The 140,086-nt window shown below is 45.8% G+C and overlaps 9 protein-coding genes and 1 long non-coding RNA gene across 36 annotated transcripts in view; 7 read left to right on the forward strand and 3 right to left on the reverse strand.

Annotated features, from left to right (window-relative positions):
• Positions 1–8,117: 8,117 nt before the first annotated feature.
• On the reverse strand, positions 8,118–17,708 carry LOC120792477 (C-type lectin lectoxin-Lio2-like). Of its 17 annotated transcripts, none has more exons than XM_040131794.1 (7): positions 17,497–17,708; positions 11,438–11,529; positions 11,187–11,304; positions 10,968–11,104; positions 9,684–9,815; positions 9,189–9,297; positions 8,118–8,255 (listed from the first exon to the last, which is right to left on the reverse strand). In XM_040131794.1, the coding sequence occupies exons 3-7, from the start codon at positions 11,254–11,256 to the stop codon at positions 8,188–8,190; spliced, it is 516 nt and encodes a 171-aa protein (XP_039987728.1). In that variant the 5' UTR covers positions 11,257–11,304; positions 11,438–11,529; positions 17,497–17,708; the 3' UTR covers positions 8,118–8,187. The 17 variants fall into 17 exon arrangements, with proteins under 17 accessions (XP_039987728.1, XP_039987702.1, XP_039987635.1 ...); XM_040131768.1 differs by having other exon boundaries at positions 11,187–11,346; XM_040131701.1 differs by having other exon boundaries at positions 11,187–11,346; positions 11,438–11,554; positions 17,480–17,587.
• gpn1 (GPN-loop GTPase 1) lies at positions 16,913–26,531 on the forward strand. Its single transcript, XM_040131671.1, has 13 exons — positions 16,913–17,164; positions 18,919–19,012; positions 19,174–19,280; positions 20,619–20,656; positions 21,559–21,637; positions 21,724–21,818; positions 22,395–22,440; positions 22,586–22,732; positions 23,268–23,350; positions 24,192–24,231; positions 24,309–24,399; positions 24,914–25,015; positions 25,843–26,531. The coding sequence occupies exons 1-13, from the start codon at positions 16,985–16,987 to the stop codon at positions 25,947–25,949; spliced, it is 1,209 nt and encodes a 402-aa protein (XP_039987605.1). The 5' UTR covers positions 16,913–16,984; the 3' UTR covers positions 25,950–26,531.
• Positions 26,532–37,064: 10,533 nt separating this feature from the next.
• On the forward strand, positions 37,065–43,874 carry stmn4l (stathmin-like 4, like). Its single transcript, XM_040130697.1, has 7 exons — positions 37,065–37,270; positions 38,728–38,801; positions 38,924–39,019; positions 40,208–40,416; positions 40,998–41,162; positions 41,277–41,294; positions 42,409–43,874. The coding sequence occupies exons 2-7, from the start codon at positions 38,789–38,791 to the stop codon at positions 42,415–42,417; spliced, it is 510 nt and encodes a 169-aa protein (XP_039986631.1). The 5' UTR covers positions 37,065–37,270; positions 38,728–38,788; the 3' UTR covers positions 42,418–43,874.
• An 809-nt stretch (positions 43,875–44,683) lies between these two features.
• Positions 44,684–47,388, reverse strand: il17a/f1 (interleukin 17a/f1). The gene is made up of 3 exons (XM_040133965.1): positions 46,938–47,388; positions 45,302–45,504; positions 44,684–45,156 (listed from the first exon to the last, which is right to left on the reverse strand). Exons 1-3 carry the CDS (start codon positions 46,968–46,970, stop codon positions 44,910–44,912), a joined length of 483 nt encoding a protein of 160 aa, XP_039989899.1. The 5' UTR covers positions 46,971–47,388; the 3' UTR covers positions 44,684–44,909.
• Positions 47,389–57,596: 10,208 nt separating this feature from the next.
• il17a/f2 (interleukin 17a/f2) lies at positions 57,597–63,006 on the forward strand. Of its 4 annotated transcripts, none has more exons than XM_040134522.1 (4): positions 57,597–57,648; positions 60,547–60,792; positions 61,843–62,012; positions 62,663–63,006. In XM_040134522.1, exons 2-4 carry the CDS (start codon positions 60,760–60,762, stop codon positions 62,895–62,897), a joined length of 438 nt encoding a protein of 145 aa, XP_039990456.1. In that variant the 5' UTR covers positions 57,597–57,648; positions 60,547–60,759; the 3' UTR covers positions 62,898–63,006. The 4 variants fall into 4 exon arrangements, with proteins under 4 accessions (XP_039990456.1, XP_039990429.1, XP_039990438.1 ...); XM_040134495.1 differs by lacking the exon at positions 57,597–57,648 and adding an exon at positions 58,205–58,447; XM_040134504.1 differs by lacking the exon at positions 57,597–57,648 and adding an exon at positions 58,205–58,447 and having other exon boundaries at positions 60,655–60,792.
• A 2,252-nt stretch (positions 63,007–65,258) lies between these two features.
• LOC120795687 (membrane progestin receptor beta-like) lies at positions 65,259–68,991 on the forward strand. Its single transcript, XM_040137788.1, has 5 exons — positions 65,259–65,543; positions 65,630–65,742; positions 67,314–67,470; positions 67,550–67,765; positions 68,680–68,991. The coding sequence occupies exons 1-5, from the start codon at positions 65,259–65,261 to the stop codon at positions 68,989–68,991; spliced, it is 1,083 nt and encodes a 360-aa protein (XP_039993722.1).
• Positions 68,992–70,762: 1,771 nt separating this feature from the next.
• si:ch73-204p21.2 lies at positions 70,763–79,800 on the forward strand. 3 transcript variants are annotated; one of them, XM_040138263.1, is made up of 9 exons: positions 70,763–70,872; positions 73,550–73,612; positions 74,594–74,672; positions 76,011–76,137; positions 76,602–76,662; positions 76,784–76,853; positions 78,354–78,416; positions 78,545–78,619; positions 78,802–79,800. In XM_040138263.1, exons 4-9 carry the CDS (start codon positions 76,016–76,018, stop codon positions 79,032–79,034), a joined length of 624 nt encoding a protein of 207 aa, XP_039994197.1. In that variant the 5' UTR covers positions 70,763–70,872; positions 73,550–73,612; positions 74,594–74,672; positions 76,011–76,015; the 3' UTR covers positions 79,035–79,800. The 3 variants fall into 3 exon arrangements, with proteins under 3 accessions (XP_039994197.1, XP_039994188.1, XP_039994207.1); XM_040138254.1 differs by lacking the exon at positions 74,594–74,672 and having other exon boundaries at positions 78,802–79,799; XM_040138273.1 differs by lacking the exons at positions 73,550–73,612; positions 74,594–74,672.
• An 814-nt stretch (positions 79,801–80,614) lies between these two features.
• Positions 80,615–97,124, forward strand: znf395a (zinc finger protein 395a). 6 transcript variants are annotated; one of them, XR_005708296.1, is made up of 11 exons: positions 85,657–85,791; positions 89,667–89,862; positions 90,021–90,172; positions 90,280–90,389; positions 90,549–90,751; positions 90,832–90,932; positions 91,081–91,369; positions 91,764–91,856; positions 93,270–93,340; positions 94,087–94,274; positions 95,327–97,124. XR_005708296.1 is itself a non-coding variant. In XM_040138223.1 (10 exons), the coding sequence occupies exons 2-10, from the start codon at positions 89,689–89,691 to the stop codon at positions 94,196–94,198; spliced, it is 1,305 nt and encodes a 434-aa protein (XP_039994157.1). In that variant the 5' UTR covers positions 80,615–80,686; positions 89,667–89,688; the 3' UTR covers positions 94,199–97,121. The 6 variants fall into 6 exon arrangements, 5 of the variants coding, with proteins under 5 accessions (XP_039994157.1, XP_039994149.1, XP_039994166.1 ...); XM_040138223.1 differs by lacking the exon at positions 85,657–85,791 and adding an exon at positions 80,615–80,686 and having other exon boundaries at positions 94,087–97,121; XM_040138215.1 differs by lacking the exon at positions 85,657–85,791 and adding an exon at positions 84,227–84,997 and having other exon boundaries at positions 94,087–97,121.
• A 1,019-nt stretch (positions 97,125–98,143) lies between these two features.
• Positions 98,144–102,260, reverse strand: gtf2a2 (general transcription factor IIA, 2). The gene is made up of 4 exons (XM_040131736.1): positions 102,045–102,260; positions 100,251–100,355; positions 99,091–99,248; positions 98,144–98,440 (listed from the first exon to the last, which is right to left on the reverse strand). Coding segments are annotated over exons 1-4 (336 nt in total). The 5' UTR covers positions 102,117–102,260; the 3' UTR covers positions 98,144–98,439.
• A 30,203-nt stretch (positions 102,261–132,463) lies between these two features.
• LOC120796015 overlaps positions 132,464–140,086 on the forward strand; it is a 23,827-nt gene continuing 16,204 nt past the window's right edge. Inside the window, exons 1-4 of the long non-coding RNA XR_005708328.1 lie at positions 132,464–132,542; positions 132,628–132,718; positions 135,009–135,114; positions 138,830–139,041. This is a non-coding gene — a long non-coding RNA (uncharacterized LOC120796015). The remainder of the gene's footprint in view (positions 132,543–132,627; positions 132,719–135,008; positions 135,115–138,829; positions 139,042–140,086) is intronic.

The following is a 140,086-nucleotide window of genomic DNA, read 5'->3' on the forward strand; positions in this document are numbered from 1 at the left end:
TTTTATTCTCTCAGTAATGTTTCTTCTTTTTCTCTCCTCAGAAACGGGCACACACACACACACACACACACACACACACACACACACACACACACACACACACCTGGTGGCAATCTACAGCCAGTGACCTCCTCAACAGGACGATGGGCACGCCTGTGTTCAACGCAAACAGCTAATGAACGTCAGAACGAAATTTAACCCCAGTCCACGTCCACGGTCCCGTCCAAGGCAACCAAAGCCCTTTAGCTGAGGCTCAGGAAAGAAGGTGGTTGTGGTTAGAAGTTATTAAAGTCAACACATCATGTCTCGTGCCTCAGGTAACTGTTGATTTCTCCTGTATTAAGCCAAGAGCACGATCTTGCCTGTGACCTATGACCAACGTCGATCACGCTCCAGACGCCATCGACTGGTATCGTAGGAAAGGAATGAGGTGTCTCGTCAAAGTGCCGCTGGCTGATCTATACCCTCATCGTGACACAAAACATCGTTCGCGAAGCACTGGGTTCCCGTCGCAAATCAGTAGAACCTAAACCCGATTTTTAGGAGACGGGGTTGGCTGCTGACGTGCTGCGCGTCATTGCCGCGACCACCACTAGTCGATCTGATCAAGAATTTCAAAAAAACCAAACCCTTTTGGCTGTAGCTAGCAGAAAGAAACCCGTTGATAGCCCTCGGTAGCGCTGGAGTCGCGACAGGTGGGTGTTGCGCTGCAGGATCAGATATCTTGGTGGAAAACAAACAAACTGTCTGTGGACATTTGACTGAGACCTTCAGGATCAACGTATTTTTGACTTAAGGCCAAAGTAAATGAGTTGACAACATTTCCTCATCACGTTCATAGAAAACGTGACTCGTCCCCATTCCGTTTTCTACAAAATGGAATTTCTGTTGCAGTTTAGTTGGATAGAAACGTAATTTCCTGGAGACAGAGCTGCAGATAACAGACCAGCTATAGCTCCACTCGTAGGTGGAGCCAAAGTTCTTTTGACAGTTGTGTTGTTTTAGCTGTTGCTTGAATGTAAACTCCACAGTTTATATGTTCTCATAACATTAAGCCATTATGTTGTTACATGAACACTTTTTTATTCCTTCTTTTACATCTGGCCTTAATGTGTTTTTGTCTCAGGTGCAGCGCTCTGAACTGGTTTGCGGGTTGAACAGTTCGAGTGACGACAGCAGTAGTAAGTGTTCAGTCGTTAGCAGGGTTAGCAGTGACTTCACACAGTGCTGAGACGGCTGAGTTAAGCTGCCAGTGTACTCCATCCAAACTGCCTGTCGGATGGCCCAACAGCTTCGGGAAGACCCCCCCCCCAACATCGCTCCTGCGACCGAGAATCACGACGGCGTCGCTCAGTGGCTGTTCAGCCGTTTTGGAGGTGAGAAAGGAGCCAAGGATTGAACTTCTCTCTGGCTCTCAACCATTGGTGGCACTTTCCATGTGCCCAAACGAACGCAGCACGATGAAACTGTCCTTCACTCACCCTCCAAACGTAGCCGTTCACAACAGACAGAAACATTTTTGATTTCATACGTCCGTCCACTGTGAACTAGTCCTGTTTGAGGATAACCCAACCCTTATCAGTGATCCGAAGCTTCTGTCAATGAGATTAAATTATGAGCAACTATGCTGAAGAAAGCGCTCCACGGTTTTCGGTGAATCCCTCGTGCACGTGTAAGTAATCTGAATCCAGCACGGGAAAGGTGGTTCTGGTCGATGTTGATGAAATCTGCTGTGAAGAGGCCGAATGCAAATAAACGCAGCTGAAAAAAAGCCCATAAATAGGAATGAAAAACGGGGACTGATATGACAAAGATCTTAAGGATTGTAACTTTAGGATTGCAGCTGTTCGCGCCGCGTCTGTTTTCTGTTTTACTGCTGAACTACCGCGGGACAGTGTGGCTGTTAAACTCAGAGAGATTCAGATAAAAAGCTGCTCTGACATTCCTGTAATGAAACCGAACCATCTGCACTCGATTCCCTTATCATCTTCGCATGAATCACTAATAAAGTGTCACAATCATTTCATCACACCCAGCCCTGATGAAACACAAACTACAAAGGGAAGTTTTAAAATTATAATGCCGTGCATTAGCACTCACTGAATATTTTCTTTCTTTTCAGCCGGATGCATTTTAATAAGACACACTGCATAAATTTGCATTTTCTGCAAACTCCTCTCAATCGCAGGCGAAGTGTTGGACGTGGAGGGCATGGGAGGAAGGCAGTCACTGTAAAAGTTTCAATAAAGATGTTGAGGAGGGAAAAAGCCCTTGATCTCCACTGACGGAGTCTGAGGAAACTCGTAAGGATTCCACTTGACTGCTGCTTTTTATGTTGTCGTTTAACACTGCTTTTTTTAACAGTACTATACGTGATGTTGTATATTGTGTGTTTCCTACTGGAGCTACGGTAGTTTGCTTTATTTGACAGGAGGACCCACTGTCAGGCAGGTCCCAGACCGCTGAAGCGCTGCCTACGCCTCCGATTTTTTCCCCCATTGGACCTGGTCTGACGTTTGAAGAACAACCGAGCCAATCAGAGCTTTGCGGGAGAAATTAGGAGCGGGGACGTCGACTTTCTGCGCGAAAAGCGGCGACTGAAAAAAATTTGCATCTGTAACAACCAGCGGCAGGTGTGGTTGTTACGGATTGTTGTAGCAATATTATCTGCAAATTTGTGCGGTGAGTTATGAAACTGTATTTCAAACTGTGTGTGTGAGCCCAGATTTACGAATGCGTACACAAATCTGTAAATGCCAGTAAGATGTTTACATGCTTAAAATAATCTGCAAATATCAAAACTCTGAGTGTGAATGGTCTTTTAATGATGAGGGAAAACTGTAAGTATTTAGCTTCAAGGGCAGGAAAACAGATAATTCTTCATTTCCACGCCCGGCATGTGGCATCCGTCTATAGCTGCGGGTTTTCTGCGGCAGAAGGACCTCGCGATTTTAATTGTGACGTCGCCGGGCCGGAGTGGCTGTGGTCGCAGTTTAGCTGCAGCGAGGCAGATTTTAGCACTTCTGTGTTATCGAAGTGATTTCTTACTTTCAGCTGATTGGTCCATGCTGATGTTTCAGTCATAAGGCAACATTGTAAACAGAGACTGACGATATTTTACTTTAACAAAGCTCGGCAATATTACGTACGAAATAAACCCTTCCAACACAGAACAGCTAACGTTAGGCTGACCAGTAAAGTGAAAGTTCCCCCTGCAGCTTTGAGGAGTGAATCTGGATGCAGGCTGACGCGGTTCAGCCACTCAGGATCGGTCTTCCGCAGCGGGGCTGTCAGGCGAGCCCCACAGCAACTACCGTAAGTTTTCCCTACATCAACTTGTCAAGGTTTCAGGGTGTCTCAGTTCTGAGGAAGAGCCGCACCAGAACAAACCGGAAAACCCGAGAAGAACAAAGTTGTCAGAATGCGTCAAATCTGGCTCCAGAGGTGACTGAAGAAGTGACTCCTGTGTGTACAGCGTGCCGGCTCTTTGTGAACTCGCACTCACATTTTTACCGCTGATGTCTGAGTTGATGTGGTTGAACTTTTTTCAGGCTGGTGCCACGGCTCCCTCTGTGACCATGGCAACTGCAGAAACCACACTGAGCAAAAAAAAAAGGTGCAGGACCTGATTTACTGGTGTCTGAGTAGGGCTGCAACGAAACCATTATGTTCTTGATGAATCAATTAATCGTTTTGTCTATAAAATTTCAGAAAAACATTTTTTAAAAAGTTTTTTCAAGGTGAGTCCAAGGTGACGTCTCCAAAGGTCTCGTTTTGTCCAACCAACTGTCCAAAACTCAGCAAAATCAGAAGCTGGAACCAGCAAAGGTTCTACTGGGTACGAAGGATCTTTCATGCAGGAGACATGACACAGACCAGGATTTTAATGAAGATGAATTCATTATTAGCAAATGATAATAACTGTTATATTATGATAAAAAGATCAACCTCCTCAGCGGTGCCGATGAACGTCCCATCTCAGGCACCAAAACGTCCAGAAAGGGCCCTGGAATCAGCCGCTAACGAGCACAACACCGGACCCGTTGGAATTACTGGAAGGATCAGAGCTTCGGTCGTCTGGAACCGGACTAGTGATCTACAAAACCTCCCTCATGCTGCCTCTGCGGGACGACCTGTCGGGCAGACCTCTGGCGGATGATGTCGCCTCTCTTTCCCTCTGCGGCCTGACTTTGTGTAAACGTTGTGTAAAGCCCTGGAGAGCGGGCCCAGGCGGGATGGGCTCGGCGCGCAGGGAACACACCGCCGGCCGGACACGGCTGGGCCAGCGACCGGGGCCCGGTGACTGCACCCAGTCCTGTTCATGCCCAGATGTGGGAGCTCAGTGCTATGGTTACTACACAGTCCTGTTACCATGACAACAGGTGCCGTGTTGGTTCTCTGTAACACCTTCCACCGGCTTTGTGTCTGCTTCTTCTTCTTCTGCTGTGGCTGTTGATGAACTCCGGGTGTGACTGCACTTTGAGAGTTTTGGTGTCAAAGCAGAAACTGAACTCTGAAATGTGGATCAAACACCGGGTCCCACTGATGCATCTCACTATGCAGTTATATAGATATATATATATTTACATTAACTCGCTGGAGGTAAATGTGCAGCGTTCAGAGTGAAGTCAGTGAGAGAAAAAAAGATTAAAGACAGATGGACCAAACCAGGGAGACAAGAAGACGAAGATGATAAATAATGTAGTAATACAGACTCCACGTTTCATGTGATGAAACATGTGGAATATCTGAGCTTTACTGAACAGAAAGTATGCTACCATGTGTTAAGAAATCAGAGGCACATAGTGAAAACATGTTTTAACCCTGGAAATGATCCACGATTATGTGATTTTTTTTAATGTATTGATGCTGTTCAAGATGAAGGCAGACTTTTCTCCTCAAAACGTCCACGTCACTCATCAGCTGACGACTGAGACTGACACTTGTGGCTTCCGCCAATTTTCCACGGTCCGAGATTATTTCATTCCTTTAGTTCTGTGTTTTGGTCACTGTAAGTGATGGCTTCATCAGAAGGTGAGAAACCGAAAACATCTTCCCACAGCTGCACGGGTGCAGGCGTCAGGTCCAGGTGAGAAGATGAAACATGATCCAGATGTCTGTTTCATGGTGTTTGGTTTGAGAGGAAATTCTCTAACTTCACAAATTGCGTCACAAGAAGTCCGGTTTGAAATTGATGACTTTGAAGGTTTATGAGATGCCAGCCTGCACAGAAGAAGAATTTTTCAACCTGACAACAATCAATTTACCTTCCATCTCCACTACTAAACAGAGAAGTAGGCCACGTCGAATTGTTGTTCATATGACAAAGTGCACCTGCGCCGGACATCGCATTTCATTTCTGCAAAACTCGAGCCAGTCTGTACACTTTTGCCAAAACCCCGTGTCTTCTTTCTGCCGGAGCCAGGTGCCGACACTGTGGTCCCTGCGAAATGAATGCGTGGACAGTTTGGTCGTGCAGTCCCGATGTCTGTCGTGGGAAGGAAAAAATAAATAAATCGGTTCACCCCATTAATTTCATGAGGGTGTCCCCTGTTCACCTCATGTATTCAGTTTAGAATGACTTATTTTCTACAAGACCTTCTGGGTAATATTATATTAAACATTAAAAGCCTTCGCTTATTTGAACAGATGCAGACTTTCACAAGACCCACAACTGGGCTACAAGTTGAGCCCCACACTTTAAGCCTATATTTATATATATTTTGTAAAATGAAGAACGCTGGATCAGCTGCGATCAGCGGGAAAACCGCCCTAATAATAAAAGGTGTCCAGATTATACCAACACGCTCAAATCAATTTTTCCTGCCCAATTACAGAAAAAGTAGAGCAGTGTCACGCAATGAGTTTTTGAGTTTCGAGGGGGCGTCTCCTTGTTTCTGATCATGTTATCTTTGCCCAGCAGAGCAGGAGTTAGTCAGTAATGTCTGGCCAGGTCCAGAGAGATGGTAGAAACTGATACGACTTCCAACCCAGACTTCGGAGAACGGGGAGCACAGCTTCTTCTTCTTCCTCTCCCCTTGACGCTTCAATAGAGTGAAACCTCGTCACAGTTCACAGAGGTCTTGTTGAAGTGTTCTTCCCCAACACAGCTTTATTCCCCATGTCAGTTACACCGGCACAGTTTCAATTAAGACAGAATTTAGAGGTTTCATGCAACACATTAGTACTATAAGGTATGTTTTATATTTGTTATTTCTGTTTGTGTGTGTTTTTTTTAAATACTGTGAATGGGAGATTGAAATGGTCATCTGCAGGCTCTCCAGGCGGCTCCGGTGCCGTTAGGTCAAGTGATGTGGAGCGAAGGCTGCGCTCTGCCGGCTGATGAGTTGCCCGCATCGTGATGTTGGAGCACCATCTTGTGGCTTCCCGGGTCCTTGGAAAGCACAACATCACATCAGAAACACCTTGTAAAGATGAAGAGGTCCCACTTGTACTTTCACCATCATCACCATCCCTCTTTACCTCATCAGATGGAGAAGAAAATCCCCCAAAAACAGACGCAAATGCCCGAAGCTGTAGGCAGGTTTTCCTCTCGTCCCCATAAAAATAGACCTAACAAAGTAGATAAAATATGAAGATTTTATTTTACTTTTTAAGTGTGTGTTATATGTTTTGTACCTTCTATCTTGGACAATAAACTTCTGTATAAGAGATAACTTTACCGTTACTCCTCTGTGTTACTCAATGAGCTCGGTTTGTGATGTCGGGTGAATTTTCTCTGCCAGAACCACTTACAACAATCAATTTGTTTTTTGTTTTGACACAGTCAGAGAGCAGCTGGTGAACATGGTGGAGCATTTAGCACCTGAGGAGCCAGATGTTTCCCTCGGGAGCTGGTGGAGACCAAAACCAGAGATAAAAGAGAGGGACCGCTGGACTTGGATTCATCAGGTGACACAAACGTCCCATCATCATGTTGCTCATCATGTTACGGAGAGGTGTTGCTATTATTTAGCCTATTCTCATTGAGATAAATAGGGCAGACAAATGACACTTCTACAGCATCACAAATTGCAGCCTCCAAAATGACGACACAGTTGAATCACCACAGTTTCAACACAAACTGAACATTCGAACCTTCATGAAGGAGGATTGATTACAGAACTGTTGTATTACACTGAAGTAGTTTTAGTTGGGTGGACCTGGAACCCGGGTGTATTTGAGTGTAAAGTTGCAAATGAGTATATTGAATTCTTTACTCTGTATTTTACTTTATTTTGTCCTGGTTCATCAGTCTTCAGTCTGTCTTGACAGAGTCATATTACTGTAACAACTGAAACCACGAGACAAAGGACCCACAAGCGTGACTCAAAGGTCAAAAACCCAGTTCCAAAAATAGAGGTCTTTACCGGACGACAGTTCGCTACACAGGTAGAAAGCAAAACACTCAGGCAGATAAAACCAAAAGGGATGAAGCAAAAAAACTGGAGGGAAGGGAACGCAGAGACTAAATACACCAGGAGAGGGGAGCCAATGAGATACAGGTGCAACACAGTAGGGCGGGACATTTTAATTACTTTAGATACAGCTGAGTAGCTTCTGAATGTCCCCCTGCAGATCAATAAAGTCCTCATTTATTTGTTGATGATATTTTGTATCGTTAATCTGAATCTGCAAAGTAACGACAATGATCGAATAAATGTGGTGGAGTGACATATTTGCCTCTGAATTGTAGCAGAGTCGCAGTGTAAAGTAGCAGAGGATGGCTGTACAACTACCCAAAATGTGTAACTATGTACAGTACTCAAGTAGATGTTCTACTCTTGTAATGGCTAAATGGCGTTCTGTGCTCCCCCGTCTGTGTTCATGTCTTAAATGGACTAGTTTAGTGGCGTTTTGGCCGAGCTTGTGGCGGCAGTTGATGTTGGACTCTCCTGGTACGTGACACTCGGTAAAGTTTATTTTGGGCCACGTTTGATTGTGAAAGTATTCACTAGAGTAACTTGAGGGAGATGCACACAGGTGTTTGGGTTTTGGTCTTGAGGGGGGAGAGAGCTACATAGTGTTTGATGAGGTAGGTTCCTCATCAATGGCTACAACTATTATTCTGCTGAAAGAATGAAACAATCAACGCGTTTGCTGATGCTGATAATTTATTGCAGTAATTGTCAAAGTTGTTTTAGCAGTGGTTACAGTGACGCAGGCTGGTTCTTCAACTTGAGACGATCAGGCTTTCTTTTGACACAAAAAGAACCTTTTTTCTGAACAGGAAATGTTGCTCCAGGGTTCCAAGACTGAAAGAACAAGAGGAAGCATCACATTCAGATTCAGGGTCATTATGAGCTGTAGTTTAATATCCAGAATTAATTTCTCACATTTAAATAAATAAAAAGGTTGAAGTACTTGCGGTCTCAAAATAGCAATTTGATCCACCTGCCAGCACCTTTACAGCTCACTGTTTAACACACTATATTTCATTTGTTCCTTATGACAGGCTGTGGCTTTATGAGGGTTCAGGGGTTCACCAAATTCCATTTTAAGGACTTTTTTAAGACCTTTTGAATACAAGAGCAGTTTCAGGTGGTCGAATTTTAAGCTCTGTGATTGGGGGATTCCTGCACAAATGCACCTTTGGAGTCGTAGTTGACATCTAGAGTGAATATTTTATGGCCATGAGCTCGTACCTTCGACCTTTCATCAGAGAACCAGATCATTTCTAACACCGCTGATAATTGCTTGGACTGGCTATTGAACCAGGAGAGTTTCATGTCGATCCAAACTGTAGAAGAGCTCCAACTGTGAGTCAGTGACACTGTCTGTGAGAAGAACGAATGGCACGTTTAATTCCAGAACCAGGGACGCCAAGAAAAGCTCCCCTGTCTTCACAGCCCTGTGAGTGAGGTTTACAGGTGCTGGTAGGTGGATTTCGTTTCCCCCCGTTTCCATTCCTCGTGCTAAGCTAAGCTAACTGGCTTCTAGCTGTAGCTTCGTCTACAAACATGAAAGTGGTGTAATTCTCTGCAAGAAAGCAAATAAAAAAAATAAGAAAACCTTCCGAAACTATTGCTTTTAGGTCAGTCGAGTAGAACTCAGTTTCCTAACTCGGTCACTACTTTTTAAGACTCAATTAACTTGATGTCCAAAGAGTCACTGTTATTATATTAACTGTCTTCATGCCCTGCTCAGCATTAACACTTCTCTTCTACATTAATTTTTTTTTTTCTTACGGAGAGAGTTCATCACCACACAGTCCCCACTCTGCTCCCAGTTGCCAGACTGGTCCCCGCATCCGTCAATTGCAAACGATCCACTTCCATCGATCCAGCAAAATACACCCTGAAAAGAGAAATCAGCCAGTTGGGTGAACCAACTCAGGCACCTTCTCGGTCAGATGCTGTCCAGCCAACCCGCCCAAATCATCGTCTTCTGACAAAATCAACATAAATCCTGATTAATGGAGAAGGCTCTGCCCTGTATTTGGATAAAAAGCCGTTTAAAATGATCACAGTGAAAGTTAGAGGCCACTAAAGGTCGTCTTCTCAACTTCACTGCCACACACTCCAACCCTCACTGAGCAGCTTAGGTCACTGTGGAGTGAAAGCTCCGTTTACCCCGTACACACTGAAACACAAAGTGTTGTTCCACTGTGGACGGAGGGCTGAAACAGACAGAACTGGCTCAGTGTGGACCAGTGTGGATCCTCTAAGGCTCTCACTGCTCACATTTTGTCCTTTGGCTCCGATCCAGAAGTCATATCCAACGAGGCGATTCTGGACCAAGAACCGCATCACGCTTTTGTACTCCTTCAAAGTCCTGAATGATAGCAGATGACCACCTTCCCTTCTGCAGGACTCCTGAAAAAAAAAAAAAAAACCACAAAGAAGAAGAATTACGCCTCAATCCACCATCATGTGTTCAATGTTAAATGAATAATAAAACCATTATGAAACAAATAGTTAAGTAAACAAACTGTTTAAAAACTACCTGCTCTATATGAAAAGTGCCCAGAGGTCACTTCTGTGATGATTTGGGGCTGTATAATTAAATTGACTTGAAGTCTTTTCTCTTGTAAAACTGGAAAACACAGTTTGAAAACACTTTGGATGAAGCCTAAATCTGACCTTTGTGTCACCTGTCCACGTTACTTTCCTAGTGCTACTTTGCCGGCGGCTGTAATGAGAGCTGGATACGGCACCGCCACTCGGCCTCGCTGCTAAAATAAAAAAATTTAAAAAATTAAAAACGAATATATAATTTGTCACAGCAGCCACTTGCGGAACTGCGATGAAAATCCCCACCATAGAAGAGACGTCTGCAAAAGTGTTGGGAGGACACCTCCAACTGCAAACAAGGGCAGTTACTATATTGAATTTTGAATCCATGGGAGTTATAGATTTGTAAAAAAAAACCAAAAGGCTGGTGAGAACTGCAGTTATAGTTCCCACGAGGGGAGACAACTGACACAAAGGTCAGATTTATGCTTTATCTGAACTGTCCTTTCTGCTTTGACAAGAGAAAAGACATCAAGGATAAAGACCAACTGGTTACTCGTCCTTCCTCTGCCAAAGAGCAGCGCACAGTCGCTTCCCTGAGGTTCTCGATTAGGATTAAACAGTCTGAACAGACGGGGCTGGGAAGCTTGCGAGCCTGCTTGTTAGCAGAGACTGCGACTCTGCTAACGTTAGCTGCTGCCCTTAACACTGTCTCTTCACTCGGAACTCCGGCTAGCTAGCTAGGTAGGTAGGTAACGCGTGTAGCCTGGTTAAGCTACGAAAAGACACTGTGTTTACTTACAGCAGAAGGTAGTTGGTTGGTCCAATGATGAAAAGTGGCAGGTTGAAATAAACATTTGTATTATGAAATAAAAATAAAGTCCCAAAAAACTCTACTTTATGAAAATCAGATAAATTACTGCAGAATGAGGAGTTGAGCTCCATACACTATGACTATCTGAGCAGGATGAGGTTTCTTTACTGCCTGTACTCTGATGTGTGCGTTTTTATTACCTGTGATGTCTCAAATGTTGCCGTAGTGTTCAATGCTCGAAAACAGAGGCTACTACTCAGCTGGTACCAGCCCATCTCAGGACATGGTTCAGGCAGTTGTAACTTCTTCCCTTTATAAAAAGGCCTGTTTTCAGTTCCTGCAACACAGAAATAAAGAAGAGCTGTCAGTTTTGTGTTTCTGTTGTCTATGTAGAACATTATTTTGTGTTTGGTTCTTACCGGCTGCAGAGTCCGTCATGAACATCAGGACCACCAGGAGGAGGACGGCAGTTACCACAAAAGGACGCATGGCTCAGGGCTCCCAGATTCTCACAGAACTCCACAACTGGAATATCAGCTGGAAATGTCACCCAGTTCAGCTCTGTTACAACGAGCGACACTAAAATAACGGATTTCAAAAGGTGTAAGTTCTAAAGCAAAACACTGGAGCTCTGAGGCTCCTAAAAACATCCACAGAGACGAGGACTCACCTCAGACGCTGCTCCTCTTTCTGGCTCCACCCGGATGACAGTCTGGTCTTAAATGTTCTTCTCTGACGTACCGAGTTCATATCGATTTTACTCTTCAAACACGGGGAAAAAACACGACTGAAAAATGAAGTGTCAATAATTTTAACAAAAGTCACGTAACACTGCCCAAAACCTGATTTGCAATTGTCAAGGTTGACACCTTCAAGACATTTTGATTTTACTGTGCAAATAAGAACAGGGCAGCAGTACAACTTCTATGTTCTTGTGTGTGTAATAACGTCAGACTTCTGTAGGACACTCGCCCTGAAAACATGAGGTGGAGACAGACTAACCGCTCGGGGCTCTACACACACACAGCGTTTGAGCCAGGACAGTGATGCTTAGGTGACACTTTTCTAGGAGGTCACTGCTCCATCCAGTGGGGACAATAAACATTACTGTTGAAACTGTAAATGCTTTCTTACAAAATAATACCGACGATATAAGAATTGATAGACACTTTTAATGACTCAAAATCCAGCCTCTGAACAGAGACTCTCTCAGCTGAATGCCGTGTTGTTCACTCCAGATCTTCAGATAAGGACGGTAAAGTTTAAAAAAAACAATCTAGTTGTGTTTTTTGTTCAGTATTGCTGTTGTTGAACAGCCTTTAATAAACCCCACTTCCCATAAGCCCAAAAACTTTGCAGGCTAAATGTCCATGGACGAGTCGAGGGGCTTTGGTTAATTCAAAAATGTCTGTAATAACAGCAGGACAGAGAGGACAGGACAGTGGACACTGTACGTGTTGACACAGAGATTACAGCTACGAAACTGGACAAATTACATTAGAAGACAGTGAATGTGAATTTTTATGAATATGGACGAAACCAAGTTCTGAAATTTTCGTGGGAGCTGTAGTTTTTTGTATTCTAAAATATGTTTTTTTTAACTTTGTTCAAACCACAAAGGCTTCAACTTCTACTATGTAGTGGATGCTGATTTGTCTTAGAATATGACCAGTAACATTTGTTTTTCAGAGAGACCAGTGAAAGAAATGCTGAATGAGAGACTGTACTGAGTTAAAGAAACTAGTGGATCAGAGGCTAGCATGAACCTGACAACTTGATTTTTGAATACACTAAAAAAAGAATGAAGGAAAATCCTAAAGCTGTAACTTTCGTACAAAATGTACAACAGTTTAAAAAAATTAACGTTCGAAAAATGAAGTTAAACTACACATAACTGACTCTAACTTTCTTTATTATAACCTGGGACCGTCCACCCCCAAAAAACGACCCCACAGGTCGTCTGTGCAGCAGCTCCTTAGGACCCATGGTTAGGTTTTATCGCGAGGGGACCTCTTGTGGGTGAAGTAATTATTACGGGAGCAAAGGAGGAGGTCCGGGCGGATGGATGGGTCCGTCGACATGGGAGACTGGTGTTCGTCTCCCGTTTGGAACCAGTGGTCATCGTGGTTTCTTTTGACCCTGACCGTTCCACAGCCGTAACTGCCTTTACCGCTGTAACCAGGACGACGAAGGTCCCCTGTCCTCAATGACATTAACAACATCAATGTGATGTGATTAAAAAGGTAGAACTGAGGGCCTCCAACATTGCTTTAGCATTACGGCCCGTAAGATCTAAAAATGAGAAACCTGCGAACAACATTCATCCTGCTCTTGAGTTTATATGGGACAACTGAAAGCTGTGACACTTTACGTTTGAAGGGGTTACCGCTACAATGGCGTGCTCCTGGTCAAACCCTCTATAGGGGATGCATTTCGTTCACGGAATAAAAAAAGATACGAAGAATAATGGAAGACACCAACTTTCAATACAGCATGTCCCACCAAATCCAAGATGTTTGCAAACAGTAGCACAATATAGAGTAGTAACTGACCACACTTTTGCTTACACTTGACATTTATACTCTGCCACTTCATGATGTCTGGCCTAGATCGACTGCTATTTGGAGGTATGTTGGGGAGACTTGGACTTATTACCAGGCTGGAAATTCAACTTGATATTTGAGAGTCACAAAAACAAAAAAAAAACCTGGTAACAACTCGGCATATCAGTAGATATTCATCTTTTCTTACATAAACACATAACACGCACAACCATCTTTGATAGGAGTATTTTTGATTAAAAACTGACAAATGTTTGTTTAAAATGGTGGAAAAACACTGTTTCTAAGTACAAACATATCTTTGAAACATATCTTTGATACTTCTCTGCTGACTTCTCTTGGCCAATGCGCCGATTTAAACTCGGGGTTCATGGTCACGATAATCCATCCGAGGCTCCAGCCCCTTGTGACCTTTAACAGGATAAGTGGTACGATAGAAGATAAACAGACGCTTCATTTCTGTTTCTCATCACAGTTGAACCACCTTTGTGAAAAACTGTTGAAATTCTTCCCAGCAGCAACTCGTGTCCTGGTTCCTCGGGATATATTTGGACAGGTTGTGGATTTTTCTACCTTGATCATTAAACTCATGACTCACACGCTGTGTTTTCAAAGCAAATATTGGAGATGTAGATTTTAAACTTCCCTGTGTCCTCGTCAGTTAAATTCAACGCTTATCCTCTCTGAATGATCGTCTCAATGATGACTCGAGGCAAACGCGCTGTTTGGTTCAAGTTGCTGTGGGTCATTCTAGGTGAGTTTCTGTGGGTTTCATGCTGACGGGGGATTCGCTGAAGGCATCGAACATTCCGGGTGCCACCGGACACATCGATACCCATGATGTCATTTTATATTATTTTTCACAATAAAAAAAAAATAATAATCTTAGTAATGCGGTCAGCCTGAGTGGGTTTGCTCTTAGACAATGTTTATCTCTCATAAAAACTAGGCTGGATTACCAAATGGGCAAAGCCAAGGAATCCAGATCCCGAGGGGCCCCCAAAGCCCCAGGTTTGGGGGCTCCAGATCCCGAGGGGCCCCCAAAGCCCCAGGTTTACTTCAGATTATTTCTGTCCCCATTATTATGATTAAACTGATGAATCTCATATCCGTTAGAAATTCGCTCCGCTGAATACGATATCAAGTCTGATGGCTCCTCCATCCTCCATCTTGTAGCCCCAGTCCTGTAGAGGTGCAGTGTAAAACGTATGACATGTAACTTTTCCACATTAAAATGTCTAAAAATGACGAGACCTATGTGACACATTTTGCTGAGTTGTGTTCTCACACTATCCCAAATGTTTCCATCAGTTTTCAAACTAGGATTAAAATGACCGATTTCTGTAGGTAACGGTTCGTTCGGTCACCTGCCGGTGGCGTCATATCCTCTTTGTACATGCGTCAGCGTTGGTGTCTGCCAGAAGCGGCCAAATTGACCTTTTATCCAGTTTTAAGCCACATTTTTACGATTACTTTTTAGATCTTGTTCATTTCTAACTATATACTTTAACCGGATGAAGGATTTTTAGTTGTCGGACGTCTGGATCTTAAAATGCCAGAGAAACAAGCTGAGCAAACGTTAGCGGCCACTCAGATTGCAGCCCCTTCGAGACGTTCTGTGCCCCCCGAACAGCGTCAGAGAGACGCTGATTTTTAACGTGAAACTGCTTTATTCAGTGTTTTTACCGGATTACATCACCTGGTCCGTTTGTTTTGGAGAGGAGGAGACCTCTGCGGATAATTCGGCTCCTGGTAAAAACCTCCTGAACAATTAACATCGAGGAAATCGTAACTGGGAGAACCTGACTGCAATGACGCCATCGGTGGTGAAGACCACAACTCCCATGATCCCACTACTTCACAACGTCACCAAACACTGTCTTTTGTTATTGTTTTGATCGAGAGACCCCTAGTGGCAGAAAATTACTTGGTGCCTTTGAAGACCTTCGTCGTTTTATTTTTATACTGAGCTCATTTTTTTTTATAAAGTTACGTTTTATGAAACTGCTTTGAATATTTCTGCGAGTGAAGTATTAACACACAGAACCTCGCAGGAGAACTGAAAGGCTGCGATCAACAGCTATTTTACTATCCACAGTCCTGACAATTGTCTTTAGTAACCAATTGATTTTTCAGTGTATTAGAAAACAATAAAAATGCCAATCATTGCTCCCTAAAGGCCAAGTTAATTTATTCTATTTGCTTTATTTCGTTTGACCAACGGTCAAAAACCCAAAGATGCCGAGTCCATTATCATATAAAACTGGGAAACTTGCAAATGTTCACATTTGAGAATCAAAATTGCTGCCAAATGATTTTATGTCATTTTACCAATTAGCTGATCAACTAATCATTTCAGCTCTAGAGTACTGGTTGGTTTATTGGTGCCTGGAGAAATAATGAAACCGCCACGTGTAGTACAGGAGGTTAATCCAGTTTAGGACAAACATGAAGACAAGCTGAAAACTATAAAGTCTGGACAAACCACACATAAAGATGTTTTCCACCAACTTTGTCAGTCAGGAAGGAGCATAAACCTTATGAGTAAATACACTGCTCAGTAACCACTGGAGTTCTGGTTATAGGCGACCTAGAAAATCCCACAAGAAAACCAACGGTCACTTGCTTGGTCACATGTACCAAAACAAACATGGACGACAACCAGCAGCTTGTATTGTTAATATACAGTGACATTTATGCTGAGGAGGCCAAGAAAGGAGGAAAAAAGCTTAAATGATTAGATCGATTGAGAGTCATTGCAATTGATACCGTTTCTGGAATGTCCAGACGTCACTGGACACATTTTCCAAAGATAACCTAGTACATGATTCCCTGGGCTGTTTTCCCGTGCTTTTCACACAACTGATTTACATCTTCTCTCTGAGCAAATAAATGATTGCATACAAACCACAAAAATTGGTTGCAAATTATATGGAGCCAGGACAAGACCCAGGGACACAGGGAGATTGTATTGTATTTCAAAAATCTCCCAAATGTTGCCCACAGATCCCTCTGTGGGCAACGTGTGTGAGTGTGTGTGTGTGTGTGTATGAGTGTATCGAAAGCACTATCCTCTCAGATTCAGCCAAATGCTGCAAAACTGATAGGAAGGTGCTTCACAATACAGATGGATAATGACCAAAAACATACTGAGAAAGCAGCACAAAGCAAAGAAACGGAATATTCTTCAATGGCCAAGTCAGTGACCTGACCTCAACCCAACTGAGCAGCCTTTCACTAACTGAAGACAAAACTGAGGGCAGAAAGACCCATGGACAAGCAGCAACTGAAGGCGGCTGCAGTAGAGGCCTCGAAGAGCATGTCAAGGGTCATGGGTTCCAGCCCAGTGTTAAACATAATCCCTGTATCTGTCTCGGTTAATGCGATATTTTTGTGAAACAGCTTGATTTGAAGCCGAGCGTCTACACTTCAGTCACATCTTGATGTTTCATGGACAGAAGCAGAAGTACTTCTCTAGTACTTCTCTCTCCATCTCTGTAGGACACGCTTCCATTCAAACCTGTGGCCTCCCTCCGCTGGTATATTTGTAACGGTGTGTACTCACCGATGTATTCAGTCTGAACTCCTCTTGACCCGCCTACTGCTTGCGAGCGTCACATTTTACGACAGTACCAGTGTCTTTACCGCAGCACAACATGGCAGACGCAGAGCAGCGTCCCTGTCCCGGTCCCGGTCCCGAGGAGGTTTTAATGGAAAAGCAGGAGAGTTCGGCAGCGGGGAAAACCAGCGAGGCGCCGGGGGCTGCTTCCCAGGACAAACCCGTTTGTCTGATCGTGCTGGGGATGGCGGGGTCCGGGAAAACCACCTTCGTTCAGGTCAGTTAGCTGCTGTGGCTAACGGCGGCTAGCCGCGTGAGTTAGCTTCTCCAGGTAACTGGTATCAAGCCGAGACAGATAAGGGTTTTGAAACCCGCTGAAAACTAAATGTAATTTTTCTGACATTAGTGGATAGAAATGAAAATGGCGGGTTTCTTCACCGCTGTCTGTCCCCATGCTCGTCAGTCCTCAGCGACAGCTGTCCGCTGCACGTCTCTAGTAGCTGCAGCCTCTCAGTAAACCTGGTCTGGAGAGTGTTATTTTACAGACGAGCTTCACACGGACACGCCTCGCAGCTCATTTGACAACACTTACCGCCGTTTTCCGCTCACCTGGACAGTGAAGAGGGGTTTTCCTGATCCCGAACCCACGATCCAGACCCACACCTGCGGGCTCGAGCATTTAAACGCGCGTCCACGCTGCTATGGGTAGTAAGCAGGCGTCCTACTTCTGCAAAATGTCAACACACTTAACATACAGCAGGTCTGGAGTTCTTCTCTATTTTTCTTCTTGTCCTTAAAATCTCATGTTCAGACCAAAACCAAAAGAGAGCAGCTGTTCTGGGAAAATTACTGAGCCTTTTTTTTTAAAGCTGAAACTACGTGTATGTGAGGTGTTTTTAAAAGATTTACGTCTTCAGTAGGAACCAATGGGCTCGGAGCTGAGAGCCACAGGCAGAGGAGGGAAGGTGTTGGTTTGGATCTGCACATGGGATTTGTTGACTATGAGAAAATGATGGAAAACAGCAAGTTCTTTTCTTTCAACTCGCACACGATGCACCCCTATCCTAATGTCAGAGACTGTTGTATCCTACGGTTCACCGCTGTCTGCCAGTATAGCACCTATAAACTGTTGTGGAGATTTCCCTGGTTGTTGGTCAACTCGTCAGTGAAGAAAGCGTTTGGGAGCCCGAGATGTCTTACGCTGAAAATGTTTATTGAAGCTTGGCCGAGGAGAATGGAGAAATTATCAGTACAAGTTTTTGTGCATGATGCCGTCTCCAACCTGAAGCTCAGTCCCTTTTGCTTTGCTTTAACCCCTACAGATGATGCCACAAATACTTAACGCCCAGAAATGGTCCAACTCAGTGCCTCCACAGTTTGTGGAGTTAGTCTGTTGGTTCGCTATTCTGTCAACAGGGAAATGTTTTTACCCGTGTAAGTAAGTTAGTAAGTCTTAGTCAGATCACATTGCGTGTAGCATTCAGTATAACGTCAGCGCATCCTGGTCTGGAGCCGCTGTTATCTGGCTATGTCCATGGATTCTAGCAGACCCCAATCTGTGGCGTGTAGGGAGGCAAAAGCAGCCATCGCCTTTGACCTTGGCTACCATAGCAACGCTGCTTCACTTTTATCAGAACGGCTCTGCTTTCCCCAAATAACCTCAGACAGCTGCCCAACGTCTCAAGGGGAGAAGACAGTTTGCCTTGCAGAACGGTTTGAGACCTCAAGGCCCATGCTTGACCTGCGTAACCCAAAAGAAAATTCCCTAACATAAACAGACGTTAAAGTTTAACACCTGTTTAATTTAGGTTCCAAACATCAACATCCAGACATCACGCTGTTGTGGCAGAACCCACAGACAGTTATCGCTTTATACCAAAAATCAAACCTTCTTTATGAGGCCGTTAAGGATCGTACCACATATCTGACATTGTTATTCCTTCTGTAAAACATCCCAAATAACAACATGTCATGTCTCTTTTGTGTACAGTAGCTCTCTGTGTTGATCTCAGTGTTTTCTCTTTTCTCCAGAGGCTGACGGCCCACCTTCACTCTCTAAAAGCTCCTCCATATGTCATCAACCTGGACCCTGCCGTCCACGAAGTCCCCTTCCCTGCAAACATTGGTGAGGACCATTCTGTTTCCTGGACGGACAGAACATATAGTCAACCGTGCTGCTATGTGAAACTGAGAGTGACTGGTGGCTCACATACAGTACAGATTTGGTCAGTTTTTGGTCCCTCCTGCTCTCTGTAGCCTTCAGTCTCTCTGTCTTCTTTCCTCCAGACATCAGGGACACTGTGAACTACAAGGAGGTGATGAAACAGTACGGCCTCGGACCGAACGGAGGCATCGTGACGTCACTCAACTTGTTTGCTACGCGCTTCGATCAGGTGACCAAATTATCACTGTGAATGAGCTAAACCAAAGCTGTGAACTATTTAAATCAAAGATCTCAACCCTTTAAACCAAAAGACTGTTTAAAGGTGCTATATGTGAGTTTTCTTTGACACCGAACGTGGTTTGTTGCCGGGTTGCGAGTGGCGGCGATGGTTGCTCGCCAAGAGCTTCAGCCGTTTTTGCGTTTACAAGACAGGAGGTTAGAATACATCCTCTGAGCAGAGCTACCTCCCCAGGGCAGCCTGGTCGTTACAGTGACTCACTACAAAGTGTTATTACGAGTCGGGACGGGACAGGGCTAGCCTGTTAGTATGCTAACTTCAGTAGAATAGAAGAACTGATAGAAATAGAAGCAAAACTAAAGTTAACATTGGTGTTGCTCTCCACCACTGGAGAAAGCTCTGAGAGAGTAAATGAATGAAGTTTGATGCTGAACTCACAGCATTTCTTCCAGACTGGTAAGTAAACAGCTGTTAATGCTAATGTTGGCTATGTAGCGACTAGTAAAAAAAACTTACTGATAGCACCTTTAAACTGCTCAAAGTTTAGTTTGGTTTAAAGGCCTGAACAATGTAAAGTAAAGATCTGAAAACTTTAATCTAAAGCTCTCAACTTTTTAAACCATAGTGCTGAACCGTTGTCTGTACATCCATGGGTACACTGCTAACAGGAGCTGCTCATTGCTGATTCGGCAGCTTTTACTGGGGACAGTCTGACTAAATGTAAACAAGTATAGACTAAAAAACGTGGCTCGTGGGGGGGGGGGTTGAAAAATGACCCACGTACACTCTGGACAGGATCAGAGCAGGTGATGTTACAACCCCCCCAGTCTGAATAATTCCTCTTGTCCTCTGGAACTGGATGAAACTGTTTTGGTTTTAGTTTCCAGACGCAGAGTGTCTGATGAAATTAACAAACTAGTGTTAATTTTGTCAGCTATTATTAGCTTTAGTCTAACTCCTGCGATAAAAAGTCCATGTTAGTTTTAGTCATTTTTAGGCAACCTCCCCTTTTTATTTTTAGTCGCCTAAAACTCTGCACATTTTAGTTTGGTGTTAATCAGAGTATAACATAAACATTTAAGTCTAGTTTTAGCCAAGACCAAGAATGAGCATTTTAGTCAAACTTCACCAACTGATCTTAACAGTGAGGTCTGGGAAGATGCAGCAAGTTTAGCAAATCCAATGCAATCTAACTCTTGCAATATGAGTCAATAAAAGGTTGTTGACGATCATATTTGGTCATAGTTTTCGTTAACGAACTTAACACTACAACAGACTGAAAAAACTGAGATGATATAACAAGAGTGGGTTTGTGTTTATGTTCTTCAGGTGATGCAGTTCATAGAGAAGAAGCAGCAGAATCACCGGTCAGTATCACCCTATGCGGGTCTGTTTGTCCCGTGTCGTCTCTGTACAGACGAGTGGATTTTGGTAGTTTCAGTGCAGCTGGACAGAACTCTGAAGCTGCTGACGTCTTCTGCATCCGACATGTGGACAGATCCACCCTCATTCTCATCCTCATCCTAGTCTAATGACAGTTTCCTGTTTGACTTTGTGGTTGTAAAATAGGTATGTGCAGGAGCAGCAGCTGGTGGGTCTTAAATTCCAGCAGCGAAACAACTGGCTGCAAGCTGCGTTTTTTTTTGTTTGGTTTTTTTTTCATATAAACCCATGGCAGCTCGTCAGGACGTCAGAGCTCACGATAAGTTTTATCTCTTCAAAAATGGTGAATGATTTTGTGTTTTCTGTGTTTCACCATCATGTTGACAAACCAAAAAGAGTAGTCAAGAAAATAACAGACCTCCACTGAGCGTGATTATTACTATAGAGTATAACTGTGAGCACAGTTCTCTAAACATCGGAGTGAAATAGGAATCATAACTGAAAGTGGAAACATATCAGAGGAGGACTGGCGTTCCATACACGTAACACAACACATCTGCAAATTCCAGGATATCGAGGGGAGTTTCTTCACCACACCTCACCGTAAAAATAAACGGCTTCAAACTCAGATGCGTGTTTAGCCCTTAAGGGATGTTTTAGCGTGTGAGAGCGCTAAGGACAGCAGAGTGAGTAGCATTAAGAAGTGACCTGAGTCTCGGAGACCATTTAGTTCCCATGCTCTGCTGGTGTCCAATGTCTCCTTTTCCTTTGTAAAACATCTTTAAGCTGTTACAAATAAAAAGTGACAAAACAAAAAGCAGTGAACATCCCCTGAAGCTTGTCTCTCTTGTGTAGCGCTGTGTCTGACGACCTTTGACCTCTGCAGGTACGTGCTGATTGACACCCCGGGTCAGATTGAAGTCTTCACCTGGTCGGCGTCTGGCACCATCATCACAGAGGCTCTGGTAAGTCTGCACGGCGTGTCTTTGTTTTTCTCTGCTGGTAATATCACAGTCAGTTCATAATCCGCGTGTGTGTGTGTGTGTTTCAGGCGTCATCCTTCCCCTGTGTTGTCATCTATGTGATGGACACGTCCCGCAGCGTCAGCCCGGTCACATTCATGTCCAACATGCTCTACGCCTGCAGGTACCAGACCAAACTAATGACTAAATCACAATCAGTCAAAGAAAAGAAACTGTTTTATCGACACTCGGATGTTGTTGCAGTAGCGTTGTCCGTCGTTTCTTCCAGTAATAATCTATGACGTCGCTACAAAGAATTGAGCGGGGTCAACACACCTTAATAGTTTTGAACCAAGACCTTCAGTATTTGCATCAAGTGGCTCATGAAAAATAAGGTGCGGCAAAATTAGAAGGCAACAGCTGTTATTTCAATGTGTCGGATCCATATTTAATCAATATCGGAGATACCCAATATTAAACTTGATTTGGGTTTGGGGCTAAAAACATCCCTCATTTTTGGTGATGTCACTGTGTTCCCAGATCACAACACCGGACTCCTCTTAAAATCCTCAAAAATCCGCTAAAGAACATATAACGGATGTGTATGTGTGTGTAAAGCAAATATTAAACTCGCTCCACTGCTTCCTCCAAACGATTATCATTGATGTTTTCACTCATGGTCACTAATAGTCCAGCTCCACCTGTAATGTTGATCCTGTCTGAACGGGCTTTAGTCTCAGCTGGTGTTTCTCTCCGTCAGTATTCTCTACAAGACCAAGCTGCCCTTCATCGTCGCCATGAACAAGGTGAGGCCGCTTCCCGTCTGCTGTCTGACTTTTATTCTGCCGTTGAAAATTTAACGTGGACTTTTTGAGGCCTTGCTGACTCGTCGTTGAATTGTTTGCGCTCCATCGCGCGTTGTTGACTCCTCGCCGTGGTCGTGTTTTACAGACTGACATTATCGACCACAGCTTTGCAGTGGAGTGGATGCAGGACTTTGAGGTTTTCCAGGATGCTCTGAACCAGGAAACCTCGTATGTGAGCAACCTGACGCGCTCCATGAGTCTAGTGCTGGACGAGTTCTACACCAACCTGAGGGTAAGAGGGCCTGACCAGACCAGAACCCTGTGTCACGAGGAGATTCAGTGGTTAGCCAGATGAATCTGGGATTAACTTAGACTACATCTAATCTATGGAAGTAAGTAAGTAGCTTTAGTTGTACAGCGCCCGCAGAGCAGAGCATCACAAAAGCCACGGACACGAACAAAGACTTGGGAAGAATAAAAACACCACGAAATAGAAGTAAATAGAAATTACACAAAGGCAAGTCTATAAACAGGTAGATAGCTGCTTTTTAAAGGTGACCATAGGTCTCGTGTCCCCCACAGGTCTTACTAAATTTAACTGGAAACGTACTGGCTTACTGGTATCAAAAAGTGGCCCACGTGCAACCAGGGTAGATCACTTTGGTAACCAGGGTAACCAATGCTGCACTGCTGACCTGTGCATCAGGTTACCTTCAGAGGATCGGATCAAAATGTATAAACAGCCTGATTCCAGACCCCAGTAGAGTTCAGTAGAACCCAGTGTTGAAGACAGATCTATCCTCACAGTGTTGTTTCTGCGTCCGCAGGTGGTGGGTGTGTCCGCAGTGACAGGAAGCGGATTGGACGAGCTGTTCGTTCAGGTGGAGGACGCCGCCAAGGAGTATGAGAGGTTAGTGGGTGGGGGTAGCGCTCCTGTTCGTCACTGTACCGCTAGAAACTGTTTTCCAACCTGTTTAGCTCGGGTGGTTTTGTCTAATTTCACCTGCATCAACAAAAGCTGCGTGTGTCTGTCACACTCTGAAGAGTTGATGTCAGATCACGTTTGTTTTAATCCGAGTCCACGCACGCACAAACCTTGCGGAGCTGCATTTTCAAAATATAAGAGCGGCGCAGATGGATAAGACGCGCTGACAACGTGTCTCCGCTCTCATTCACGTCTTTTCATTCGCCACGCGTGCATCGCACAATGCGACAGCCTCAAACTGATATCGGACCTGTCTCCCGCAGTGCAACGTGCAGTAAACACTAACGTGAACGTTGTCGCTGCACGGCATAAAGGCGCCTCGCCGGAGAGGAGTCTGCAGGTTGTCGGTCTCTATCGGTTGCTCCGTCTCATCCGGTCATGTGGGTTTAGATTCATGTCGCAGGGCCGCACAGCCAATCGCTGCTCTCAGACAGAAAGACAGAGAAAATGATGATGAAGGGCAGAATATTGGGAAAAGATATTTAGTGAAAATAAACAGTTAAATCTCTCTCGCTGAGGAAAAAGTCAGGGTTAGGTTTGGCGTGAAAAGTTTCACTATGCATTCATACACCCACGGTACATTAAATATAGAAAGTCTGTAGCTCTGCACACAGCCCCAACCCGGATAGCGTGTTGATTTATATGACGATTGATAAATATGAGTGTAGATGGTTCAGAGTTTGATACAAGGTCAATTTCATGTAAATGTCCTCCTCACACAGGAAGCGATTTGTGATAAACTGAACACTTCTTCCTCCTTCCTCAGGGACTATCGACCCGAGTACGACAGACTCCGCAAACAGCTGGTGAGTGTGTTCGTGTGTTGTCCGCCTCTTTCTTTCTGTCCTTCCATCCATCTCTTAACTGACCTCCTGTTCATCAGGCGGAGGCTCAGAGCAAGAAGCAGCAGCAGCAGCTGGAGCGTCTCAGGAAGGACCTGGGAGCTGTCGACATGACAAACAGGCCTGCTACAGGTAGAGCCAACTGGCACTCACAAAATAAAATACAAAGTAACATGGCACTTATTGGTAAGGCTTTATATTATGGTTCTGTAACTTCCTGACACTTTCCCAGAAAGAATGAAGTAATTTAATATTAAACATAAGGAAATACTTTTTCATTATTGCAAACTTTATTCTTCACATAGGTTGAATTAAATGAGAACATATGAATAAAAACAGATTTTCAACAGTGAAAATAATTGTTAGCTGCGACCCTAAAGTCCAGGATTGCTGTGGAGTCGGCAGCTCATCCTGCCTGAATGAAAGTAACTGATGCTGAAAAACCGAATCCTATAATGATACTGACAGAGAAACTGTAACTAATGGATCAATCCCATCTGATCTCTGATCCACTACCGATCCATCGGATCAGGTCCCAGCATCTCTACTGGGAGACGTGCAAATTTCTGGTCGAGCTCCGCTCAGTTCTCAGTCTGTCATACTTTACTTTGTTGTCATAATTGGCTGATTGACTTCCTGTCCACAGAGGACGACATCGCCGGACCCAGTGACCTCATCATGACACGTGGTAACCCTGACGACGACGCGGAGGAAGAGGACAGCGACACGGATGACATCGACCACGGCGGTGAGAGAAAATAACTAGACAAAATGCAGAAACTACACGTTGGGTCAAGATTGGGATATAACCTGCATCTGATTTGCTGACTTGTCTCTTGCCACAGAACTGTGTGATTTCTGTGAAAACAGCTTTTTAAATTTGCAGTAACCACAGAAACGGGGCTAAAACCCAAAACAGGGTGTTTTCTGCTCCTCTGGCTTGGTGATCTTTGTGCTGCAGGACTCGTCTGCTCTTTCTCTGCTGTAGAAAGAGGCTAAATAGAAAAGCTAAAGTCAGAGGGATTGACTGGTTTCCCCTCTCATTGAGATCTGACAAAGAAAAACATTGACTTCGAATTGATATTTCGGTTATTCGGTTTCTTACTCCACAAAACTAAATAAGGCAGCAGCTAAATCCGTTCATGATGGAGAAAAAAAAACTCGAGAGAATGTGATGTGATCTGGTGGTTAAGCTGCTTGAATGTACAGATGTGTGATGTTGATTTCGATATAAGTTATGGACTGCAAATAATCAAACTAAAGTTAATTTTCTCAAAGGAGCTAAAATGGATCAGAAGCTGAGGCAACACTTGGTGGGTAGATACAGCAGAGAACTTTAAACTCCTGTCTCTCAGCTTCACTGATTCTGTAGTTACTACTCTCTGCCTGTAGGGGGCAGTATACGTTGGTGAAAACAAAAAGAAACCTGGGTGAGCACCTGTATAAACCTAAGAAACAAAACTCAAGAGCAGAAGCCAGTTTTCTGTTTGTATTTGTTCAAATGAGTCCGTCGTCGGACTCGTCACTTGGTGGAGAGTACAGGTCGGCTCTGAACGTTTCTTCTTGATTTTCCAGCCACGGAGGAGAGCAAAGAGAGCGACGCCTTTGGAACCTTCTTGAAGGAGAGGAAGGAAGTGGTTCAGGTCCGAAACAGGAAGTGTGCGATGCCTGAGGGACCCTGACCTGTGACCTCTCATCTGATGTCTGACCTCTGACGTCTGACTCTGCCCGGAAACAAGGACGGCTACAGAGAGGCAGGTGAGGGAACGGCTTCCCTCTGTGGGGTACAGACTAATACCTGGAGCGGATACCGTGGAAGTGCGGTGGATTCTTCCATCGCTGGTGTTTTTCATCAGAAAATCTGAGCTCAGTCTGAGCTGAACTTCCTGTCTGATCAGGTGACTTCTGACCCTGCGATTGGCCGCTCTTCAGTAACGCTCCCTCCTTAAAAGTTATATTTTTATATTAGAACGGACTCTTCTATTCTTCTTTTCGCGGGTTTTTCATCACTGTTGACTTTTGTTTGTAAAAGCAGTGAAAGGATAAAATAAAAGTGAGCTTTTAGTCCAAGCAGGTTTCAGTATATCGGCTCTTGGAGGCCCCAGAACAGCTCCATGTGTGTCGCTTTGCCGGAGGGATGAAGACGTTTCCCTCTGAAACGTCTCTGGAGATGTCTCGAGTTGATGCTGTGACCGCTATCGGGACTGAAGGCTCGGCATTGGCTAAAATAAACCTGATCAAAATCGGATTCTTTCTTTACTGAACTCTGGTGTTGCAGTGCTGCTCCTCTTAAAGACAGTCGGGTTCTACTCTGTGAAATTAAAGTGTGTGAAGGTGAAAAGAGATTTGGACTAAAAAATTCACGGGTTCGCTAAACTCTTTTAACGCTCCTCTCGTATGACAGGGAATGTGTGAGTCTTTAAAAGGCGTGAAAAGCATTGATTTCAATTTCCTCAAAATAGGATTTTAAAATGTATTAAAAAGTCTTACATTTCGTTGACGGAGGTCTTAAATCGTTTCCTAGCCTGCTGTAAGCAGCAATGTTAGTTATAAAAGGTTTGGCTGGGAAATCCCCAGTACTGTTGTTCCAGACCTCTGGTGTTCTGTAAAGTCCATGTGCGGACCCTAAATAAATAGCTTATTTTTGAACTGGTTCATCCATCCCTCCATTTATCCGTGTGTTTTCAACCGCTCGCCAGGTCCTGGTCGTGTTCGACGATTAATTATTGGTACTATCGGGGAACGTTTGTCATATGACAGAAGTATGATATAAATGTCAGGAACATATTTATGGAAACCCGACTGCTTTTCGTTGACATCTTTCATTCTTTGGACGAGAGAAAAGGGCGTAACCTTGTATTCTAGGTGACATCAAAAGGTGTTAAATAGTCTTTTTTTTGGTGAACCCGCAGAAACTCCAATATCAAAGATCAGTGTCCGAAACCTCCAGGCGGCAGCTTCTCGTTATAGGCGGCGCAAACGGCGACAGGTCGCATCGGGTCACCGATTAACGTTGACCGTGAGAGTAACGCGACGGCAGAACCAAAGGAACTTGTCTGTTTTTTCTGGCCAAAGTTTTTCTCCGCAGCCGGTGTCCGTACTCAGCCCAAGATCTTTTGTGAGGGAAGAAGCGCCACTCTGTGACACCACTGTACTACTGGAGTGTTTCTGTAGTTTCAACAGCTGCCACAGAGCGAGACGTCCTGTCTCTAGTTGAACTCGAACCTTCAGTATTTGGATCAAACAGCTTGTGGAAAAAAACAAAGGTGCGTCAGATTTAGTATCTACGGCTGTTTCAATGTGTCATATACATATTTAATCAACATTAGGGAACAGAAGCATCAGAAGGACTCGGATCAGGATTTTGGCCCCAAAAACTTGATCGGGATATCACAACACTTAACAGATGTCAATACCAGAACAGTCTCTACCACAAGGTCCATTAGCTGCCGTTCCGGAGCTTTCGATAGTATCACTCAGTCTTCCTCTGCAGATGAAGTTTGACCACTTATGGAATTGTAGATATTTGAATTTGATTTCTTTAGAGCCCTTTAAGGACTTCTTCTCCTGTTTTCTGGCGTAAAAGTTGAGATTTTGATAAAAATTTATCCTCGGCCTCGGAAAATAGCACGTTTCCATCAAACCAAAAGTGTTTGAGTAGGTAGACGGGCACAGGAGGAGGCAGCCTGCAGGGAACTGGGTCATTTCACCACCACTTTTCCTGTATGAAAATAAAAAACGATGTTTGTGGACACCTGTTGAAGAGAGGTGCATCAGAGGAGATAAAAAGATGAACGGAAGAGACTGAATTCCCACACACTTCACTTTATTAACTACGATGTTTAGATCAAAAGAGCATCAGCCCTGTTTGCCTTGTTCTCTGGAGTTTCTGGCGGTACTGATCGGTTTGGTACTGGTCTGACAGAAGCCGGTTCTCTCCACAAACCGCAGCTGCGGTGGTGTTTGAGCAGCGCTCCGTTTGTCCTCATTCATGCCTGAGCTCTGTGAATGGATTCGGGTTCTCCGCCTGCCGACCATCTGCCAGCTCTCTGCCAACGCTCTGCTCCGTCCTGTCGCCTACACCCGCGCGCTGAAATCCGGCAGCGTGGTCGGACCGAAGAGAGGCTGAGTCACTTTCCACTCGCTCCGTTCAGTCGGTCTGGAAAAGCTGCAGAGAAGACAGAACGCCTTTTATCGAGGAGATGACAAACTCAGCATGTCCTCATAAAAATACATAAAAGGCCTATAACGTACAGAACATGAGAAACACTTGAGGGCTCTGAGTTCCTCTTGTAGCTCTAATGAAGGGAAACCTCAATGCTCCGGCACACAACAACATTTTAGATAACAAGGTTCTTCCAACTTTGCGTTCGTGCTTCGTTCAACTTGACACTACCTCCGTGCACAAAGCCAGCTCCCTGGAGAAATGGTTTTTCAACGGGCCAAGCTCGTCTCACAAAGTGTTTGGGCCACATAGCGGGCAAAATGAAAAGAGCTGTACCAGACGAGGTGGTTGAATGTGCATCAAGTTCACTGTAGCATCACAAGACTGTATGTGTCCGGCACGGGATTTAAATCATTCTCAGAAAAGACCACGCAGCACGATTTCCTCAGGTCATAAGGAAAGCAGCATGAAAACACACGCAACTAAGCTTAAAACCCTGGGGAGCAAGAGTGACGTTTCAGCACGTTTTATCTATCGTGTGTTGATGAATGCAAATATAGACAATGAAGGGTAGAGTGCGACTTTCCGTCCAGACAGGAATAAATGACCGAGCCTACTTTCCTGCTCTGCGTTGACCACAAACTTTGCATTCAATCAAACAAAAGGCAGTTAAATATTTCTCTCCAGATCAGAAAGGTCCGGTGTGAGTTTAATGGTCTGCAAGCCAACGTGGCGGCGTAACGCTATCGTTAGGTCCAGCATGACAATGTATGTCGTGTGTGTTATATGGCCAAACCGTGGACACACACATTATGTATGTGCGTGTGATTGTGGCGCCGTGCTGGTCACCGTGCTGCCCCGACAGCCTCCGCTCCTCTGGTTGCAGTCTTTCCTCCAGACGCACCTGGTTTTCTTCCTGTCCAGCTGCGCTCAGACGTTTCCCGCCAGAGCTCCGCTGCTCGTCAGCAGGAGGATCTCTGCAGATTCTGAGTAGCTTCACCAACAACTGCCACCACAGAGTCTAAAGTGTGCAAAACTGGGGACTGTATAAACACCGGGAACAGCGACGGAGGTGAGTCCAGCCCTTCATCGTTCTATCCCTGACAAAGTCTGAGACGCTGGACTCTTGTTGCAGATGTTGGAGTTTTGTCAATAAACCTGAAAACGCTTCACACAAAATGTCGTCCTCCAATTCTCCCAAAGCAAAAAGCAAAAACTCTGGGAGGTAAATTCTGCACGTCGGGAAACTTCGGGAAGACGGGGGAGGATGGTTTGTTTTTAAATCCGGGCTCAGTGGAACGTCTGTCCGTCTGGTGAGTTTCTAGAAGCCTCCGCCTGCAGCAGCCGTGACTCACCTCCGCTGACATTCAGCCCACACTGCTGTCTGTTCGCTCTCTGCTCTGCCTGCAGCTCGCTCTCCCCTCCCTCTCCCTCTCCCTCTCTCCCTCTCCTCCCTCTCCCTCTCCCTCACCCTCTCTCCCTCTCTCCCTCTCCCTCTCTCCCTCTCCCTCTCCCTCACCCTCTCTCCCTCTCTCTCTCACCCTCACCCTCACCCTCTCTCTCCCTCTCTCCCCTCCCTCACCCTCTCTCTCTCCTCTCTCTCTCTCCCTCCCTCACCCTCACCCTCTCTCTCTCTCTCTCCCTCCCTCACCCTCTCTCTCTCTCTCTCTCTCTCTCCCTCTCCCCCCTCCCTCTCCTCCGCAGTGGGCTACAGACACAACCAGCGACAGAAACGCTGAGAGTCACGACGCCTCGCCGACAAAAATAAAACACACGACTGTTGGCTGAGAGTCAGGCTGCTCATTCATACTGAGCTGAGCAGGGGACACACACGCACACACACACACGTGCGCTAGTAAACTGGTTTCAACTGGTTTAAACATCAGACATGGCAGACATCCACGTGAATCTTCCAGCTGAGACTTCTCTCTGCAGCTTGTCGCCGATAAATTGAACCTTCTCCAGTGGAGCTTCTGACCAAACATCTGCACACCTCACTGTGGGGAACTCATTACTACGTGTTCCTTCACGTGAGGGAACCTGAGGTCGGGGTAGAGGGAACCGTCCCCGTTACCGCCTCCAGGTGAAGCTTGTCACGGGCAGGTGAACGGGGGCAGCTGGAGACGACATCCGACGAACTTGGAGTGGTGGAAGGAGAACCCGGCTCTCTGACTGCAGTAAAAGTAGCAGTACCACAGTGTAGAAAAACTCTGTTACAGGTCAAAGTCCTGCCTTAGAGTTTTACGGTGGTAAAAAAGTATTGGCGTCAAAAATAAGTAAAAGTGCCCATTTCAGAATAATGCATGTTCTATTATTCTATTATTTATTGATGCATTCATGTGTTCATCATTTTAATGATGCAGCTGGTAAGTGTGGGGCTAGTTTTAATGTATACAGTCTTAACACACACATATGCGCTTATACACACACACATACACACATCAGCCAAACATTTACAGTGTAGGTTGGAGAAACTCCTCAGCTAATGACATCAACAGAAGCTAACTGGAGTCAGGAGTCAGCGAACCTGGAGTCCAGTCAGTGAGACCAGACGGGGAAGTGTAACACACTCAGTCCCCGGTCTGACAAACTGTCTGTAAATGGAGACGCTATAGTTCTGCGTCGTCTCAGTGACAGGACGACGTGGAGGAAGCGGCTGCATCGCTTCACACCTGCAGTTTGTCAAAGAGCAGCTCGACTCTGGGAAAATGTTCTGCGGGCCGATGGAGCTGAGGCTGAACTGGTCAAAGAACAGGCAGCGCTACGTCTGGAGTGAGAACGGCTCCGCACCGACAGGAAAAGGTGAAGTACGGCGGAGCAAGCGTCCTGGTCTGGGGCTCTGCTTCCTCGGGTCCTGGGCGGTTCCCAGGTTTATCAGACAGGAAAACGTCAGGGGGACCGTCACCAGCTGGAGCTCAGGAGGAACTGGGTGGCGCAGCGGGACAGTGACCCTTAACGTGGAAGTAAGTCTACTACAGAATGAGATCAAACGGAGAAAGTCCACCTTCTGGAGTGGCCCAGTCAGAGCCCGGATCTTAACCCAACGCAGATGCATCTGGAGAGCTGCTCGCACCAGACATCCCCAGAATATGTCGGAAGAACGGTGCAACGTTCCCCCCGAACAGCTACCGGAAGCTCTGGTCTGAGGTTCCACCGCTCATCAAATCCAAGGGTTCACTGACTTTGCCCACCGGCGCTGTGAAGGTTTGATGGCCGTGTTCTAGAAAGACAGGAAAGATTAGAATTGTATTTGTGTCAGTAGCTTAAGCAGATCGTGTTTGTCTGAACTCCTGACGAAGACGAAGATCAGATCACATTTTATGACCAGCTAAAGCAGAAAACCGGGTCATTCACAGGGATCCCTGACTTTCTCTTGCCACCATTTACCATAAGTGGCTTGTTAATCCCCCCAGGAATTCAAAAAAAAATCATGTTAGCCTATAATAATACATCATGATATAGGTGTTGATTATATTCTGTATCATTAACCTGAAACTGCAAAGTAACTAAAGTTTCCAAATAAATGTAGTGGAGGAAAAAGGACAATATTTCTCCCTGAAATGTGGCGGAGTAGAAGGGTAAAGCAGAAAATGGAAGAACAATTGTGAAGCCCAATTTTGCTGGATCGTAACATCTGTCCAACACTGCACCCAAAAAATCTGATCCTCACCGTCACACCAGTCTGGTCCTTTCATCATCTCTGACCTGATTGGTTGACTTTGTTGTGGACTAGCTCACAGCCTGACCTGGAGGGACCTGCGCCGCAACAAAGAAGACAAAAAATAGGGCACTGATTGGGCCCCGTCTGTCCCCACATCTACCCGACGCCAAAGTCTTTGTCAACGTGTCGTCCAGAATTCAATTTCCAGGAATTTTCTAAACTTGTTTTTTAAAGAGGTGATTTCCAGAAGTTCATCGCTGTCTGCGTTTAGTGCCTTTGGATTTCGAACAACACTGTCGATTCTGTTTTGCACAGACGAGTCAGGAATGTGGATTTTGGAGATTCTGCTCCTGAAGCATGAAGACCATTGATTCTCTTCCAGGGACACATGATAAGGCTTTTGGCTTTTTGGCTCTGCCTGCGCATCACCCGTGACTGTATGAATGTTGCCTCGTGTTTCAACCTGCTCTAATTCTTTTAAATCTCGACTTTTTAAAGTGTATCATCTTTCTGATTTTGTGCAAACGAACAAGTAACACAAGCCCCAACTGCAGCTCAAAGCAGCTGAGCTTCACAAATCAAAGGCGACTGACGAGGGATTTCACACTGGCCGGCTTGTTTGTCGGCAGTGAGTCACTAACACGCTCAGGTAAAGCCAGCGCCGCCTGAGAGTCCAAACTCGGGGCCCAGGGGATTCGCCGTCACCTGAATGATGGTGGGAGGTGAGGGAACGCAGAACGATCAGGCTGTAAATCTTTCTGTTGAGACGTATTTAAAATGTTGTAGGAACGAAGCATCGTCTCCTAATTCAGTGTCATCACACACACACACACACACACACCGCAGATGGTCTTCACAGTCTCACCTCAGGCTCTATTATCAACTACATCGCGCTTTCTTTCTTTCCTTCTTTTCTTTCTTTCTTTCTTTCTTTCTCTGCCGTTGTCATGACATCACCGTGTCGAGCTCAGCGCAGTGACCTCATCGTCAGTGACATCATCGCTGGGACTCAGAGATGATGTCATCGCTGGTCTGCTGCTGTTTGTGTCTGGAAGCATCCTGCAGAGCCAGGACCAGCCCCGCCCCCCTCTGCTTGTATCAGCCCTCTGCTCTTCCTACTCTGTTCTAGTCTGTTCTGCTCTGTTCTGCTCTGTTCTAGTCTGTTCTGCTCTGTTCTGCTCTGTTCTAGTCTGTTCTACTCTGTTCTGCTCTGTTCTAGTCTGTTCTGCTCTGTTCTACTCTGTTCTGCTCTGTTCTAGTCTGTTCTGCTCTGTTCTGCTCTGTTCTAGTCTGTTCTGCTCTGTTCTGCTCTGTTCTAGTCTGTTCTGCTCTGTTCTGCTCTGTTCTGCTCTGTTCTGCTCTGTTCTGCTCTGTTCTGCTCTGTTCTAGTCTGTTCTGCTCTGTTCTAGTCTGTTCTGCTCTGTTCTGCTCTGTTCTGCTCTGTTCTGCTCTGTTCTAGTCTGTTCTAGTCTACGTTACTGTAAAAACTGCTCGGTCCTGTAGAAACAAAGCCATTTAAAAGAAACACTGTGCTGCAGATGTTTTATTGTTTCTGCTGAATTCCTGACCTGATTTGGCTTTAAAGCCACGCGCACACACACGCACACACACACCCTGACAGGGCGGCTCTGAGCCCTCTGCTGATTGGCTGCAGGTGACATCATCAGCTGAGATGCGGAGGTCTCTCGCTCCTCCTTGCCGCAGCCTCTCACCTCGCCGCCTCCGTGCACACAAACACGCAGACACGCGCTGCAGCTGCATTACATCATCTGGTTCAGCGTGAGGAGGACCGGAGGATCGGCGTGCGGGAACACCGTGTTCTGCTCCGGTGCATGATGGGAGCTGTAGTCCTCTGCTGGCCTCGGTCGGCTTCTTCTTTGCGCCGAGGTGTTTATGACAGAAAAAGGTCGAGGTAACTTTAAATGTCTTCCACCTTATTATGAAACACGTAAAACTGTCCCAGATTAAGGAAACTGTTGCATCAAAAAAACAAACATCGCAATAAAATGTGCTTTTTTCTTTTTTTCTTTTTTTCACACAAACACACACGACATAATTAAAACCCCACACTCATGTGACCCCCCCCCCCATTGATGAGCTCATCAGATTTATGTTTGTAGTGACTGAGCGGAGGTCAACCCCCCTGCAGCCAATCAGCTTCCGTCCCCCTGCGGTTTGACCTCTGACCTCTGCTGATGAAACAGTTCATTATTCATCTCTCATCATCGCTCCCCGTCATTCGTTTATCAGCAGGAGCTCTCGGCAACCTTTTAAACGACAGCTCTGCGGTGCCCGTGCGTCTCGCTTGAGGAAAGCGAAACGAAGCAAAATATCCCATTTAGAGACGAGGTCTTCCCTCGGCAGAGAGCGGCTCCGCTGCTCAGACGGCCGGTTAAAGCTGGTAGCGCAAACTCTGGCCTCCTGCATGAAAGTCGGACGCACCACACCTACCACCCCGACCTCCACCTGTTGACGCTGGACGTCAATCATAAAAGGTCCCACATGGACAACGACACAGGGTTGCACCTACAGCAACGTGATACATTTAGAGTCTCACTCTCTTCTCAGAGACATTCTCCAAAAACCAAGATGACTATTTATTCTGACCACGATCGACTGGGACGACTGCAAAGCCTCCGGTGGAGCCGTGAGCTTTTCCTAGTGTTTGATGTGTTTGAATGAAGAGCGACAGACAGAACACGAGTTTGGCCGCAGCCGGAGCAACAGATGGAGGCGCTCACACACACACACACACACACACACACACACACACAGATCAGTGTGTGTGTGTGTGTGTGTGTGTGTGTGTGTGTGTGTGCATGAGCGAGAGAGATGAGTGTTCCAGTCAGGATGAGTAACGGTTCATTGTCAGCCTTTAAATTTAGCGCTGACATTTCCTCAGAAGCACATCGACCCAACAAACCGGATCAAACCGGATCCAAGCAGATCCAGTTCTCGTAACATTTTACCCTCATGTTTTTATGTCTGGTGTTTTTTTTTTTTAAACTTTATTTTATACACTTAAATTCTGTCTGTGTGGTTTTTCCTCAGGTGTGGTTTTGTCTTCTGAGACCTGAAATGTGGCTCTTTGTCACGGTTGGTGAACCGAGCACAGGACGAAGGACTGTCCAGGCAAACAAGGCAGGAAAGCAGGTTCAGGTTCAGGTTCAGGTTCAGGTTCAGGTGGATGGAAAACAGCGGTGTGAGCAACATTGATGATTTGGCAGGAAATGAGCGAAACTGGGCTGGTGTAAGTAGTGGGAAGCTGATAGTGAGACTGGGAATCAGGTGATCAGGACTGGTGGCAAAGTCTCAGGGCATCTGGTGGACAGGTGGCAAATAGCAGGTCTGGAAAGATTGAACGTGTTTTTCTGTCTGGTCCAACCTGCTCAGCTTTCCTCCTACGGTGCGTCTCCTGAGGGGTCAAAGGTCCCGAGTCCTCTCTGTGTAACTTCATTTTATCAGCATAAAACAAACAATGATATCAAACGCCGGAGCACAGGAGCTGCCGAAAGTGAACCAGCGCTAATATTTCAGCATGCTGTCATCACTTTGACTTTCCGTTCGTATATATCCCAAATATAATCGTCTCGTTCCATCTCTCTGTTGCAGCAAATGAAAAGTTCAAACCCAAGTCGACATGTTTTTGGCATCAGATGGAAATATTCTAGAAATCTTGTGGATCATCTTAAACACAATTTCCCAAAGTTCAGTTCGACAGATTTGGTGTTTTTTGGAAACTTTGGGATCTCGGCTAAAATTTAGACTGAAGTTCTGTGAATTGGATCAAAGTTCAGACAGAACAACATGTGACTGTATGAGTTCGAGAGGTCAAACGTCACTGTTGCCTGGTAACAACGAATTCTGCCTGAGTGGAGGCCATCACACGATCCCGTCCTCTGTCTGTCTGCATTTGAATTAAATGCATAAAATTGCACATAGAATAAAACGCAACACAAAGCAACACAAACACAAGCTCACATAAAACAACAACAGCAGACGTTTAGAGTTGACACAGCAAGAAAAGCACAGGTGTAACTAATAACATCGATGAAGGCTGTCCCAGTACAGCATGACAGAGTCCCAGTACAGCATGACAAGTCCCAGTACAGCATTACAGAGTCCCAGTACAGCATGACAAGTCCCAGTACAGCATGACAGAGTCCCAGTACAGCATGACAGAGTCCCAGTAAAGCAGTGTCCCAGTAAAGCAGTGTCCCAGTAAAGCAGAGTCCCAGTAAAGCAGAGTCCCAGTAAAGCACGACCCCTGCACGCCGTTCTGTTGAAGCTCACTGACGCGGGCGAGAACCTGCTTCTCCTTGTTCATGGGTTTCTATGGAGATGGGTTGTGGATACGTCCTGGCAGGAGCCGAGCGGTTTGCCACCACATTACCAGACCACAGGACGCATCTATTTACTGGTGTCTTTCTGACTTTCAGATGTTTATCCTACTTTCTCTGCGTTGGCTCAGGCCTCTGGGTCTGTGGAAACATGATGGAAACATGAAGTCGTCAGGTCGGATGTTACCGCTCAGACGATCAGTAGCTGCTAAACTTCTTGGCCCTTGTGCGTGTGTGTGTGTGTGTTTGTGTGTGTGTGTCTGTGTGTGCGTTTGTGCGCGTGCATGTGTGTGTGTGTGTGTGTGTGCGTGTGTGTCTGTGTGTTTGTGTGTGTGTGTTTGTGTGTGCGTTTGTGCGCATGCATGTGCATGTGTGTGTGTGTGCGTGTGTGTGCGTTTGTGCGCGTGCATGTGTGTGTGTGCGTGTGTGCGTGCATGTCTGTGTGCGTGTGTGCATGTCTGTGTGTTTGTGTGTGCATTTGTGTGTGTGTGTGCGTGTGTGCGTGTGTGTGTGTGTGTGTGTGTGTGTGTGTGTGTGTGTGCGTGCGTGTGTGTGTTTGTGCGTGTGTGTGTGTGTGTGTACTGACTGCTGAGATCCTGACGAAGAGCTTTCTGTCAGAGACCAGGAGGATTCCTCCGAACCCCAGCCCCCACCACCTCCCAAATCCTCCTCCGGCTCCCTCTGCCCTGCTGGACCAATGGCAGCCCAGTATCCCTGCCGGCCAATCGGATCGCTGCCGGGTGATGTCATGCACGGGGCTGCTGTTTGGTGCTGATGCTGCCGAGCTGCAGATCTTCAGTCTGAACAGAGAGACCGGAGACCGAGCATCACTGCAGGGTGAGTCCACTCGGCACATTCTTGTGTTTATCGATGTGTTTGGGATGATTTGCGTTAGTTTGTAGTTTTCTGCGTCTTTGCAGCTCAGGAGGCTGCAGCCTCTTTTCGGAACAAAGACGCGAATGTGGGTTTCACTCCTCTGGTTCTGTTTTTCCATTTCGTGGGTTCGTTCCTCTGCAGCTTCGTCTTTTCTTTGTTTCTGTCTTTGCCGCATGGTTTCGCGCATCCTTTCTGTTTTCTTTGCCTTGGGGATCAGTTTAGTGGTCGACTCTGCAGGAGCTGATGCCGCTTATTGGCAACAATGACATCATCGCTCAGTCCCTGCACACACGCGCGCACACACACACACCCAGAGTTTTAACGTTGTGTTTGCATTAGTCCTCAGAGGATGATCAGTTAAAAAACAGGTCATGTTCCTTTTGTCTGTTTGTGATCTGAATCAGTTCGGTTCTGAGGATGTAAACAAGGACATTTGGCTTCTGGACGTTGCAGAGAAAAGACCATTAGTGGAAAGTGAGAGTAGAGAGTGATCTTAAACTGCAGCGCTGGCGCTTGTGCACATCGTCAGCCAGGTTTTGATTCTATTTTTAAGTTGACGTTTCTGTGAATCTCCATCATTTCATGAACGAAATTAATTTTCTAAAATCGGACATAGCTCGAGTTCAGCGCTGTTGCATTGTTTCTGGATTTGGAGTCTGAATCAGCAGCTGGATGATCCGTAACAGCTGCAGCTTCACTCTGGAGGCTGATTCGCGAGTCCAAACTCCTGCAGCGTGTCGTGTCCTCGTACTCCGGATGATTTATTTTAATCTCCCGAAGTCGCGGCTGCCGAGTGTGAATTGTGCAAACGTGTCGTCGCGCTTAAAAAGCAGGAACAAGCTGGAAAATCTGTTTCACGAGCAAAATCAAACCTTGGAATCAAAATCATGTTCAGTTATATTCCAAGTCTCTAAACCTTTACGGTAAATCTGGGATGTCACAGAGACAAAATTAAATTTAAGACATACAGTCTATGTATATTTATATATATGTGTGTGTGTTTTTCATCATTGTTTACATTTAAAATTCGCCAGAAGTGCAGACTGTAAACTTTCGCCTGACCAGACAGAAAAAATAAAATAAAAGTGAAAATGTCTCTATCCTGAAAACAAGACAAGTTAAAAGCAAAGTGAGCAGGTGACGTTAAGATCTGGTGTTGAGGGAGCTCTCTCTCTCTCTGCCCCTTTTTTCTTTCCCTCCTCGTGCAGAGCCCGACTAGTTTCATGCGAGGACCCTCGTGTTCCCTGAGCTCAGGTTGCCAGGCAGATTTTGCCCGGAGGTGTTACTCCTCCCTCCCCCATTACCCACCGTTGCAGCTCAGCGTCTCGCCCGCGGGTTAACCGGCAGGGGCTCTGCTGAACGGCTTCCACTGGACTGACATGAGTTTGACTCACCTGTCCCTGTGTCTCTGTCCTCAGGAACAGACTCTACCTCACCACAGTGTCTTTGGAGGAAAACTACGGCAGCAGCGGCAGCAGGATGACTCTGGCGGGTAAAACAGATGATTGATTATTGATTTCCCATCTTTTCTATGTTAGAGTGATCGAACCCGTATCGATCTATGGCTCATCTGCAGTTTTTTAATTTATTTATTTCTCTCTCTGAATCTTCCAGCATACAGAGAGAAGATGCGTGAGCTCCCCCTGGTGTCTCTCTTCTGCTCCTGCATCCTTCCCGAACCCCGAGACACCACAGTCGACAAGAAGGAAGGTCAGCTACGCTCTCCTCCTTTTCTATTCTATTCTATCGTGATTGTCAAACTAGCGTCAGCCTAGATCGAAGGTTCATTCTCGACCTTGGGTATAGTAGTGTGAGAAAAAAATTCTTAACTCGTGGTTAAAGCTCCAGCTTTTTCTGGAGCTTTCGACCGTATCTCACAGTCTTCATCAGTGAACAGTGTTTGCTCAGTTGTCATGGAGATGGCTCAGTTATCCTTTTCTCTGAAGTAGTTCTCGTGTTTCTCTCTTGAAATCTACATTTTGCGAATATGCCGTTTATGTTGAGCAGAAATTACTTTATTTTGAATTTCGTTTTTAAAAAAAAAACATTTTCAAGCCAATTGATGGGATTTATTATGAGCTTTGACACCCAACAGGAGTAAATCTCCACTCTGTTTTCTTATTGAAATTAATGAGTGAAATCCAAACAGTGTGGGGCCTTAGTACCTTGGTGGTGATAACAGCTGTAAGATGTAGCTGAAAGCTCTGGAAGAAATCCAGTGATGGACCTTTACATTTTGTCAACCTACCTTGTTCTGCTCTAAACAGATAAATATCACGTTGCTGTAGATGTAAATGCTTTTATCAGCTTTTACTTACTAAATAGTCACATTCTGCACATGTAAATTTAGCAAATTTTACAAATTAGCAAATAAACACTTACAGAGAACTCGTTTTTTAGCCATGTGAGCAGAGGCTCTGGCAGTGCAGGCTTTAGGAAGGTGCCCACAACTATTGGGTGGAGTTTTGCTCTCCAGAGGATGAATCCCACGGACTTCTGTGATCCTCTGACTTTTCTCTCAGCCAGAATAATCCCAAAAACGTGTCAGGAGGCAGCAATTTTTCAACCCGAAGCTCTTCCTGCAGTCGTTAACATCTCCTTTTAAAATCATTCATCCAAGCTCCAGTCTTACTGGGCTGGAGCCGTCCCATCATGCATTTGGCAAGAAAAGGTCAAACCTAAACAGGTCACCAGACTATAACAGGACTGACAGTTTCGCACCAGTTTCCCACACATTAGCAGTAATTCACCTAACGCGTGCAGTACTGCACGCGAGGGGAAACTGGAGCAGCTGGTAGACACCAACACAGAAAAACATGGTTCTTATAATCACAAGTTGCTGCAGAAGAAATCTCTGCCAGTTTGTGGTCATTTCATGGTCCTGTGTCCTTCTTGCAGCAGGCGTGGTGGACTTGAACCTGTGCAACATCCGGGACATGGAGGTGATCGAGCTGAGCAAGCGGGCGAGCGGCCAGGCCTTCGAGGTCATCCTGAAGCCGCCCACCTTTGACGGCGGCCCTGAGCTCAGGGCCACCACACCGCCTCGCCAAAAACCGTCACTGGAGGAGATCCAGAAGAAACTGGATGCCGCTCAGGAGAGGAGGAAGGTGTGTGAGTGTGTGTTGGGGGAGGATTTAAAGAATATAAGGGCAACAGCAGTCAGTAGAGTTTAGATTGTCAATGTTACGTCACACTTGTTGGTGAAAATGAAAAAACAAATGGTCTTTAGGATTCTCCCTCTGGGGAACATAGATGTCTTTAATTTCATCAGTTGTTGAGATATTTCAGTCTGGACCATAGCGGTGGACCTACCAACAAAAAAGTAGCGGCCTTAAAACTGATCCCTGAGGAACCTCATGAGTTATTTTAGTGTTTTGAGTGATCATCATCTAATGAGACAAAGAGCTTTCGAAGAATCCGAAACACTTATGGCCACAGCACCTTTAGCCAGATTTCTGATTGTCAGCATTAAGTCTGCTGTCTAATTGGATTGGAAACAGTCTTTGGCGCGACCCTATGCACCACACATCGCTACCAGAGAACCACCAAGAAACTTGTGTTTACGCTCAACAGACTCATAGTGACACAGTAGAGACAGAAATAAACTGCCTTTTGTTTTTAAGGTCTTTTCTGTTGGAGGAAAATGTTTTGGTTTTTTTGTGTAAACTCTTCCTCTGTCTCCCTCTAGTGTCACGAGGCGGAGCTGCTGAAGCACCTGGCCGAGAGGAGGGAGCACGAGCGGGAAGTCGCTCAGAAAGCTCTGACCAAAGAGCGTCAGGAGCACCGCGCCGACGCCGACAAGGAGCAGCGGCAGATGCACCTGAACGCCTCGCAGGAGCGGCTGCAGGAGGAGGTGAGGACGCGGGGTTTACTGTCAGATTTCGCTCATGGGCTGAGATGATTCAGGTGCTGTGTCAGAGAAAAGCATCGCTGACGGAAGTTTGTGTTGTTTTTGTTCGTCTTTCAGGACAAACACAGCGTGGAGGTGAGGACAAGCTGGAGGAGGAGAGGAGGGGGAGACGTACTGAAACAAAATATGAAGACAGTGGTGCAATATCAACTTTAAAGGGCATCAGCACTATTATGTTAAATGGAACAGAACTCTTAAAGTATAGTTTGACATTTTGGGAAATCTGCATCAGTTTCGTGTCTATGTGTTCAGTACAGGGCTGGAGTCAGGATGTAGTTAGCTTAGCTTAGCATAAAGACTAGAAACAGAGGGAAACAGCTAGCCTGGCTCTGTCCAGAGTTCAAAAATACACCTGCCAACACCTCTGAAGAGGAAGAAACTATGACTTTGGGGGAACAAGAGAGTAACAACCGGGTATTTTTTAGAGGAAAGGATTTTTGTAAATACTGGGTAGATACTGGGTGGGCAGAACTTGTATAATGTATTTCACCGTTGTGATATATGTTACGGAAAACTGTGGGAGCGCAGAAAGGAAATTAAAAGGCCGTTTGGTAAAAGCCCCCGACTTTTCAGATGGAAGGGTTCGTGAAGAACATGTCAAATAAATGCAGACGGGCTTCTCACCAGTGCCTGTGTTTTTAGGACTGAGTACAATCTGGGTTTCTTTAATAGTAATGGATGAAGTTCGATCAAAACAAGTGCTTTTACCTTTTTCTTTTAGCAGTTATTAGGTAAGGTTGCCACAACAGAGGATGACGTTTTCCAGTTGTTCCTCCCGTGTTCCCCATTATCGTGTTTCCTTCCTCTCTATCTAAATTTAAGTACCAGCAGGAACCAGTCAGTGTTTTATTGGTACCTGATTCATACGAGAAAATTACATCGTACATCGCAGGCTGATTTATAAGGCGTTACCAGATTTACCTTCGCTGGCAATAAGGGCCGTAGACCAAACCTGGAAAAACAGCCCAAGAATACACAAAGGTAGACGGGCAGGGCTGTCCACACACATTTGGCCGTATAGTGTATATACAGTACAGAACCTGAAGTTGGTGAGCTTTTTTAAAAGGGAAAGTTTCGACTTTGCAGCGAGCCCTTCCTTTCACTAAATTACACACACAATCCACCACATCTCTACCATCCATGACTTGGAGTCACTGTGCTAACTCCACCCCCTGTTCTCTACCTCCAGGTGTCTTGATGGCCTGATCACAACACAAGCTGAACTTTATTTGGAAGCCATTTTGGAGGGCTGATGAGCTGAGTGTTGATGTGGCCGGGAACCCGGCGCTGCTCCGACTGGGAGACTGACAGAGAAGAGACTCTGAAAAGAGTGAGAGAAGAAGAAGAAAAAGAGGAGGGGGACTGAGGGCGAGTCCGACCGCTCGACCTCCTCTGAACAACCAGGACTCTTTTTGACGAGATAGACTCTTTGTAACGAGAAGAACTTGTGAAACTGAAGGACGCTGCAGATTCAGTCATCATTAGTTGGTTCACAGGGGTTTTACTGTGCTTTGTTGCCATGCCAACAGTGCCAATGTGTTCATGTGTGTGTGATTGTGTATCAAGGACTCAGTGTCTTCACAAGTCTGAAAAGTTGTACCCAACCCAACCAAGCAAACCTGACATAGTCCTGCGAGAAACCGGACTCAAACCCGAACAACCCAAAGGACCTTTTAGCTGAATGGAGTCCACAAGAGACCGGACGGCCTCCACCTGCCAGGAGAGTCTCCGCTACCTGGATACACACCTGAGTTAAATGGTTTAAATCATTACATTTACTGTAAAACAGTATGTCAACAAGAAAGGTTGGATCAGTGAAGTGTGGCCGCTTAGTGACATCCAATGGCAGCTGTAGGACAGTACAGCCAGTCAGCAGGTGTGCCTCGTTCTCACGGGACTGTAGTCAAGTCCGAGATAAGGCGAGCAGTTTGGAGCTTAAGCCAAAAAAAGGTCAGCTGGACTGGGTGTAGGCCAAAAACTTGAATAGGTGAGATGAGCGGCCGAGACTGAGACAGGTCCAGGTCACGCCACCGCCGAGGCCGAGATGAGTCGGAGTCAAGACACCGAAGAAACCGAGACAAACCTGAATAAAAATGCCCAGGGGACGGGGGGCGAGTCCCAGGTAAACCACCAGGAAATCCGACACGAGTCCGACTCAAAGCACAGGTGAAACTGAGATGGCTTCAAATGAAAACATTCTCGAGGCCGAAACAAATGGGTTTCAAAACACCCACTTGACCGAGATGAGTCAGGTTCAAAACACTCGCAAAACAGAGTCCCAGCCAATGAGACTGAGACAAGTAACAAATAATAAAACCTCGAGATCAGACTTGAGATTTCACAGCCCTGTATCTGGGTTCGTCTCATATTTCTTCATATTAAGACCATGACTAAAATTAGCATGCTAGCATTTATGACAACGCACAGCGCTAGATGTTAGTGAGTGACACATCTGCTATAACGCATCAACAACAAACAGGTGCTCAGCTCATGTGGCTAACATCAGCTACACCCCGGTTACTTGCCTGTCCAGTAATCAATATACCAACCCCCTGCTGATATGAAAGACCGGATTTTATTGATGAACAACTGATAATCGATTTGTGTACAGTGTTTACAGCTGCAGTGGTGTGTTTCAGTGCGTGTATGTGTGTGTCAGTCTGTTTCCCTGGCAATGTCAATGTTAAGGAGTCAGGGTTTGATGATGATGCTGATGATGATGATGAGGACAATGTACAGAAAACACATTATATTTTAAATTTAAGAATAAATCACTGACACTTTACTTCTTTGTTTATTTTTTATTTTTTTGAATCAACGCCATATTCAGCCTCTGAACTATAAATACATGAACATTAATATAACATCACCAATAAATACCTGAAGATCAAAATCATAACACTTAAATAAAACACAAAATTTAAATTTAAATTAATGTAAACCATAAATAGAACACAGAATATGTGAAACATATCCAATGATAATCTTTCTTTGCATTTAAACATCAGCTCCAGAGTGAATTTAGTCCTGTAGTTTCTCCAGGTTTATGGAGAAACGACAGTATATACCCCATTTCCAACACGGTAAATTTGATGTGATTCTGTTGTTTGATCGTGCTTCCTGCATCTCTGTAACATTTCCAATAATCGGATCTGTTTTATCTGAAAATCACTTGGAAACTGTAAACGAAGCCCTTATCGCATCCTGAGTAGATCCCTGCTGCTCCAGTCTGAGTCGGTCCGAACCTCGACTGGTTCAGATTTCAGCCGCGAGACTCTCTTGTCAAACTGTATCATTCATTTAAACTTACTGATTTACACCTAAAACTCTTTGAACCTTTACGTCAACTCTGTATGGCGTTTTCGTTCTGCTACATAAATGAAGTTTTTATTATTATTATATATTTATTATTATTTGATTATGTTAATTATCATAAATCATAAAATGAGTTTATCATTATCTGACTTCAGCTGTTACAACTATGAGATTTTATCACTTAATTTCAATACATAAATTAATACTAAGGAGATAGAAAGTAGTGGTCTGTACTAATTAAATGTTAAGTAGAATATAAACAAAAGCCTAATTTTGATTTTAAGTCAGTGTTACAACATAAATTTGGTTGGCATTGGTCTGAAGCTTCTGCTCGTGTCAGGCTGACCCGGGAGCTGATCTGGTCTCTGCCGGTCTTCACTGTTGCTGTTGGACTATGGGCCGGACGCAGGTGCAGCCCACTGCGATGAGGCGGGACTCCAGCCTGTAGTGGTAGCTGTGCTCCGCCCCCGCTGACCTGACCCGCCGCAGCAGCAGCACCTGGTGCATGATGGGTCTGGACTCCAGGTTCCGGTCCTCCAGGCCCTCCGAGTTCAGGCAGCCTTGCAGCAAGCAGCGAGCCTCCGACAGCACCGAAGGGTACAGGGAGTCATCGCGGGAGATGCTGAGGACGGAGGGAGAGAAGGGACAAACACCTATAAATGTCAGCGTATCTTTAACTCTATGGTTAAAGGAATTGTTTAATTCATTTTTAGCTTCAGTTAAAGCCTGAACGAGAGACTTGTGCACATGTAGGTGTGCTTTCATACTTGTACGTCCACGGGGAGGTGGAGGCGTTCGCAAGCGGTCTGAAGTGTCTTTTTACAGCCAACGAGTTGGGGTCCATCTGCAGGGGGACCGTTTCCACGGCCGCACCATCAGACTTCTTGTGTGTCTTTGAGTGTTTCGGCATGGCTGTCGCCACCGTCGCCATCATGGTCACCATCGTCATCATCGCCACGACACAGGCAGCCTGAGGAAGAGGAGGAGAAAGTGTTTTTGTTCGTTTACCTTTCCAGGTGTAAGAAAAAATATGTCACACTATCGCTCATAAAGAAAATATGCCGTAATTAAAAATGCGATAAGTCAACCCTCGAAAAAGAGCGCGATGTAAATGTGTCACGCATGAAGTACATTTCACGTTTATTTCATTCAAATTCACATAGAGGCACAGGGGACCTTCAGATATTTCACATGTAAAACACATAGTATCATGTAGAACAGCAGTGAGACTGCAATTGATAGCATTCTAATTACTAATCCAATACATTTTTTTAAAATCTAACTGACAAAACATAAAAAGTTTGTCTCATTGTTTAAAATTTCAGGGGTTAAAAGGTGCCGAAGAAAAAAATGTATTTAAAATTAAAAACAATATAATTAAAAGCATTATAAACAGCAGGCTAACATGCTTTTCCTTAAAAAAACAAGGAAACAGCATTAACGCCTTAGGGTTTAATTGTGCTACAAAATATGGAGTCCCAGAGTGGTCGACATGAAATAAGTTATACGTAAAATTTTGAAAATAATAAATATGCAGTGTGAATGAAGAGCACTAGCAGCCAATAACATCTCATGACTTTAAAAAAAAATAAAAACCTGAGCATTGATATTCTCTAACACGCGTTTAGTTGTTGATTTGAAGTTTGCACTTCCACTTTTTGACAACATGTAGCTCCTGTTGTTATTAGTTTGAATAAACTTATTGTTAAGTTGCTATAGATATAAGCATCTGCAATGTAATGTAACATAAAATAAAATAAAACACATAACAGAAACAGTAAATTGTGAAATAAATCAATAAAATCTAAAAACTTAACTCATTGTTAAATGTTATTTAATTTTAAATTTTTTAAATGTTATTTTAATTTTTTTTCATGCCCATTTTTATTTCATTGTAGAAATAGTTGTTTTAATAAAGTTCTGTCTCTGTTTTTATTTCATGTTTCTTTTCAAGACTTTTCACAGTGTTGTCTCCAGACACCGCTCCCTCAATTTCAGCCAATCACAGGCCTCCGTACAGAATCCCAGCATCACACTTTCCACGATAAAATAAAAATTACATTAAAACCCTGTTACTGTGAAAATCAGAGTGATACAACATTTCATAATGAGTAGACTTTCAATAATTAATCTCAAATTTTATTTCCTTATCGTACATTTTACGGCTTTTATTCTTGTAATGATCTATTTCTCAGTGTGTTATTAGTATATTTAATACTGAACACTGTTGGGCTTCCAAACAGATGAGCTTTGCTGCTAGTTCTATTGATCATTTGGGGGGAAACACTGAGATTTATGACTTTTAAAACTTCAAACCTCAGCCTGCGCTCAACACTGTTTGCACAGATTTAAATAAAATAATAGAAATCAACGCTCACAGAAGAAGAATTTAGTTGCTCTTACCGTCACTTTGGAGGAGTTTGATGTTGACAACATGCTGACGGCTCGAACTGCTGGACTCTTCTGCTTCTTGTTTTACTTTAGACGTCCTTCTTGTCCTTTTTGGTTCTTCTTCAGATCCGGTCTCTTTGCAGATCTTTCAGACTTGAGCGTTTGCTGCTCTTCACGATTCAAGGTTTGAAGGCTCCTCGGGCTCTGCTGGAGGTTCAGGTCAGGAGCTGTAACTTGCAGGTGAGACAGTACTTGTATCTAGCGTGTCTGTCTAGGGTTAGGACGCCGGCGTACGGATTTAAACTGTCTGTGTTCACTGTTGTCTTCTTCTTCTCTGGTTCTCTGGTGGATGTCGCTTAAAGCTGTGATTTTTATCCTGATCAACATCAGAGTCAGCACTGCTGTCGACCCTCCTCTGATGATGTCACAATCTTTCCTCCTTTCTTTATTTCTAAACCGCACAGACCAGTCTGCATGATGAGGCCTTATGGTTGACCCACTTTCACATTCAATATAGACGTTAAATTATTCTGCACTGAGGTGTTGCAGCAGATTTTCTAGGTCATCTTTTCCTCAACAATGTGAAGTCTTCACCCTCGAATGTCCCGTTACTATATACTGTAAGTGTACATTTACTGTGAACTGGTGGACGGGGATGCCAGGGTTGTGTTTTCCGCGGTTTGCTCCTCTTAGGTGAAGATAAATCTTAATGCTCCAGCAGGCAGTGATATTTTAGACACAACTGTTCTTCTTACTCGGTGTCAGCAGTTTGTGTTTGTGCATTTCCTGTTTTTGTGCACAAAGCCAGCTCTGTAAAGAGACGGTTTCCCCAGTTTGTCGTGGAAGAATTTGACTGGCCTGCAAAGAGCCCTGACCTTGACCCCATCCAACACCTTTGGGATGAACTGGAACACTGACTGTGAGGCAGACCCGATCACCTCACTAATGCTGTTGTGTTTGGATCGGAGCAAATCCCTGATGAGATGAGAAAGGTTCCAGTTGGATTTGAACCGGGGATGTGGTGCAGTTCATGGTCTGTGTCTGAACCCCTCGATGCCAGTATTGGCAGTGTTATTAACACCGTTTGTCAGTGCCCTCCAACACTTTAGAAATTACAGTTTCCCCCTGCAACTCTGCCTCACATTTGGTTATGTTGCAGCCTGAGGCTAAAATCATTTAAATCCATTTTTGTCCCTCATCAGTCTACACTCAGTTCCCCATAGTGACAAAGCAAAAACAGAACTTTTCACTAATTTATTAAAAAGGAAAACCTGAAATATCACATTGACATAAGTATTCAGACCCTCTGCTATGTCACTTGATATTCAGCTCAGGTGCCTCCCTTTTCTCTTGATCATCTTTGAGATGTTTCTACACCTTGACTGGAGTCCATCTGTGGTAAATTCAACTGATTGGACATGAGTTGGAAAGGACACGTCTGTCTATATAACGTTTCACAGCTGACAATGCATATCGAGCAAAAACCAAGCCATGAGGTCTAAGGACCTGCCGGCAGAGACAGGATTGTGTCGAGGCACACATCTGGGGAGGGCTACAAAAAAGTTCTGCTGCACTGAATGTTCCCAGGAGAAGAGTGGCCTCCATAACTCTTCAATGGAAGAAGTGTGGAACAACCAGGACTCTTCCTAGAGCTGCTGCCCGGCCATACTGAGCAATCGGGGGAAAAGGGCCTTGGTAAGAGAGGTGACCAAGAACCCGATGGTCTCTCTGGCTGAGCTCCAGAGATCCCTTGTGGAGAAGGGAGAAACTAAACAGAAGGAAAACCATCACTGCACCACTCAACCAATCTGGGCTTTATGACAGAGCGGCCAGATGGAAGCCTCCCCTCAGTGAAAGACACATGAAAGCTGCTTGGAGTTTGCAAAAAAGAGATAAAGGACTCTCAGACTGTGAGAAACAAGATTCCTTGGTCTGATGAAACCAGGACTGAACTGTTTAGCCTCAATTCGAAGCATCATGTCTGGAGGAAACGAGGTACCGCTCATCACCTGCCCAGTACCATCCCAACGGTGAAGTGTGGTGGTGGCAGCACCATGCTGGGGGGGTGTTTTTCAGCGGCATCGACAGGGAGACTGGTCAGGGTCGAGGGTAAGCTGAATGGAGCAAGATACAGAGATATCAGTAATGAAAACCTGGTCCACAGCTCCTGACCTCAGACTGGGCCAAAGGTTCAACAGGACAAGGACCCTGAACACAGAACCAAGACAACGCAGGAGCGGCTTAGGGACAACTCTCTGAATGTCCTTGAGTGGCCCAGCCAGAGCCCTGACTTGAGTCAAACATCTCTGGAGAGACCAGCAAATGTCTGTCCACCGATGGCCCCCATCCAACCTGACAGAGCTGGAGCTTCTCTGCAGAGAAGAACGGCAGAAAATCCCCAAATCCAGGTTTGCAGTGCTTGTGGCATCAGACCCAAGAAGACTCGAGAATGTAATCACTGCCAAATACGTTACAAAGATCCTTCAGCTAAGTACTGAATAAAGGGTCTGAATACTTCTTTCAGCAAAAAATTTCAGAAATGATATTTTCACTTTGTCATTATGGGGTATTGAAGAGAAAATTAATTTAAAAAAAAAGATTTTAGCAAAAGGCTGCAACATAACAAAATGTGAAAAAAGTGAAGGGGTCTGAAAACTTTCTGAAGGCACTGTGTGTGTGTGTGTGTATACACACACATATATGTATATATATATATACACACACACACACACATACACATATATATAATATATATATGTGTGTGTGTGTGTATTAGTTGCAGAGGGATGAAGTTCTCTTAGAAACTGTCATTTCTAATGTTTGTCACACAAATGGTGTCGTTAACACTTCCGATACTGGCATCAAGGGGTTTAGACGTAGACCGTGAACTTCACCATCCCTGGTCCAATCCAGCTGGGTCTCATCTGTCCATTATTGCTCTAAACAAATAAAAAATACTCTTATTTTTCTATTCATTTTGTTTTATTTGATTTTATTCGATTTTTTTCGCTTGTTTGAAGAGAATCACATTTGAGGAATCAGTGACTGTGGGGGATGGAGATGAACCTGAGCAGAGATCAAAAGTGCTGTTTGTGTCACATCATGTCAGATTTTGCATCACAACTACTTTAATGTCGCATGCCTGATGCAACAGGAGAAACTTCTCAACAGGCTGACATGACGGTATTCTGGTCTGGGGCCCCTGGTCACCCTGGACCCTTGAGTCACTCAGGGGTGCCACTCTTTCCGCACCTAGTCTTGGGTTTTTAGATGTGCTGAGTTGTCTCTGTTGCATCGGTCGCGTAATGCAGGATGTGAGCGCGTTGCAGAGTCTGACCTGGTTTACAGTCGTGTTGTGAATCAGGATTGCGACATTATCACTATCGTGCTGTATTGTGTGTTTCATTCAGCCCACACTGCCAGCTCCCCTGTGACCTGGTTTGATTGACGGGGTTGATGCTTATCGGTGATGTTAGAGACTTCAAAACACTTACAAGCCATTTATGGAAAGAAAACTATAAATACAGATACCAGTTTACGTCTATAACGTATAATATGTATATCTATATATATATATCTATAGATATATATAGACTGGAGTTCATCCCTCCAGTAGAGTCCAGAGACTTGGAGGATCAATGATGAGGAGAGCTGAAGCTGTTCTGGCAGCTTGTGGTGACTCAACACTTTAATTAGACATTTTATGTTGGTTCTTCCTTTAATTTGTCGCCCGTGTGTAAATGGGTGACATCAAGTAAATGAGTAAATCCATCAAAGAAAGAGAGTAACTCCTGGGATCAACCGAGCGGTCCCCAAAGCTCCTGGGGCCCCACCAGCCCCAGGTTTTATTAAGTTATTTAATTACGTATTTGTTAAATTTGAAGCACTACAGAACGATATCAACAAAGCTGGACCTGCAGTTCTACCAAACCTTGTGGCCCTGTCTTTTCCTGAAGCTCTGTTCAAATCTGGTTTCAATGTTAGTTTTCTCATTTTAGTTTAAATGTAAATAAAGTTTTTAAATGAAACGTTCTCATACTGACTGACACACCAAAAAACTGGGTCCAGTAAATGTTATTCCACTTCGGGGCTCGTACTGGTTGATTTCTGTTCAAAGCAGCCGTGCACATACTGTGGTTTGCTGTTAGTACAGCATAGTACAGACACACTGTGGTTTACTACAACCTGGGTTTTCTTAACCCAGGCTACTGGTTCTATTGATTATAACACCAAAATAATTTCTGGAATGTTGGAACGCAGCAACATCCCTGAAGAAAGGACAACAAACACAAATGAGAGTTGTCAAACCCAAGTTGTAATAAACCCTTGTACCCATAGTACATACACAATAGTGCCAGTCGGGGTCCAACAACAAATTTCCTGGTCCAGGGACCCCTAATGGGTCCATCTGGCCCCGATCCATGGTGTGTGAAGGGAGGTAGAGATGTACAGGTCACGAGAGATTTGTTTTTGCCCATTTTCCACCTCAAAATACACAGATCTTTTTAAGAGGAGCAGAAGCTTTAAACAGATTAACTGTCAGATTAAAACAGACTAAAGGGACTTTATGTCGCCATCCGTCCTGCAATAGGCTCAGCCCAGAATATAAACTCCAGAGTTCCTCTGTCAGTTAAAAAAAAGAATTAAACTGCAGTGTTTGCACTGACAAACACAATTTTCCCTCCAATTTCCCATTTTTTACTATTCAAAATGAAAACGAATTTCTAATTCCCAGATTTAATTTATCGATATAGCACTTACCTATATCTGTACATATATATATATTCAATGTACAGTGTGTGTGTGTGCTTGTGTGTGTGTGTGTGTGTGTGTGTGTGTGTGTGTCCTCTAGTTCCGGTAGAAGCACTCACATAGTTTACTTTAGTAAAGGGAAATAATACGCGTAAAAGTACTCAAGCATTAATGTACTTAAAGTATCAAAAGTAAAAGTAGTCCTGATGCAGCAGAGTGGCTCCTGTCTAATTACTCTATAGCTTTAATAATAATAATAATAATAATAATAATAATAATCCTATTAAAGCACAAATGTGTAAGCAGCATTTTAATGTTGTAGCAGGGCGAGGCCGTAGTAGCTTTAGCTCATATGCTGGTGGGTAGCTTAGTCTGTTTGGCAGAAACTGCAGCTGCTCACTTACCTCTCAAACCACAGAGGTCAGTGCAGCAGCACGATGCAGGGTCTTCATACGAGATCTAACGTGCAGTTACTCTTTAAAAATAGTGGAGATGGCAATGAAGGTGTGGAAGAACAGAAGACAGCTGGAGTCTCACGAAAGAAAAACGATCAATGTGCAGCAGATTGAAGACTATCAAAACTGGATTCAGAAAATGAAGTTGGAATACATGGAGGGGCTTGGCTCCCCGGAAAAAGAGACCCGAGCTCCCTTGGAAGCAAAAGCCCCCCCCCAACCCCTCCCTCCATAGCCACAGTGTTATCTGAACACTGAGAAATGTAACGTGCACAAAGGAAACTTCAGATTTCCACAAATAAGTGTTTCCACAAACTGTTTACCTCCTCCTCCATTACACAACAATTTAAAAAGGGGGTCACGCAAATGGGGACGAGTTTCCATAAAGGCAGCGGCGTGTGGTGACTTTTACAGACAATCAGAGCCAGAACTGACAGTAAACATATCAAATGTGCAGTACAGAGCAGAAAATCCCTTCTATGATAATCTTCAAAATAATTACCGTTAACTGACAACGACTCGCTGCAGTGACGGAGCAGAATCCTGCCTCAAACTTCTCAAACCCTACAAACCGATTCACAGAAAGGAAAAGACATTAGTATGAGAACGAAAGAGCAGAACAGAATCAAAAGGCTTGGGCCTTATGTTACATGGTTGACTGTAAATAAATGTCGTAAATAATGTGTCTGGTAAAACCTTCTTTGCAAAGGGAGGAGCTATTAAAGCTGCTCCCAACACACCCCAACTCCCCCTGGTCATCACGTGTTGACCGAGGTGATTAGCGAGACAACTTCCACCCATCTGAGATGATAAAGTCTGATTTCAGTTACATCCTTATGTCATAACTGATCTCAGAACAGTGGATGCTGAGTCAAGGGGCAGCTTGAAAAGCAGACCTGTCGGTGGCTAGCTAGAGCTGGTCGCCCTTCCAAGATCGCAGGATTATCAGTAAACGGAAGCGATAGATGCAACGGCTGGTAGTCAACCGAGCTTCCAGAGACAGCAGGCTGCTGCAGCCACAAGAGGGCAGCGAGTCACAAGATGGATGAAAACAGGCGACATCGGATCATTTATGGGGCAGAACGCTGTCCTGAGATGCGGGGAGAGACGTCGCTTCCGCTTTGGTATCGTTCTAACTGATGTCTAGGTTTAGCCGTATGGGGTCAAGCACTGCGTGATTTGCTCGTCCTGACGTGAGGCCGCTGCATTACAGGAGCCCAGAGGAAGCAGCTCGCAGCGGTTCCGACGTACACGATCATGATCAGCTTTAAAAATCTGTGTCAGCCTCACGGTGAGGTGTGGTCTGTTTGATGAAGGAGGCGTTGGACGGCGCTCTGGGATCCTTGCTGCTGCAGTGATTGGAAACACCTTCACGCCTCATAAAGTGCTCCTCTGTTTCTAAGAGGCAAGATTAAAAAGCTTAGACGGCAACACCTGCAGGGCAGACAAGAGGGGACGGTGCTGAAGGGGGGCAGAGGAGGACGCGCTCCTGCTGTCCTCCTAACGGTGGCATCTCTTAATCAATTTAATGTACTTCATTTTTTTTCATGCTGATCTGTTATTGGCCAAAACATGTAAAATGATGCTCCAAAAGACGACATCCTCCCCAACCAATCAATGACCAGAACACGATATTGACTTCTCGTTGGTCCAAAGATCATTTCCAGCCGTCCGGGCTGGACCCGGGGCGGGACTATGGTGGCATGCGGTGGCCCGATGCGCTGCCTCACTCCGCTCACGCTGGACTGGAACCAACTAGTGTCAAAATAACCCAACACCGTTGGTTTTGCTCCTGAACCCCCCAACCGCCACTGATCTGAAGCTGCTGCAGGGGTCCGGGCTGGACCCAGGGTGGGACTATGGTGGCATGCGGTGGCCCGATGCGCTGCCTCACTCCGCTCACGCTGGACTGGAACCAACTAGTGTCAAAATAACCCAACACCGTTGGTTTTGCTCCTGAACCCCCCAACCACCACTGATCTGAAGCTGCTGCAGGGGTCCGGGCTGGACCCAGGGTGGGACTATGGTGGCATGCGGTGGCCCGATGCGCTGCCTCACTCCGCTCACCCTGGACTGGAGCCAGCTAGTGTGAAAATAACCCAACACCGTTGGTTTTGCTCCTGAACCCCCCAACCACCACTGATCTGAAGCTGCTGCAGGGGTCCGGGCTGGACCCAGGGTGGGACTATGGTGGCATGCGGTGGCCCGATGCGCTGCCTCACTCCGCTCACCCTGGACTGGAACCAACTAGTGTCAAAATAACCCAACACCGTTGGTTTTGCTCCTGAACCCCCCAACCACCACTGATCTGAAGCTGCTGCAGGGGTCCGGGCTGGACCCAGGGTGGGACTATGGTGGCATGCGGTGGCCCGATGCGCTGCCTCACTCCGCTCACGCTGGACTGGAACCAACTAGTGTCAAAATAACCCAACACCGTTGGTTTTGCTCCTGAACCCCCCAACCGCCACTGATCTGAAGCTGCTGCAGGGGTCCGGGCTGGACCCAGGGTGGGACTATGGTGGCATGCGGTGGCCCGATGCGCTGCCTCACTCCGCTCACCCTGGACTGGAGCCAGCTAGTGTGAAAATAACCCAACACCGTTGGTTTTGCTCCTGAACCCCCCAACCACCACTGATCTGAAGCTGCTGCAGGGGTCCGGGCTGGACCCAGGGTGGGACTATGGTGGCATGCGGTGGCCCGATGCGCTGCCTCACTCCGCTCACCCTGGACTGGAACCAACTAGTGTCAAAATAACCCAACACCGTTGGTTTTGCTCCTGAACCCCCCGACCGCCGCTGATCTGAAGCTGCTGCAGGGGTTTCTGAACAAAACAGTCTCTGTTGTGGTCTGTGGGAACCACAAACTCCCCGACTGAGATCCAGGAACAAAAACCTTTGATTCACAGAGTATCTGACACGTGTTCAGTCCTTCCATAACTATCCTCCTCTGCTTCTTTCTTACCACTTCTTTTTCTTTCTTACATCCTTTATACCGGCACACAGGCTGGTACTGGTTTCTGCATAAAAGTTCTTCATTATTTCCAAATCCTTTATTTACCTGTGTTTATAATGTATCTTATTTCTGATTCTCATTTTATTTAATCTTGGCTTATACATTTTTAGGACACATACAATGAATATAGAGCAAAGTGCACTCAGAAAGTATGCAGACCGCGTCACTGTTTTCACATTGTATATTGCAGCCAAATGCTAAAGTCATCTGAATACACTGTAAATCACAAGAACATGATCTAGAGCATCATAATACAGGGGTCTACGGCATGAAGGTCAACGATAACCTTAGCTTACCGAAACATGCTTTGAAATGTGTCATAGTTCCACTGTTATTGATACCGTCGCCTCCGCTGTTTATAATCGATTAGCCAACCTACAGAGTTTCTCTCCGGTTCTGATGCAGCCATTTAGTTCTCTGGTCTCTAATCATCATGACAGCCTCCAGGTGGCGCTGGTGAGGCTGCAGGTCTCGACTGCAGAGACGTTTCCTGCTCTTTGGGAAAAGTGCTGACAGCTCTGATGGTAATCAGCGGCAGATTATAATCTGGTGATTTTTGAAATTAGTCCGCGTTGTCTCTGGTTTCCTCTCAGTGAGTCAAAGCAGGTCAGAGAAAAGATGCTGACGGCTCTGATAGAAACCCTATCAGTCCAGACCTCAGAGTCGACCGCATCACAGTCAAAACCACACCAAACGCCCCCGCGGTGCATCGCCGCGGCTGATGAGGCCTCAGCACAGGAGCCTCTCCGAGAACCAAACACGGAAACAGGAAACTGAATACTGACAGCAGACAGACACAGGCAGCTGCCTGTGTGATGGGTTTCATCCTTTCAAACCATTTTGAACGGTGCTATTTATTTATTTATTATAAATAAATCTTGTTTTTACTAATAAAAATCATCTTAGAAAACTTTTGTAAAAACACTGTGAAACTCTAAAAGCTGTTATTTTAAAGGCCCTAAGTGCAGGATTTTTGAACCTTCCAATTTATTCTAGTGAAGGAAGGTTTCCGTAGGTGAACCGTCCCGTTGAGAATCATCGCAGTGTCTCAGCTGACCCATTGTCCCAAACTTGAAAATTTAAAAAATTGAAAATTGAAAGGTTTTTTGTGATCTTACTGAACAGTAAAGTCAAAACCAACACGTTGACTGAATTTAGCTCCTTTAAAAGACATACTCAGTAATTTCCAGTCTTACAGTTTTGTCATGCTGAGCAAACCCCGTCTCCTAGAAATTAAGTTTCTATACAGCTGGACTGCAGCAGGAAATACGTTTGGGAGGAAACGTAATCTCTGGCCGGATTATGTTCAGAGGCGACCTTTGATTTAATGGATGAAACCACGCACTTGCCAAGAGGTGGTTGGGGGGTGGAGGATGCACAGAGGTCAGGTCTGTCACACTAGAGTCCAGGTTCACATCCAGGGTCCCGTTTGTGGTTTAGGCAACAAAAGCCCTTTCTTTTAAGGTTCGGGTTAATGTTGTAGCAGGGCGAGGCCGTAGTAGCTTTAGCTCATATCCTGGTGGGTAGCTTAGTCTGGCAGAAACTGCAGCTGCTCACTCCGCCAGCCAGTGACTCAATGCTCTTTAGCTCTCAACCCACAGAGGTCAGTGCTCGGCATGACGATAATGTTTTAGTCTGTGACAAGTTAAAGGTTCAGCAACCTACAGGTTTTTGTTTTTGGTTTCTTTCTATAACTTGCACTTTTTATCTCATTAACAGTTCGATATTTCACTCAATCATCATGAACCAATTTCCACGTCACTGCTGTGTTATGATATTAATAATAATAATAATTATTATTAATATAGACCCTATTTGTTAGATACCTGATCATAAATACTGGACCACAAATTCAAACGGGTGGCTGTGACACATCCGCTCACTCACCAGCTCTATAAAACTAATGCGGTGTAATACAACAGGCCTGTAATAAATCCTCCTTCACGGGGATTATGATGTTCAGGTTTTATTGAATCTGTTTAAGAGGATGTTGAGTTATTTTAATGGTCACTTTGGAGGCTGTATCTCGTGCTGCTGTTGAACTGCACTGGGTTGTATTGAGAGGTGTTCCTAATATTTAGTCAACCTTAATTTATATAAATGGGATGAACAAAATATTAGGAACCCCTCTCAGTATAACCCACTACAGTTCGACAGCAGAACGAAGCCCCCCCCATCCCTGAAAGCCGCAGTATAAACTGAACGCCGAGAAAAATGTACAAATGTGTAAAAAGGAAAGGTGACGTCACCCTTTACCTTTACATCCCCCACCCCCACAACAGAGAAAAAATTCAAAAGGGGGTCACGTTAATTTGTTACAGTTTCCATAACAGGAGCCCAGAGGAAGCAGCTCGCAGCGGTTCCGACGTACACGATCATGCTGAGCTTTAAAAATCTGTGTCAGCCTCACGGTGAGGTGTGGTCTGTTTGATGAAGGAGGCGCTGGACGGCGCTCTGGGATCCTTGCTGCTGCGGTGACTGGAAACGCCTTCACGCCTCATAAAGTGAGTCGCTGCAGGGGGTTTTCTGAACAAACCAGAGTCTCTATGAACCACAAACTCTCTGACTGAGATCAAGGAACAAAAACCTTTGATTCACAGAGTATCTGACACGTGTTCAATCCTTACATAACTACTCATATCCTAATTATCCTATTACTCTAATATACTGTTAAACCAGAGCAGGATCTTTCCCAAACCTTAACCAAGAGCTGTGAGAGTCTGAACAGAACCATAAAACGGTTTAATAATGCCAGAGTCACTACAAGAGGACATTAATCTGCACTGTCCTGAACTAATGTCACTGAACCCATTTTGCACAGCTGCTTGTGCTAAACTAATATTTGAATACACATTCCAACATGAGAAAACAATGTGGTTTGACGACAGCCCTTCCAGGGAGGGCTCAGCATTTGTGTGCTGCCAGACAGACTGAGGTCTGGGTCGGACTGCTTTTGTGTCCCAGTCCATCAGTGGTGTCAGCTGCCGAGGTCTTGGAGGGAGCACAGCTGAGGACGGTTTACTAATTAGCCCGAAAGTGACGAGCAGAGAGGGAGGGATGTAGGACAGAGCTGCTAAGAGGCTGAAAGAAACCCTCACCCTGCTCGTCTCTGTCGCTGCAGGGAGTTTCCCAAAGGTCTGGGAGGAAGTGTACGACCCCTCATCGACAACCCTTCCCCATTAGAAAAATAAAATAACCTTTCGTTTGATCTTCATTCCTGTCACTGGGCCGTGACTCACCCGCTTTAAAGCCTCCAAGCCTCACAGAATGATCCACTTTACACTCTGACTGAATTAATCTGTGGTAATGAAAGAAAATCAAAGAGTGAATGTTCAGAGTTAATTTACTCCAACACAGTTTCAACTTGAATTTTAAAATCTTATTTGATCAAAAGAAATTCAGTTTCAAATCCTGAAAGACAAATTGAAAATACAAGAAATAAGGGATGTAGTTGAATAAACTCTGGGTGTTTTTGAGAGAAATATTACGACTGAATAAACAAGATAAAATCGAATCCATAAAAAGAAAAAAAGACTTCATAAAATAAAATGATGTAAAATGGACATTTTAGAAATGCCTCTGTATTGACACGACAAGTGATTCAGCATGTGACATTGATATGGTTTTAGTATCTTTTAAAAACTATTTGTAAGGACAAATAAATTAGGTTTGTTAGGATTTTTCTTTAGTTTGTCTTAAAGAATATTTGGTTTGATACACACTGACAATAGCTGACAATAAACAGGTAGAAAAAGATAAGATACAGAAGATCTCATGCAGGGAAACTGAAGTGTCACAGAAGCAAAAGGAAGCGCGACAGATGACTAGTACAGATAACAAACTAAAAAAACAGAATACTCTACACATTATGAGCATTTACAATATACAACATGGAGCAACACTGCACTAAAAGGTACGAACCTAGGTGCTTAGTAAAGAGTCGTGTATCTGCAACGAGCAGTGCAGGCAGCATGAAATGCACGGACCTGAGGATAAAAAGAGAGTGAGAACACAAACAGCGGCAGCGCGATCATCTGGCAGTTCTTTTGATCAGTTAACAAGCAGCCACCATAGAAGAGTAGAAATAAAATAATATAATGTCCTAAGCTCAAATGTAAAGTCATAGAAACTCAACTAATTTGTTCATATGCCTCACAGACAAATTTATATAAATAAAGTAAAGTGCAATTTCCATCTCCTGCACCAACAATAAAACATTCTGTATCCAATTGAGTTATAGAAAAAAGAAAATGTTTAATATCTGTCAATCAAATAACAAGAAACTGTCATTTGATATCACAAATCTAAGATAAAATAAGGTTCCTCATCAGAACAAACCGGCTGGATGCTTCCTTGTCTGATTTGATTTATTTCCATTTAAAAGAAAAAAATCTGAACAAACAATGTTTCATTCAATGTTTTCATCAATTTCTCATTCTCTGTCTGACCTAGAACCGTTTTCTACCCAGGTGATTGTGAGGAACCACAACATCAGAGCTGATAAAAAACTAGACCTGATACGATTAGACTGAGAATAATTTGGACTACGTCTGACTTGGTTCCCGGGTCATGTCTTGGTTCTGGAGAACCGAGTGGACTTGTTTTTTTCAGTTTAATCCATGCATTTCCCCCATAGTCACATCATTATTCATAAAGTAGTCACATAAGTAGACTTTTATGCAGATGACACACTATCGTATATTCCTTTCAACTCTAGAGATACTAGAGAAATTGTTGGATGTGTTGTAATTTTTTTCATGTTAACAAGGACAGCACTGAGATATTTCAATGGATCCATACAACTGAAGTTAAATTATTATTAAATAAACAGTGAAACTGCTGTCAGATGTCAACAGATGGAGGGCGTCTGTAGGCTGATGCAAAGTCTCAGTATAGTATATGACTTTCTCTCATATATGTTAGCATATGACTTCTAATATTGTGTCCGCTTTTACATTTATAAAGATTGAATTACTGCTGTGACTTCACAGCTTCACAATCTGCATCGTTTTTCAATACCACACAAATAGATGTGATGGAAAATGTCAGAACATTATTCGGGAATATAGTCAAGATTTATTCTAACAGTCTCTTTGTAACATGATAAAATCTTATATTATTTGCTGTCAACAAGAAAAAATGACAGGAAGTCTAATAAGTCTTAGATAAGTTCTCTTTTCCTTCTGCACCTCCTGCTCTCCTACCTTAGAAAACAAAATGGAAGGTTGATGATCGTCACACTGAAATATTGTAAAATATCCAAACCCAAGACTTTGTGTTTTTTTAGGGCTGCACTATTTGATCAGATGAAAATATTCTACTCTGTATCTTTGAGAGTAAAAATCAGTGGGTGGGAAACAGAAGAAGTGTCGGCTCACAGCCTGTTGTTTTTTTGTCAGCAGATCCTATCAGTGAAGATGCCAATTTCTCTCTGCATATGACTGTAGTGAAACAGTTGAACCGCAGAGATAACAGGAATCTTCCCTCTCCTTTCCCCATCTGGTTATCAGCTCAGGGATCTGCTGCAATCAGATCTGAGCATCACACGTTGTCATAAAAAGACCTGAAATCAGCGCAGTCACACACAGATTCGTGGACAAGACCACACTGACAACATGAAGCTGAGGCACAGCATCTGCAGTCTGCTGGTGAGCATCAACTTTATCCCCTAATTTTAATTGACATCTCGCAATCAGTCGGTCTGTTAGCAGATCTCCGAATCATTGCTCACATCTCCGACTTTATAGGTGATTCACAGAAATGAATGAAAATGAATGAATGGAGTGAAAATAATAACATCCAAGTGTAGTCACTAGTCTGCTGCTATGAAAATTAACAAATACTGAAATATTCTAAGCTGGTAACCAAGTGATAACAATGTTATTCAGACAACTTGATAATTAATAAATCTGATCACTTTACTTCTACGTTACAACTCCAAACAGTGGCTCCATCTGTACAAGTTCCCGTTGTCAGGCCACAAAATTTAGGGGTAAAATCAGGGTCTTAGAGAATTAAATGCATTTTATAGTAAGGACAGAAAACTAAGTTGTGTCATAATTACATGAAGGAACTTTAGCACTAAATAGCAAAAGAGACAAATAATAGGCTACGGTTTTATGTATGATCAGCGGCCCAATGCAGCTATACAAGAAGAAGTGGTGCAATCAATGAAGTGCAGTTTCTGCCACAGCCATCACATTTTTATCTTTCATATCGTGCATCTATTAGTGTCTTTGTGCTACCTCACCACTGCTGTCATTTGTTCGCTGAGTTTTAAAAAAGGGGTTTTTTGGGTTTTTTTTTTACAAATTCAAATCTTTTCTACACGAGCACAAACTTGAATTTTTCTCATGCAGATTTATTTTACAGGTTCACAAAGGTTGATTTACAGTTACAAAGTTGATAAATAGGAACGTGGCTGCGACAAAAAGCTCCACCCTCAGGCTTTTACTCTAGTGCTGTCGCTATTCCCTTCACATGGTGCTGGTGTAGAAATTCAAAACTCGCTGTTTCTGCCCAAACTTGAGACAAGACACACAACAGCTGAGCTAAGAGGTTCAGGCTGTGATCTGTCAGATAGAAATGTGACCAACATCTTGCATTAGGCCAAGTAATCTCAATAATAACCCTTTAACGCACAAGGGAGAACGTCTCATTTGAACTTGCAGTAGTAACCTCTCCTCTCCTGTCCTCAGGTATGTTGTAGTGTATTGTGGGTAGTCGTCTCCTCCTCCTCCAGGGTTACAGCTCGTCCTCCTCCTCCTCCTGGATGTGTCTACAAGCTGGCGTTCTCCTCAGAGGTCTCCTCCTTATCTGAAGGAAACGGGAACATCCACAGCAGATCTCTGTCACCGTGGAGCTGGAGGTTGGTCTGCCAACACACACACACACACACACACACACACACACACACACACACACACACACACACACACAGGAAATACATGAATGTGTTTGTGAGTGTGTGGGTTAATGGGTGAAGGAATGTATGGACCATTAATAGACAAATGGATGAGTGAATAAAAGGAACCATGAAGGACTAAATGAAAATGAGGGAATCATTTTTTAGAAATCTCTGTGACCCATTTTTAACCCAAATAATAATAATAATATTAATAATGACAGAACCATAAAAATTCAATCATATAATTAAATTTAATAAATTCATTAAAAATTTCCAAGGTGTTCCCTCAGCAGGATGAAATTAAAATAAATACATTATTTTCAGAAAAAAATCTCCTGGGATTCTTCAACCAAAAATAGACAGAGAGATATCACTCGCACAAAATTAGAACATAAATGAGAATGAATGAGCTAAATGGTCCTCGTAGACATGTTCATTGTTGCTTTATTGACGGTTTAAAGAAATGTGTCGAACGCGCCAGTGTGTCTGATTCATCGGCAGCTCGGCGACTTTTGTCACCTCTGTAGCTGCGTACCGGTGGGCAGTGCTGCCAGAAGACGCCAGAGTTCCGTACATGACCACCGATGGCTCTGTCCTTGTTGTTTGTTCAGGTCGTCCACCTTGAAGAACCGGATCCCCTCCACCCTCTGGGAGGCCGAGTGCAGTAGCAGCTTCTGTTTAAGTCCAAACCCTGGACACACAGACAAATACGACCTGAAATCAGTCCCCATCTACCAGAAAGTCCTGGTCCTGAACCGGCAGAGGGGGCAGCACTGCTACACTACATCGCACCAGTCTGTGGCTGTCGGCTGTACCTGCCTCTGGGCCAGAACCATCCAAAACTGAAACCATATCCATCTGAACCAACAGCCGAGAATGGAAAAAATGAAATTCAATATTTAATACTTGCTGATTAAACTTGATTGTGATGAATTGTGTGATTCTACTCCTCTACCAACGCTGTGTAAATAAAAACATACAGTACGAATATGAAACTGGCCGTCAGCTTTACTACTGTTAGATCCTTATAAGTGGAGCGAAAAGTATTAAAACGAGTTTAGCCATAGGTAAGGTCAGGAAACTGTTTCAGAGAGGTGACTCTACACCCCTCTACAAAAACAACAACACACGCCTGAACATTACTACCTTCATGAAGGAGGATTCATTACAGGACTTGGATTAGGTTGCCTTAGTTTTAGCTGGTGGACCCCACAAACCGCCAACTGGGTGCATTTGCTGAAGGAATAAGAAAGATTCGCAAATACATCTGTGTGGTCTGTGTAGTAGAGAAAGTGAGCAGAGTGTAACAGCCTGTACACTGCAGTGAGGTGTGTATTAGTATGTGTGTGTGTGTGTGTGTGTGTCAGCAGTGTTTTGAGTCTCATGATGTCTGAAAATCCTCAGCAGAGAAAAACTCATTCAGACTGAAATCAGCTCATTAGCTGAAAACAAGAACACATTATTGGGTTATTATGTGTGTGTGTGTGTGTGTGTGTGTGTGTGTGTGTGTGTGTGTGTGTGTGTGTGTGTGTCACCACGCACGTGACAGTGGCCGGTCTGCAGCAGGACTGAACAGCAAACAGCCCAGCGACTCCAACAGAACAAAACAACAACGCTGAACAACCAGACGCAACAGGCAACAGCTTCTAGTAGAGTAGAGCAGAACCGAACAGAATAGAAAACAAAATGCCACCTGCCGTGTAGTGACTCGTTGCTCACATCCTGAATCAGATAGAGAGAAAAACCCCAGGTAGGTTTGTTTCTTCCAGTGTCTGTTGGGTTCTGTGACCTCTGACCTTGAACTTCTGGATGTGATCTTGCATTTTTTCTGAAATCTGTCTGCTTCTGATCCTCTGTGTTTGTTTTGTGGAAACAGCAGAAAACAGGTTAATATTATTCTTATGACCAGTTCAGCAACTCACAGAAAACTCCAGCAACGTAGTTTCATGCTTGAATGGTCGTCACTTAGGGCTGTATAGGTGCTGGTGGACAATGGTGGAGTTTGCCTTGGGGTGTGGGTCAGGACACACGGGATGCTCAGATTCAGATTCAGATTCAGATTCAGATTTAGCGAAAGGCTGCATAAATATGTGTTCGGTCAGAAATACCTGGTTTTACTCTTTTACTCTTCACCTCTTTCCAAGAAATATTGACTTGTTTTTTGTATTACAACACCATGTGGAGGAACAAGAAATGAGATGACAAATGTGACAAATTTATATATATCTATATATATAAATGAACTGTTTCTCAATTGAGCTACTATCATTGCCCACTCAGACATCGTAATAACATTTTCCTCAGACATATTATAAATTTAGGAAGAAAGAACTGTGTGTGACTAAATTGACTTACAATAAACTAACTTACCATCCACCGAAAAATGAACTTCCATGGCCTCCGTCATTTCTGCAAAGGTCAGGAAAACATGTCACAACTCGTGACCTCGGGGGTTTAAATAAATCCCCCGGTCCAGCGTCATGAATACTACAAGAGGGGGGCGTTCATATGGATGCAACCCCATTTGAAGGCAGCATCTGTCCTGACGATGTGCCTTTTGCTACGCCTATTTAAGACCGACTGCACACTTCTGCCACAAGAGGCCACCTGCGCAACAGTCTACAGCTTTCCCGACACAAATACTTCCATGCTTTTATTAACATATCATAGATTTTTGTTTCTGCCGGTGTCTTTTTGTCTGGTGTTTATTCTATGTTCACCTGTTTTTTATTCATAAACTAATCAGAATGTCGTCTGCAAAGAAAATTTACCAAGCTGGAGCTGGAGGAGCCGCTGGTTCCAGATGTATTTTTCCCTGCTGTAAATTCCTACCCCAGAGTTCACTTTCAATAATCCTCTTAATGTTCATCAACACAGAAACACAGCGCTCTCCTGGATAATGTGACCAGACTGTAGGTTCAAGTTTTGCTCGTAAATTTGAATCATTCCAAATTAGTTTCTGAGAAATCAGGTTTTTTCCTGTCTAGTTTAGTTTAGTGGATGTCTTTAAATACTACACTACCCAACACAACGCCTGTATAACCATCTTAACCACTTGTTAAACAACCTGTCCGCCTATATAACCAACACTCCCGTCTTACTCACTATACATCTGCATTACCACCAACACGCCTGATTTTAAGAGTTCATTTTAATTGTCTCACCTTCATACAGAACAACGAGCCGAACTCAGGATCCTCTCCCATCATGCCTCGGGTGTCGTTCGCCCCTCCATCAATGTGCCTTACCTTCCTCCCTGTGCTGGGCCGCCTCCTCCCCTCCCTCCCCCCCACGGTCCAGGACGTGGACGTCCCCCCTCTGTTCCGGGAGCAGTTCATCCTGTCGGGGTACCGTCCTGTGGGCCTGTCGTGGCGTTGTTACGTCCTCAGTCTCCTCCAGATCCACAACGAGACTCTGAACGTGTGGAGCCACCTGCTGGCCGCCGTCTGCGTGCTGATGAGATTCACGATGTTCACCATTCTGCGGGGAGGGGTACTGTTACAGTCCTGTACAGTTTGCTTGGCCTCCTGGGGTTTGACCCACATGTGTTTGACCACTTTGACCTCTGACCTCCTCAGGGGATCCTGGGTTTTCGGCTGCAGGGTCCTGAAGGTCAGGGGTTGTCTGTGGACGTATCCTCACTGCCTCTGGTCCTCTACGTCTTCTCTGCTGTCACATACCTGAGCTGCAGGTGAGTCAGCATGTGAAATTCTACATCTTTAGCCACAATAGAGGCTGAAATGTTTTCAACTTGTTTTCAATTTATAAACATTTTGATTATATCATAATTCATTATTTCATTTTCATGACTTTCACCCTTCCCACTGCACTCTGCTTTTTCATTTTTCTGGTAACACTGAGTTCTAAGACCAGTAATTTGCTTCATTTCATAAAGTGAAGTCTTTAAAACTACTTTAACAGATTTTTGGCAACTTTGAGGCAGCAGAACAAAAACAGTGACATATTATCACCCTAGAAAACAGCTGCATGTTTCCACAACCAGCAGTTACAGAGCAACACCATCCTTCGTCTGGATCTGGTGTCTGTGTCACCCGATGAATCTAGGTCCAGTACTCCCTCTCTTTTAGCTCTCATTTTGGTCTCCACCTGCTCCTGAGGGAAACATCTGGCTCTTCAGCTGCTAAATACTCCACCATGTTCACCAGCTGGTCACTGACTGTGTCTGTCTGCTGTTTGATGCTGAGCAGGTAGCGGACGGAGGCTTTTTACAGCTTTTATTCTGAAAACACTGAGACTGAACCAGACAGGAAATATACCACAAAACCAAAACTAAAAGCTAAAAGGAGCTAGAAGAGGCTGAAAAGTAGTGACGATGAGATGAAGCTTCATGAAGAACTGAACCATTCCAGCAAAGTGGTTCGAGGAAAGGTTCATTTCTTGATGTTTCATGTTAACAGTACGACATCTGCTGGCCAGAATGTAAAATAAAAATATTTGTATTTTACAAATTAAATGTCAGTATAAGGGAAACCATGATTGTGTTTTATAAGCATACCTCTATCATAATTACTGTAAAGGCAATCAACATATGTTCTATGCATGAAAGCTATTAATATCAGTCGTGTTAGGGTCAGTCCACATTGGTGTCTGCTGTGACATTTTGGATTTGTTTAGGACGATTTGACACTGATGTCCAGATGACTACAATGATTGTTACCTGATAAGCAAAAATGTTGTTAGTGAATGAAGGAATTAAAGAAGGCAACTCCAAATTTTAAAAAAACATCTACCAAATATACATACAATGTTATGTCCTGGAATAAACAAAGCATCTATAATAATGTTACGCTACTATGCGCATATCATATCGGGAGAAATAAGATCAAAGAGTTGCCAAACTGACGTCTTTCTCGTCCTTGGTTGATCCATCACAAATACATCCAACCAGCGTCAGTTACGGACCAGGGACTATGAAAATGCTTCATTTCTCTCAGGGGTCTTATATATACAGTCAAATGTCGCTCCGTAATTCGAAGCACCACCAAAAGCGGTCACGTGGTGCGGACGGGAAGCGAGTCTTCACATCCCGTCAGTGACGCCATACGTCTAAAACGATACACGCTTCACCGGAAAAGCTCGGCTAGACTCGACACGCACTTCGAAGCATCGACCTCTCAGCTCCTTAGAGCTGCAGAGATGGTCTTCAGAGACCCCTTTCACGTCGCACGGTTATTTGATCCAGGATTAATAGAAAATTATTGATTAGCGCAGCTCTAACTAATTCAGAGTTGCATGTTGCAGCGTTGCGGCTCACCTGTTGCAGTCCCACTCGGAGCAGGCACATTACTCGCTCTTCCTCCTGGACTACGTGGGCGTGGCCGTCTACCAGTATGGCTGTGCTCTGGCTCTGTGCCTGTACAGCGCCGAGGCCGCCTGGACCCGAAGCATGCTGGGACAGGTCTGTTTATGTGTCTCGCATCCATGCTCAGCAACCGACAAGATGCGTTCACATGGGCTGATAATGCCGGTTTTTGCAGATCTTCCTCCCGGCTGCCGCCCTCCTCGCCTGGTTGTCCTGCACCGCCTGCTGCTATGCAAAGCTTCATTTCCGCCGACCGTACCCGCTGCACAAGAAGCTCTGCCAGGTGGTCCCGATGGGCGTGGCCTACCTGCTGGACATCAGCCCTGTCGCCCACCGCCTCGCCACTTGCAGCTGGACGAACAACTCTGCACTTCCTCTGCACTTCCTGCAGGTGATGGTTCTTAGTCGCTATGAATCCATTGAGTCAACTTTAACTTATTTCAGTGATTTTACCACCCAATAATATTTACTAGTCATTCAGTCTATGTACATGCACGTTAGTAACTGGGTCACTCAGCTCAATAGTTTCACGCTCAGTTGGGAAAACTGACTTATCTAGACTTTCCGTTAGTCTTTATTTAATGAGACTCTGGGTGGGATTATTTTAAACACGAGAAAATCGGCACTTGAATTGATCCGTCCTTTCATCTAGCCACTCCGTTGCTCACAGGCATACATGTAAAAAAAGCAGATTACACACTCAGTTACAGTACGCAAACACATGGCCAAGAAACCAGCATTCTCCAGGTTTCTCCAATCCCCTATGTCGACTACGGAAAACGGGTTTCTCCTTTAAATGACATTGCATGAGAAATTTTACTGTAGAAACCAACAGTGACCTGGTTAATTAAAGTGGCTTTTATAGTGACATTGTGTCAAATGACAGTGTGAAAACGATGTTCAGGTGTCTCTGGTCGCGATGAACCTGCAGACAATCACCAGCTGAACCTGATTCAGCTGCCCTCGTCTTTACCGAGCTTTACAGTGAGTTTCACATCATTGTTTATCTGTCCAGACCACAACGTTACTGTCAGATGCTCTCATAGCATCATTTTCGGCCGCATTAGGCAGCTGCTTTCAGAGAAACAGCTGTAAAGAGCCAGCGTCCACTACCTGCTCAGCAGCAACCAGCAGACGGACCCAGTCAGAGACCAGCTGGTGAACACGGTGGAGCATTAACAGCTAGAGAGCCAGATGTTTCCCTCAGGCCATTGCACTAAAATTGCAGGTTTAAGTGCAAGTAAACATTGAAATGTCAAATAGAGGTAAGTGGGCTTTCAGTAACTTCTATCATTTCTCCACCAGGTGGTGCTGTTTCTGCTCTCAGCCTTCTTCTTCTCCTGTCCTATACCTGAGCGCTTCTCCCCCGGCCGCTACGATATTGTTGGCCACAGCCACCAGCTCTTCCACATCGTGTTGTCTTTCTGCACGCTTGCCCAGCAGGAGGCGCTGTTCCGGGACTTTCTGTGGCGGCGGCCGGCACTGGTCAGGGATTTCGGGGAAGAGCGCCTCCTGCTGGCCTGCGCCTCCTTCCCCTGCTTGACGCTCTGTTGCGCGATGACGGCGCTCGCCATGAGGAGGAGAGCTCGAACACAGCGGACGAAAGAGCAAAGATAGAAGAAGAAGAGGAAGGTGCGACTTCTTTACACAAACGCCTGAGGGATTAGACATGAGATGGGAGGAGACATTTCTGGACATTCTGAGCATTTTGTACGTTTGTGTGAGTGTGTGTATTTGTAGATGTCTGCTTCTCGGGGCAGAAGATCATCATAACGTTCATGAACTGAGCTCTTCTGGATTTTCTGGTTTCTGGGGGTTTTTTTTTTTTTGCCTTTTTTTGAATTCTCCTCACTTTTGTGAAGGAAATAAATACAGTAGAATCTAGAATACCACTGCAGCTATTGTGCATTTTTTTTCAACCCTGGTGAAATGACAGGATTGGGTCTGTAAGAGACACGGACATTCAGCAGGACAAAGACAAAAGAGAAGGACAAAAGTCTCCCCAGGGGGGCGTTGCAGAGCAGAGGGGGTTGGGATGGGGGACGATACTGTGGGAGGTGAATTAGAGTCAAAAACCGTCCTTCTCAGAGTCCTAACTGAGTCAGATCTGACCACGGACATGAAACACATGTTGATATGATTGACTGTGACGTCCACTTCCTGTGGACCTCGTGATCTCTGACGTTCCAGAAATCAACAGAGGATATACAGTAAAACTAATATTTTTTTTAACTACGCGGCAGATGTTGTTTTCTCTCTCTCCCAGTTCTGTACAGGCCTCGCTCTGCCAGTCAAGCAGTAAGTGTCAGTTACAGTGTTTGGGTGGGGCCGCAGATAATGTTCCAGTTTGCTCTCTGATCTGGGCTTCAGTAAGCTTATCGGTCCCAGCTGCCTGTGGTCAGAGATACTCCCTCTGTATTTTATTATTTGAGGAGAACATGTCATGGAAGAGCGACCTGAAACTCACGCCATCTGATTCATGCAGCGTTGCTCTCGGTTTCGCACCAAATGGATAAGACAATACTCTGTGATCCAGCAGAAAGCTGCAGTGTTCGTCACACAATACAGTATGAAAGCGTTGAACAGAACACACAATATACTGAGGATTTAAGAGTCTTACCAGTAGAGGAGCTAAAAGTGTCCTGAGGGTGGCGCTACAAGAAAGATCATGGGGTCGTTAATATGTAAAGAGCTGGAATTTGGTCAGGACATTTTGTTAGTCAGTTAATCAGAATGTATTTATGGGCCCTTTCGAAAAAGTCGGTGCAGTTCAACGTCCCTCGTAAATAACTGCACAGACTAAAGATAAAGGCAGTAGAACAACGGGCGACTAACAGTGGCGACAGAGTTTGAGATGAAATACGAGACTGGATGTGATTTGAAAAGAATAAAACCACTTAATGCTAAATATGAATAAAACTGAGAAAAAAGATAAACTACATAAATGTAGATGGGTTTAGTCGACTGAAGCGCCAGACAGACGCTAACGGGACTGCGAGGCTAACGCAGCTAAAGTAACTAGTCTACTCCTCTGGTGCGACCGCGAGGCTAGCAGCGGGGTAACCAACTAACGGGAGCTTTCCCGTTCTTCCCATTCTGCCCCCACCGTGAGAAGGCAACACCAGCATCCCCTGCGTCCATGTTTGAGATGCCATAAAGCACCGGTCCTCAAACTCTGCCCCCCCCCAGAAGCCAAAAACTGTTCCTGTCACTATTATTGAAATAAAACTCATGAAAGAGAAAACAGGATACACGATTAAGTTTTATTGACTTTCAACTTAAGACAGATGACGGTGTCTCTTCAGCAGTCTGCCCATCATTGTCGTGTGGGTGCGTGTGTGTGTGTGTGTGTGTGTGTGTGTGTGTGTGTGTGTGTTTGAGCAGCTCAAACAGCAGAGCAGCTCAGTGTTTGTTCAGTCTGTCAATGAGTAAACTTGCAGCAGGGACAACTCCCCACATACAGTATCTGAACCTGAAGTCACAGCTGTCTGCACGCAGGTACGACTTTACTTCTACTTTGACTACTTCATAACTAGTTATTATTAGTGGACATTTATATTTTTATTCCCAGGCTTCACCAGTCAGAGGTTCTGAGTGTTGTTCTTATGTCCTGCAGTCATTCAACCACCATAAACATAAAAAAAGACTTTTTTGTGAGATTTTTTAGGACGACTGTTGGTTTTTTGACTTCAATTTAATTTTGAATATCAGATACAGGACAGAGAAAGAAAGGAAAGTAACAGAAACAGTTACAGCCTGTATTGCAAACACAGCTTAAATACAATAACATGTAAATGGGAACATTACCAGAAAATAACAACAGTAAACAGGAAATCTGCTGCGGACATGTGTGTAAACAGGAAATTATCTAAATATGCACAGTCATTTAATATATAGAAAATATTTATAGTTTAGTTATTTATTATGTGCATTGGCTGTTTATGGCTATACCAAGTTTCATACTCTTATACACAACATATTCACAGCACTGGTGGAAAGTACATTTACTCAAGTACTGCACTAAAGTGCAAGTTCAGTTTTTCCATTTTCTTCTACTTTATACTTTACTCCACTACTGTTCAAAGTATAATATTATACTTTTTATGACATTTGTCTGATAACTTTGGTTGCTATGTACTTTGCAGATTAAGATTATTAATACAACATGTAAACAAGCGATAAATTGTGATGTATTATTACCGATGAAGCTACCGAGCTGTACATAAAGTAATAAAATTAGCTCTGCCTTTACCGGCTGCAACAATAATGTGATCAACACATTAATGCATCAATGATTATAATTCAATAATATAATTTTCTGCATTATTCTGCATCATAAATACTTTTGCTTTCGGTACCTCAAGTACGTTTGATGCAAATACTTCTTTGCTTTTACGGAAGTAAACTTTTATTTAAGTAAAAGATCTGAGTTCTTCTTCTACCACTGACTGGTCCAGTCTCATTATATGTTTCTCTACACAGAGACCAGAGACTGTCGTCACTTGATGACAGTCTCTGCAGACGTGATTTTAAAGGTGTGGGGGTTTCACCGCTACCCCTATGAATTCTATGTCTTATTTTCTATTTCCATAAACATTGTTATAGTATAATATAAATATTTTACATATTCTTATTTTTCTTATAATTTCTCTGTGCTGGAGCGAATGTAACGGACACAATTTCCCCTCAGGGATCAATAAATGATTTCTGATTCTGACGAGACGAGGGCACACCTTAAAACTGATTTCATTTGACCGCTCACCTGTAAAACGTTACCTTCGTCTCATCGAGGTCGATGCCCCGATGTCCTAAACGAGCAGAACACAGCAGTTATGAAAAGGGTTTTTTTTTTCTTTTTTAAAGTAGGTTTTAAGCTCATACAAATAGCCCTAAGTTACGTAACTGAACGACTACATGGCATGAAAACAAGAACAAAAGTAATGGACTACTATAAAACTGAATGATTGCAAGCTAGCTTCCTGTTGTCTTCCAAAGCAAAGAGCCAGCAAGGCCATGTCACCGCAACTTACGTGACAAGTTGACCCGACTTCTCCCTCTGTGCATGTCCTCCCATCTCCCACAACAAAAAGAGCAACGACAAACTCATTGGAGGTTGCTAGAAAACTATCACTGTAACGCTAGCACATACCGATACTATCAAGCTAGCCAACAATGGTCTGCTAAAAACTACTAGCCTACTAATTAGCAGCTGGATGAGAAGAGACATTGTTAATTGAAGGTGCAAGAGATGTCCCAAAAGAGGGGGGCATTCAGAATCTACCTTGCTATCTAGCTCTGACAATGCTATATCGCTAAATAATGTCAGCTTGTTTGCCACCTTGCTTGGATTTGGAATGATTGACGTAGCTAGCTAACTCGCTGGCGCACAACTATTTCATTTCGTGTTCAATAACCAAGGTTAGCTGACACATCACATGACAATACATAGTTAGAAGAGAAACCTCTTCGTTACTAACATGTCAAATCATCATTTCATCATGCTTCTGTGAAAGCGCGGGCACAACGAGCCTGCTTGAACTCACTTTATCAACACGTCTCGTTTGACAGGGAAAATTCATACAGACAAAACTTGAAAAAGCAAAACACTTTTGTCTTAATTACTGAGTTTTGAAAGTCAGAGGACTGAAGTGTTGTGTTAGTAAAGTGCGATAATGTCTGTATGGCGGCCGGGTAGCTTAGCTTAGTATAAAGGCTGGAATCAGGGGGACACAGCTAGCCTAGATCTGTCTAAAGGTCCCAAAGTCCACATACCAGCGCCTCTAAAGCTCACTGATCAGCACTTTACGTGTTCTTTGTTTAATGTGTATAGAAACCGTAGTGTAAAGGCAAATTCATGGTTTCCACGTCTGCGTGGTCACAAGGGTCCACGAGGACCCCTGTACAGACGTCCTCGTGCAGCCCAAAATTCGTGACCACGAGGACAGTCTGTACTACATGCGCCAACTGCACATGTGCCACAAAAGTAAAATGTTGTATCTCACTTGTTTTATCTTAAATTTAATGGACAGATGTGAGAGTGGGATCAATCCTGCCTTCTAACTCTCTGCCATGAAAATGAACAAGGGTGTATCCCAAAACGCTGAACTACTCCTTTAAATAACACTTTTCTAAATGAACATTAATTCTCTGAACCTGTTGTGTGTTTGTCTAACAGGCGTCAGTCAGGATGGTTAAAGTGCTGCTTCAACTCTCACTGAGCTGGAACTGAGAGGACGAGGTAAACATCTGAGCAGCTCCATCTGGTTTTTCTAAACAGGAACTAGCACACATACAGCGCATGCGTCGGTCACGTTGGATCCAGATCCAGATCCAGACTTTTTCTTTTCTTTTTCATGACTCATGGCTTTTGTTCACATTTTCTGTTATTTCATGGTGTTAAAAAGTAAATACAACCTCATGTTTAGTCAGTTATGTTTACGCACCAGTTGCAAAACCTCCATCTACCTCGAAGGGTTCGGGAACATTGTTGTTCCCTGTTGCTGGGTTTGTTTTTTTTGGCGTCTGAGGAGAAGCTCATTTTGGGATAAAGCTTAGCTGCAGGAGAGACACGAGCATGTCTTAAAGTGCTCTCATTGGTAGACTTTTGACCTCCTGCCGTCTGCAGTCAATTGGATGATCAGAAGAACCGAAGCTTATTCACTTATTTTTGCAGCCATTAGGTTTCTATATAAACCAATAAAATGCAAATGTCTATAAAACAGTCATAAAGTCTGTGGGTCAGTGTTGTATGTAATTTTCCTGTATCTAAAGTCAACAGAGCTGAAAGACGTCATCTCACCTCCATGCTTAACTTGACTCTTCAGCTCCTCCTCGCTGCCTCACAGCTCTTCGGTCTGGATTTAAATGTTGACAGAAACTAAAACCAAACGGTCCGCAGCCCATTTCCATTCCCTGATAATGCTAACATCAGCTCTTCACATCAGGACAGCTGTACGAAGGCAACTGGACTCGCTTGAGGTTCTTGAGGACGTTTCACTCTCATCCAAAAGGCTTCTTCAAAACTTGTCCTCAAGCGAGTCCAGTTGCCTCCGTGTAGCACTTAGCAATACCCTGAGCTGGATGGCTGAGAATCTTCGCAGGCATCAGGACAGCTGTTCCGTTGGAGGTTAAGACCAGGTCTTAGGTCACAGATGAGTGTGACCTAAGACGTTGAGTGGAGTTTTTCACTGTTGACTGACTATAATCTTTATTACAACAGGTTGGACTTCTTTACGGATTCCATATTCAAAAAGAGCAGGAACTACCTGTAGTTAAAGGACGCAAGAACATAACACACGGTACACTATACCACAAACACACACAAATGATAATAATATCACTAAACTTTTAAATTAAAAACAATCGCACAATTGAATAAGGATGAAGCAAAGTAAATACTGCAGACTAAACCAGACTAACGGCTCTGTTCTCCTGCTGGCGCCGTGCTGGTTCGGTATCTTGGTGATTGGTTAAGCGCCCCGTTCGGAGGAGAGGCGTGGCAGAGGGTGTGGCGACATGAATCCAGCAGCGAAGAATGAGGTCCACAGCTCAGCCCACTAGTTCTTCGCTTTATTCAGTGAAGTCACACCCATGTAAACCTCACCAAAGTCTGGCCCCTGTTTCTACTTGTGTTCACATCTGAAACTCTGTACGTCCTGGACAACAAGTTTCCTCTGATAAAAACAAGCCGTCAGTGCGTCGCGACAGGAAGAATCCTGTGTTTGAAGGGGGTGAAAGCGGCGAATGTGATTGGCCTCGACGGTCACAACCCACGATAACGTCCTTCTGATCCCACCCCGTTTCCAAGAACCAGGTGCAGCCACGAAAATACCAAAGTAGTAACTTTAAAATACTGCTGTCGGTTTATGAGGCAGTTCGTGGTTTATTTCTGATCTGCTCCTCTGTGCTGAACTGCCCAGACCTCTCAGATGGTCTGGGAAAGGTCTGCATACTGTCCCCAGAGGGAACCAGACCTGGAGAAGCGGTTGTTATGAACCGCACATCGGAACAAGCTCCCAGAAAACTGCAGCTCTGCTCCAACTCTGCATTTTGTGAAATTAAATTTATACTATTTATTCACATCTTGCACTGTAATTTCTATAATCTGTCTCATTCTGTTTAATCTTATTTTAATCTTCTATTCTACTTTGTTTTAATCCTTTTAAATCCTATTTATGTCTTTTTGTATTTCCTTTGTCTCTTTCACATTTTGCCTCGTTGCCTTTTCTGTCTCATGTCGGGCACTTTGAAATGCCTTGTTGTTTAAAGGTGCTACACCTGGCCATGCACACACACAGACACACACACACACACTTCCCGCTCGTTGTCAGGTACATATTTTGTGCAAACCACCAACACTTCAGAGGGTTGAAACCTCAACCCAGAGAATCCAAACAACAAATGCAATCAATGTCCCATATTGGGCCCAGTCTGTGCAGGTCTCAGGTGTGTCTGAGCAGTTTGTGAAGTCGTCCGTGCCGTCGATCAATTTAAACTGTCTGACATTCCTGTCACACAGGCAGAGAGAGAGGTCACACAGGGGTCGACCGTCAGGTGACTCGCTTCCTGTTCCCTCAGTGCATCTTGACACGTTTATCTGTTTCGCTTACGTTTCCTTTGGTTTCTGTCTCTCTCAGTGATCATGGCTGCAGTCGGAGCCGAGGTCACCGGGGCGTGGTTCCTGTCTTCAGGAGCTGTCGGTTTCTTCATCCTCCTCCTCGTCCTGTCCGTCTTCCTCGCAGCTCTCTGCAGCAACTGCAACAGGTCGGCGGTTTTCTGTCCTCTACATGACAGCAGTTTAAAGGATAAATCTGCGGATATTCGGTTTCCCTGTTGCCGTCTAACAGATCTCATGTGCAGAGCATAAACCAAACATCTTCTTCTTCCATCGCTCCCTGCAACATTTCAAACGGATCCTCGGTCCAGAGACGACCAGAATGACCGTGGCCTCGTTTCGAGGACGCAGCTTTGATGAGCGACGGTGTTAACGGCCGAGCTCGCTGACCAACACACTGCGTTCCCTGTGACTGCTTCATAATAAAAGTCAACCCCGTGTTTCACCAGCTAAATGCTTTTAATGTGAAGCTGCATCTGATAGTTTCAGAGGTTAACTGGACTGGACATATCTGCAGATGTAAACTAAAACATGTCAAGTTCTGTCGCTGCTGTGTTGTTGTTAAAGCTACTTCAATAAAGTGAACCTCATTTGTCCCTTTTCTTTTTTCTAGACGTTCATTTGAGCTGCGAGATTCTCGGGAGGACAAAAATCCTTCGGCTCTCATCACAGTGGTAAGAGACCTTTGACCTCTGACATGGAGAAACGCTCTACTGAGCTTTCCTCTGTTAACCTTAAAAACATGAAAACATTTGAGAGGACGGAGTAAACGTTTAATGTCACCTCCATTGAAAGGTGAAACTGGAAGACACCATGATGGCGAGAGAGAATCCTACCATCAGTGAGATCCGGAGCGACGAAAAGGGTGAGTGAGCTTCTGAACAGCGGCGTGCTTCACCAAGAAAAGATGAATACACACCAAGACAAAAGAGCAAACTGTACAAATGCATAGTCTGAAATCTGACCGAGGAGCGAGACTCTACTAAAAGTGAAGCCAGTTTTCACAGGCGTCTTCTGCCCTCGGAAATAAAACCAGATCATTTCCGAGGTTTTCGGTTATTTCAAGTCTTCAGACCTGTGAAGCTCTGAAGCGTGAAGAGAATTTTTCTGAGTAAACCGGGAGCAAACTGCCGTTCAGGAAAACTGGGTGTGTGCGTGTGTTTCGAGTTTAACCCTGATGAAGAAAACCCGGTCCGGTTGACTCCATGGAGAAGCCACTTGGGGGCGCCACAGAACAACCAAGGTCTGTCTGAGATGTCAGACGTGAGATGCCTCAGTGTGTGTTAGAGTGTGTATCTGTCTTTTCTACGTGTCCGCCGTGTTCAAATCATCCTCCATGTTTTAAAGTTCGTCTCGCTCACTTAACCCAGGGTTAGGTGACCCAAGCCGGTCAGGTCACCGAAGCCTGGTTACCTGCAGGTTAACACACCATGAGCTCCGGCTGGGGACAGAGGTTAAACTGAACTACAGTGTGTCTGGGGGGGTCACATGTGTGATTTTAACTGACAGCTGACAGCCAATCGGAGACCGGAGTTTTATGTCCCCGAAGTCGAGCAGACGACCTTTAGTCGCCTCGTCACTTTCACCAAATCCGGGGCAGAGCTGTTTCCATTAAGCAGGATTTATGTTGATTTGTCAGACGACGTCTCGAGCGTAAGGCGATTTCACCGGCTGGTTAACATGTAGTGTTTACGTCCACGATTAAATCACTGTTTCATCCTGGTTCAGCGTCTGACGACAGGGACAGAAAAATCTGCGAGTGAGAACAAGTACGTGGTGAATTCAGCTGCATGAAAACACGGCGAGGACGATCAAGGACTGTCTGTAGCCCAGCAGCGGTTGGACAACTGCGTCCAACTTCCTGTAATCAGACATTTTAAACATCGATATCTGTTGCTGATGCCGCCACGAACCCGTTTTTACGCTGATTTTATCAGACGATGAACGATTGGATCAGAGGGCTGTCTGCCTCACTCCGACACCGGATGTCGCTGCGATGCGGTTTTGTTCATGTTGTTCGGGTGTTTCACTGTGGACGGGGCTCTCCGCCGAAACCCCCTGGAAACCTGGAAACCTGGAAACCCGGCACAGATCATTTTCACACGAAAACCGTGACATGGTCCACTCTCGAACCTTTCTTTCAGTATTTATCGCGCGTATTGGTGAATATTCCCAAACAAAGGTGTAAACTAGCGACTGTCGGACTAATACTTACACAGTGCAGAGAGAGCGGGAGAAAGGGAGGGTGGGGGTCAATAGGAGCCCACATCTCATTGCTACCTCGGCCCTTAGTGGTTTAACCTTGGTCGTTACCTCTGCCTCTGTGTGTGTGTGTGTGTGTGTGTGTGTGTGTGCGCGTGCTCAGATGTCCAGACCAATGGCGGTGCGTCCGTGATGGAAACGGGAGGTGATTCCAACGCCGCCGGTGGTACGTCATGTTCATGAAACTGCAGCTTTCTCTGAGTTGTTTTTAGTCATAACGCTGCAGCTAATCAGACGCCTTGTTACTGCGTTTCCCATGATGCCTAAGTCCCACTGCCCTGTGTGTGCGTTCAGAGTCAAATCCCGGAGAGGAAAACTCGGTGCAGTTCATGCTGTGGAGGAGCCACCTGGGGGCGTCACAGAAACAAGGTCATTAACTGTGTATTTGTAGAAGTAATGAGGAGAAACAAACTGCTTCTATGGAGAAACTGCGTGTGAGGATGTTTATGATACTATTTCTTATTAGAGCAACTAAAGTCGTTTATTTGCTCAGTTCACTTGTCACCGGGACTTTAACACACTCTTCGTATGATCTGTCTCTCTGCGCACAGATGGGGACGGCCTCGGAGGAGGGCGGAGCAATGCTGACGTGTCATCGCCGCCGACCAATCACGAGCCGGCAGTGCTGGATTCAAACGACCGAGACAGAAATTCAGTTTACGCTCAGGTCAGCAAAAAGGGGAGACGGGCCACGCCCCCGGTCCATACACCTGAGGTGGCGCAGGTGGAGGAGGAGGAGTCTTCACCTCCACTGCCTGTGAGGACGACAGAGATGGAGGGATGATGGATGAAAGACGTAAAACAAAAGATGCAGGACAAACGATAAAAGACAGAGGACGGAGGTTAAGGATGAAATATTACAGACCAAAGATGTAAGACGAATGATGAAGGATGAAAGATGGACACGTCTCAAGGATGAGGGACAAATTACAAAAGATGAATAACAAAGGAAAAGGGTCAAGGATGAGACATTAAAAAGATGAGAGACAATCGACGCATGTGACAAAGAAAGAACCAAAGATGAAGGAAGAGAAATGAAAGAAATGGAGGACAAAGGATGAGGGACGAGGACGAAACATGAAGGACAACAGATGAGTGATAGAGGATGAAAGATAAGGAACGAACAACAAGGGACGAAGGACAAAAGACAGAAATGATACAAACCGCTGTAAAAAGTTTTAGTCTCAGTTGATTTGTGAATATTGTCATGAAGAAACCCTCTGCCCGTTTTTTAGTCCTGCACTTAAAGGCAGTTGTGGGACTCAGATCAAAACAGCGCCGCAGAGGACGAGACGTCCTGGCTTTTGGTTGAAAAACAGTGGGTCCTACATTTCCCACAATGCAACTGGTTAGTGTCTTCATAGGCTGAGGGGAATCTTAATGTGTAAAAGGGGTGGAATTCCAGATTACAGTCCATAAACTACATATCACAGTTTATCATAATGCCAATCATTGTCCAGTCACTCATCAATTTTTAAATTGATTTCCTTCATTCCAGGTACCGTCGCTTTCATTTTAATACAATAAAAACCAGTCCGCAGGGATGTGCAACTTGCTCCAGTCTGCATTTGTTCACCTGTACGATATCTGTTGTGTTTTGTGGATGTTTTCTATGATATTCGATTAGTGGACTGATGGCACAGCTTTGATTGTGACATTTTAGAGCATGAAACAAAGTGTGGATGAGCTGCTGACTTTAACATCCTGATGCTATAATAACCCTGTGTGGACGCTGCTGAATGCAGAGACTGTTGATGAATCTGTCACAACTAATCTGAACGCCCTCCATGACAAAGCCAAGTACAAACGAGCTCTTCGCTGACCTTTTTCTATATTTGGTTCGATAAAGGCCACGTGACAAAAACCCACCGCGTGGCAACAGCTCTTGATGAAGAAGCGTAAGTGCGGCGGAAGTCGCCCCGTCCTCCGGGGAGCAGCGAGGTTCTCCGGGAATCTGACGACAATCTGTTCTTTTAGATTTTCATGTTCTTGCCAGTGACATGTAAAGGTGTAACATGGAGGGAAAAGCACTGAGGTTTGGTGGAGGTTGAGTGCGAGCGAGAAAACAGTCGGTGGATCATCAAAGACGTGGAGACTGGAGGCATTTTGTGTCAAAGCCAAGTCCAGAGTTTAGTCCAGAGGCGCTTCTGTTGTCCTGCCTGGGTGAAGAGGCTCAGTGATAACTGGAGTGGACTCAACTCAGAGCTCCCCCGCATGGATTTGAATTTTTTTTCCTTGGGAATTTTGTACAAAAAGGGTTTTTGATACGCGGGGGGGGGGCATGCCCTCCGCCCGCCCCCGGTGTCTGTTCTGCCCTGGAGCTGCGGAGAGATCTTGTCTTACTTGTTGTTTCATGTGAAAGTTCATCATCCTGCTCCGTAAAACAGGGCGCGGGAATCCAGTGGGATCGCCTCGTCTTTTCTCTTGAAGCTGAAGGTAAATATGCACGTTTCGTTCATTGCAACGTAACGAATGTCCGTCCTAACTTTCAGAGCTCCAACCAAACATCGAGGTCTTCTGGAAGAACGAACTGCTGAGAGTTCACTCGGCTCTTTACACGAAGGTCTCGCCGTGCGTCTCTAATAGACTTTCCACGGTAACGAGAACACTTCCACCCAATGTCTCAGTTAGAACTGAACTCTGACCTCAGTCAGTTTTACATTTTCAAAAACTTGTAACCTGAGTTCAGTCTACTCCCGTTTGTCAGGCAGCAGGGGAACCGGATGATTTACAGTTTGCAGGTTGGGAATGAAGTTGCAGCATTTAGAAATTTATGGTGAGTCAGTGTGAGTTCAGATGTGACAATGTGTGTGTGTGTGTGTGTGTGTGCTGGTAACATCCTGTTGTGACTAACTGAGTCAGAGTTCAGCAGAGGACTGTGGTGGATTAGTGAAACGCTGGAAAACTTGTCAGTAGGCACGTTTACCACGTCGATCGGCTAAGTGTCCGAACATTGACTGTGCGCATTCCTTCTGAGAGATGACGGCCGCTGAAACTCTGGTTCCTCCCAGAGGTGATGGATGTGACTGGGGAGGAAGGAAAGAACAGAAAAACAGACAAAAATAGTCAAAACGAACAGGCTCAGATTGAGCCCTCGTTAGTGGCAGCTCCAAGTGACCGGGCAGCGTCAGATGTGAAAGAAAGAAACGCGGATCGGATCTCAAGTAAAGGCCGGCGCCCAGGTGGGAAACTCTCACGCTGCGTCAGGCCATGAGCAATCAGATATATGACACTCACACACTCACACCAGGGACGGGTGGTTTCATGACGTTAGAGGTTCTCTGATTCTCACGAACTGAGTCCGTCGCCTGAGGCTCTCCCTCTCACAGCTCAGCGAGACGGTTACTGCACCACTGACCTAAAAGTCCCAATCTGACTTTTAGTCCCAAGACTGGGTCAAACTCCCCTAAACACTGGATCCGTCAAACATTAGACCCGGACATGTTTTTCAAAACCGATGTCCCCGGTCTGCAGAACGGGGTTTCTGTGTCTTAACCAAAGCTATGTCCCTTTCTGAGACGTGACAAAGCCCCAGAGACACGGGAGACATTATCCAACCGTTTAAAGAACAAACCACCAACTCTTCCTGCGTAAAAGTGGTGGAATGCCCCTTTAACACGACGCGCGCCGTCCTGATCGGCGTTTCAGGAGCATTCGGATTGGTGAACGTGAACGAATCAACCCCGCTCTTCATCGCTGTCTGCCGCAGCACTGAGATTTGTCTTCACCGGAACTAAAGGACGCAGAAAGGGGTGTCCGAACACCTTTGGCCGTGCAGACAGTCAGCTGTCACCACGGAAACCGGTCCTCGTAGCGGTCCTGGTGCCAGTCCACCTGATCACTGCTGAGTGACGATCAAACGGGGCCTTTCGCTCTGAAACGAATGAACCTAAAAGTCAGAGAGATAAACGAGAGGGTCTCAGCGCCGGCCCCGCCCCCCGTCGGGTGGAGCGGCTCCGTCGAGAGCCTCCGCCGTCCGGCCGAGCCAGCAGCTCGGAAAAGACGGAGGCAGGGAGGGGAACGGATGTTCAAGCTTTCGCAAGTCGCCGACACCACGTCGCTGAGGCTGCGGCAAAACCCGATTGGTTGAGGTGAACAGCAGCGGAGTGAGGCGGAAGCGTGGGAGGGAAAACACCCGGTCCTCCCGGTCCTCCCGGTCCTCCGCGTATCTTTCCGGATGTAACAGCTGACCCACACACCTGAGAAGCACCAGCAGGTCGTGTGATCAGTCCCTGGACAAGAACCGCCTGCGTCCCCCTAATTCAGTGAACACCCTCCTCCTCAGCGCAGACCAGTTGCATCATCGTGGTGAGTTCAGGTGGACTGGTGTGGTGTGGCTCTAACTGGTTCCCAGTACAAACCGTCAAGCGTCTCTCCATATGGACCAGCAGCGGTTAATCCTGTCTCAGGTGCTAAGTGTGTCCATTCACACTCAGGCTCTGAAGATGGGTGGCTCCTGGTCGGCGGCGGCGGCGGCAGCAGCTCTGCCCAGTAAAACCACCACTGTCAGGCTGAAGTCCTCGACAAACACCGCAAATCTCATGCAAGGACCAGTGGAACGTGAAGTGGACTCGGCGTTCGGTCTCACACGACAAACCGTCCGACGGTGATGACCCTGAACACGACAGAGATCCTCGCAGGAGGCTTCTCATCCTGTGATGCGTTCGACACATGTACGGCACGCAGACCCGCGTGAAACCGCCTCAACTCGGTCCTGGATTCCTTCTGTTTTGGTTCCTCGGCTCTGCCGGTGTCTGATGGACCTTGGTAGAAACGCTTCTCTGCTCTCTCTTCTAAGGAGAAAACGACTTTTAAAAAGGCGCCGACGAGCGACTGTTTCTCGTTATAGGTTCAGGCTGCTGTCACTTTCATGCTGCAGCGTGTGATAACCTGCATCTGGATCCAGATCCAGCTTTTATAACAGACGCTGGTGTTTAGAGGAAACATAAATCAGGCCTGTGAACGAGGCCGAAGTAAGAATCGTCGGACTCGTGACCACCGACTTCTGGCTTTTCAGTTTCCAGCTTCTGGTCAAGAAACAGACGAGTCTGAGAATTTAAATGAACTCGGATCAACATGAAGGAGAAAACGTTGCTTTGGTTCCTTTCACTCTTTCGTCCATTTCGGGCTGTTGACGCCGAGAGGAGAAACAGGGCGGACTGCTCCTTTAGACACAGCACGCTCGGCACAATCAGCACGTAGCTCGAGAGAGTGTGTGTGCGTGTGCGCTACGTGCGGCTCCACACACACACGCACGGACAGAGGGTGGGCGGTAGAGAGAGGTGCGTCAGAGCGGGGTTATGTAATCAGTGAGGGCTGGGCCCCGCCCACAGGCTGCTCTTTGTTACCACTGTTGTTGCAAACAGTACAACACGGGCGCGCGCGCACGCACACGCGCGCGCACACACACACACACACACACACACACACACACACACACACACACACACACACACACACTACCAGTACGTGCAGTAGTGCAGCTGCAAAAAGAGGGACGCTGCACCACCAGAAACCCCGTAATGTTCCTCCACCCCCGGGCTGGTCCCAAAGTGCCGAACCCGACCCGTCAGACCGTCCTGCGCCTGGTTCCGGTCGTGCATCTCTGCGCATTGACGTCGCCTTGTGCGGCCGCAGCAGCGATGTTCGCGCCACTGCCACGAGGCGTCATGCAGATGTTGTGGCGGGATCAGAGGAGTCCGGCTCCAGGCGTTACACAGGTTGACACAGCTGTGCAGCGCGGAGGCAGCTGTCGGGCCTCTCGGACGCTGAGCCGCACGTGCTGCGGCTCGGGCAGCTGATTGGTCCTCGCCGTGAACTGGTGAAACCACGTGAGACCGTAAATGACACGACGGAGCCGAGCGGCCACGCGGCGGCTCCAGACGCGCACGCGCGCGCTGGGAGGTCTCACGGTGGTGCTACGGAGCTATTACGGGCCCGTGGTGCTCGGTCACGACCGGCAGCGCGACGGGTCCGTCCTGCCCGCTTCGCCGCTGAAGGTCGGTAAACAACAGACCTCGGTGGGGCGCGTTCCTGCACGGCTGGGCTCCGCCAATCGCCGCCCAGCTCCCCCCCCCACGTGGTTCTCTTGTTTACTATGGAGCGAGGAGCCACCGCGGAGGCTGCCGGGAAAACCCGGAGCCGGAGCGGCTGATCAGACCTGGGGCAGGGGGGCAGGTGCCTGAACCGTCACTGAACAAAAAAGGAAGGACTTGAGAAAGTGAAAGTGGAGATTTCCCAGCAGCTTCTCTTTATTTCCCCCGAACTCTAAACGTCCTTCGGTTTCGGTTTCTGACCCCAGGGTAAATTCAGGTGGGGCCCCGGTGACGGGCGGCAACGCTGGGGCGTTCTGGCTCTTCAGCCTCAGATGAACGGCGACTGGCCGTGGCAGGTCAGGGACTCCAGAAAAACGGGGTTTCCTGCCTCCGATCGTTTCACGTGCAGGATTTTCTCCGAGCCTCCGGCGCTTCCCGAGGACGAGGAGAGACGCCGTCAAAGAGAAAAGGAAAGAGCAGACAGGAAGCGGGAGAGAGTTTAATTTCATTTTGTGAATCCGTTGATAATCATCTGCTGGCCCCCATGTGTATGTCAGGGCCCCTCGGGGCAGGACGCGGTCTTAAAGTCGTGGAATCTGTTATTTACTAGACGAAAGCACAGATTAATGATCGTGTTCAAATAAACAGCCAGAAGACCCTGAGCCGATTTTAAGGCGCCCTGCTGAAGCACCGACCGGCGAGGTGGTTCGAGGTACGACCGAACTGGAGCTTTAATAATCAGCTAGAACCGCATCACACGGCAGAATCTCAGAACGGTTCACCTCTGAATTTCTGCCTTTATTCCTCTGCCGGCACAGAGCTCCCACCGGCGTGTTTTCTGTGTCTGATTACTGATTGATCCGCTAACGGTTTGGACTGAAAGGGGAAATTCGAATCCTCGTGACCTCCTGGACGCGAAGGAGGCGCCTTCACGGCGTTTGCCTGTTTCCGACCGGCGGCTCAAAGCCCGAGGGGGCTCAGCTCAAGGTCACGTTAGACGAGGAAAAACAGCAAATCTCCAGACGGGAGAAGCTGGAACCCGGGAACATTTCTCACTTTTCTGTTCGAATCGCGACCTTCTATCGATTAATCGCCTGCAGCTTCGGCCTGACGACAGATCAGTAGGTAGCAAACGTCATCATTTCTACCGGATTCGTGTGGACAAGCCAAATCGGATGCTCCCACATTCGTTGTTTGGCGAAACAGAAAGTATTTTCGCAGTCGCTCGTGGAAAATTCCCACCGTCATCACAAACCGGTCCGTCCTGACGCAAGCAGCTCCCTTCCAGACGCCCCGGAGCGGTCCTGTCCGGGTCTTGCGTGACTCCCCTCCCTCCCTCCCTCCCTCCCACCCTGATGGTGTTCAGGCTGGCTGCAACCTGCAGCACACACACCCACACACACACTGGCTCACTCGCACACACTCTGCTCCCATTGAAGAGCAGTGGACACACTCAGACCCGCTGGAAGTGCTGTTGTTTTTGTGCGGGAGCTTCTGACTCTGCAGGTAGGTCACACCTGAGGCCTGCTCTTCTCTGCTCTACCCGCAGGTCCGTTCTCTCTCTTTCCAGAAAATTTCCTGGGTTTTCCGACTCTTTTCGATGTAGTTCTGCATGAACATGTGTCACCTTGTCAGCTCTTGTTTTGGGCGATAAAGCGAAAGTGATGAGTGCTGGGTGGATGTACAGCTGCTGCTGCTGCCGCTGCTGAAGTTTACACAGAAAACGTGCTGCCTTAACTTCACCCACTGGGCTTCACCTCTCTGTTCCTTGGGTCTGTTTTTCTGGCCTGGGATCAGCATCTTTTATGGCAGATCAGCCTTTTCTGGCCATTTCTGCAACCGAGCGGTTGGATCAGCTGCTTTCCTTTCCTGCACTTCCACTGTTGTTCAGACTAAATCGACAGCGTGAGGAGTCACTTTGGAGTTTGGGAACTAAAGCTCGAGACCTGGTTTTATTTCGGAGACTTTGCAGATGAAGCTAAATGGTTCAGACCCTGATTGATAGTGAAAAATAATGGCTTCATTTGTAGCTGTTATTGTGTTCATTCAGGACTCTTATTGTGGAGGGTGTGAACTCAGCACTGGGGGAACCTGATTGGTTGAAAGCTCGGGGCTGCAGACAGACCCAGGGGTGTGTTAGTACAGTATATGCCCGTGTGTGTTCATTTTCACAACGTCTGAAAACCGCTGGGTGAACTGGTGCCGTCCCAGTGCTGCGTTGACCCAGCGTTAGCGTCATTTCTCATCCTACCGTCGGTTGTTTGAAGTAAATCTAAGCTCAGGCAGGGTGAATGTGACCTAGTGTTCGAGACAACCGACTAAAGGCTCGGCAGGCTTTGGATTTATTCACACTCCTGCTCCACCGCTCCCCAGAGGGAATGACATAATAATATACAAGTACACAGTATACTATTGGTAAAGAATACTTTTTCTCTTGATACTTCGGGTGCATTTTGCCGATTTGAGCTTTTAGTTTTAACATTTTGAACTACGTCACCCGTAATGGAGTATTTCTACTTTTACGGAAGAAAAAGATCTGAGTATTTCTGGTTTGAGCCCAGAACAAAACGTTTGGTCGGTAAAAACCGCAAAGGAGGCACATGATGTAAAACCGGTGACGAATGGTGACCAGTTTAAAACGAGCTAGAGCTGATTACAGCTGGTTTTGTTTGGGTCAGTAACCCAACGCTAACATGAGACGTAACTGGGTCAGAACAAGCCGTTGTCCTGGGTTTGATTGGTGACCCAGTTCAGAATCCTACCAAAGTAAAAGCACAGAGGTGTTATCAGCTAAATTTAGTCTACGTGTGACAAGTAAAAGTACTTGTGTAGAAAATTGGCCCCGTGACCGTTACGTTGTTCAATCTGACTTTATCATTGATCCTGGGTCACGGAGGCCTCAGCAGCGTTCCACTGCTGGAGCCGGTCCAGGTGGAGCTGCTTTTAGCTACGTCATAGACCGGGGGAGAGTTCAGTCCACTGGTTCCCAACCCGGGGCTCGGGCCCCTCCAGAGGGTCACCAGGTGAACGCGAGGGGTCGAGAGATGATTCATGAGAGATGAAAGAAGAAGAATAAAGGTCTGATTCACAGATCTGCATTAGTTTGTTCAGACTTTCCTGTAATCTTTGTTTTTTTTTGTGAAATTTTGATAACTGGACGTCTTTGAAACCAGGGAGAAGTTTAGAGAGGAAATGTCTCTTCGGCGGAGCTGGCAACAACTCGCAGACGTCCGAAACCTGACGCGGAGACCGTCATGACACTGATTTTAAATAAGAGGTCACAAGACACAAAACGTCCTAAGAGCGCACTGTAACTTATAAACTGATCGCGTTTCTCTTTAATGTCCAATTTTAATAATAATTTTAGTAACTATAGCTGTGGGACAGACGTGGCGCCGTAGAAAGGACAAAGCAGCGTGTCCCCCTGAAGCGTGCTGGAGTGGAAGTTTAAAGTGGCAGAAAATGATGAAAAAGCGTCAGTGAATGTAAAGTGATATCGCTGTAAATGTCCAACCCATGAAACGGGCCGTGGCTGCTGTGAAAAGTCAACCTGTTACTGCGTCGGTTGGATATCGACCCAAATCTTGAGCCCCGGGTTTTTAGTATGTTGGTGTTTAGGTTTATTAGCACGTGTTTGAAGGGTTTGCATGTTTTGTGGTTGTGTACATGTTTCTGAGGGTTTTTTCAGTCTGGAAACTCTGACTCACTGATTAACAGGAAACCGCGGGGGGGGTCACATTTCATCATGTTGCCATGGTGATGCAGTTTAGTAATAAAGGTGTTGTAATTATCGTTGTTGTCAGCAGATGCAACCTGATAAAGACACATTGATTAACGGTTGAGCCCATCTGTTCCATTTATTTTAATCCTCTGCTCAGTTAGTTAGTGTGCGTTATCCTGTCTTTAAGCTGCTAATGGTTAACACACACACACACACACACACACACACACTCACACTCTGCGCCCTGACTGTAAATGACACTGCAGCCTGTGAGTCACTGTGATTTCACCCAGATCTGTGAAACCTAGAACAGATCTGACCGTCACACTTAATCCAGAGCTTAAGTTTTCCCAGCAGCCACTGCTCAGGCCACATTGCAGTGGGGGGTGGGGCCGGGTATCAAACCTCACTACCCTTTTGGTACCGACTGTCTTGTCCGTTGCACTGCACTGTAATTTTCATTTCATCATGTAAAGCTCTTTGAATTGTCCTGCTGTCACGAGGTGCTATGTGCACGTGTGCTGCCTCCTGAAAGTTGGCATTGAAGGTGTGGTCAGGTGACTGACGCGTTCTTTGACCAGAGAGTTCTTCATTTGAATCGTCATTTCTCCATATTTACACTATTTTATCGAGAGAAAGTTCCTTTACCGCCACTTGTGTTTGAGCCTAACTTGAATCTTACAAACATTCCCATAAACCGTCAGATGCTGTAGGGACCAGGACCTTTATTTACCTCAACCCCAAAAAGACTTATTTCAGAGACAGGCCTTGGTTTCTAATTTCGCCTTTGCTCATTTCGGTCGGAAGCCGCCCTGTTTTCCGATCTGCTGTTGATACAACCTCAGCACTTCCTCCCGGTTCACCCAGCCTGAATCCATCAGTGCGACAGCGGGGTCACGTCACACTAACCACGCTGACCGAAACGCTCTCTTTCTGGACATTATAGCTGTTGTACAGTATCAGTATTTTGAGCCACAGCAGCAGCTGCGGCTCCACGGATGATCGGTCGCGCCGCCGCTTCGGTCCAGACTGAAGAGTCTCAACAGCCGTTGGACGGACCGTGATTAAATGTGGTTCAGTCGTTCGTGTTACAATAACTCTGATGTTCACCCGACTCTTCATCTAGCGCCACCATCGAGTCAAGAGTTTATTTTTGTCCAGTACCTTGTTTTACGACCAGATACCCGACGTTCCCATCAGCCTCGGCCGGACGCTGTGTTTACTGCCGACTGCCAAACCAAGATGGTGAACAAGGCAAACATTATTTCTGCTCGACATCAGCATGTTAGCATTGTCACTGTGAGCATGTCAGCGTGCTGATGTTAGCATTTAGCTCAAAGCACCACTGTGTCTGCGCACAGCCCCGCAGAGCTGCTAGCATGGCTGTAGAGTCCCCTTGTTTGATAGCAAACAGACTTTATTTGTTGGTGCTGTCCAGCCCTCTGGCTATTGCTGGAGACTCAGCCATTATTTGAATACCAGCTTTTAGTTTGGGGAATTTCATAACAAGTAGTGTCCACAGTCACTGGTGCCCATTAGAGGCCAGTGATTGTTACGCTCTGTGATGGACAGTGCTGGACAGAAGGTGATGTGTGGCCTTGGGAGCCTCAGAGTCAGAGCTGTGACTCGGTGACCGAGACTCCTGTTTCTCGTCCTTCAGGTTCCAGCTGTTTCAGAGAGACATGTTACCGAAGACTCGCCTGGGGAAGCGCTCTCCGCTCGGTGCGTTGGTGAACTCCAGCTGCCCGGCGGCAGGGGCGCACGCAAACCTGGAGACGGGGGAGGACGGCGCCACCGTGGCGACGGCGGCAGGGCAACAGCCCGTGAGCAGAGTCAAAGGTCACCCTGGACTGAAGGTGAGAGGAGGAAACATTCGGAGACTGAAAATCCCAGCGTCAAGTTTCAGTTCCTCCGAAGGAGCGATGAAGGAAACCCCCCCGGGAAAAGACAGTTTTCCCTGACTGACAGGTGTCTATCACACTGAGCCGAGGTGTTTCCTCTCTCTCTCTCTCAGGTGTATTTTCAGTGTGGAGGAGGGGGTGAATCTCCAGGTGTGGGGGATCAGAGTGACGTTTCTGTCTGGTCTTCATCTCATCCCTCCTCCTCCTCCTCAGTGCCTCCGTCCAGCAGCAGATCTGTCTCGTCCTGCATCGACGTGCCCAGGAGGTCAGACATCTTCTCCGTCTGTGTTTTGACGCATCTCCTCGTACGTTCCAGGTGAATAGGTTCTAACTCCAGTCACCTCCTCTCCCTGTTTTCCTCTCGTCCCGCAGCCAGAGGAGTCCAGAGGAGGTGGATATGGACGAGCTGATGGCAGCCATGGTTCTCAGCAGTTTGTCCTGCAGCCCTCTGCTGCACGGCTCAGCAAACCCAGACCTCGCAGGTACAACAACAAACGATTCAAAGCGTTTCCGCGCCACAGAGGCAGCATCACCGGCAGTTTGGTGTAACAGTGTATAAACCATGACAACGTGAGCTTGAGTGCTGGAGTAGCTGCCCACTGAATCGTTGCACAGTGACACGGTGTATTTCTGTGTTTCAGCTCCTCCGATGGACTGTGGAGGCGGCGAGCTCTCGGACAGCGGCAGCAGCGGCTACTGGAGCGTCGGCCACACCCACGGAAGCCCGGCCCCCTCTCCGCCAATCGCAGAGTCCGACGTCAGCCCGGCCACGCCCCCTGACGAGGGGCTGGACATGGAGATGGAGCGGGTGCTGTTCGAAGAGCCGGCGCCGCGGAAACGCAGGGTGAGCAGGTTTGTCGGTCGTCATAGGGCAAATAAAACTCTCGCACAGGTGAGTGCTGACGGTGTGTTTCCCCCCTGCAGAACTCAGTGAAGGTGGCCTACAGGTGTCTGTGGCCCACCTGCGGGAAGGGGCTGACGTCATTGGTGGGAATCAAACGTCACATCAGGACCACACACCTGTGGTAAGACTCGGCTGAGGCAGACAGCGTCTTCCTCTGATGCCTCTGTTCTTCATCGTCTTCATCACCCGTCTAATAATCCAGAAGTATCTAGTGTGTTCCGGCGATGATCCGACCGAATGCCGTTGACCTTTGACCTCCCCCCTCACAGCCGCGGTGGTGAACACGAGCGTTGTTCTCGCAGCGAGGAGGATTTTTACTACACCGAGGTCGGCCAGAGGGACCATCAGCAGCAGCGTCAGTCTCCTCCACATCCTCTCCCCACTGGCCCCGCCCCCTCCTCCCCCACCTCCTCTTCCCCCTCCTCCCCCTTCTCACCTCCCAGCCCTCCCCCTCCCTCCCCTCCTTCCCCCCCCTCCTCACCCTGTGCTGCTCTGAGTCGCTCCGCCCCCTCCTCCTCCGGCAGCTTCCGGCAGGTCCAATCAGAGCACTCCTACCAGGTAGGGCGGCGCTAATCAACAGTGATTGACAGATATTGTAAGCTGCATAATAATGCTGAGCTATTCAACAGAAAAACACTCGGTCTCAGCAGCGCCCTGGAGTTTCTCGCCAGACGCACGGTGTTTTCTTGAGCTCACGCTAAACGCATTTCTCTCCTCATTGAACATTTGCAAGGATGATTCTTTCATAGTTCTGGATGTGAATCGTGCGCTTGAACCTGCAAAATCCAAACAAAATGGAGCCCGGCTCTTAAAAACCCGGCTCTGTAAACTCTGCGGGGTGACGTTAATAAATGTAAAACCCGTTTGCTTCTGTTTTAACCAGGAAACTGGCTTCATCTTTCTTGTGGATTATTTTGAGCTCTTATGTCTCATTTTGTGTCGGTTCTTATAGGCTCCGCCTCCCAACCATGTGGTCTCGATGGCAGCTTCCAACACGGCTTCCTGTCGTTGGACGGCCCCGCCCACCACCTGCCACAGCAGACAGGTAAACATTCACGTCGGTTCTCTCTGGTCCCTGAACCTTCACCCCGACCCTGACCACTTATCTGGGCCTGCTCCTCAGCGTTAGGATCTACCCTCGACCCCCTTACACACAGGAAGAGCATTTTCAGTCACTTCAGTATTTACTGTAGCGACGTTCAGACCAGGTCTTCTGAGTGACCCGAGTCCCTAGAATCAGTTCGCTCGGCGAATCGTCGAGGGCTCGATCGGAGCTCCGAATGCGAGCGGCGTATACTCCTCCTGATCCCCGGCTTCTGGGGCGGAGGGGTCACTTTTCTGTGGCCTGGCTAATCGATAACTCCATTGATCGTTCCGGCTCCAGGCTGAAGTCCTCTCCCACTTCCCTTTGCGCTCCCTCACGGAAGCGTTCCGTGGTCAGACCTTCTGGAAAGCTGAAATGTGTTCCTGGGGTTTTGTGTCCGTATTCTAAGATTACCGAGGATCTACTGCTCATTACACAGATGAGATGAGATGAGACGATACAGACTCCGTTCAGCTTGTCAGCATTCAACGACTACAGCTCCCACGGGGCTTTGACAGCCCTTCTGCTGCTAAAACTCATTGGACATGTAGTTATTAAATGCTGAAGAACTCCTGTCTCGTAGTCTGTAGCATTTGCAAACTAGATGTTTAGCCGGTGTGTGTGTGTAAAGAGGAGAAAACAACCGGCTGTCGTGATAAATAAAAGAAAAGGACAAAAGTCCAGAAAACACTGTGGACACGAGTGAAGTGAAGTGAAACTGTACTTTATTGTTCATGTCCTTGAGAGAAGAGACATTATGGACTTTCCCTGGGAATATTAAGTTAGATTTAACATTTTATATTTATTACTGTACATCCCCTTACGGCCAAATACACCCGTAAACACACTAACACACACACACACTTGTCTAATCCTGTTCTGTTTCTCTCGGCCTGAATCCTGCACAGCAGTCTATTGTTTATTTCCTCCACCAGCCCAGAGGAGCCTGTTAAAACTGGTTTCATACAGGAGGGGGGTGAGGAGTGTGTGTGTGTGTGTGTGTGTGTGTGCTCCTCCCTGATGGTTTTCATTCAGCAGGAAAATCCCCTTGGATGGTTTGCGGTCACATTTTCCATCAATCTGCCACAGTGCAGTGCTGCCACCTGCAGGCCGACAGGGGACACTGCGGCGTGTTTTCTCAGCAGAGAGGACAAAACACAAAGGGACATGGAAACGACCGCATCTGTTCAGGCCTCAACAGCTCACAGAATGATGACAACTCTGAACCTTTTCCTTCCGAGCCAAAAGAAAACACCAGAGAGCGGCGGGGAACAACGAGGGAATGATGGACAACTCGAACAAAAGACCCGCAGTCCTGCGGAGCTGAATCCTGTTTCGCTCTGCAGCAGACTGACTCTTCTTTCTCCTCCTCAGAGTTTGTCGTTTCGGGTGCGTTCGGTCAGCGTAGGAGAGCAGTGGCTGCAGCACCAGAGCGCCCCCTGCAGGTCAGCATTTACATGTACACACACAAACACACCACGTTCCTGTTTTCTCTCAAAAAATCAATTCATTCGTTAACACTTTATAATCCAGGCTGCGATTTACAGCGTAACTTGAATGAATCTGTATGAATCGGGTCGCAGTGAAACACTGACTGCTTCCGACTGGGACTTAGATGTAGGTTCAGTGGAAGAAAACAAGACTCCGGGGAACAAGAGGGGAACAGAGGAATAATTGATAGTTTCAGTACGAAAAGTGCAGCCTGTCTGGAATCAGCCCTTACATAACTCCCTGTCCACGTCATAGCAAAACCTTCGTAATTACCAGTTTCGTAGGTGGCGAAAACATCCAAGCTCTGATGGTGGAAGCGACCATGCAGCAAAGACTTTGTCTCACTGAACAGGTTTAGTACTCAGTGCCTACTCCGAGGTCTCCCGCTGTCCCGAGGCTTTAGCGTCGTCCCGCACCCGTAAGTCGCTTTTGGACAAATGAAGGGATGTAAATGCAAACCAAAGCAAACGCAGATCCCTTAACTCAGTCAGGTCTGTTATTCGGTGTAATCAAACCCAGATTTATGGAAATAGTGCGACATGTTTTATTCCTCTCAAAATGATCTGAGCACTTGAAGGCCAGAGACACGGGAATCTCCCCTACGTGTCGTTTTCATCCTACAGAATCCAAACAGGCAGGGAGTCGTTCTCAGTAATGTCAACAGCCATGTTAACTGTGTGTGTGTGTGTGTGTGTGTCAGGAGGGCTCGCGGTGAAGCCAAGAAGTGTCGCAAAGTTTACGGCATCGAGCACAGAGATCAGTGGTGCACGGCCTGCCGCTGGAAGAAAGCCTGCCAGCGCTTCCTCGACTGAGCCGAGAGGAGGAGGAGAGGGAGGAAGGGGAGGATGGACAGAGGAGGACTGTTACCGAGGAGCTGAGCCTCACCTGGTGGATGTTTTATACTTTCTTATATCTGAAGCCAGAGGTCACTTCTTGTTCTCATTTTTGTACTCTTTCTACATTTGCTAGAAGCGTCTTTTATATTTTTGAACGTGTATTTTGCAGCTGTTGTCATCTCACAGAACCCGTGTCCTGTCAGTGCTTGCTGATGAAATGATTAGGGGCAGCTATGATGTGACCTTTGACCCGGTCACCTGTTGACCTTGTAGCAGCTGAGTCCGTTTTTGCACCTGGCCGACTCTCCTCAGGTTATCTTAACAAAACCAGCCTCTGCGTCAGGATTGACACCTGATATAAACTCTTCAGTCAGTGCTCGGGCCTGGTTCGTTCAGACTGGGGTGTGTTTGATGAACCGGAGGTGGTGGGTTAGCTTGCTTTGGGCTCAAAGGCCCCGTCGCGCCGACATTTAAAGCTCTGACAACTCCAGCCCCCCGTCCAGGTAACCAGCCCCTGTCAGTGAGCCCCGCTGTTCGCAGGCTCTCAGACTGATGGAAAAAGGCCAATCATTGCTGGGCGTCTTTATTGAAACCACAAGTTTGTTTTGCTGGTCCCCAGAATTCTGGGACCTGTAGTATTAAACCACATTTGCTGTTAACACCAGAAACTACAGGAGGCGCCAAATCAGCCAGGACCGAAACCTTCCAGGTTGCCACTTTAACAAAATGGATGGAGTGAACTAGCAGCGTTTGGGGCCTCCGGAGGTCTGGGGTCCTGGGGCAGTTGGTGATCCGGCCTTGCCAGTCGAGTTCAAAAGAGCACAGTGACTAACCAAATGTTTGTAGTTGAGCTATTGTTCCTCTCTGGCTATAACACAGGCCAGTAACCAACAGCAGGGAGTTAGTAGCCAGTATAATTCATGAAAAAGACCATTATTCATATTCATTGGGGCAAAGTCCTTTCCAGCAATCTCGACAGTAAACAAAAACATTCTTTCTCATAGCCTCAATAATATGTAAATGTGACCCTCCGGGCTCCAGTAACAGGCAGCATTTGTTTTTACTGACCTCAGAGCTGACGCTAATGCTAGCCATCTGTTTCAGCACCGAAGAGTCGACTTCATAAACCCCGAGGCAGTGGAGGAAGGAAGTGTGGGTCGGCCCAGAGCTGCTGTCCAAAAAAACTGAACACATTTGTTTGATAAAAAACAAGGTCTTACGGAGTCCCATTGGTGGATCGATCTGCAGTTTGTAGATTACCAACTGGCTCAGGATCAGCTGGCCCCCGACACACCAAACCAGCCCGGCCTCCGTTGGGATTTTGCGGCTGACCTTTGGAAGTAGCTTTTCGGGCGTTTTCGCACGTTGGCACCACTCGGCCCCTGTCTGAAGCTGGTTCCAGTTAATCAGTGATTTCAGTGGTTTCTTCACTATTTTACACGCCAGTATCAGTTTGCTAGTCTGGGCTGGTTTGACTCAGACTGCGAAACGGCTGTATAATGTCTACCGTGGCTGCGCAGGAAAACTAACCCTGCGGACGTCACGGTGACGTTCTCGGGGGGGTCTCAGCCCACAACTTGATCAACTTGTTCAGGCATCGGCGTCACTGAGGAGCAAATCAAACTAAGACGGATCCCTCATTGTCTTAATCTCGCGGCCCTGGTCTTGTAGATACCCGGTGTCAAAATCTCCTCATCTCTTAGTCTTCGTTCTCACATTGTGCATATTCCTAAGTAAAGTTGTGTTTCCAAACTGATTGGAAGTACTTGACGCCAAGACGACCTCGAGCCAGTTAGTATTGTTACAGCACTGGACAAGCTGCCATGTTTAATACAACCAATACCCCAGTTCCACTGGGAGAGATGTAGATTCAGTGTTTTTAGGAGTTTGGCCCATACTGGGGACTAAAGTCAGGAAGTCTTCGTCTCTGTAGCTTCAATTGTGACCAATGTTTTATAAATCTGTGTCATCAAGAGTCCCCCAAATGTTCTTTAAGTGCAACACTCAATGCACTGATATTCTCTGGTTATATTGAAGAGTGACTGTTTATTTTGTTGAATAAAGTTTCTTGTTGGTGTTTGCAGCTGAAGGCGACGATGAAAAGGACGACGATCAGTCGTCCTTCGTCGGCACCGGGTTTTCGTGTCAGTGTTACTGTGTCGGGGCCCTTAAAACTGCTCCACAGACACCGAACTCTGCAATAATTCACACCAACTTTTATTTCAAAGCCATCAATCATTTCATAATATCAGGTGTCAAAATCTTCAAATCTCTCCTGTCTTGTTACCTCCTCGGCAACGCCACGAAATAAAAGATAATTATCATAAACTTCACTGTAAATATCACCTTCACTCTGCTCCTCTTTTCATTTCCCTTCAGTCCTTTCTTCACGTGAGCTTCAGTTCAGTTTTTTATTTATTTTGGAAACAGAAGCCATTTCCACTCCTCTCTGATGAAACCACACGCAGTGTTAATCAACGTCCGTTTAATTACAAATAAAAGGACACAAAAACACAGTGTTTTACACTGAAGCATATATATTTTATTATATCGACATTTTCCTGGTGTGTATATAAATATATACTGGGCCCATATATCCAATAATGTCCTGAGATCCTGAAGCCTTTTAAACAGGTTTATTTGCAGTAAACTGAGACAAAAGTTTGTATTTATATTCTATAAGTCCTGTTTGTTTATGAGCAAGAAACGTAAATGTTTATCGTTGTAATGGTTTCATTTTAAGATGAACTCTTTTATACATGATGTGAAATCCTGATGTTGTTATAATAAACTGGAGAAGCTAATAACTTTGGCTTTGGTCTGTCTTTACCTCATGGCTCTAATATCATCTCAGTGTTATCTGAGGGTCAGTTGAGAATTAGTAGACGCTGTATAGGGACACACGATCCTACAATGCAACAGAAATAGTAGTTTATAACCAGTGGTCACTAACCAAGATTTATCTGCCATCATGCACTGTAAAGACAGAAAACAAGACCAGTTCCAAACCTAGTACATAGCTGGACCTTTACCTGTTTACTTCTCTCCTACTCTCTGTGCTCACATATACAGTGTTTTAATGCAGCTGAATTCCCAATGAAGCTGTTCTCATCTACGTTTTACTGTATCTGTTGTCAGACGACGGAACGAGTATGAAACAGTGACGAAAACGTGGCCCATTGAGACGACATGTTAACCAGCAGTCACTTCCAAGACATTTCCAAGCTGCTGCTCTGCTGCTGAAATCCTGGTTTCATAACCACGACGTCGTCTGAGAGAATCACCAGACACATGAGTTAAAGACGACGGCTGATCTGTGATTTCAGGTGTATTTACCTGTAAAATGATCGGTCAGAGAGAACGTCTGAAGCTCATTCAGGTCTGTGTAAGCTGCCGTGGTGTCAGTTGAATGAGACGCTTAGAGACGTGTTGCCTGCGAAGGGAAAGCCTGTCCTCGCGCTCGCCGGGCAACGCTGGTGACTCTCTTCTACGCAAAGTAGCTAAGGTTTGTCCAGAAAGTCACTACATTTGTCGTCAGGTCCCTTTGTGAAAAGGGTCTGAAAAGTCGGTAAATCTAGCAACAAAGGTGCTAATTTGGTTCATCAACTAATCGAGTAATCACCCAATTGTAGGAGGTCTAGTGGAACTGATTTCGGACACAGCCATAGACTTAAGAAATCTACTTCCATGATACAGATTGGTTCAAAATCTCTGAACTCTGGGCTCCAACTGGCAGTTTAGTTTCATTGTCAGATTATGTATCCATGATTTTATTGACTCGATAAAAGTTACTTAGTTCCCAGAGTCTCGAGTGATTCCTGATTATTCAGCCTTAACAGACCAATCAACAGTCCAAAACATAAAGATTAACAATCAAAAGCAGTAACTCCTCAGTACAGAGCCTCCGTGTGTTTTAAATAAAGTTTTTATTAAAGATGATCCAGCTCAATTATAACAGCAAACTGAACACAAACTCCTGTAAACTGATAGTAAAAACAAACTGCTGAAAGTACAGTGACTGGTCCACTCTGACACACACACACACACACACACACACACACACACACACACACACACACACACACACACACACACACTCAGTTCTCAGCTGTGACTCTGCTGTAATAAATTATATGTACAGTCCAGGTCCATCTATGGCTCCAACCGACACCGACACACATGAGAAGAGTTGTCACTCTGCAGCGTTGGAGCCGGAGTCTATAGAGAGAAAATCAAAAATAATGTTAATCAGAGGAAAAAAAACGGTCGAGAAGAAGAAAGAACAAACGGAAAAATGCTATTTGACGTTCACTGGGAACCATTCAACCATTCACTCGCACAAACACACAGCTTATGATATTCTGTCTCTAGCTGGCAGAGTTTCTAGCACCTAATCTCACAGCGCCACACTCGGTTTCCCGGTTCCTGGTGGCAACACCTTTTTCTCATGCTGTTTAGTGGCGACTGGCAAACAGCTATTAGGGGAACGGCTGCCACCTTCTGGTGGTAGCAATGTATTACTTACTACCAGACGGACAAGACGGTAGTTGCATAAGCTATTTGATTTTTTTTATAATTTAATGACAATTTGAAAATTCGAAAGCCATGACCAATCCCTAGAATATGGTTTATGGAGAAAATGTGAATCAATTAAATACAATCAAAGGGCATGGTACTTCATTACAGCGATGCAATAATATTAATTAAATGATCTGTAACATCATCAAATACAATCAGAGTTACTATATATCCGCTTCCAGTGCGACAGGTGTATGACCACCTGACGGAGCCTGTCACATCACAGCACAAACATTGAAACTGACAGGTGTGTCAGTGTGAAATATGAAATGTGTTAATTTTATACTTATCATTTATCAGTTTTGTTCTGGGTCGACTCGCTCTTTCCGTCGCAGGCGACAATCTTGACCTTGTCGACCTTGACCAGGTCGGTCACCTCTCTGAACTCCACATCGTTCAGAACAAACGTCCACACGTTGTCACAGAACCTGTAGGTGTTCAGAGAGCCCTGGAGGACGGGTACACGACAACAACTGAGACACTGCACACAGACAGAGGTTAACTCTACGCTGCAAACATTTCATCGACCCAGGGGTTGGCGGCAGGTCTATTTCCTTCGGGGGAACACTCGGACCATATTTACTTTTATAATTATGCAACCTGGAAGCTGTGTTTGTAAACTAGGCGTTATAGAATGATTGTCCGTACAAAATCCTAAACCAAATCCAGGATGTATTTATTCCAACCTACTGTTGTGGCTGAATGGTGTGTGTGTCTGTCTGTGTCTCTCTCTATATATATATATATATATATATATATATATATATATATATATAGAGAGAGAGAGAGAGAGAGAGAGTATATATCTATACACAGTGTATTCAGAAAGTATTCAGACCCCTTCACTTTTTTTCACATGTTGTTATGTCCCAGCCTGATGCTAAATTTATTTTAATTCATTTTGTCCCTCATCAGTCTACAGTCGATACGCAATCATGACAAAGTGAAAACAGAATTTTACATTGTTGCTAATCTATTAAATTTTGATGTCCAGTGTGTTCAGACAAAAAGTTGTATCTCTAGCACAGTGGTCCTTAAAGCCCAAAAAAGAGCCCCCCTCCATAATCTATATAATTTTCCCTCCATAAATCATATTCATTCAACTTAGTTTCACTCTGTATTTTCCCCCGGTCATCCACCCTCCCCCTGCAGTGGCTCTAGCCCCCCCCCCCAGTTTGGGAACCACTGCTCTAGTATAGCCCGACCCTAATTCTCACTGTCCAATATGTCCCGTAACTAAAAATGTTCAAAAAAATCCTGTCAGGCAGCACCAGCAAATCCAGGGACGTCCTCATCAGGTTTTTCTGACCCTGATCCGGATCCGAGTCCTTTAATATTGAGCGCCTGGCAATATCAAGTTCTAACCAGTACTTTAATTACCCCAAATGTTGAATAAATATGTATCCGATACGTTGAAATAAAGGTCAGAGGAAACAGCGGAGAAACTCACCCTGAAGTTGACTCTGTTGCGGACTCTGTTGGCGAGCGCTGTGTTGATGGCTTTATCAAACTGAAGGAGGACCTGAAGAGCCAACTGAGGAGTGATCTGCTGAGTCTGAAAACACACAGGATTTAATCCAACAGCCAACAGCAGGAACCTTTCACGCACTCAAAGACAATGTTTTACAACATCACAACCCCAAAGCTCACTGATTAACTCTTGTATCTTGTTTGTTTAGTCTGTACACAAACAGAAACGTAAAAAGGACAAATGGCTGCTGGAACTATTTGTTGTTGAACAGCGGGTGCAGTGAATGTGTGCACTTATCCGTCTTGTCGTCGCAGTGAGGTTAACAGGTTTGGTACCATTGTGTCGGTACAGAGACCAGAACCCAAACCTCTGCCCACATCTGTCTACACTATTCCGGTGCCCTTTATGGGAGACACTTTGGTCCTATTCATGAGGTGATTATTCATGTTTATACAATAAGACAATGGTCTTAGGCAGGGTTGCACCGATCCGCATTAAACTAAATGCTCTTAAACTAAAGTATTTTCTGGTCTGCTCTATGAAGTGAGTTAATTTAACAAAGGGGGCTACTTAACGTTATCTTGGCACAAACGGGTGAACTGGTCAGATGCAGAGAAAGCTAAAGTTAAAGGAGAGAGCCGCCCATTTTCTACATTTCTCTCTTATCGTCAGCAAATCCTGTGAAGAGACCAAACCGGTCCTGATTGTCTCCTACTAACCAGCACCGTCTGTGTATCAAAGCCTGACATATCCTATGCTTGTGCCCGAGTTCCATTGTTGTCCAATATCTATTAAAGCGTAACTTCACCCCAGCGAACTGATTGTCAGTCGATTTTCCAATTAATTTTGAGCCTGTGAAAATGAGGGACTGTGTATAAAAATGGCTAATGTGCTATTTTTGTCAAACCCCTCGAACTGAAGCTGAAAGTCCACACTTCAGTCACGTCCTGATGGATTCGCGTCAGATCCATCATGGTGCTGCACAGAGGGAAAACTGTGAAAACTGCATCACGGTCTTACCAACCTATGCACCGAAGGGTAAACCTCATTTAGCCACAACGTTGAAACCGGTAGCCGATGTTAACGCTGCGGCTGATCGGTGTAACGAGGACAGCATCGACCGACGTTACTGTCTGTCAGCTCTGAACCTGTACAGTTTAATGTGCTGATGTTTCAGATTAACTCCCCTTATGCTTTTGCTTATTCGTGATCACTTTGTTGTTACTGTTATTTTGCGTTGCTTTCTCCCCAACTGATGGTTACGACTGTCCCGTGCAGGCAATAAATTACACTGCAATAACCTACATAAATGAGGAAAACAGTGCGTCCCTGACACGGACCTTTTCAGACCCTGGGCCAGTTCTCACAAGGGATCTGTTTGTGTTTCCAGTGCTGACGGTAGGTAATGCATCATACAACAAAAACTCATTACAACCCTGTCTAATCGGTCTGATAATAAAGAAATCATCACGTAGATGCTAATTATAATAATTAAATATTGTAGAATTTAACAAACATCACTGGAACTGTTTACTGTTTACCCACTGGACAGCACTTTAGCACAGTTGCTTATTAGTATCTCAACCTTACTGACGGAAACGTGAGAATATTTCTGTTTACTCCTGGAAGAACTCGGAGCAGAAGCAAACCGCGGCTACGAAGCTAAAGTTCTCCCGCTACGAGCTAACCAGCGTAACAAACCGCCGCCGCTAGCAGCGCGCTAATCTGGACTAGCCGCCAGCTAGCAGCCGCGATGTTTGAGGTAGGCGTCACCTGTATGAGTTCGTCCAGACTCTCCTGCAGGCTGTTTCCCAGAGTGGTGTTCCTGTACAGCTGGTACGCCATGTTGGGAACAGTCGACGGTGCAAACAAGTACAGTAAACTATCCTACAAACACACAGGCAACTAGCGGAAGTAACGGAGCTAGCCGCTTCCCTCCACTACGAGCAGCTCTAAGCGCCGCCAGGCTAACGGCCGACTTCCCGTTAAGCGTTTCAAAAATAAAAGTCGACTTATTTTTTCACACCGCTACGTTACTGGTAACGCTACGCTGCAGCGCGGACACAGCAGTGGAGGCAAGTGGCCTCCCACTCAGAAACTAGATCACTGTGTCATAACTGAAATATATTATACCGTCATTATTTTATAGGTCCTGCAGAATATCAGTCCTGTACCTGTAGGTACCCAGTCTTTACAAAAACACTGTGCCTACATTTACATAAATCAGTGTAAAGTCAGTGTTTTGTTGGTACCTGATTCATCCAGTGAAATTACACTGTAAACCACGGGCTGTATTGAAAAGCATTACCTGTGGCGTTACACAGTGGATCAGTTTATGAAGTTAACAGTGACAAGTGCTTTTGTAAAGACACGGCACCTACAGGTACAGGACAGGGAGACAAAACTGAAGTTCGGGGAAAAGTTAGCGGCCTTTTTTAATTGTGTAAGTAGAGAGTAAAGAGAGGAGAGCAGGAGCATCAATTCGCTTTTTTATCAGGAAGTCACAAGCCAAACGTGTCGGGAACCACTGGGTTAATCTTAAACACTGGATTTGTCACGTTTTTCATGTAAAATCTTAATCTGCCAGTTAACTAGTAACTAACCTGTCAAAGAAATGAAATTGGAAATATTCAAGTAAAGCACAAGTACCTCAAAACATAGTTAAGTAAATGCACGTTCCACCACGAAAAACAGCACATAATAAACATACAGGCAGCGCTGATAAATAATGACGTGAAGAATAGAAAATTGAAAAGAGGAAGGTACAATATGATATTAATAAATTATAGAAAGTCACTGCACCGAAGCAAAGCATCATTCCATATACAATACCTGTATTATTCTATATCAAACACACAGACATAGAGCTGCCTCACAGCTCTGATCAAACGCATGACTTCTCCTCTTTCTCATCTTCTTCTTTGGTTTCTCTTCTGCCTGTCTCATCTTTTCTGTGTCGCCATACTGTCTGTCTGCCTGACTTCATGTTGTCTCCGCTTGCTGTCTTACATTCTTTCTTTCTTTGGCTTGAGTCATTTCATTGGTTTGTATTTTCAGGTGAGCTCGTTTAAGAATGACCTGAGGCAACGATGTACCTTTCTGTGAAATGACTCAGTCATCAACTGAGGTTTTTCTCATTTCATAGTTTTAGTTTTGCTTTTTACCCATTCTAATGATTCTAAATCTAAGTTCAGTAGAATACTTGTTGTTGTTGCATTTCATGCTCACACTAACCTCTGCAGCAGTGAATTAGTTTCTGGCTTTATTTTGAAGGACGGGTGTCCTGTTTCCTGGTTTGACTCTTGGAAACTTGGTGGAGGCTACGGAAGGTGAAAAGGACCAAAACATACTCAACCACCGATGTTACTTTGACTGTGTTGTTTTTATATTTTACTGGTGTTTTACCGTTTTGTCTTCATTTTTTTTAATCCAAGTCTGTTTCTACATTTGTTTTCTTTTGTTTTTTTGTTTTTTCTATCCCCATTTAATCCAGAGTAATCTCTGCCTTTATTATTGGATTAACTGAACCTTAACATTATTTTCAATCACCGCGACACCGATGGACGGTTCTGATGTTGAGAATTAGCCTGTAAAACATTCATTTATTCATCTCTATTAAAACTGCAACTCATGAGAACATTTCAAAACAAAACAAAACAAAACGAAGTGTTGGTGATTTTAAAAATCAAGTCAGTAGATGGCAGCAATACATCAAACAGTAAAACCACGGCTCACTGAAACCGTTCCTCTCAGCTTCTTCATTACTGATGTTTCTGTCTCCTCTTCTCCTGTTGTTGGTTTTCAGATGTAAATGACTAGTTTAAGCCTCTTCGTGGCCTCACTTCTTGCTACAGCTGTGGCATTTCAGGCCCATGAGAGCCTGTACCACGTTGCTAGAGGTCCTCGGGCAGAGGTCTCCAGGCTATCTCAGAGTCCAGTGTTAAAGGGGACAGAGTCTTTGCAGTCAGGACCAAAGGCTTTGAAACAACCAGCCCAAGGAAAATACTTCTTAAATCATACTTTTATCACAGAGCATATCCTGATTTTACTTCAATTTTTTGTGTTGTCTTTTTATTTCTTTTGTTATTTAACGGAAATGCACTTTACCCATTTTTTCCTGATTCTGTTAATGTCCTTTATTTACCTCTAAGTTTCCCTGTTTGCTATAATTATCGTTGGTTTGTAAATGGTTGCCTTGCGTGGCATCCTAGGGAAGTGACATCATGTCCCCCTTCTCCCCTTTTGGGGGACCCGACCTCCCCCAGTCAAAAGCAAATGAAACATCCCGTGTCTGCATACCTGTACGGGTTTTTGTGGCAGGAAGTCTGTCATCTGTGTCCTGGAAGACCATCCACGTGCCCAAACTTTATGACACATGTGGCGACGATGTAAGCAGATACCCCGTGTGCTAAAACAAAACCACGTGTGTGTCTGCAGTCCACGTCCGGGTCCAGAGTATATCGGACACTTCTGACAGTTAGAGCGGCCTGTTTGTAGCCTACGAGGCCAAACTTAGGGTGAAAAAGTCCGGAGCTGTGATCCACTCAACTGGAGCCCGTGACCCATGAACCTCACATTTAACCCTTGTGTGCTGCTGCTGCTGCTGTAAGCGTCTCTGCGTGATGGATGTGGTCTCTGAGCGTTGTGAACGGCTGTTTGCTAATGAACAGATCTGTTTAGCCAGCCACTCCTCTGACCTCTGACCCCGCTTAGATTCCGCGCTGAAGGCAAATAAAACACGGCGGGTAAATATGGACCAGGACGGACAAGTCAATTATATCCAGGGAGGGAGAGTCGGCTCAACATAAAGCAAAGTGATTAAAAATAATGCCACAGAGGGAAAATAAAGTGATGGTGTGTTTGAGTGTTGCAGATCTTCAGTCTGTGTTAGAGCAGGAAGCACCGATGATGATGATGATGATGGATTCACTCATTAGTTCACTTGTTCTCTGTTTTTTGGGGGGCTTTTTCAACCTAAACTGAGAGTGGCCGTATGTGCTAATGTCTCAAATAAAGGAGGAAGGTTGTATATTTTTGCTTTTGGTGAAGGAAGCATAGTTTTGCCTTTTTGTTGAAACAAGACAAATGACTTTTAACCTTTTCTCATCACAGATTTCTGTCAAAATTACTGTTCTGTTAAAATAATGGGGTTTAAATAAGGGCAGGTCATCTTGAATTATCTGGGCAGTTTTAGTTATTAATGGTTACATGAATTGTGCTGTTATATTATTTTGAGTACTGGGGGGGTGGGTGTTGCAATTTCTTTCTAAGTCAACTAAAGAACTGCTAATAACTCTGGTTAGGGGTCTCGTTTTTTGAAAAAGTGAAATGTAACGTAACATTCAATAAGGGGGGCTGCGTATATATGGGGCCCAGATTTTTGGGCTTCGCCACTGACTGAACTTTCACCACCTCTTTATATCCAGAGCATCCAGTGTGTTTTAGGGAGATTTATTGTTGTATTATCATTAATTCTAGCCCCATGTTCCACCTGGTGGCCTGGTGTGAATAAGAAGTTTAGCAAAGAAGAGCTGCAGCGAAAGAAACAATAAAGTGTCCGGATGTGTTCTATCCAGTCTCTGACCTGTTGTTTAGCTGTGTATAATAAAACTTTCAGCCCCGATATCCGGGGGACAAATTTAAAAGTATGAGCGAGTCAGTTCGGCAGGTAAACTGGTAAAGAATCAGAGCTTCACCTCAGCCCACGTCCTCGTATCCCTCCCGCTCCATACCATGATGCAGCAATCAGCAGCACAAACTTATTTAACCTTCAACCAGCTGTGGATTATTGATCAGCCTGTCAGAGCCAATCAGGACGGAGGAGAGGCGGAGCCACCGAGACACCACCTGAAAGGTTTTTGCGTCGTTCCCATCAGTCAGCGGGGTAATGTCCTCTGACCGGCCGGGTGATACGTCAGCAAATATCCGTCTGTCACGCCACGGCTGCTGCCTTGTTCCCGTCCTGTGAGGAGCGTGATCGCTGAAGCTCAGCGAGCAGCAACGTGGATTCATTTCACCGCCTCAGTTTTAATAACGGACGCGCTCTTTGTCTTGTTATGACTGAGTCGAAGGAGTTAAAGGGTCGTGTTCACAAACTGGAGCTGCTGCATTTCAGAGGGAAATATTGTACTTTTTGCTCCGCTACATTTATTTGACAGCTTTAGTTCCTAGTTACTTTAAAATGAAGCTTTTACACAAGGGATCGTATAAAAAGCTAAGTTTTTACGCAGGACTTTTACTTGTAATGGAGTACTTTTACTTTGCTTTATTCGTACTTTTGCTTGAGTAAAGGACCTAAACACCTCTTGCCATTCGGATTCATATCCTTCAAACATTATCTGAGTCTAGCGGCTATCATAGCGTCATTATCTAGCACTAGCGTTATTGCTACTATAGCCACATTTAGAAGTTTAGCATAAGACAACATTCCTCTGTATTGTTCCTTCTTTTCCTCCTCTTCTCCGTTTTCGTCCTTGTGAACCTGAAGGCTTGGAGCTTTTCACTACGAAGCAGTTTTAGATCACGATCACTGAGGCGTCCCTCTGGCTAATCCATTCTGAGCGTTTGCCATCGGCCAGTCAGTGTTACGTCCTGGACCCGGGCGGAGTGATGCGCGGTTGCCGATCGAACGGTTCCCATCATCCCCCACTCTCAGTGCACAGTGCGCCAAGTACCGGTGTAGGGCGGAGGACAAACCGTGAGGAGCAGCAGTGTTAATTCCACCAGGTTGTCAACTGTCGACTGACAGTTCAGGGGGCGCAGTCTGTTAATTATTTTATTTAACAGGCTGTTTTTGCTGATAATGTCGTTGTTGTAACCATGATTAATAGATTTTTGCGGCGCGTCCCCGACATTCTGCGTCCTAGGCGACCGCCTACGTCGGCTATCCCACGAGCCGGCCCCGCTAACTGCCAGCCACATAAATAAAAGCATTACGACCTTAGATAGTTTTACCATTCACCTGAGTATTTTGTGACCAAGTTCAGCTTTAAGCAGAGCCATGTGCTCGCCGCTGAGAACGTTCAGTGCCCTAAACCTGTACAAACCCGGTCAAGCCTGTATACTTGACTCAACTCGACTCGACTCGACTCGACTCGACTCGGCTGCTGCTGATACCAGCTCACGCACAGACTCGCTGCGCTCAAAGCTTCCTGTACATGACGAACTGCAGCCTGAACGCTGAAGAAACCGACTGGAGCTTTTAGGCTCAACAGACTCATTAATGTACCAGAGTCAGACAGCAGACAGTAGTGTTTGTTAGCCTGTTAGCCTGTTAGCCTGTTAGCCTGTGGCTATTACTCCTGATTCCTGCTGCCTGTGGACTTTGGTCAAGTTAAACAACCTTTAGTGCCTGTTAGTTTAATGATTGTCTTTTATTTTGATTTAAATTCTTTAATGTCTCCAGGTCATTTCTTATTTGAGCGCCTGTCATGATACAACACACACATGAGTTGGTAGAGTTTTGTTTATTTACTGTGAAAATACACACGTAGCATCAACACGACCGTCGCAGTTGAGTAAAAACACTCCTTGATTTCATAATATTTCAGGCTTGATTTTTTAAATCAAATTCAAATAAAAACATATGATTTCGATAGATGATTTCACCATGTAGTTAACAGTTGAGTGTTTAATTGTTGAGTATTCATCTGTGTGTCAGTGTGAGGGGGTTAAACAGCTGATTAATAGGAGGCAGAAAGCTGCAGCTCCGCTCCATCTCTCACTGTTATGATAATGAGCTCATTCAATATGCAGATTCAGTCCTCAGAGGCCGCACGCAATTAATTGTTCTCATTGACTCAAGTAATTATTTGTTTGCAGATTTAATTTGGAGATTTAGACAGTGTCGATGCCACATGATTTGTTTGAGCCGCTGTGTGTGTGTGTGTGTGTGTGTGTGTGTGTGTGTGTGTGTGAGAAATGACGTTATGTAATCCACCTGCTGCAGAAATTGATGTTATTTATGTATACAACCTAAACTGAGTAGATTCATTCCAGATGTGTCTGAGAGCAGCTAGAGTCTGATTAGCAGATTCACGTCCGCTGTTTAAAGGAGCAGTCTGACATTTTGGGCTGCACTCTTCTCCACAGTCAGATGTTTAGATGTTTTTGTCTTCCTCCATATGAAAGCAAGCACCTGTTCAAGTTCAAGTTCATCGGTCAAGTGCAATCTCATACAAAACCAGTTAGAGTGTTTCACGGAGGAGAAGCAATTACAAATAAAAGTATGGATGCAGACAAAACACACATCAACAAAACAATGAAAACTATACTAAGTAGAGTTAAAGGAAACAGTCCTGATGTTGCCCCCTAGAGGCTGCAGTGTTCATTACTGCCATCGTATGAACAAATACACAAACAACACCCAGATAGTTGAGCCATTCTTACAGTCCTACCAGCAGAGGAGCTAAAAATGTAAAGTTTGTTCTGTGGATGGCTTCAGAGGAAAGACCATGGGTTCATTAAAATTTGCAGGGTTCATACTCTGGAGAACAGGAATGAAGATCAGGACAGCAGATGTAAACTTTTACAGAAACAGGAAGTACAGTGTTGCCACGGATTCAGTGAGTTATGCTCTGGGATTTTCTGAGCCTGTATTTCTTCAGAACGCCCAACTCGGTGTGGTCAGCTCCTGTTTGCAGTGGAGCCATGAATGCACCATCACTGGATCACTGGGATACTGAAGAAAACTTGAAAACCTGGGGATTTTCAGGCAAGTTCGGAAGTTAGAAGCGTCTTTATGGACGTTTATTTGAAATGGGCATCACTGTGGTGACCAATGCTCTGATGCTCAATGGCTCCGATTTTTCACACAACTTGCTGAAATCTGGAGCTTAGAGTTTCTACTGTAGTTCATCTTAATCAGCTCCCCGAGCCGTGGACAATGCCGCCGCTACAGTTGATCAGCAGCTAAACTACAATGATTAATTTCCTGTTGTCTGTAGAACACACCTGTCCCTTTCGCCTCACACAGTGTCTTCGTCTCTCGTCTCTCCCTCTGCTCCTCCCTCGCAGTTTAAACCTCTGGAATATAGACGAACTATTTCCAGGTGGAAACCGCCCCAATAATAAAAAGTGCCCAGAAACTAGTGCAACTGGGCAGAAAACTGGCCTATCTGGCAACACTGGCTGAAAGTCTGACATCATTTAAACTGTTAGTGGCCAAAGACTACCGAGACAGTTTGCTACTGTTTTCTATGTTCATTAGTGGCAATAGACAACTTTTCCCCAACTGTTTCCAAGTGGAATTACTGCTGGCGCCGCTGCTGCAAAGGCTGGATCCCTCCCCTGACAACGGGGCTATTTTTCTTTTGCCAGGTAGAGTTTCCACAGTTACTCACCTGGGGAAAGCCACCGATAGCTACCAAGTCCGGTGACACTTGTACTTCATGACGTGACTTTTGTTATTGAAGAAAATGGTGTTATCTTGCATTAATGGTGCTAAGGAGCTCAGACGTCTTTTGTCTTCACTGCGAAACCAAACGACAGTAAACCTGCTCAGTATAGAAATATTAACATGATGCTGGATATTCCAGTGCGTCACCGTGTCTTCATTAGCGTCTGAATGTGTGTTTACTGACGGAAAACTCCAATATTTCCTCAGAGGAAGACAAACAGACTCTAGTCTGTGTAATTTCGGTGGATTACTCCTTTAATCACGCAGCTCTCTGATCTCGCAGAGCAAACACCGCTGCTCTAATTAGTGGCATTAGTGCTAATCAGATCACGGTCCTCTGAAGTTAAACGCTCTGAAATGTGTCTGACGTTTTTCTGGTTCTGTTTGGTTCACGAGATTTTCACCGTCTGCAGAGATTGATGCCCAGGTTTCATCCAGCAGGGGAGTCGAGGCCTCAGCGAAACACACGAAGACACTTTAACACACCTGAGATCAGCCACATATAAACGACAAAATGCTCCGCTCAAAGAAAAAAAGCAAAACAAAACACCAAACTACAGTTTTCCACAATTTCTCTGTGTGGAAATAAATAAATAGTTGAAAAACTAGAAGTGATGGGTAATAACGTGGAGTCAATACTGTCATGAAAACAGCCCTGTGCTGTTTCAGGTACAGGTGAGATAGCGTGAGATTTGTTCTTCTGCGTTGTCGCTGCTTCCCGGTCAGTGGACTGTGGCCTCAGTCAAAGGAATGAGGAGGCTGCGTTTTTTCCCACAGGGGTAACGTGAACATCTGCGGTCAGACAGGTGAGAACAGGCTTCACCCAGTGCCCGGAGGCAGGAAACCGACCAGACTATGGGTTGTTTCTACTGTAACCTTTTATATTACTGTTGGGTTATTTATTTATTCAGCTCTTTCTAAACTCACGTCGCTATTTGTTATAAACGTAAACGTTACACTGGTCAGCAGGGATGCCGGCGTCCCGTTAACAACCTGAGAGAACTGCGTCCTAACGCTCTCGTGGGTTTGGACCCTTAATTCCAGTGTTAATTTCATCACAGGAAAACTATGACAAAAGTATTCACTGACGACCTTTTTTTCACGACGAGCACGAGACTAAAACTAATTTTTTAAAAAGGAACCTTTGAAACGAGAACTATGACGGAAAGTATTACATCATTAGTCAATGAGTGGAATGTAAACGAAAGCGTGAAAGACGGACGACTGGACGAGTTTTAATTAAGTTGCATCGGGGGAATCAGACGCTGTAGCTCCTGATTAGTGAAACCTGCTGTTCAGAAGTTGTTTCATCTGTTTGACCTGTTGCACTGCTGTTAATAAAAAGTGTCTGACGTTCAGTAACGTTCATCTGATGCTCTCTGAAGACACAGATTTATGGACCAAATTCATCCAAGAGGCAGCAACAAAACAGCTGAGACCAACGACGCAAACGTGCGGGCAGCAGGTTAGCTTGTCACGTTGACGCCACTTTCAGTCGGATATCTTTCACGATGCGGTCGGAGGGAACGAGTGAGTTCCAGGATTGGTGCCGGCGGTCCTTCTAAATCGTCCTCTAGATGTCCGCTAAAGACATGTCGCTATGTTACCTGACGTTTCAGCTTCTCCACTGAAACTGAACCCAGCCAGTGAACAGCAGAGGTAGCTGCAGTAATGCTAGGTTAGCAGCAACGACTGCACTACGTACTATGTGAAATGCTAACTGGATTTACTGGAGTCAGTCATTAATGCACAGACCGACCTGTTACCATGGTAACTACTAACAAAGACGGCAACAGCTGTAGACAAAAAAATTAAAAATGCAGGTTAAAAATGAGAGGAGCGTGTCACTGAAGACAATAGCTATCATTTCCAATATATTAGTAATCAATAAATAACACTGCTGAGTTGACCTCACCTCAACACAAGCTGGATCACGGCAGTGCATCACGCCCCACGGCTGGTGGGCTGGTGGGCTGGTGGGCTGGTGGGCTGGTGGGCGGGCGTGTCCCGTCAGGATCTTCAACTGCAGCACTCACCGGTAACACCCCAAGCGCAAACCAAATCATTTTAACCTGCGGATATAGCGCCCACATCGGGATGATCACGGTATTTCTTTTTCTAATTTCTCACCACAATATTTTTTTTCCTGATTCATTAACATTTAAATTTAAGATTTCAAATACAAGAAAAACTGAACTGACGTTACTGACCGACATGTTTTTACTGTGGACACAAGGTTGACACAACGGGGCATGACGTGTGTGTGTGTGTGTGTGTGTGTGTTCGAGGTGCACACGTGTGTGTCCCACAGGACAACTGTCCAAAAAAATTAATTACTGCAATACAGCTTTTTAAAATGTGCCACTTAATAAGACCTGAGACGTGATTAAATTTGTGTCCGAGTGACCTTGAGAGTTAAAACATAAAAACATAATGGATGGGAAGAAGACACACACACACACACACACACACACACACACACACACACACACACACACACACACACACACACATAAAATGAGCACGAGTTTAGTGACACAACTAAAACATTTGTGGTTTTTTTCCATCGGAGCCACAGAGTCTGAGGTCAGCAGCAGCTCGTAAGAAACAAGATTGAAGGACAGAAGTTTTCTGTTAACACCGAATAACATCTCGACTTCCAAGAGAAGGTAGAAAACTTATTTTGACCAAATTATTTCAAGTTTTCTGCAAATACACGAGAGTTGCATTCGGTGTTTTTTAAGACATTCATGTCTCTTCTCTTTTACAGCGACAGCTCATGAAATCAACTTTCACATCTACCGTTACTGTTATTTTGAATTGAGGAAGAGCATTTGTTCAGAAATGCATCTTTAGAGGGTAATTTGTTTTTTTCTTAGAGGAGATGGGAGTTTTAGTTAACAGAGAAAATCTGTGTCAATATTCATGTGGAGATTAATGAGGGGGAAAAAAAGGTTTCAGGCTAATTCGGCTGCAATTATTTCATCTTCCATCCTGACGATTGCGAGCTCAACAGTATAAATATGCCGACCACGTTACAAAGTAACTTACCATTAACGCGTGCTCGCGTATTTGATTGGCCAACGCAGCGTCTTTCTGGGGGACATCACATCAGATTGAGTCAGGACGACCCCGAGCTTGTTCTTCCGGAGCCCTCGCTGAGTCGACGGACTGGAGGAGGCCACGATTTAGACCAAAGAAAAACCTCGGCATCAGTCCTTTTCAGCCAAATCCCCCCAAAAACATACATACATACTATGTCTAGGTTCAAGTGACAGCGCCCTCTAGCGGCCGCAGTAATCAAAGTACTTCTTTTTACCCAAACCAACACGTTACCCTGAACCCTAACAAGCTCAACCACAGCGCTGTCCTCGGTGTCCTGCCGATCGCGGCATCGGATCAGGAAACTCCTCTCTCACTATTCAACTACATTTGGAATTTGCCCAAACTTTTGCGTAAAGCTATGAGGAGAAGGACGAGGGGGCGTAGGAGCTGCGGAGGCTAATGGAGGCGGAGTGTATCGGCAGAGTGAGAGCGAGAGGAGTCAGGTTGTAATGGCCGTCCTGTAACGACTGCGTGGACGCCAGCATCGACTGAAACCCACAGACCCGGGCTGATGGACGGGCCACGGATGCACGCGAATCAGCGGTCTGATCCCGGGTGCCGACACTGGCCCGCAGCCGGGCCAACTGCTGCTGAGGGGAGCTGATTCTCAGCTGCTAATATTTAAGTGCAGTTCAGTTTAGATCAGTTTACCTTGAGAAATCAAGTGTTGCTGTGTTTTCCTTTAAACGGCAGCATTTTCAGGCCGGCGTCATCATTCTGACACGATAAACCCTGTAAATATTCCCCCAGCTTTAGGACGGAGTGACTGTATCTCGTTCCCTGAGTTGTGGTCACCTAACAAACCGCAGCAAATTACATATTAACTTTCTTTTACGCTGCGCTCGGCTTTTGTCTCCACGATAGCGCCGACTCCGCTGCACAGTCAAATCTCCCGTCTGAGATAACTGGGGTTGTAAGTCATTCCTTCATACGCGACACCACCGACCCCCTCTCAGACTATTTTATGAATGTAATCTGCGGCATCAATCACTGCGAGGCAGCGAGGCCTGCGTTAATCCTCTCTGTTCGCTCGGAGTTTGGAGTTAAATGGCCCTAAAGACTAATGAGAGAGCGGGCTGAGCTTTCCTCCTCCAGTCTGACGAATTTATCTCCCCTGTCACTGCTCAGTCAGAGTTGAGCAGATAGAGTCGCTATTCAGCTCAAAATTTAAATCACACTTTCAACTCGGGAGCCATTTTCACGAGAAGTTACCGGGCCGAAGTCGACGAGATCCTCCGGTTTAAAGAGTCAGCTCCACGTAAGGAGACATTTTAGAGTTCTATGACCAGCGGTGGCGGACGTTTACAATCTCTAGCTTCAGGGAAAATGTCTTCACACGTCCAGGCGCTCTCTCGCACCCAAGGCCCAGCTCCCGGGTCTAATCAGGCCTGGCTGGGTCTTGTTGACGGGCTGCAGGTCTCAGGCGATTTCTTAAGGTGGAAGAGCTGGTGTATGCAGTGTTTTGAGACCAGGAGGTTCATGTTTCTAGACCAGTTAAAGGAGGAAAGGAGAGAGCTTTAAAATGACAGATAAAAGAAAGAACAATGCACAAAGAAGAAAGAATCACTAAACAAAGGCTGTTGAACTTTTAGGACAATGTCTAAATGATGAGACAAAACAAAAAAAGTAATTTTGGATTCCTGACAACAGACAGACACGTTTTTGTCCGTGTTGAACAAAAAATGTCTGAATCAAACCTTTAACTCCAACAGCCCCGATAAACGTGAAGCAGTAAAAACAACCTTTCCTGGAAAATGTGGTGAACAAAAAATACAAAGTGTCACCGTTCAGTGTGTTTCAAAGGTTACGGCAGCTGCAACGTCTGATTGACAGATAAGTGCTTTAGTTTGGCGGATTAGGGCAAGTGTAGGAGGAGGTCCGAGGTCCAGAGCTGAGGTCACACACGGGGGGACAGGCGTGACTCGCCGTTAGCCGCCGACGCAAGACACCTGGGAGATGCAGGGAGCGCGGTGGTGGAGGCGGCGAGTTACGCCACTCTGAGACGATTCAGAAAGGCCGACGTTGTTGACACTTTGCCTTCCACATTTCTCCCGCCAAAATAAAACACACAACCCTTGAAACGACATCCATATGGTGCCGGACTGTTTTCCCAAGTCGATACCACGCTGTGGTGGCGACGCGTTGTGTTCATGGGCAAAGTTTGTTTGTGACTCAACTTGATCCAGAGGAGCCGTCCAGCTGCAGACACTGCAGCTTGCTGGGTTTGTCACCGTCCGGAGCGGAGTCCTGTCAACTAGGGCTGCAGACAATCATCACATTCATTCTCATCACCTGTTGACTATTTTTTCAAATGATTGATAAATTGCTCAGTCTATTAAACATAAAAAAGACAATAACAGTGTATAAATTTCTCTCACTATTTACACTCTATTGATGTAATTACACCTTCACCTCTGGCATAGGACCTGAAAACCAGGACCCAAACAGCTCAGGCCGGATTTAAACATCTGTAATAATGTCAATCAACCCCTGGACGTGTCCTGTGCGAGTTTTCGTGTCCCCTAACCGTAAGTTTTTTCCACCCGTCTACAGAGACGCGCGGCTTTGTCGGGATGCGCGTGGTATTTTCTTCGCTCAGCTCATCTGTAAAGGTTTTGAGTGCGGCTGACTGCTCCAGCACTCTCATCATTAAAGAACAGGTGGACGCTGTCCACTCACGCGGGGCTCTCAGACCACAAGCACGCGCGTTATTAAATTACATGTCTGTCTAACAGTCTAACCCGGCTCTCTATTTAAATGGCTCTCAGGTAAATATCATATGATGGCGGCGGCGGCGGCGGCCTCAGTCACGCCTGTCGTGTTGAGCGAGTGCTCTCATTGAACTGTGCGCCGCGGCAGACGTGGCGTCAGACTCAGACCATCTGTCTTTATCTAAACCACTGCTCAGGGAGGAAGCGCCGCTCACGGAGACCGATCAACACCCGCCGGGACCCAAACGCGTCCGAGGAAGAGGAAACGTCTGATCGGTCGGAGTCGGGAGAGACTGCAGACAAACCGAAGGCTGCGGCAACGGTCCTCGCAGGTCCTGAACTTTAGACCTGGTCCAAAACAAACCTCAAAACCCGAATCCAGCGCGCATTAATGAATTTTCAAAAAAAGGATCTAAAAGCAGACAGAAGACGGTCGCATCCAGTCCAAAACAGAGCACAGGATAGTGATTCGACCCCGTCCAGATTTAGTGGCCCAGCACCGCACCGGAGATCGGTGGACCCCGCCACACGTGGTTAGACTCAGTATAGACTGGAGCCCATAATTAAGTCCACACTCAGCTCTGACAAAACCCGTCTCCGAGAAAACGCTACTATGGCAGCGATGACAGGAAACGGTTTGACAGCGGCAGCCTGGGTTCACATGGTGAGATGTTCATGACATCAACGCGACCCGCCTCGAGCCTCGACTCACCGTTGACGTTGTCAGTTTTTAGCGAAGACCAGCATCTTTCCCAAACCCTGACCCGGAGCTCTGAGACTCGACAAACATGAGCGACGCTCCTGTCGCTGCCGGTAAATAAAATTGAAGTATTTTGTCCGTGAAGATTTTACTACTTGGCAGGTACATTAATGAACGTTTCCTCATTATGTTGGTGAAAACCTCATTTATGTCGTGTTACATTACTCTCACGATGCGTTTGCTGTGAAGGCCCGACGTCAAACTCGGTGTCTCCCTCCGGTGGCTTCGACACTGTGTGACCTGTGACATGTGCATTATGCTGTTCCCCTGCACCTGCCCCCCAGGACGAGTTTTGCTATAATGCAGGATCATGTGACACAGGCCGGACCAGTAGGCATTTCTCCCCGTGCACACGCAATCATTTCAACAGACACAGCGGTAAATGGTCAATGGGCTGCACTTGTAAAGTGCTTGACCTCACATTCACACACTGAAGAGCCACCATGCAAGGCGCCGGTCCCCCTGGTCCTGTCAGCAGATTAACAGACGTGCGTCGTATCACGGAGGTCAGCCGCCTGGGGTGTTTTAGTTGCAGTACCACGGCCGGCCACTGGGACAAAATGACAGGCACACTGACACACTGTGCTGACTCCGTAACGGTTGAGTTTAGCTCATTACTGACATTATAAGGCAGTGAAACTAAACACAGCAGACTAACAAGGTAAACATGGTGGGAGTGTGTGTGTGTGTGTGTGTGTGTGTGTGTGTGTGTGCGCGCTGATGGATGGATGGACGCCGCTCTAAACGATCTGTTCACTAACAGGAGGCGACACAATAATCTGCTCGTTTGTCGGCTTAACTGGAACGCCAATACTGTATCGACTGAAATGTCAGCCACACTGAGGCCTTCATTAACCTGCCATCTGTCTAACACACACACACACACACACACACACACACACACACAGCAGGCTGAGCGTGTGATGAAACAGCAGCTGATTTCTGTTTCTTTCCGACCCGACCAGATAAAGAGTCAAACGTGTGGCCGTGATGGAGGCCAGCCGGTGTGAAGAGCCTTAGCCTTATATATTGTTTGATATTGTATCAACCGCCTTAGATTTTCAAACTATTGAATTACCTGTACATTTGCTTTTAGACGTTGGTATTATTCCTGGACTGGTTGTTTTTGTCACTGTCCTTTGTTTTAATGTCGTTTGTTGGTGAATATGATTTATTTTGAATTGACATGCAAAATGTTCTGTTTTTGGCTGGACCACAACAGCGGGGCCGGCACTATAAGTGTGAATGTCCGTGACTGTCTGAGTTACTGACTGACTGAGTGATAAAGTTACACCATTGGTTGGCCGGCCGAGCATTGGAGTCCTCCCATTGGCCGTTGCTACATCATCAGGGGGTCGTTTAGGGTCAGTTTTAGTTTAGAGCCTTTGTCGCTAGATTTACCGACTTTTCAGACCATTTGAACCTAGAGACAAATCTAACAACTTCCTGGACAAACCTGAGCTACGTTCTGTAGAGTAGAGTCGCCAGCGTTGACCCGCGAACGCGAGGACAAGCTTCTCCTCCGCAGGCAACACCTCTCTAAACATCTCATTCAACTGACAACACGGCAGCTGACACAGACCTGAACGAGCTTCAGACGTTCTCTCTGACTGATTATTTTACAGGTAAATACACCTGAAATCTCAGCTCAGCCGTCGTCTTTAACTCATGTGTCTGGTGATTCTCTCAGACGACGTCGTCGTTATAAAACCGGGATTTTAGCAGCAGAGCAGCAGCTTGGAAATGTCTTGGAAGTGGCTGCTGGTTAACATGTCATCTCAATGGGCCACGTTTCAGTCACTGTTTCATCCTTGTTCCGTCGTCTGACAACAGAAACAGATAAACATATAGATGAGAACAGATTTATTGGGAATTCAGATGGATTAAAACACTGTATATGTGAGCACAGAGACCAGGAGAGAAGGAAACAGGTAAAGGTCCATCCACATGCCAGGTTTGGACCTGGTCTTGTTAGGTTTCTATTCTGTGGAAGCTCTAAAGCATTGATCGTCCTATATTTTATCAACTGATAGAATAACTGTGGTGTCTCCAAAATGATGTTTTTCTTCACTGGTTGATAAAACCCATGTCTCAACTGTGAAAATGTCGCATATTGTGATTTTAATGCCTGAAGAGGGTCTAAGACTGAAATGACTGAAATTGTGCAGGTCACTTCCCTTACACCCACCTGGTCTGCATTAGTGTTTTTTCACCTTCCGATTCATTTATTTCAGCGGGAAGAAATATTTGAAAATGAAGCGTTCCTTACTCATCTCACGACATCTCGCAGATACTTGTGACCAGAGCTGCCGGAAGACTTTGGCTGGGTCAGAGAACCACACATTAAATAATTGTTCTTTGATAATATGATCACAATACAGTACAGATGTTTTGGTTATCTGCAAACTGAACAGATGAGAAGAGGAAGAGATTGAACTGTTTTCATGTCGTTCAGGTGTTTTCTTAAAATTTAGATGCTGAGTTTAGCCGCAGACTGACCTGAGCTGACCAAAAGAAAATCTGACTGTTCAGTGGAAGTCTATTGACTCAGCTCTGTGGAGAGATCCTCCCCTTGAAGGAGTGCTGTAGTTTAAAAAACTTTTGGGACCCCCTGGCCTTTCGACAGCAGCCTCACAGACTTGTCTTCGGGGATCCGCGGCAGCGGGATAATGGAGAACTTCCTCCCCAGTTGTATTTAACAACCGCGATTTGGTTCCAACGCTGCTCTTGGGTCCCGCGGCCCCTGAACACATCAGAGCAGATTGTCTCCCCCCCAGTCTCTCCTGGCTCTGCACACACCTTGTTAAATCCCACTTTGTTTATGTCCCTCGTCCTCTGACAGTTAAAGAAGTGACAAATGGCCATTATTATGGAAAGAAGGTTACTTTTATACACGGCTCGCGGCGCTGAGGGGGGGGGGGCGCCGCCGGCTGCTCCATCACTGTCAGGGAAACTAATGATAAGATATCATAAGACACAAGATGGCCATGTTAAGATGGAGTGGCCTCCCGCCGAGTTTTCATCAGCCGCCGTCTGTCTGTCAGCATTCATCTTGATTCTGCATCCACTCGCACTTATTTTGCTTTACACCTGCAAAAAAACACATCAAACACTCGGAGCTTCTGTAGATTTATAAGTGGAAGAATCTGCTCGCGCATTTCAAATGAATAATGATGATAAAAGTGTCGTTTTCAGTCTTTATTTCTGCACAACTTCCCTGTTCTGTGAATGAAGAAGCTGCTCCGTGTTTGTACTTCAAACTGTGACGGATTGACAGGCAGCTCCCACACACTGTGGACACGTGCAACACAAATATGGAGTCAAATCCAACACTTTTAATCCAAAGCAAATACAGAGACTCAGAGATAAACTGCAGAAGATTTCACTCTGAGCGGAAACGGTTCTGTCTGTCTCAACTGGCCAAAAGTCCAACCTGGCCAAGTTCGGCTAAAGAGGCTTTTCAGCTTCTTTTTCCTGGTTTGTTGGACCTGATTCATCCCTGCTGCGTCAAAATGCTGAAGCTTTGCCAGGCGTTCGGACAGAAAACAGTCCTGCGTTAAAACAGCAGAGGGGGCTGTGTTGGTAAATGTGGGTGAGACATTTGAATATGAGACAGGAAGTCCAGTTTGGGTCACAGATCAGTGACTTCAAAGGTTTATCAGACACCAAACCACCGTAAAGAGGTTGATAGTACTCTGAGACAGGATTTTACAACTCCGGAAAGTTTCGGCACAATAATCACGAGGTTAACGGTGGAAATATCAGGAATGTGTGACTGCACTTATTTCATTGGTCAATGCAGCGTCTTGCCAGGGGACGTCGCACTGCATTGCAGCAAAACTTGGGCCTGGTTCAGCTTTTTAGTCTGAACGCAGCCGTAAACATGGACAGTTAAAATGCACAAACCGCAATTTCAGTATTTTATTTGACCCAGAACATCTGTCCATGACCCAGAGGTGTTTGCAGTATAGAATGAAAACAGCCCATACATCATATTCTGTGCCTTCTCCGACAAACCCTCCAAACTTTACAACGACACCTAGAATCGCTCCCTGAACTGACGTCTCCATCAGCAGGACCACAGCATCCGTCTGTGACTTCAGGGCTGGAACATGAATCTGTTTTATACTGTGACTGGTTAAGCTTCGGTCCGGTCCAGGGAAAGGCAGCGGTGAAAAATGGTGGCTATGGTTAAAGGAAAGCAGCGTCTCTGGTGTTAGCCTGAAGTCTGAAGTGCTTCCTTGACCCCCGACCTCCTTTCTCTGTGGAGTCTGTGGCTGTAACAGTGTCACCTGATTTCCTGCATTGCTCGCATCATAAGTACTACGGCCTCTAGAGGGCGCCGTCACTTACACGTGAACAGATGCCGCTTTTTGGACAGTTGCTGAAAGGACTGATGCTGTTGTTTCTCGTCTTCTTCACTAATTTTCGTCAGCGAATACATTTGTGAGAACTGTAATATATGCAGATCATGTTCTCTTTTAACATAACAAGTAAATGTTAAATAACGTATTTGCCAAATCACCAAATGTTCGTCCTGAGCAACAGGTTCACAGACAACACGTTTCATTTACCTACGATATCCACTCGTAGCAAGTGACGCATGACTAAACCACTCACGTTAGCTGGAGGCTAACGGGAACACGACTCTGTGGCTCACGCTAACTTTGTATTCTCCACCTCTGCTGTAGAGAGTCGAGATTTTTACATGAATCGTTTCAGACTCTTGTCTCTGAGCCCAAAGCGAACGCAGAGAGCAGCCGCGTGGAGCACTCATGGCTAACTGCAGAGGGATCTACGTCCAGTTAGCCAACTAGCAGACGTTTTCTCTCAGATACCACTGTAATTTCAGCTCATAGCGCGTCCAGGAATATAAGCACATGCTAGTGTTTATTGCTGGTGGGTCACGCATGTCGCAATCCCTCAGAGAGCGGGTTGTAGCTGACCTTTGGTCCAGTCGACCTCCGTCAAAGTCTGCAGGAAGACAGCGTCCGCAGAAGCTGCTGATTCAGTTGTCGCAACGTAGCAGCTCAGCCGGGTCACTCTCATCCGTCACTCATCTGGCAGCAACATGTCCCACTCTCTGCAGCAAGATGTTCCCTCCTCCGTCGGCTGTGGAAAGCCGTGACTGCAGGAATATGTTGTATGTCGTCTTTCTGATCAACACAGTCAACCGTCGAAGTGCGATGACCCCCGGCTCCCAGGCTCATGCAGCTCAGCCTGTCACCCCGAGTCCTCGTTTCCCCGAACCTCCACAATGGAGGTGGAAAAAGCAAAGTTAGCAGGACCCATAGAGCCGCCATGGAGGCGTTTATGAGAAATATTGCAGAGTGAAATGAACGTTCAAGGCTCAGGAAAGATGGTGCCATTGGTTAAATATTGGAAAAGTCAATGACTAGAGGCACCAGGCGCAGTGTGTTTTCTTTATTAACATTATCAGAAACCATTTCATCAAACTTAAACCCATCTACTGACAGGACTCGGGATGTGAGCCCTGTCTGTGCTGTCAAAGTCTCTTGCTTTGTGCATCCAACATCCACCCGAGCGGGAAAGCTGAAAGTTTTAATCAGAGTGAAAAAGACGATATAAGCTGTTAGTCCAGCCAGCCGTGCTGCATTCAGGGTCTGTAAAAAAAAAGCCATCCGTCTTTGCCCTCTCCTCTGTGATGGACGGATTAGAGGCTCAGATTGTTTTCCTGCTGCAATTTCATTGAAGTTTCCTCTGAATTAATTGAAAGTGTGTGCCGGTTAAGCCCTGGAAAAACACTTTCAAACACGGAGTCCCTGAGTTTTCACCGGACGATTCCCAGTTCTGAGTCTGTGGTTTGGTGATGTGTTTGAAGAGGATTTTGATTTAATTACCACATGCGTACAGGAACCGGACGGAGCTGTGCTGCTTTTAAATCAAAGTTAATATCAAAACAAAATCACACACTAATCTGTTGATAATTGAATCCTTATTTATTAGGCAGCTTTTATTTGTTTAATCACCAGCGGTAGAAATGAAGTTCTGTGGCAAATATATGCACAGACAAAGACAAAATAAAACCTCATCTTCTTTGACTATGAAAAAAACCAACCAACAAGTGTTAACAGAAAGTATCCAAGTAGACATTTAGAGTAGACAGAGCCGGATTTACTGTTCACTCATTCAGACACAAACTCACACTAACACACTGTAATAGAGTTGGTTGGTTTATATGGTGTCCAAGAAGTGGCAAGAGACACCGACTCAATGAAATAAATCAAAAAATTCACTGAATTTAGAGATAAAGTGATAGACTGAGTGTCTTTTCCTTTTCTTTTCTATCAGTGGTTTGATGAAATAAATCCAGTAAATTCAACCACTCTTTTACTGGCCCCTTTTAGTTTTTCTTATATTTTCAGAAAATGAAATCATGCAAAAGAAAGTTTGGATTAACACACACTATGTCTACCGCATAGTTGTAGTTATAAAGCCTGTCGTCCGAGGTGGGAGCTCCAGCTGAATGGGTGGAAGGGCATTTTTCAAATGACCCATGCAAAGAAACGGGAGCTTAAGGGTGAAAATGTTTGGAAAAAACTCGGTCACTCTATCTGAAAGACAAAAACGACTGTAAAATCAGCTGGACAACAAGACCGGGCAGGCTCAGCATTTTCAGCTGTGGGTACAGTGAACAAGTCAAGCACAGCAAACCCACTGACGAGCACACATCAGTACGTCCGTCTGGCCCTCGCACCTTTCGTGGCCAAGTTCCAGGACTTTAAGCAAATTTACGCAGGATTCAGGCTGACAGATGTGGTATTTTTGGAAACTTTTAGGATCAGCAATAGTGTGTTTAAAGAACATCTGGACAAAGAACATGAGCTTGTACCCAGCAGGCACCAACGTCGTTAAACACCGATATTTGGTTGAATGTAGGTTGTGGCGTCAACAGCGTCTAATGCCGACGTCAATTTTCGGTAGAATACTGACGACAGCTGACGCTGATATTCGGTTGGTTTTAAGTTGTGTGGTTAAGTAACCAGAATCCAACGGCTTCCAAACCTCTCGTTCCAACATCGTCGTGACACAGAATATCGACGTTCCAGTCGCGAGGTGCGGTGACCAAAACCCAACGTTGGATAGACGTCACAACTTCAGTCAGCCAGCGTTGGGATTTGGTCACCGCACCTCGATTTTCATCTCCAACCAAAACTGAACGTCTGTCCGACGTTAAAGTCGATAGAGTCCAACGTTGCATTGACGTCCGGTGCCAGCTGGGTAAAGACAGAGACACTGTACGGAGGTTAACAAACAAAGGAACACGTCTGAATCTCCTCTCTGACCCTGCTGACTTGGTTTGTTTTCTCACCGTCCTGATTTTAAAGACAGATTTTGCTCCCCTCACGGCGTTTGTTGGCCCCTGTACAGATGGGAGTCTAACAGCATCTCTTCAGAAGTCGCTCTGCCGCACAAACCAAACGACCGTGCTGTGTAAAGACCATTATTTCCTTTTGTCCCGCGTCCTATTCTGTCTTTATTATTGCATAACAGAGGAGTAAATACAACAGATTCATCCTCTCTAATGACTTCCTTGTAGGCCGTCCCTCCCTCGACACCGTGCTCCGGTTTGATTAATGCGGCGCGGCCCGGCGAGTCCGAGGCGAAACACCGGGGGAGGACGGAGGGATGTGACAAAACAACAGCAGGAAGAAAACAAAAAGGCTGCGGAGAGATCACGGGAGGACTGTACAAGGAGCTTCGTGTGTATCAGAAATATTAAGAATGTAATGTCCTATTACTCCGTGAGCTGCCGGCCGCCTTCCTCTGGGCTCGGCTGATAATAGAGCAGGGCTTTAGGACTCGTCTGACAGCCGACGCACCGCCGCCGACAAGGGCCCTCGACACGCCACCGCCTTAATACCGACCGTGCCCGCGCCTCCTGGGACAAAAATTGACATCGTCTGGAGAGCGAAGCAATCAGCCGACCCGGTGTTACTGAGCATTTACGTCTGAACCGAGCCCCGCACAGCAAATCTTGACCTTAAAGAAGCCTGTTATTCCATTTTCCTTTCAGACAACTCAATAACTCCCCGTAAGAGCGGCGCTCAGTGGGGATTTCCTGCAGGTTATCTGTGGGTTTAATTCACCGATTCACCGATGTGTTTCCTCCTAATGCTGCAGAGGGCGAGAACCCACCAGCAGCAGCAGCAGAAACCCAGAAAGAAGACCCTGACGTGTTGATATATGAGCCGACAGAGCCTTAAAGCTTCTGTTTTTCAGAGTAAATACTCTGGAGATCAGCACAGGTACATGTGAAGGTGAGTAAACTCTGAGCTGCGGCTCAACAGTGACACAAAGCGGAAGCACTTGTCGGCGTATCGGGTTTAGCAGCCGCCAGGTCGACTCTCTGCAGGTGAAAAGTCTTAGAGCTCCAGTCACGATTTTTAAAACCTGCAGACAGAAGAGACGGCGGACGGCTTTTCTGAGGAGGAAACATTTTATTCAGGAGGAATCGAGTCCCAAAGCACAAATATAGAGAAAGACGGGGACGGAAACGTGCTTCTGAGGGCAGGTGATGTTCTTTTAGAGTAAATCTGGTTTGATAGGAAAACGCTAACATGCTGATGTTCAGAAGAAATGATCCGGTAGCATGCTAACTTTTGCTAATTAACAGTAAACACAAAATACAGCTGAGGCTGATGGGAAATGTCTTTAGTTCTGCAGGCATCTGGTCATAAACCGAAGTGCTGTACAAATTATGATGTGACCTGATGGTGGCGCTAGAGCAAAAGTCTGAGGATCATCAGAGTTATTCCAGTTCTTCCTGAGGGGAACATGAACGTCTGAACCACACTTCGTCACCGTCCGTCCAGCAGCTGCCGAGACATTTCAGTCTTTGACGAGGACACACTGTGATCTGACACTGAAACGGATCCAGGCTCAGAGGACCTGCTGAACGTTCAGCTGCAACCTGCTCAGCCTCCGTGGAATGAGAATGAGACTAATTTCCTTCTTCAAGCAAAAGTAATCAGCCGTCGTCTCCGATAAATGACCAAAGAGAAAAGACGACGGAGGAAAAGAAAACATCGGAGTCATGGGATTGCGTCGACCGTCCACGGGCGCGCTGCATTTGGACCTCTGGCGGGGAAGTGTCTGACCTCAGGGCTTCCACACTGTCCGCTGAGAAAAGCTGCAGGTCAGAAAAGGTGAGACAGAAGACAAACATTAGCAAAAGCAACTGAAGACACCAGGAGCATCACGTGAAGGGGGAGGGGGATTTTAGAAATTTAGAAACGGCCCGACTGCGTTCAGGATCGGTGGAAGGCACTGACCCAGGCCCCCAGGCCCAGACGCATCCACAAGAGTTGGACATGCTTGAACCTGAGCGAAATATTCACAGAGAGGAGAAGTAAAAGCGGAGAGACTGGAGGGAAGTAACAGAGAGAAGTGGAGCTCCTGCTGAGTTCAGACATCCGTCAGAGGCTCGTGGACTTGGGCTGTTTGGAGCAAATCACCACCGGCACAAAGATCTCGAGGGGAAGATACGTTTTTGCTCCCGTCTGAACGTCGGCCGGGTCACGCTGAGACCAACACGGACACGTGTCTCAAACAATGGGAAAAGCTGCAAAGTGGCTTCCATTTCGTTTCATCATTTCCAACACTGAGAAATCAGGAACAATATATTTATACAAGGAGAAGATATTTCGACGTCCGTGAATACAACGATATTTTCCCCGACAGAATCTTCACCTAGCGAATGTGACGTGCTGAGCTCTGAGGATTCACTTTTGTTCAGCTCTGCTCAGAGACAGTGACCAGAGCTTCAGGGCCACCGGTAGAGGAGCGGTCGAATCCCCGAGAGAAGCTCGACAATCAGCCTTTAAGGAGCAAGCTCCTTGATGCCGAAACGCAGATTTGAAGAAAAAGCGGTCGTGTCGCGAGACTTTTATTTCTATATTTATTTTTCTATATTTGATCCCGTGTCCATGACAGTTTGAAATCTGTGAACTTGTATTTGTGTTAACTGCCTTAGTTGTATTAGAAGATGCTTTATGTTTTCCATGACTGGCTGTAGTTAAATGTGGCTGTTGTGTCTCAGAAATCTTGTCTCTTACCCGTTCTACCTTTCCTTCCCCTCTCCTACTTCTTTTCTCCCTTTTTCTCTTTTCTTCTCAGTTGCCTATCTCCTTTCTTCCCTTACACGTTTTCTCGTTTCCTTCCTTTTTTCTTCCTAATCAACTTCCCCCTTTCTTCCTTCCTTGCGTGTTGTTCTCCCTCTCTTTCAGGTGAGTTGCCAGCTTTTCACTTGTGCACCTGAACGCTTCCCGCTGAGCATCTTTTCTTGACCTCGTGACCTTTTCCTGGTTGAGAGGATGACGAACATCATTCTGGGGTTTTTGCAGTTAGACGCTGTGAGATTTCGGCCTGCCGTCTCCCCCGGGGGTGTTTCGGCGTCTCCGCCTGGGTCGACCCGAACGTGGCGCCAACGCCCTCTCCGGCGTCGTTTCAGCCATTAGAGCCGTGGACGCGGCCTTCACTCGGAGGAGACGGCCTCATTTCCTCCTCGATCCTCCTCCCGGGAGCGCGACGAGCAGTTTAAGTGATTTCTCTCCGAGCATCCCCATAAGTGCAGCAAACGTCCTCTTTTAAAGCCTGTGGATTGTAAAACATGATAGTCTGTGATGTTCCTTCTTTTCTCCGATGCGTCTTTTTAAAAAGCCCAGCGACCGCCGCCCGCCATCCGAGGAGATGAGCTAATTAAATTGGTACATTTTACAAGTCGTACTCAATAAATCTGAATAAATTAACAAGGCATTACTAAGGCTGCTACATTAAATTTGCATAGTGCATTTAATGAATATGCAACCGCGAGTGGAAAGGTCTGCCACTGTGAACCCCGGCGAATTAGCATAACTACTTCCAGCATGTTTCTTAAATAATGCTCTAATTTGCACATCACTGAGTTGGCTAATTCTGGCTTCGGCGAGGGCGGCCTCGTAATTAAAGAATCCCACTTTAATTTTTAATGAAGTTTATGTTACATCAATCCTGACAGTAATGAGGGGGACGTGGAAACAAAAAGGCTGCTAATAATTAAATTCACAAACCAGTTTGAGGGATAATAACTCCTCAGGAGGAATTACATGACTAATTATTAATTAAATATTCATAGTATCATGCCGCAGAGAGAGGCGGAGATGGCGGCGGCTCGCTGTAAGCGGCCGCCTCGGCGCCGGCGGAGCCCAGACGCCAAACGGCTTTTATCTGTGAAGGACTTGAGAGGCTCGCAACGGAGCCGCTCGCCGCCATTGGTTGTAATGACCCCTGAGACGAAACGGGGCCGCAGTTGGTGGTCACCTGTGGCCGCGTGAAGTCAGCGCAGCCTCGGTCACAGGTCGGCCCGGTGGCTTCGCGCAGAGGCGATCAGACCTTACGCTGCAGACGCCTCTGACTTATCATCCGTTAGTCTGTAGCTGAGTCTCGTTCTAAGTGTCCAAGGGGACAGAAACACACCGATAGCTGGTGTTAACGTCGTGGCTGGTCGATGCACTTTAACGGTTTCTGGTTCTTTTTCTTTCGTCTCAAACTGAAACTCATTGCTCAAAGGGACGAATGAGGGAACAACAGTGACCACCTCAAACTGCTGACTGATTTTCTCCTTCCCTGTATTAGAAGAAGGGTTTTCTCAGACACAGCTTAATACACTTGCGAGTGTTCAGACTGTAGAAGTGACTAAATGAATTTTACAAGAAGTTTGGTGTCATTTTTTCACATTGTTCAAAATATGGTGGAGCTGCTCACGGCCGGTAAAAACATCTTTGACGTTGATGATTCAAGGTTTTACTGTGTGTTTCTGTGAAGTTTCTTAACTTTGAAATTGGTCTCATGGTTTTAAATCCATCGGTGCATTCAACGCAGTATTTGTGTTTAGTACAAAATGGAAAATAACTTGACACAGAATTCTAATTAAAAGAGAAAATGGAAAATAAACCTTTTTTTTTTTTTTTTTACTGCACAAATTAGGATCAGGACACAATTAAATGTTAAAACGGAAAAGGAAACTGAAAAGGGACGTGGAAGATCATATTGGTTTGATAAATGTTCGTCTGGTTAACTTCCCCACCAACGGTGAAGGAGCAGCGGCTTCCCCAAACTTTCTCCCCGGCAGTGAACGAGACAGGACAAACAGCCGGGACACAGCTCGAAGTCCTTCAGCTGAAACCGGCGCGGTGAGACACCCGTATTTTATTTTGAAGTCTGACATTGCAGGCACAGCAGAGCGATCGCCAACTAAAAGCCTGTCAGACGGCTGCCGGTGGACACAGTCATGCGTTCGAGTGACCTTTGACCTCTGCGTGACAGCAGCGGACTCAGTGAATCCACTCCGAGGCAGCGGCGGTGAATGAATCTCTCGGAGAGGCCGTGACCCCGCCGTGTTTGTATCTCTGGCAAAACTACTGTGGTAAAAGTCAAGTACAGTTGGTCGAACTTCTCAGTGGGTTTAACTGTGAAACCTCTTTAAAGCCGCTACCATGCAGATTGACGTGAGAGGACTCCCAGGTGGTGCTTCGTCAGCTGGACCTGAATCAGCTCCCCTCGGCTTCACGGAGCTTGACGGCGCGTTTCAGCTCATCGTTTATCGCTCCTACTGCTCGCACAGCGGCGTTTTCGGACGCAGCCGGACGCTTACCTACGTACGAAAGACGGTGAAAGGAAAAAAGACGAGTTGGTGACGGGACTCTTGAAGCTACTGCTCCCAGCCAAGAATCAGTCCAGCACATGTGGACAACTTGTCGTTTTTACACTGTGGTTTTTGTAGAGAAGAGTGGCCATGGATTTACTTCAGCCTCACGAGCAATAACTCGTCCTTGACTGACCCCCAACAAACCCAGAGCAGTCAGTGGTTATTGCAGTATGGAGGTGAGCACTGTGAAGCAGTTCTGTTTCTGGTTCTGTTGTGGTCACTCTGTCTCTTTGTGGTCGTTCAGTCTCTGGTTGTTTTCTGTCTCTTTGTGTCTTTTTGTGGTCCTTCTGTCTTTTTGTGGTCATTCTGTCTTTTTGTGGTTGTTCTGTGTCTTTGTGGTCATTTCTGTCTCTTTGTGGTCGTTCAGTCTCTGGTTGTTTTCTGTCTCTTTGTGGTCGTTCTGTGTCTTTGTGGTCATTTTCTGTCTCTTTGTGGTCCTTCTGTCTTTTTGTGGTCGTTCTGTGTCTTTGTGGTCATTTTCTGTCTCTTTGTGGTCCTTCTGTCTTTTTGTGGTCGTTCTGAGTCTCTTTGTGTCTCTTTGTGGTTTTTTCTGTCTCTTTGTGGTCCTTCTGTCTTTTTGTGGTCGTTCTGTGTCTTTGTGGTCATTTTCTGTCTCTTTGGGGTCGTTCTGTCTTTTTGTGGTTGTTTTCTGTCTCTTTGTGGTCGTTCTGAGTCTCTTTGTGGTCGTTTTGTCTTTTTGTGATCAGTGATCCGTCCACGGGTGTAACACAGCCCCAGGTCATATAGTCCCCGAGGTGGACATTTTTGGGATAAAGTTGAGCGTTGCAGTCTGATACTAAGTTTGAAGCTAATTAATGTGAAAAGTTTACCCACAAACTGAAGGATGGCTGGACGGCTGGCGCAACCACATCCAGGCGGCTTGGTGTTTTACACTCGTACCGTCCGTATCCCTTCACTTACACTGAATGTGAACATGTGAAGTATGCGTGTTGTCCACTGGATGAAGAGTTTGATGCAGAGAGGCGTCAGACGCTCTCCGGTCCAATCAGAGCGGACAGTTTGAACCATTTTTAAAAGTTAATTTCAGAGGTAATGAGTGCTGAGCTCCCGCTAATTCACCACCACGCTCCGAAAGCCACAGCCTGCAGATGGAGGAGGGTGGAGGAGGGTGGTCCTGTCTTTTCTCATTACAGACTGGTGAAACATTCTCATTGCTCGTGTATTTAATTGAGCTGCAGAAATGCAATATCAGGAGGACTTGGGGATAAATAAGGAGCGTTCCCATTGGTCCCACTGAGGAGCTATTGATGTTCCATAAATCCCAGTCAGGAGAAATTTAATTGAGTTATACCACGCTGAATTACCTTACATGTAAATGGCATCCAGGTCCGGGCAAATGGAATAATTAGGCCCCGGCCAAAATGTTATGGAGTGTTATCCCGAGTGACGCGGGGCCGCAGATATTCATGGATTTTCACTCGACTGGCTGCATTCACGAAGAAGCGAATCAGAAAAACAAGGCCGAGCGGGGAGCACTTCAGCAGTTTAGAGTCAGGAAGCTGAAAATGACGGCCGCCTCTGCGGTGAGATGGCAGCTACACCCCTCATTCAGGTCTTCTCCTGGCGTCTGCACGTCTTTACAAAGTCCCCAGTGTCTTAAATCCAATATTACAAATATTACAACCCATTTTTAAACCTGAGTCTGTGCGGATTTAATTTCATGTGATTTAATTTCATGTCTTTGTTGGAATTTGTTTATTTTCCCCAAGTTGTTTTAGGGCCTATAAAATCCCAGACCCTTATATTGTTGAGCCTGGGAGCTCATACTTTACCTTGGACACAGCAGTTGGCAAATCAAACTGACCACAAGGTCTCTTCAGTAACTGCTGGAGAGCTTTCACTGGTATCGCATGATCTTCCTCGGCGGATGGAGCTGGCCCAGTAATGGTGGAATTGTAGATGCTCAAGTTTCCATGTTTGAACATCCAAGGCGAGTCTTTAGAGCACTCAGAATATACAATCCCATGACAACTGGGCTGTGTAATGTGCAGATGAAGCTCATGTGATGCGATCGAAAGCTCCAGAATCAGGCCCACAGCTGCCATCGAAGACACTGAGTTCATGTCCTCGGTAAAATGTTTCTGGATAAGTAGGAGGTGACAGGAAATCATGAGAGGTTTAGGGTCTACAACTAAATCCATATTAAGGCCGATACGGATGATTATTAGTCCAGATGTCTGAAAATTAAATTAAAGTGAATAAATTGATATAAATTCAAAGGAATTCCCACCAAAATTACACACGTGGAAGCCTAAAGAAACATTTGGATCCTGGTGTCGAGAGATAACATTCGAAGAAACAATTCAAACCTTGAATGCAACAAATGAAATAAGGAATCTAGTGACTTTTTTCACAGGGTGTAGAAATATTAACTTCTCTGACAACAACATGCTCTTCAACAACTTTATTCTCACCCAATCACGATACGCTGAATGAATTCACGTCACGAGATGCAGCCATAAGGAGTCAGAGCTTTAATTATAAAACGAGGCAAAACCACATTCACCGTCGAAATAAAGCGTTTTCGCACTCATCCAACACAACAACGAGTCCGACGACTGATTATTGGCTTGAGTCCTTCGTGAAGCGAAGGCACCAGAGTTTCTCTGTTTCCAGGCTCTAAACCGGGAGGATGTGTCGCTTTTCTCTTTCACATCCTCATAAACCGAATCATAAAGATCTGAATATGTCAGCTTGGTCCCGCATTTTACAGACTAGCTCATTAATCAGTCAGGGGAAAAAATAATTGGCAAATTAACTGACGATGCAAATAATTGTCACCTGTAGTCACCTGATTCATCCATGGGTTTTTTTTTTCAGATCAAATCGACGAGAAAAACCAACTCGACCAAAGGAGAAAACGATTCAGTCTGTTCTCATTTAGTTTAGTTTCCTTATTTCAGAAGCTCCAGTCCAGGTTTTGGCCCTCGCACCTCCACACCGTCAGGTCGCTGAACCAGGTCAGAGTCCGGGTCAGATTTTAGCTCCACCCGCCAAACCGTCAGGTACCTGCGCTGTTCTGAAAATGATCCGTAATTTACTCCCGCTGTGACTCCATCAGCGTTTTCTGAGGGAACCATACTCACACACGGAGGAGGAAGAGGAGGAGGAAGAAGAGGAGGAGGAGGAGGAGGAAGAGGAAGAGGAAGAGGAAGAGGAAGAGGAAGAGGAGGAGGAGGAGGAGGAAGAAGAGGAAGAGGAGGAGGAAGAAGAGGAAGAAGAGGAAGAAGAGGAAGAGGAGGAAGAAGAGGAAGAGGAGGAAGAGGAGGAGTAGGGAAGAGAAGAAGAGGGAGAGGCTGAAGACTCCACCTGGTGCGGGTGGGTTTTAACGTCACGCGCGGCGGACCAGCTTCCTCGTGCGTCAGGTGAGTTTCCCGCCAGTCTTTTTTTTTAAATGACAGACGACGTGTCAGGGGCGGGCTGCACTGGAGGCCGTTTGATTGGCTTATGGATCAATCTCTGGGCTGCGGTTGGCTGGTTTCAGCCACATTTAAATTCTGCGCACATTACGTCGTCTTGGTAACCGGATGAATGAACGCGCGGCGGGATAACAAACACCTTTCTGAAGGTAAAGCTGAGCTGAGCTGAGCTGAGCTGAGCTGGGGGTTTAACCAGCAGCAGGTTAACACGTACCTGACATGTACCTGTTTCAGCGGCTGGCGATGGTGGGAATCTCCGTCCAGCTGTGAAACATCTGTAGAGCGACTGAAAGCTTCTACTTCACCAGGTTTCGGCATTTAACAGGTACATTTCCTTCTTTGCAGGTCCAGCTAATCTGCTTAGCTCATGAAATATGATGCATTTCATAGACAAAGGGCAGCGGCTCAGAAGCGTTTCTACAAGCGGCATCACCTGTCGTCTGCTGCGCCAAAGTTTCAGGATTCTCTCTAAAGTAAAACCGGGAACAGTTTTCATTTCTCACTGAACTTCATCCAAACTGCAGTGGAAGGAAAAAACCTAAACCAGATCGGTTGTTGCTGTGACCTCCTTTGCCTTTAAACCGGCACCAGTTCTCCTCGGTACACCTGCACACAGTTTTTCAGGTTCTCGGCAGGTAGGTCGCTCCAGCATCTTGGGGACCCTGCCTCGGTTCTTCTGTGGATTTTAGTCTCAGTGTCTTCTGTCTCTTCACGTGGTCCCAGACTGACTCCATGATGCTGAGATCGGGGCTCTGTGGGGTCCGGACCATCTGCTGCAGGACTCCTTGTTCTTCTGGTCTCTGAAGACAGTTCTTTATGACTCTGGCTGTGTGTTTGGGCTCGTTGTCCTGCTGCAGGATGAGTCTGGGACCGATCAGACGTCCCCCGGTGGGACTGATGATGAAAAGGACGTTGGGCACGATGAGTAATGAGTTTTTGACTCTCGACTTCTTGTAGACCGCATTTCTGGCCGTAAACTGCTGAAACAGAATATTGCTATTAAGCCTCAGATTATATTCACTGAGTATGTTTTTAAAATTATTTTCACTACAGAATCTGAGCACAGAAACCGTGTGTTTGAGTTTAGAGAAAGTCTCCTGCATGAAAGTCTGGTGCATCAGACCCGTCGACCCGTCAGAGACCAGCGCTCACAGAACCATTAATATCACCGGGGCCACGGTCAGGATCGAAGGAGTTCTGAGGTCACCACCCCCAGACAGTCGACTTGGCTGTTAAATAATATTTTCTGGGAGCTGCCTTTAAGTGGAACGGTTCACAAGGAAAGTCCAGTGAAAACCACTACAGCTTCTAAACTGGACTGGCTGAACTCTGTTCTCAGAACATTTTCCTTTTTCAGTGTCAGTGGCTCGTTCCAGGAAACGTCCCAGGAAATTATTTTGAAATTACCGAGCATAAAACATTACAGTTGAATGTGTTGAGAGCAAACGAGCACATGAGGCGTTTTCCGTAAACGTAGAGGGAAATGAGAAGAGGGAAAATCCTCCTGTACGGTGCCGGTACTTGAACCGCCGCTCGCTCCATTCAGCTCTCCGTATTAAAGTGTACGGCTGTTTCCAGGCTGTGATTTCCTCTGTGATGAGCTGGTGTATCGGCAGCCCGGCGCAGTAATCATCTGTCAGAGTGGCTCTTAACGAGTGCTGACGCTTCAGTCGCTGCTCTCCAGGCGCTAATCGCCTCACTAATTAGCAGCTCTCCTGAAGACCGCCGCTCGCCTGCTAATCAGCCTCCAATTTGCTTAATCGGCGGTTTAATTGAAGCGATCGCCTCCTGCACGCAGAGTCACTCGAGTGTGACGGGAGCAGACACGGAGCAGACGCTGCTGGGAATTGAACCGGCGCTGTTAGTGCCTTGCTGAAGAAGCTCCGACGTGACAGAAGACGAGCTTTCCATTTCAGTGACCCGGTGCCCGTTAGCGCCCCCCAGAGGGTGCACAGTTCCCCAGAGCCACAGTCTGGACGAACAGCATCCTGACGATTTGTCTGTTCCCACAGTCCGACCGAAGGGGGAGCTAAACTTGGAAAGTTTGTCCTGGGGGTGGCGCTAGAGGGAAGAGTGTGGGGTCATGCAATTATTCGGAGTCCAGACTGCGGAGAAGTTTTTTTCTAAATAACCCAACTGCTGCCACACATGTTTAGTGGAGTTTGAGTGGAGTTTCTCTAGAGTCAAGATGACCTTTGTTTAATATCTGTCGTTTTATCACCTCACGGATCGATCTTTGATAATTACTATCGTTATTTATTATTGATGAGTCGGCCATTTATCTGCAGGATTAATTGTTTATCCTCTGAAAATGTCCAAATAAAGTGAAAAAGGTCCCACGTGACATCTGCAACTGTCTGACCAACAGTCCAGAACCCAAAGATACTCGGTTAACTGTGAAAGAAAACCAAGAAAAACCGCAAATCCTCACATTTGAGACAGTTGAACAAGGTCAAAGTGACTAATTTTCCAAGTAGTTGTTGATTTAATTCTCTTTTAATTGACTCATCAATGAATCGACTGATTGTCTCAGCTCTAAACTTTATTTAAACATCTCTGTGGGAACCCTGTGGTGGACGGTGATAAAAGCGACGGTTTTCTCGTGTGGGTTCCAGATGAAGACCATGCAGAGAGCCGAAGGGGACTTCAGCTGGATGAAGTCCGGAGCAGACTCTGGGGTGAGGATCATCAGCGGAGACCAAGAGCCTCTAACAGCGGGAGGTAAATCACACACTCAGACGCTCACGAGTCTGCGTTTGACCTCTGACCTCTGAGCGTTCACATTCAAACACGGAGGCAGGAGGAAGGGCAGTGCCACCAGGACGTATTCAGTGAAATGTTTGGTTTGTTGCTCTGAAGGCAGACGGACCGAGCTCCTCCTCCTCAGACCTGCAGGTTCCCGGTCTGTCTGGAGGTTTGTGGTCATTTTAGCACAGACCGGTTTGGGGTTATGCACCAGTTAATCACATGACCACCTGAACTGCTCAGATTATTGAGGGCGTTGAGGCCCCTCTTCTGGTGTTTTCACTCTTTACCTGTCTGGTTCCGTTAAAACGACTCTGACGTGTTTGCCCCGTTAGTTCGGTTCATTTGGGCCGGAGAGAAAGTCGCCAGTCGAACGCTGGTGTGGACCAAAGGGCCGGACCGAGACCGCCTCTAGAGGACGGTCTCGGTCCTTTTCCAATTGGACTCTGGTGGTTCCTTTGTCGTCCAACAGATTTTACGACAGTAGATCCGTGATTTTACCCTGAATTCAAAGGCTGAACTACCAATAAATTCATCTGCTGCTTGTGAACCGTTCAGGAAGCGTTCTTATCGTCGATCTGTATAATATATAAATAAATGTATGTCAATCATTTGGTTACCATGGTGACACGTTACACTCAGGAGTGCAGGCGTTTACCCTGATCAGTCAGAATCAGTTCAAGAGTGAGGCGTGTTGTTTACTGGGGCAGTTCGTTACGTGGCGACGGGAAGCTCTGTGATTGGATGTTTGTTAGTGAAAGGCATTCTGGGAGTGGTAGTTACCCTGTACCTTTTATTTATTTATTTATTTATTTATTTTTCTGAGAATAGGATATTTTCTAACACGGTTGTTCATTGTTTGTCCTGATGATTCAACCAGGAAAGTTTCATGTTGATCTTTAACGGAAACTGCATTTCCATCCACCTGTTTTATGAGCCTTAAAAAAAGCAGTGGAAACAGCAGAAATTTGAGAAAAAGTTGAAACATGAAGTGTTTGTTCTTCTGTGGATAAAGAGGCCAAAGGTAAACAGACCTGGTGACTAAAGGCTGACGTCCATGAAGCATGAAGAGAGGAAACCGTCAGGTGAGTGAGGAGCCGTGAGGAGGCTGGAACCTTCCTCACATCAACACATGGAACCAACAGGAACATCAGGTTCCATCACGTTCTCCACGTGGTTTTCCATCGACTCAGCTTCGACTGCAGCTCTTCTAACGACCCCGTCTCGCCGCGTCCTCTTCTTCTGTGGCGGTCTAACGGCAGCGCCTGGAGAATCGGCTCCACCTGCTGTTTATCAGCTCACGTTCACACAGCAGCAGCGGAGGGAGACGAGACTTGACTCAGGTTTTCACAAATCCAGCTCTGCGTGGAAACTGCTGATGTTTCTGTCTCCGTGAGCTGACTGTCTGGAGGTTGTCCTGCTCCTGCTCCATATTCAAACAGCGTAACTGAGAGATTTACATTATTGTGAATTCTCTCGTCCTCCTGATAAATCAGCAGCTCTAATAGAGGCCGCCAGCTCTGACTGGGGGGGGTGGCAGTAGGTGGAGGTGAAGGGGGGTTGTAGGCAGCGGGGGGGGGGGGCGTCATTAATCCATCACAAAATGGAGGCTCGGCGGCGCTCGGAGATTCAACAGCAGAGTAATAATCAAAGACACACAGGTTCTTTATTTCATGCTTGATGCCTGGACACTGAGCTTGTCATGATATGTGGTAACCGACGGTTACTGACGGTTACCAACGGTTACCAACGGTTACCAACACGGTGGAAAAACAACAACAAAACAGAGACTGTAAACATTTTAATACTAATGTCTTTTAATAGAAACGGACTTTTTCTGAGCAGGAGGTAACACGGTTCAGACCCCGTTTAGCTCCAGGCCTCCGGTCAAGACCTGAGGGAAGCTCCTCAGTAACCTGCTGCTTTTCACTCACAACACACACACACACACTAGCAGTGTGTTGTCGTCCAGTCTGAGCAACTGATCCACGAGTTTGAAGGTTTATCAGACGCCAGCAACCCTGCAGAGGACTGAAGACTGAGAGAGGGTTTGACAACTGGAACTGCAAAGTTATCACAGTGACAGCGACATTACGAGCTTAAGTTACACCTTTTGGACCAAAAGGTTGCAGGAACTATGGAACCAGAGGAACTCAACGTCCCCTTCTGAGCTGCGTTTGCGTTTTGATCAGTTATTTTCAGATGTGCAGACTCCACCCCCGATGGTTCCTGAACACCTGGAACGAAATTTAGCCTGCAGTCAAAACGCAGCTTTAGTTTCTTGGCTCCTCAAAAGGTTTTTGGTTCCCAGGGAAAGTTGCTGTGGTGGAAATGGGCTGAAAGTTCCCTACCAGGAATCCACACTTGTTCGTATGTGATTGGTCAGTGCGATGTGTTTCTGTGTGATGTTTCACTGACGTCCCTGAGGCTCCTTTCGTCAGAGTCTCCGAGTCGAGACGCTCGCTGTGCTACTCTGAGTATAAGGAGTGAGGAGGGTGTCTGGGAAGCCAGTGAGGGATTTTTGACTTTGTTGTTGTCCTTGTGACTCCTGCCGGTTGGTGGTTTGTCGGGTGCTTGCACAGTAAGGGGGTGGAACTGGAGGGTTGAAAGCGAACCTCCCAGGTGTTCACCCTCCAGGTGAAGCTCCTCACTGGCAGATGAAAAAAGCAGCCGGAGAAACGGAGGCACAACACGTCTGTTTACATGTTTGTTGTGTTACAACCCAACCCCGTCTCCTAGAAATTACGTTTCTATACAACTAAACTGCAACAGCGAATACGTTCTGTCACTGGCTGGATCGTGTTTAGAGGCAGTTTATTTCAGGACTGCGACCTCAGAGACCGGGTTCACATCCAGAGTCCCTTCTGAGGTTCAGGTCCAGGAAAGACGGTGGTTCTGGTTCAGTGTAAACAAACAGGTTGTGTCCGAAGTCACTGGGAAGTTTTTCTGTATCGAACCAGACCAGGATCTTTCCTGAACCTGAACCAGGTGCTGTGAGAGTCTTAACAGAACCGTAGACCAGTTTACTGATGCTGGAGTCGCTACAGGTGGAAAACAAACAGGTTGACTGTGAACCTGTTACTGAGACCTTCAGTACCAACGCATTTGTGACTCGTCAGATGCGTAAATTAGCAGCACTTCCTCATTGTGTTCATTGGAAACGCTGCAGTTACATTTCCTACAAAATATATTTGCTGTTGCAGATCAGTTGTTTTTAGGAAACAGGGTTGGACAATCACAATTACAAAAATATGACCGAATGCAGCTACTGTTTGTTGCTAGCACACTTAACTGTTTACATCACCAACATAAGCAACGGGGGTTTAGGTCGATGTAAAACCGCTGACTGCAAATGAATGTGGTGAAAACACGAGTGCCTGAAACAGCAGACGAGGTTTGAGAAGGTTTTATTTTAACACTTATTCTCAACACACAGAAGAGACAACGATATCCTCGGAAAATAGCAATCAGGCTGAATCTAAACATTCGCGTTTCATGTGTTCAGGTTTGACCGAGTTATGGCTCCAGAGAGTTTGATTTTTGATGTAAATGGCAGCCATTTAAAAGGGTTCTAAAGTTCCTTAATCAGCCCCATGAGCTGCATCGCAGCAACTGCTGTGGTTCCAACTGCTGGTGCCTCGGTCCTGAAGCTCTGGACCCGGAACTCACAGCTGCATCCTCTGAATTCCAGATGTGTTCAGAGCCTCCTCTCAAGCCCGCGGAGTGGAAGTCTGGAGCATTTATTTAAGGCTGGTGATGTCTGTCTGACGCCGGAGCAGAGCGAGTTCTGTCCACTGGTCAGAGTTCATGGTCCCCAGAGGATGAGCCGCAACTGACCGGCTCTTCGTCTGCCTCCGTCAACTCACGGCGCAGGAGAGCTGAAGTCTGTTTCTGCAGCTTCAGGTCAGCGTGGACACTCTGTGTGTGTGTGTGTGTGTGTGTGTGTGTGTGTGTGTGTGTGTGTGTAAACTTCTATCTTGAGAGGACCACTTTGAGTTTTAGACAGAGTTTACAGAGAGAGGACATTTTGTCCCGTCCTCACAAGTTTAAAGGGCTGTTTGAGGGTTGAGACCTGGTTTCAGGGTTTGGGGGCTAGGGAATGAATTATGTCAACGAGTGTCCTCACAGAGATAGAAGTACAAGTGTGTGTGTGTGTGTGTGTGTGTGTGTGTGTGTGTGTGTGTGTGTGTGTGTGTGTGTGTGTGTGTGTGTGTGTGTGTGTGTGTGGTGTGTGTGTGTGGTCTTCCTCCTCTGACGGCACCTGAAGTGCTGGTGGATGATGAGGAACGTGCTGAAGTGCCGCCACCGCTGCAGCTGCTCTGCATTTTAAACACACACACACACACACACACACACACACACACACACACACACACACACACACACACACACGGTAGCTACAGATAATCATTCAGCTGCTTCACCAAACTACAAGAGCTACCTGATCCTCAAAGATCCTCAGCAGCACCACCAGAAGAGGAATTACTCCTCAAAATATTTGTGTCATTCAAGGATAACGAGATTTTGAGATGGATGATAGGGGGGTCCCCGTGATCCAGATCCAAGTCCTAATATTGGCTTTCTGCTCGTACTGGATCCAACCCGATGCTTATTGGAATGTAGGTTCAATGTGTTTACAGTAGCAGCTGTAGCCTTCTAAATCTGAAACACCTTATTTTTTAAAAGATTGATCAGTTTTGTATCAGTTTAACATTTTAAATCTCTTGAATTTTTCTCTCGTCTTCAAACTGTCCGAGGATGGACAATGGGGCCGAACTCCCCAGGAAAGAGCCACACTGAGGTTTTATACATAAACGGGGGGGGGGGCGTCTCTGCAGAACCCAGTCTGTGGCTGCGAGGAAAACGCACACACACACACACACACACACACACACACACACACGGAGCGTCCTCCTGCTAATGACTTGACAGCTGGTCGAATATTTAT

Source organism: Xiphias gladius, chromosome 1 (genome assembly GCF_016859285.1).
Source record: "Xiphias gladius isolate SHS-SW01 ecotype Sanya breed wild chromosome 1, ASM1685928v1, whole genome shotgun sequence".
In the NCBI taxonomy this organism is placed as follows: Eukaryota; Metazoa; Chordata; class Actinopteri; order Istiophoriformes; family Xiphiidae; genus Xiphias; species Xiphias gladius.

Coding starts and splice junctions, on each gene's coding strand:
- LOC120792477 (XM_040131794.1), bottom strand. CDS start 11,256: ATGCGTCCTTTTGTGGTAACTGCCGTCCTCCTCCTGGTGGTCCTGATG. Junction 11,105..11,186: donor CATGACGGACTCTGCAGCCG/GTAAGAACCAAA, acceptor TCTGTGTTGCAG/GAACTGAAAACAGGCCTTTT. Junction 8,256..9,188: donor TGTGGTGATGAACTCTCTCC/GTAAGAAAAAAA, acceptor TTGTTCTTTCAG/TCTTGGAACCCTGGAGCAAC.
- gpn1 (XM_040131671.1), top strand. CDS start 16,985: ATGGCAGACGCAGAGCAGCGTCCCTGTCCCGGTCCCGGTCCCGAGGAG. Junction 20,657..21,558: donor AAGAAGCAGCAGAATCACCG/GTCAGTATCACC, acceptor TGACCTCTGCAG/GTACGTGCTGATTGACACCC. Junction 22,733..23,267: donor AGTTCTACACCAACCTGAGG/GTAAGAGGGCCT, acceptor CTGCGTCCGCAG/GTGGTGGGTGTGTCCGCAGT.
- stmn4l (XM_040130697.1), top strand. Junction 39,020..40,207: donor CACAGTCGACAAGAAGGAAG/GTCAGCTACGCT, acceptor TCCTTCTTGCAG/CAGGCGTGGTGGACTTGAAC. Junction 40,417..40,997: donor CCGCTCAGGAGAGGAGGAAG/GTGTGTGAGTGT, acceptor GTCTCCCTCTAG/TGTCACGAGGCGGAGCTGCT.
- il17a/f1 (XM_040133965.1), bottom strand. CDS start 46,970: ATGTTGTCAACATCAAACTCCTCCAAAGTGACG. Junction 45,505..46,937: donor CAAACTCCTCCAAAGTGACG/GTAAGAGCAACT, acceptor CCTCTTCCTCAG/GCTGCCTGTGTCGTGGCGAT. Junction 45,157..45,301: donor ACCTCCCCGTGGACGTACAA/GTATGAAAGCAC, acceptor CTCCGTCCTCAG/CATCTCCCGCGATGACTCCC.
- il17a/f2 (XM_040134522.1), top strand. CDS start 60,760: ATGAAGCTGAGGCACAGCATCTGCAGTCTGCTG. Junction 60,793..61,842: donor ACAGCATCTGCAGTCTGCTG/GTGAGCATCAAC, acceptor TCCTGTCCTCAG/GTATGTTGTAGTGTATTGTG. Junction 62,013..62,662: donor CTGTCACCGTGGAGCTGGAG/GTTGGTCTGCCA, acceptor TTGTTTGTTCAG/GTCGTCCACCTTGAAGAACC.
- LOC120795687 (XM_040137788.1), top strand. CDS start 65,259: ATGCCTCGGGTGTCGTTCGCCCCTCCATCAATGTGCCTTACCTTCCTC. Junction 65,743..67,313: donor GTCACATACCTGAGCTGCAG/GTGAGTCAGCAT, acceptor TGCATGTTGCAG/CGTTGCGGCTCACCTGTTGC. Junction 67,471..67,549: donor CCCGAAGCATGCTGGGACAG/GTCTGTTTATGT, acceptor CGGTTTTTGCAG/ATCTTCCTCCCGGCTGCCGC.
- si:ch73-204p21.2 (XM_040138263.1), top strand. CDS start 76,016: ATGGCTGCAGTCGGAGCCGAGGTCACCGGGGCGTGGTTCCTGTCTTCA. Junction 76,138..76,601: donor CTCTGCAGCAACTGCAACAG/GTCGGCGGTTTT, acceptor TCTTTTTTCTAG/ACGTTCATTTGAGCTGCGAG. Junction 78,620..78,801: donor GGGGGCGTCACAGAAACAAG/GTCATTAACTGT, acceptor CTCTGCGCACAG/ATGGGGACGGCCTCGGAGGA.
- znf395a (XM_040138223.1), top strand. CDS start 89,689: ATGTTACCGAAGACTCGCCTGGGGAAGCGCTCTCCGCTCGGTGCGTTG. Junction 90,390..90,548: donor AGCAAACCCAGACCTCGCAG/GTACAACAACAA, acceptor TCTGTGTTTCAG/CTCCTCCGATGGACTGTGGA. Junction 93,341..94,086: donor CACCAGAGCGCCCCCTGCAG/GTCAGCATTTAC, acceptor TGTGTGTGTCAG/GAGGGCTCGCGGTGAAGCCA.
- gtf2a2 (XM_040131736.1), bottom strand. CDS start 102,116: ATGGCGTACCAGCTGTACAGGAACACCACTCTGGGAAACAGCCTGCAG. Junction 100,356..102,044: donor GTCTGGACGAACTCATACAG/GTGACGCCTACC, acceptor GTGTGTTTTCAG/ACTCAGCAGATCACTCCTCA. Junction 99,249..100,250: donor GCAACAGAGTCAACTTCAGG/GTGAGTTTCTCC, acceptor CCCGTCCTCCAG/GGCTCTCTGAACACCTACAG.